The sequence below is a fragment of the Eublepharis macularius genome, chromosome 4 (assembly GCF_028583425.1).
Source record: "Eublepharis macularius isolate TG4126 chromosome 4, MPM_Emac_v1.0, whole genome shotgun sequence".
NCBI lineage: Eukaryota > Metazoa > Chordata > Lepidosauria > Squamata > Eublepharidae > Eublepharis > Eublepharis macularius.
The window spans coordinates 181,147,461-181,291,639 of NC_072793.1; the positions used below are offsets into that span (position 1 = coordinate 181,147,461).

General features: G+C 43.6%; 1 protein-coding gene and 4 pseudogenes across 1 annotated transcript; all 5 read right to left on the bottom strand.

Moving 5' to 3' along the window:
* Positions 1 to 1,270: 1,270 nt before the first annotated feature.
* Positions 1,271 to 35,248, bottom strand: LOC129327977 (zinc finger protein 420-like; annotated as a pseudogene).
* Positions 35,249 to 38,537: 3,289 nt separating this feature from the next.
* Positions 38,538 to 38,855, bottom strand: LOC129327272 (zinc finger protein 415-like). Its single transcript, XM_054975770.1, has one exon. It carries the CDS (start codon positions 38,853 to 38,855, stop codon positions 38,538 to 38,540), a length of 318 nt encoding a protein of 105 aa, XP_054831745.1.
* A 1,303-nt stretch (positions 38,856 to 40,158) lies between these two features.
* Positions 40,159 to 62,984, bottom strand: LOC129327241 (zinc finger protein 420-like; annotated as a pseudogene).
* An 8,854-nt stretch (positions 62,985 to 71,838) lies between these two features.
* On the bottom strand, positions 71,839 to 103,733 carry LOC129327978 (zinc finger protein 665-like; annotated as a pseudogene).
* A 6,139-nt stretch (positions 103,734 to 109,872) lies between these two features.
* LOC129327979 (zinc finger protein 345-like) lies at positions 109,873 to 131,243 on the bottom strand (annotated as a pseudogene).
* Between the last annotated feature and the right edge of the window lie 12,936 nt (positions 131,244 to 144,179).

A 144,179-nucleotide genomic window follows, 5' to 3' on the forward strand; every position in this document is an offset into this window, starting at 1 on the left:
ACATACTATGGGGAGACTGAATTTTCCCCCCTTTCCCAAAATACAAGTAATTAGGATTGCTCTCTCTGAGTTTAACTTCTTTACAGGGTTATTGTGAGAGTAATTCTCATGTTACATACATGATGTTACACATTACTTGTAAGACTGCATGTGTTTGGACCCTCAGTTTCTTTTAGAGTGAACACACATTGGTTTTCTCACAAAAAGGTGTGTGTAGCAGGACTAGACATCTTTGGGGCTACATGGAGCAACAGTGAAGTGGGTAAGCTGGAGAGAGAATAATTTTCCATCTTTCGTAACCCCCCTCCAGAAATCACAGCAATCTGCTCACACAATTCAATCTCAGTCCTTTATTTGCATAACACCACACAAGGTTTACAAGAAGTGGTTAGCATCACTCTTCCTATAATGTAGCCTAAGAAACAATATTCTTAATAATGATAACTAGAGTATCTTATATATTCTGTAACTACATGGGTATTCTAGTGAACTGTGTATGAACTTTAATGTAGTTTGATAACAGGTTATATAATAACTCAGACGTTCCGTTTATCTTTTGAAAACTGATTGAAAGCAAAGGGTCAGTGGTAGATAAATGATCCTTTATTTGCTAGAACTGCCTAATCATAACCTGCTCACTTCACCTTTTATCAAATGCTAAAGATTCATGAAGCTTATCTTGCAACTGCAACTGCAACATAGCATCACTCTCAGCTTCATAAAATGTCACAAATGAAAAATGGAAGAATTAGCTAAATCCAAGACCAATCATATTTTTACATTGTCACATATGAAAGATGTTAGATATCTTATTAGATAGCACATTGTTCTCACTAGAAAATTTCAGGCTTCATAATTTTGGAAGAGGAATTATGAAGCATTAGTCAATCTCACCACCTTGGTGAATAGTCCATTAACATGAGGTGCCTTAAGGGAGGAGAGAGAAAAATATACATATTTTGCTCACCAGGGGTAGTATGTAAGTTTGTTTGATGTTAAGAGAAAGGATGGGAGAATAAGGCGGGAATTAGAAAGATAGATGATTCTTGTCAAGGAAAGCTACCATCAAATACTTCATTGAACAAAGAAGGCAAAATTAAATGATGGGATGGTTATTCCCCAGTGTGCTTATCGAGTTGTACAGTAAGGTTGCTACTATCACTGAAGCTCTTCCCACGTTCTAAGTATTTATATGGGTTCTTCCGTGTGAACCTTTTCATGCCTAGTTAGGTGGTTAGTCTGAGAGAAGTTCTTCCCACACTCCAAGCATTTATATGGCTACTACCGTGTGAATCCTGTGATGTTTAGCGCGGCTACTACTATAAGAGAAGCTCTTCCCACATACCAAGCGTTTATATGGCTTCTCCCCTGTGTGAATCCTGTTATGACCGGTGAGGTCACGACTATGTGAGAAGCTCTTTCCACATTCCAAGCATTTATATGGTTTCTCCCCTGTATGAACCTTATGATGGCTAGTTAGGGAACCTTTCTGTGAGAAGCTCTTCCCACACTCCAGGCATTTATATGGCTTCTCCCCTGTGTGAAGTTTTTCATGGCTAGTTAAGGAGCCTTTCTGAGAGAAGCTCTTTCCACACTCCAAGCATTTATATGGCTTCTCCTCCATGTGAACCTTTTGATGGACAGTTAGGGAGCCTTTCTGAGAGAAGCTCTTTCCACATTCCAAGCATTTATATGCCTTCTCCCCTGTGTGAATCCTGTTATGACCAGTGAGATCACGACTATGTGAGCACCTCTTTCCACATTCCAAGCATTTATATGGTTTCTCCCCTGTATGAACCTTATGATGGCTAGTTAGGGAACCTTTCTGAAAGAAGCTCTTTCCACACTCCAAGCACTTATATGGCTTCTCCCGTGTGAACCTTTTGATGGTTCATTAGAGTACCTTTCTCAGAGAAGCCCTTCCCACAATCCAAACATTTATATGGCTTCTCCCGTGTGATTCATTTGGTGTCTAGTTAGGCGGCTATTGAAAGTGAAGCTCTTCCCACACTCCAAGCATTTATATGGCTTCCCCCCACGTGAACCTTTTGATGGCTAGTCAGGTGGCAATTTTGGGAGAAGAGCTGCCCACACTCCAAACATTTATATGGCTTCTCCCCTCTGTGAACCTTCTGATGTCTAGTTAGGCTGCTATTCTTAGAGAAGCTCTTTCTACACTCCAAACATTTATATGGCTTCACCCCTGGGTGAACCTTTTGATGGCTAGTCAGGTGGGTATTCCTAGAGAAGCTCTGCCCACACTCCAAGCATTTATATGGGTTCTCCCCCGTGTGAACCTTTACATGTGTAGTTAGGTGGTAAGATTGAGAGAAGCTCTTCCCACATTCCAAACATTTATATGGCTTCTCGCCCATGTTCATCCTCTGATGTTTAGCCAACTTGCTATTCTGAAAAAAGGTCTTTCCACGCTCCAAGCGTTTATATCTTTTCCAGCATGTTGAAATGTTCTGACATATTTTAAGTCTGAGTTTGCATCTCAATGTTTTGGCTTTCCTGGGACCTTTATGACTTTTCTTTCTCTTCTGCATTTCATCATGGCCTGGGATCTCAGCTGTCTTCCTGCTCAAGCAATGGGCAAGCAATTTCTTCCTCTGCTTCTGTTTTGCTTCCCTTTTGCTTCTCTGCTGCTTCTTTGGTACCACTTGATCCCCTGGTTTTGCTTCTCCATCTAGATTTTCATTTTGTTCCACAACTGCCCTTCCTTGTTCCTTCTCACTTGCCATCTCCCTCACCTCTGCAACTGCAAAGGAGAGACAGAAATCAAATTTTTAAAAGCAGGACAAAAAAAAGGTAAAAATATCTGTTAGCAAGTAAAATGAGTATAGTACTTTTTACACTGAGATCCAGGAGCCTGAAATAATTACAGGCATATGTAATCACTAGCAACAAAGCCCGTTGTGGGGAAAAATACAATGGGCTCTAGAAATGGGAGGGTAGATAGGCAGGCATTCCTTCCTTCTCCATCACTGATCTTGGCCAGTGAAAGAGGGGGGTGGGCCTTCCCACCTGCTCTACACGTGACCTCGTTCAAGTGAAGGGTTTTTTTCCCTATCTGCTCTATGTCTGATACAGGCCAGGAAAAAGGGGGCGGGCATTGCCACCTGCTCAGCTTCTGATCCCATCTGGGTGAAGTGGAAACAGATATTGCTTCCCACACACCTGATCTCAGCCACATGAGATGGTGGTGGGCTTTGCTACTTGCTCCAAGCCTGATATAGGCCGGGTAAAGGGGGGTGAGCATTGCCACCTGGTCCACTCCTGATTGCAGGTGGGTGAAGGGGAAATAGGCATTGTCTCCTGCTCCATGCCTTATTACAGATGAGTGAAGGGGGTGGGTTTGGCCACCGGCTCAGTGCCTTATTTTGGTAGGTTGAAGGGAGTGAGCATTGCCACCTGCTCTGCTCCTTCTCCCGGCTGGGTGAAGAGAAGAAGGACATTACCTCCTGGTCTGCACCTGACCCCAGCCAGGTGAAGGTGCGGGGAGGGCATTACCCCCTGCTCCACTCCTGATCCCAATAACCAAAGAACCTTGTGAAGACTAACTAGAACCAAGAGTTAACACAATAATATACTACAATTAAACAGTAATAGTAAAGTGCAATTTATAAGAATATTCACTATGTAATTCACTGTATTAATAAGCATGCACGAAAGGAGACCCTGGCAACATAAAACCGTTACAATTCATTGACATGGACTGTGAAAACTCATATAAAGTGCTAAGTGCTTAAGCCTATGACCATACAATTCAAAAATCATTGATAGCTGGTACAACATGTACAACAAACATACACTGAAAGTGCTAGGTGCTTAAGCAAGAAAACTGTTCATATCATCATGGAGCATGTAGATGCTCCATGAGCATGTAAGAGCATGTAAGCATGTACACAAGAGCATGTAAGTCCATGAGTAATCTGTGGGCGGGTCTACACGGTATAGCAGCGAGGAGGAGGGGTCCAATCAACAAAGCCATCTGACGGATGGACCCGTTCCTATGCAAGAAGCTGTTTCGATTCTTTCTCAAAGATGGCAAAAGCAGGTACTGACGCTGGTCCTATTCAAAGTCTGCATTGATAACAAAAATATTCTGTCGACTTGTATATTACAAACAGTCAATATTATGTTACAATAACTGCTCCTGATCCCAGCTGGCGGAAGTGGGGGTGGGCATTGCCATCCGGTCCACTCCTAATACCAGCTGGCTTAAGGCAGCGGTGTGCATGGCCGTCTCCACAGTGACTTATTCTGATAGATTGAAGGAGGTGGGCATTGCCACCTGCTCCGCGCCTTATCCTCGCTGGGAGAAGGAAAGAAGGGAATTGCCTCCTTCTCTGCGCCTGATCCCAGCCAGGTGAAAGCATGGGGTGGGCACTGCCAGCTGCTCCACTCCTGATCCCAATGCTAACACAACTGGGGCACCCAGGATACAAAATAAATTTGCTGATAAATTTTCCACCTGTAGGACACCTAATGTGGTGTATATTATCCAATGTGGATGCCCTTTAGTGTGCATAGGCAGCACCACAAGACCTTTGAAAATCAGAGTGCAGGAACACATTTCGCGCATCAGATATGCAGTAACAGAGGCACCATTTGTAGCCCATTTTTTGGAACATCAGCATGGGGCTAGAGATATCAAAGTATCTGTCCTGTACTCTTTGGAATCGAAACCCCAACAGGGTTGTTCACGTAAATTATTACAGTTGGAAACAGAATGTATTTATGAATTTAACTGCCTGCTCCCCTATGGGTTGAATCATGAAATGGAATTTTCTTGTTTTTTGTAAAATCAATTTGTATTCTGTAAATAACTTGCTCCTTTTAAGTACCTTTTTGTCATTTGTATATGGTCCGTATATATTATTTCCTGATAAGATGGTGTACTTAAATATTGGATAACTTACAAATGACAGACTTTGTAATTAGATTGTAGCTGCATTCACTATGATTTATTTGTGGCTACTGTCCCTATAATTGGCTGGATACACAAGAGTTCACTGTCCCTTTAATTGGCTGGTTATATAAGAGTTTAGTGTTTGGTGAGTCACACGGCATTGCTCCGTCTGAGCTTACCAACTGGGTGTTATGATTAAGGCTTGTGAGAGACCAGTGAGTAAATGGATAGGACACGGTGTTGTTACATTCATATTAATAATTTCCGACCATTACATATTTGTATTGTATCTTTATTATAGTTTGTTCAATCATGCCTGTGAAGAAGTTTGTTGTGTGAAACAGGAATTGAAAATCAGCTGGCGTAAGACCCGTAGGCTGTTGTTAAAGATTGATTACAGCTCCTTTTCCATCTGCAGAATGGTCTGCTCTTTGAAAAGGACATATGGAAAACAATAAGTGTTTCTCTCACCAGTTGGAGTGTTTATAATTTGAATGATTTGTTCTTGTCCATTGACTGAATTGACTGAATATGTATTGTGGTTTATGACCTTGTAGATTTTGTATGATTCACATGTTGCACTTTGCACTTTAAAATTTCTAAAAGCCTGAAATATACATAAAAATTTATATAAGTATTTTTAGATAATTATACTGCCTCCTTGTGGTAGTTGGTGTTTTTGCCACTCCTGATCCCAACTGGGTGATGGCCGGGGTGGGCACTGCCACCCGATCTGCTCCTGATTCCAGAAAGGTGAAGGGGGCAGGCACTACCATCTGCTCTGCTCCTGATCCAATCTGGGTGAAGGGGGGGCAGGCATTTTCATTTGCTCCACCCCTAATACCACCTGGGTTATGGTCAGGGAGGGAATTGCCACCTGCTCCACTGCTAATACGAGCTGAGTTCAGGTGGGTGCGGGCATTTCCACGTCCTGCACTCCTATCCCAGCTGGGTTAAAGTGGGGGTGGGCATCTCCATCTTCTCGTGATCCCAGCTGGATGAAGGGGAGGCAGGCATTGCCACTTGCTCTGCTCCTTATACCAGCTGGGTTAAGGTGGAGTTGGGAATTGCCACCTGCTTCACTCTGAATACCAGCTGGGTGGGAGCATTGTCACCTGCTCTGCGCCAGATCTCAGCTGGATGAAGGGGAGTGGGTGTTGCCACCTGCTCTTCTCCTAATACCAACTGGGTTATGGCAGGGGGTGTGAATTGCCACTTGCTCTGCTCCTTATACCAGCTGGGTTAAGGTGGAGTTGGGAATTGCCACCTGCTTTGCTTTGAATACCAGCTGGGTGAAGGGGGGCATTGTCACCTGCTCTGCGCCAGATCTCAGCTGGATGAAGGGGAGTGGGTGTTGCCACCTGCTCTTCTCCTAATACCAACTGGGTTATGGCAGGGGGTGTGAATTGCCACCATCTCCACTTCTAATATCAGCTGGGTTAAGGTGGGGGTGGGCATTGCCACCTGCTCCACTCCTAATACTAGCAAGGTTAACGCGGGGGGTGGCCATTGCTGGTGGGGTGGGCATTGTCAACTGCTCCACTCCTGATCCCAGCTGGCTGAAGGGGCAGTGTGCATTGCCACCTGCTCTGCTCCTAAAACCCTAACTGGAAGAAGCAAAAATCAGCGAGAGTGCCAAAATCATTAAACAGATTATTAAACAGCATGGGCACTTAGTTGCCCATTTACCATGTTGTCACAACCTACCCAGGGTAGGTTATAGACACATGTATAGCCTTCGTGATAAACTGGTACATTCAGACATGCAGCCACAGAACCAGGAGAGAGAACTCCCCAGAAGTCATCACAACTGTGGCTACTGCAGTGTGTACAGGTTGGCAATCACAGGTAACACAGTGATACTTAAGCAATCCAATGAACATCTTCAGTTGAAGATGTTTTCCACCTGCAGCACTCCAGGCATGGTATGTCTTATAGAATGCCCATGTGGTAAAATATACATTGGCAGTACCACCCGTGCAGTGAGGATTAGGACACAGGAACATCAATCCAAAATTAGACAGAGGGTAGAGGAAGCTCCCCTCACTTCCCATTTTGTTCGTAAGAACCATACAGAAAGAGATCTAAGATACACAGTAATAGAGGTGGTTAGGGACAAAGACAGCAGAATACAACATCATCATCTTTGGAGACGGGAAGCCTGGTGGATTTACAAGTTACAATTGTTAGCACTGGAGGGACTTGATCAGGATTGGGATTTATCATGTTTTTTGGAGGAATAGGTTAGGACAGGAATGTACTTCGTTTATTGTTTCAACAGGACAATAGAATGTTTAATGAATTCTTCTCCGTGATCAGTTAGAAGTTCTCAGAATGTGATGTCCATATTCATTGGTATAAGCCACTGTATTTATTTGTACTTAGTAGACAACAATTTGAGTGCGTAAGTAATATGTAATTGAATGTGGAATAGTTGTAACCTTTGGCACCGCGTTGTGATTTAAAGTGACAGCGGGATGATTAGCATAGTTGCAGTGGAAACTATTTGGATAGTGAGCTGCAAAGAATACCACACGGTGGGATGTCACTTTAAAAAACAAAGGACAGCGGGACGAGTAGTGCCTTTAAATTGATCTTTGAACGCTGTCTCTTGACTCCACCTGCCTGCGATTGAGGCGCCCGATATTTGATGGGAGAAACTGGTAGAAAAGAGACCTACAAGATTTGTAAGAATGTCAAAAATAATTTAAAATTGTAAGTAACACATGTTCTATGGAGATGGAAATGAGAGTACATTGGGGAAACGCAGCACTATAGATGTTTATGTATTGTTTCAGCCTTTGCTCCTGAGGAAGCTCTCTCATGCGAAACAAACCCGAGCTAGCCGTTTGTTGAGCAGGAATTGTTGGCAAGAGCCCCACACAGAGCCACTGGAATACTGGCATTTGGATTTGGGCTTTGCTTTTGGATCAAAACTCCAAGAAGGACATAAACACCTGGCTGAACGCCGTGCCTTCTCCAGACTATTTTGCATTGGAGCTTTCGATTGTGAAATTTGGAATGGATCCAAATGTTTAAAGTTATTCAACAGGTAAGTATGAGAAAAGTCAATAAATATCTCAGTAATAAATGTTCTTCTCTTTTCAGATGAAGTGTTGATGGTGGGTTGCAGCTGTATAGATCCACGATGCCCGATGTGCAGTGCCGGCTTAGTACCGCAGTTTCGTATTCATAACCTCCTCAGGGGCAAAGTATATCCACTCCAACAATAATCATTCAGTACGTCTGTGCTCAAGTCCATCCAAATAGTCAAAGTCAGTACAATCACAATGAATCTCAAATGCCGTTCTCACCTGTTGAATATCTTATTGTAACTGAGTGTTGCATTGTTGGGCATTGTGGACTCATACAGCTGCAACTCACCGTCAACACTTTATCTCTAAAGAAGAATACTAATTACTGTCTTTATTGATGTTATTTATTGACTTTAAAGATAACGACCTATTGAATATCTTCCTTTATTGGTTGTTGTATTGTTCCCCATGTGGACACTTCTAGGTGCACGGAATTATTTGTTGGTGCATGACATTTTGAGGATGATACATTTGATTCCTTGATTGGTATTGGAGAGTTTTTTACTCTATTATATTGTTGTGATAACTTTTAGTGATTGAGCCTTATTTCCTACTTGTGTGTTATTCACTTGTTCTACTTTTCATTCCAAATTCCAGCTGTGTTAAGGCAAGGGGTAGTTATTGCCACCTACTCCGGTCCTAATACCTGATGGGTGAAGGGGGTGCGGGCATTGCCACTTGCTCTCCTCCTGATACTGGCAGGTTGAAGGGGGACAGGCATTGCAGCCTACTCGGTGCCTGATTCTGGCAGGGTGAAAATGGGATGGGCATTGCTGCCTGCTCAGTGACTTATTCCCACAGATTGCCACCTCCCCCGCTCCTTATCCTGGCTGGGTGAAGGGAAGAAGGGCACTGCCTCATGCTCTAACCTGATCCCAGCCAAATACAGGCAAGGAGTGGGCATTGCCACGTGCTCCACTCCTGATCCCAACTGGGTGATGGTAGGAGTGAGCATTGCCACCTACTATTCTTGATCTCACCTGGATGAAGGAGGGGTGGGCATTGCCACCTGCTCCGTTCCTAATACCAACTGCATTATGGCGGGGGAGGGCATTGCCACCTGCTCCACTCCTAATACCAGCTGGGTTAGGTAGGGGTGGGAATTGCCGGGGGTGGGCATTGCCACCTGTTCTGCTTCTAATGTGAGCAGGATGAGGTGGGGGTGGGCGTTGCCACCTGCTCTGTTATTGATCCCAGCTGGCTGAAGAGAGGTGGGCATTGCCATCTGCCCCACTCCTAATACCAGTTGGGTAAGGGGGGGCAGGCATTACCACTTCTGATCCCAGCTGGCTGAAGGGGCAGTGGGCATTGCCACCTACCCCACTCCTAATACCAGGTGGGTTAAGGCAGGGGTGGGCATTGCCACCTACTCTGCTCCTAATATTAGCTAGATTAAGGCAGGGGATAGGAATTGCTGGTGGTGGGCATTGCCACCTCCGTTTCTAATACCAGCTGAGTAAGGCAGGGGCACAGGCATTGCCTCCTGCTCTGCTCCTGATCCCAGATGGTTGAAGGGGGAGAACATTGCCACCTACCCCGCTCCTAATACCAGCTGGGTAAGGTGGGGGCGGGCATTGCCCCCCTGCTCCTGATCCCACCTGGCTGAAGGGGGGGGGTAGGCATTGCCACCTGCTCTTCTCCTAATACCAGCTGGGTTAAGGCTATAGGTAGACATTTCCACCTGCTCCTAATACCAGCTGGGTGAAGATGGGGGGCAGGCATTGTCATCTGTTCCACTCCTGATCCCAGATGGCTAAAGGGGGGCAGGTATTGCTACCTGCCCTGCTCCTAATACCAGCTGGGTTAAGGCATTAGATGGGCATTTCCACCTCCTCCGCTACTAGTATCAGCTGGATTAAGGCAGAGGTGGACATTACCACCTGCTATGCTCCTAATATTAGCTGGGTTAAGATGGGCATGGGCATTGCCACCTGTTCCGCTGCTAATACCAGCTGGGTGAAAGCGGGCAGCTGGCATTGCCACCTGTTCCCATCCTGATCCTTGCCTGGTCTTACTGTCATGGCACATTTTCTGGAGGGACATGGTGCCTCGCCTGGGCTTTCCTCCACAGCAGTGCACCAGGGTATAAAGTGAGTTGTCTGAAATACGCTTACTCAGTTATATAGTAGGACTAGCAACAAAGCTGGTTGTGGGAAAAAATACAATGGGCTGCTTGTCTGATCCTCCACCTGCTTTGCCTGATCCTCCAGGGTGGGGGGACATGGCATTGCTACCTGCTCCACTCCTGATCCAGGGTGGGTGAAGGGACAGGCACTGCCGACTGCTCTGCACCTGAACATTATCAACAAAACAATTACCCGTGTAACAACAATGTCTCCCTCTTTGTTTTGTTTTATTCTGTGCAATTATATGATTTAATAAAGAACGACACCAATGTTAACAGTCATGGAAAAATTATTTTTGCAGGCGTCATGTATATTCAATCAGTATATAAAGTGTCTTGCTAACCATCTTGCTCGGGGAGGGGGGGGAATACTCTAGAGAAAGCTAAGAAAGTTGCAGCTGCCCGCCCCCAAAGATCATTGAGAGCAGGCTTGCGACTGGAGAAACGATTTGCAAACGCAGGCTTTCTCTGACTTTTAAGGCAGCGATCCTAACAGTTCTAACAGAGAGGGGAGGACTTCACCGACATGTCAGCTTTCTCTAGAGCATTCCCCACCCCCCAGCAAGACGATTTGCAAAAGCTGCTGTCGTAGGCTTTCTCCGTCTCTTCAGGCAGCCGTGCTAACAGAGAGGGGAAGGAACAGAAGGAAAAGGGGTGTGGGAGAGGGACTTCAGTACCCAGAAAGACTTGCGAAAATGATCAAGTGCCCTTCGCATGAAAGATGTCACTTGTAGCGAGGCTCTCAGTGCAGGGGGGCGGGGTTCTGCCTGCAGAGGGCCTGAGCCAGGGGCCTTCCCCAGCCCTTCAAACAAAGACCCTCCTCTCTAAACTCCTTTCAAATTGGCATGAGTTGAACCAGTGTCTTTCAACAAACAAATCAGGAGCTCTGCCACAGAACAAGGGCCCCTCCTCAGCAAGACCGGTTCCTCTCTCCTCCCATCAGCTTCAATCACACAAGGAGAGGACTCCTGCAGAGCCAATCCATGTCAAAATACAAAGACCAGAGAAGGAAATACAAGCTACAGGGATTTGCTTTCATGAACCTAATTTGATATCGTCCATCTCTCCTGGTCAGAGCCCTCTTCATCAACAGATTTCTCTGCAACATGAACGTATTGAATGTTTTCTTTTTCACGGACTGTAATATCCCCAGGGGTGGGAGTTCCAATCTTTCCTCTGTAGCCAATGAACGTTGAGTCCTGAAATCAAAGAGAGCCAAAGGAGGATGCAGCTCCCTCCCCTCTTTTCCCTTCTGTAGCTGGGATAAAAGGGAAAGGCTCCTTACCCAGAGACACCACGGTCTCATAGTTTTCCTGCATCACTTCCCAGTAGAGTTTTCTTTGGTCTCCAGGAGAGCCCATTCCTCCTCCAAGAAGAACACGGCCACCTCCTCAAAGGACATCTGGGAGCTCTGAAAGAGGAAAATGTTGCCCACTTGATCATCGATTCCCATTCTTGAGCATTCAAGAAAGAAAGCTGAATCTCACCAGCCAGCCCTTTGATTAAATGAATACCAGACATCAAACAGATGGCAAGAAAAATGGCATTATCCTGTTCTTCAGCCTCTGAGATGTAAGATACTGAAAGTCTCCAAGAAATACAACCACAGACTATTGCACAGAACTGGACTTCTGTTGATTAAATCCAATTAAATATTTAATAAACTGAACTGATTGTGCAACTATCTACTGAACTTTCTTGCACATTTTGCCCCAGAAATACATGGAAAATCTATTTGCACAGACTGTTTCTACTTGATGTATTTCTGTTTGTAGGGGTTGACTATGTTACTTAAAAGCTTGCATCCAGTTCTGTAAACATAAACTGGCCTAACTAAGGTCATCATGTCTTTTCTTTAATTCCCACCCACTCAACAAACCCATGGCCTCCTGACCCCAGGCCGTGATCTTTGGGACTCGGCAGGTGAGAGATCCAGGGCACCGACAGCTATGCACAAACCTGTTGCAGAAATCTGAGACCTTTTGTGCATTATGGAATATTTGACAACTGAGAGCAAAACCACAAGTGACAAAAGGCACAGACTGGACACTTGTCAGCTTCCCTCAAGTTTTGATGGGAAATGTAGGCATCCTGGTCTTGCAGCTTGGCTCTCCGACTGCTGTCCAATGGACTTTTCAACTGTCACTTGTCCAACATTCCGCCAAGCTGCCTACATATGAATTCCAATTCAGCAGCTTCCTGTTGGATTTTGTTTTTGAAAGGTTTCTGTTGAACCACAGCGACCTTTACGTCTTTGGTGGAATGTCCTGGTAGATTGAAGTGTTCTCCCACTGGTTTCTGGACGTTTCCATTTCTAATGTCAGATTTGTGTCCATTTATTCTTTTGCGTAGAGGTTGGCTGGTTTGTCCAATGTACAGAGCAGAAGGACGTTGTTGGCACATGAGGGCATATATCAGATTGGAGGATGAGCAGCTGTAAGAGCCAGAGACAGTGTAGTTGATGCCATTGGGTCCTGTAATTGTATTCCCTGGGTAGATATAGGGGCAGAGCTGGCATCTGGGTCTGTTGCAGGGCCTGGTACCTGTGCTGGTGACTCTGCTGGCCGATTCATGATTGTAAGTGAGAAGTCGTTTAAGATTGGGGGGCTGTCTGTAAGCAAGGAAAGGTCTTCCACCCAGGGCTTCTGAGAGAGAGCTATCATTTTCCAGGATGGGTTGTAGCTCACTGATGATACATTGGATGGGTTTGAGCTGGGAACTATAGGTGACATCCAGTGGGGTTCTGTTGTTAGTTGACTTTAGGTTTGTCCTGGAGTAGGCTGTTTCTGGGTACTAGTCTGGCCCTGTTGATTTGTTTCGTGGGTACTGTAGTCCCAAAAATGCTTGTTGTCAGTCTCTTAAGTGGGAGTCCCTAGAGCTGTCTTCTCTGCAGGTATTTCTGTGGGGCACCCCAGGAAGCTGTCTGCTAGTAGGACATTCCATGGAGGGAAGCCTTTTTGAACCACAAGAAGAGTTAAAAGAGCTGAACTGGAGCAAGGGAGTGGGATTTGTCCTGTGCTCTTCCTGTAGAGGACACATGCAGCCCCTCCATTGGTCAGGCAGATATTCTTGGATTGAGGGGGACAGGATGAGAGCCTTCTATATATTCAAGAAGTAAAAATAAATTATTCATTTACTTTGAACTCAAGGTGGATGACACCAATTAAAGACAATGCAGTCATTCAATCCAGAATTCAATAAAAAGGGATAGCAAATGTCAGAGTCTTGTGCTAAACTGTTTTTTCCCATCCTCGATGCATCACAATATTCAATCTTCTCTTCCATGTCTGAGTACAGTTGTTCTCTCTCTGTGTCTCTTGCATGTTCAGTTGCTGACTCCCACACATTATCTCCTGAACAAAAGAGTAACCTGGCATGAACATGGGAGGCTTGTGTAGAGGGATAGATATACTGTAACAAACACTCAGGGCCAAGCTACACATGACGAATGACACTTGAACGGCAAGTGTATTTCTCCCTGTTCACTTGCCCTCCACTCAATCCACTTGCCGATCAAGTGTCATTCGTCATGTGTAGCTTGGCCCTCAGTACGTCGTTCTCAACAAGACACCTGTGTACAGCCAGATGCTTTTACTTGCCTCTGTGTAACCTATGGACATATATATGCTGAAACTATGATTTCTCATTAAAGAACCTTTGACTCAAGAGAGCTTGGATTTCTTGCTGCAAGGGGTGAGAGTCAACTTCAACGTATCCTGTTTCCATAGTCTGACACACACACACACTCAAACCAGAGCCTAAATTTCAGGAATGAACTAGACTAAAGGAGGCAAGAATTCCAAAGGTTGGTATCGGGACACATTTTCCAAGTTCTGTGATGGGATTCTGGTCCTCAGACATGATAGACGGTGTAGACTGAGCCCCAAGTTGTCAAATTAAATGCAGAAGAAAACTCCAGTGGGATAGTAATTGGCACAGAGACCCTTCTTGGCCTGAACTGGGAGTCAGAGGAGCTCTCCCATAATTTAGCCACAGGTCTCAAAGTTAGTCCTCAGTCCACTAATTGGTTGATTCTTTGCTCTTCCCAGGTGAGAGCTGGAGGCTAGAATTGTGGTGCTGCTAAAGGCAGTGTGGATTTTCTGCTTGATGGTTTGGACCCACAACATTCCCCTTGGACATAACTGGAAAGTGACAGAATTTGAACACCTTTTAAACCATATGCATTTATTGCAAAAGGGCCTAATATCTAAACTATACAATTTACTCCTAAATACATATAAATAGAAAATACAGAAGTACCAACAAGACTGGCAACGGGACTGTAAATCAGAAATTACAACAAGCCAATGGGAAAAAATCTGGTCCTCAAATATATTCAACACTAGTACCATCACAACCAAAATCCAATCATACAAAATACTCCACAGATGCTATATAACACCTAAGAAGCTTTCATTAATATCGCCCCCAAACGCACCACTTTGTTGGAAAGGCTGTGGTTCTATTGGTTCATTCACACACTGTTGGTGGGAATGCCCTCAACTAAAACATTTCTGGACAGAAATCCTAAAACAAATAAAAGTGATCACAGGCTATACAATTCCATTCGACCCTAAATTGATTTTTTTAGATCAATGGGATCCCGTTATGGTTCCCACTATTAGAAAAGACTTAATTCGAAGTTTATTGTCAGCAGCTAAATCATTAACAGCTTCCAATTGGAAATCCCCCAAAATCCTCACAATTGAAAATTGGACGCTGAAAGTATGGGGTCACTATATTCAAGAGAAAATCTATGACGGCTTGTATCAATCACAACACTACCCAAAAGTAATTGTTTTCTTCTCCAAATGGTTCCCATTTTTTGAATATTTAACGTGCAATGATATTCATCCTCCCAGGCACCTTTCCTTTGTATCTTTAAACTAAAAGAATCTGTTGCACTGTAATCACTAATGTTTTATCTGCTGTTAGATATTATCATCACGTTACACTATCTCTTATCCTGTAGACTATACTAATGTTAATGTAAGCTGATTCACAATATTGTATTTTATAGCAGCCTTGTATTTGTAATGTTACGTTGTAAAATAAAATTTAAAAAAATGGAAAAAACAAACAAATCCTGACAATTCCGGTTGTAAATTTGTCACGCCGCTCTCTTGGCCAAGATAGGAGAGCAATTCAGCAGGCAATTAGCCTTAACTACACAGTTATTTCTAGTGGTTTCTTACTATTAAATAGACCATACATTTTTGTTGCCAATACCACTTTTTTGGAAATTCCTGTTACTTTTGTGTATGACACACAAACTTTGTTTCCTCATGATGTTTTTTATAACATTCCAGCTATGCAATCAGCTGTTAAGACTAGCTACAATTTTTTCAACTCCTCTGCCACTGAGTTCTTTCTCAGTCTTGTCAGATGTGCCTGTCTCTTCACCTTTGTGCATTTTGGTCACCTTTATGCGGTGAGCCTTGATCCAGTTCATTCCTACCCAAGCTATGTTCATTGGGAACATTGCTCAGTACCCTTTCCTGAAGATTCTGTTTCTAGGCAACAGAGTTTTCCCATCTGGTCCTTCAGAATCCTCAAGTATCCCGGGCCATGTAATTTTTCCACTATTAAACCAAAGAATCTTTGGATTTTTGAGGGCACATCTCTCTATAATCCTCAGTGGTGGAATCCAGCTTTTTCAAAAGGGGATGCAGGTTTTCAGGCATAGAGCAATTCCAATCTCTGCTCCATGGGGTGGAATGGGAACTGGAAATAAAATATGGAAAGTTGGAAACAAGGATTCCATGCAGTTAGCATGTTGGTATCCTGAAATACTTTTATTTTTGAATGAAACTATATGGGAAGTTACATGTTTTGGTTCAAATTATGAAGAATTTGGTGAACTGTGGAAATCTTTACATGCAAATACAATGCAGGTTAATGAAACTTTGGAAAAGGAACTCTTAGCTAATGGTACTTTAAGACCTCGATATAAGACAGGTGAAAGAATTCAATGGGATACTCAGAGAAATCTGTGTAATAAAAGGTTTTTTTGGTTCATCTACTGGACCACTTAAATTGTATACCAAGTATACTGCTAAGAAAAGTGTTATATATTCTCTGGGAAAACATTGTATCAATTGGTTAAGAAATGGTTATTCATTTAAGCAAGCACAGGATCATTTAAATAAATGGATTCCTCGAAGGCTTTCACGGCCGGAGAACGATAGTTGTTGTGGGTTTTCCAGGCTGTATTGCCGTGGTCTTGGCACTGTAGTTCCTGACGTTTCGCCAGCAGCTGTGGCTGGCATCTTCAGAGGTGTAGCACCAAAAGATAGAGATCTCTCAGTGTCACATTCTTTCACCTGTCTTATATCGAGATCTCTCTGTGACACTGAGAGATCTCTATCTTTTGGTACTACACCTCTGAAGGTGCCAGCCACAGCTGCTGGCGAAACGTCAGGAACTACAATGCCAAGACCACGGTAATAGAGCCCGGAAAACCCACAACTACCAAATGGATGCCTGTCAATAATTGGTATGAAACTTATAATGCCAATGTTACAGACCTTTTGAATTTGTTCCCTGTCAAAAAGGTCAGAAAAACTAGGCAAGCAAATGCTTTCATGGAAAATTTTACATGGTCTGAAGTTTTATGGTTCTTACTAGGGGTAAATACTGGTTTTGAATTTATTCAGCGTAATTTTCAGGTCACAAAGGAAGCTTTTTATCAGCTCAGAGATCAGCTAATAGCTGCTTTGCAAATAATCACAAATGATGTCTGAGATTCAGACTGAATTCTTTGCACATGAAGTGATCCAATCTGTGCAAAGAGAAACTGACATCTTATTGGGTGGTAAACCTGTACGGGAACATATTAATTGGAATGAGATTTTTAAGTTATTGAACTTAACCCAATTGCAAAGGATTGCTTTAAAGCAGAATACTCAAGTGAATATTATAGCTGTTTATGATCTAAATGGCAAAAAGACTAATTATTTTCCTTGGATCTTTCCAAGAAATAAATGGATTGTTAAGACTCTTTACAAAGTTCCAATTTATGGGAAGATGTATACATCTTGTCAAGAGATCTTTAATTGGGGACATTTTCAAACCCATGATAATGAAACCCCACATCTCTCTCTAGATATGAAATACACACACCTGTGCATGAATGAAGCTTATCAGTTTGAACTTATTCAAGTTGCAAAATGCACTCAGCATCCAATTGTTTTTTGTGAGGAAGTCTATCACTCTCCTTATTCTAACCTTGTAAATTTTACTGACTTTGGTGTCAAAGCAGTTAAGGTTTCCAACAAAGTTACTAATTTGTTACGTTTACCTAATGGATCTTATGCTTTGTTATCCACTGATAGTTTTTGTTCAATGCCAAAAGGCAGAATTTTAATTTTAACTACACCTGTAAAGGCAATATGTCATGATCTTGTCTTTTATCCTCCTCTTTCTCAGCAAACAACCAATGTGAGTTATGCATTTCTGCACTCATTAAAATTGAAATATCCACTTTTAGGTGCGAACATTTCTGTCTTGAAAGATATAAAGGTGATTTTGTTATAGCCTTTAGAAAGCTTTGACTCTGCAGCTCATCGGCTTTCACGGTTCCTGTCTACAGCAGTGACTACTGAATTTAACCTGTTGAACTCTATATTCCAATACAGTAATTTTTCTGCTTTTGGAACAGTTTTGGGCAACTTTCTCTCTCTTCCAGCACATTTAGCCTCACGGGTCCTGAATTTGGGGACTGGAATTTTTGCCTTTTTTACTGGAACTCTGCGTTATTTTTGGCCGTTTCTCCTTCTGGCTGCTGTGTTATTTTGATTTGCATCTGTAGATGTCCTCCCTGATGCTACGTGAAAGATGGAGTCTTTCCAGATACAGAGCTAATCTTGCTCGTCTCTTGGGATGTGACAACCTTACAAAACTTCATCCATTCGGTCGTTTTTTCTTTCTACAAGACCATGGAAGTTATACCTGTCTATAAATGCTTTTCCTGCAGTGAGAGAATTTTTCTCAGAGATGTCTCTTTATCCGGAGATGCCATTGGATCCCAGATGTGGTCTGCCTGTGTATCGTTAATCAGGGCTCACCTCGATGTCTGCTGTTCGCTTTGTTTCCTGCCTTGGTTGGAAAGCATCACCTTCGAGGAGCCTCTGTGTTTGCAGCCTGGGCAGCCTCTCCTGGAGGCGCTACTTGCTCCGAGTCCTCGTGCAGAGCCTCAAGCAGATGTCAGAGAAGCTGTGATCCAGCCTCGTGTCATCCCAGAGCCGACTGGCCAAAGTGGAATGGAACCTCGAGGGAACCCACACCCTGTCTGATTTAGGACATCTCTGCCAAGCAGCAGCATGCAGTTTTGTTTTTTTTACTATGGCCTCACAGCAGTAGATGAACCTTCGCTCACAGTGAAAGAAGATTTTTCCAGTAATCATGCTTTGCAATTTTGTAGCCCAATAAACTTTTATATAGCTTACAAATGTATATTCATACATTATGCTAAGCATTTATATTTTTGTACCACTTTTATAATTACTGAAATAGTTAAGTTTCTCGATCAAGAGAGGGTGTTGCACCAACATAGATAAAAGCACATGACAATAATCAATACTGAGCAATACTAGGCCAAGCACTTGTATTCTCTAGATGAACTTTTAAACTTTGCATGAACAATCTATGTGTTAGGTAATTCTAACAGGTGTGCTTTAATCTTTTGACAGTTGATTAAAATAGTGGACTCTATCGAGATTAAAGTTCCTCTATCGGAGATTCAACCAATGGTGATCTCTCAACTTAACTTTTTCTGACACTTCTCAGAGATTTATAGTTTTGTTTTGTAAGTCTGAGTATAATGTAATTTTTTTACTAATTGGAAGGTTATACAATAGAAACTATGAATATTCAGTGAAGCATCAGACTAATTATCATTTCTTTGTGCTATCATGTGAATAGACCTTAAATATTTACATATGACGATGTATAAAATTGCAAACTCAGATAGAATGGCAGAGCTCTGATGGAAGAAATCTCTTGAGAGAATTTAGGTGAGAACTTATTTTACCTATGCATTTCATAGAAATTTTATGTTAAACTTGGAATTTAAGAAATGTTAGCAAACTTATTTCTTATTGCCTTTCTGTGTTCTGTTTTTATAGGACTTGTATTAATAACCATTTATATTTTAATTACTTGCTTCATTAAAAATCTAGGGTGTATTTTCAATACAGTGAAATAAACTCGAGACAGGTGTCTGTGTGTTTGATAAAGAGTTGCAAAGCAATACTGAACCCTATATAAATAAATGTACTGATAAACAGGTGGTTCAAAGAACTTATCTGTTTGACAGGTCTGAGAACTAATTGCTGAAAGCTTTCCAAGAGAAAAGATACATCTTTCTTTTGGCTAGTAGAAACTTAGTTTCAGACATGGGCAAAAGCTCGTTACAGGTTAGTGAGGACACCACTAAGCAAGAAGCTCCTCACAAACTATGAAGCAGGATAGATCTGACATAACTGCCCTGTTACGGCGGGAGGCTTTCTGGATACAGTTTCTGCAAACTGTTAAGCCCTCCGGTCTAAATAATGAGCTAGTTTTTAAAAATAATGAGCTGGTTTCAAGTTGTTTTGTGTAAGTATGGATTGCCTTGCACAAAGATCCCTTTAATACGAATACTAATTGGTTAATTAGCAAGACGTCTTAATCTGAGTTCTCTTTGAGTGGGTGCGGACATGAGAATTCACTGCCGCCAATTTCAAGGTCTCAGAAGTGTATGTTTACAAACTGAAGAGGTTGCTTGCATATATTCTAGAGGTTAGTACTATAAGAAAGCAAACGGATATTTAGCTTATAGAAACCTTGTTTGGGTTTCCTTTAAATGTATGTTTTTGTTCTAGAAATGCACGTGAAGGAATAATGGCATACATGCAACAGATGTTGGGAATAGGTTGCACTAGATTTCAGGTCAGTGCACATGTGTGCATGTTGTTAAATTTTATTCTATTTGAAGTTTTCTATGAGATAGTTGTTATTAGAGAGAGATTTTTAATTTTAGAATTAACGTCATCTTCAAGAATCACGCCCCTGAGGAAGCAAGGGCACGAAATCTGCGGTAATTAGCCAGCCCCGGATCGGGTGTGATTTGATTATTCCTGTTGAACTATCGAAGAATCTACCTGTGGAACATCCACCTTGCATGGTTTCATTTCTGAGACAACCTGGACCTTTAAGAATCTACTCATGTAAATTTATTTACTCGACACTCAGAATATATAAGAAAACACAAGCATATTGTACTTTGTTGTACATATATGGTTTGCAGATAGGACCTGCCTGTGGTAATTGTGTTATGCATGATTTATTGTAACCTTTATAAGCTTTGGAGCGTAATGCCATTGTAAATACGTGATATAGAGTTTATAGAACAACCATTAATTTTTGTTCCTCCCGTGTATTTCTCATTTCCTCTCACACTCCATGCATTTATATGGTTTTCTCCCCTCTGTGAACCTTTTGAAGGCTAGTTAGATGGCTATTCATAGAGAAGCGCTTCCCACACTCCAAACATTTATATGGCATCTCCCCTGTGTGAATCATGTGACGGTTGGTGAGGACAATAGTATGCAAGAAGCTCCTCCCACACTCCAAGCATTTATATGGTTTCTCCCCTGTGTGAACCTTTTGATGGGTAGTTAGGTTGCTATTCGTAGAGAAGCTCTTTCCACACTCCAAACATTTATATGGCTTCTCCCCTGTGTGAACCTTTTGATGGCTAGTTAGGGTGCTATTAAGGGAGAAGCTCTTCCCACACTCCAAACATTTATATGGCTTCTCCCCTGTGTGAACCTTTTGATGTCTAGTTAGGCGGCTATTGAAAGAGAAGCTCTTTCCACACTCCAAACATTTATATGGCTTCTCTCCTGTGTGAACCTTTTGATGTCTAGTTAGGAGGCTATTGAAAGAGAAGTTCTTCCCACACTCCAAACATTTATATGGCTTCTCCCCTGTGTGAACCTTTTGATGTCCAGTTAGGCGGCTATTGAAAGAGAAGCTCTTTCCACACTCCAAACATTTATATGGCTTCTCCCCTGTGTGAACCTTTTGATGTCTAGTTAGGCAGCTATTGAAAGAGAAGCTCTTCCCACACTCCAAGCATTTATATGATTTCTCCCCTGTGTGAACCTTTTGATGTCTAGTTAGGTAGCTATTCATAGAGAAACTCTTTCCACATTCCAAACATTTATATGGCTTCTCCCCTGTGTGAACCTGTTGATGTCTAGTTAGGTTGCTATTCATAGAGAAACTCTTTCCACACTCCAAACATTTATATGGCTTCTCCCCTGTGTGAACCTTTTCATGGTTAGTTAGGGTGCTATTATAAGAGAAACCCTTTCCACACTCCAAACATTTATATGGCTTCTCCCCTGTGTGAACCTTTTGATGGCTAGTTAGGGTGCTATTATAAGAGAAGCTCTTTCCACACTCCAAACATTTATATGGTTTCTCCTCTTTGTGAAACTTTAGATGGTTAGTTAGGTTGCTATTCATAGAGAAACTCTTTCCACACTCCAAACATTTATATGGCTTCTCCCCTGTGTGAACCTTTTGATGGCAAGTTAGGGAGCTATTAAGGGAGAAGCTCTTCCCACACTCCAAACATTTATATGGCTTCTCCCCTGTGTGAACCTTTTGATGTCTAGTTAGGCGGCTAGGCAAAGAGAAGCTCTTTCCACACTCCAAACATTTATATGGCTTCTCCCGTGTGAACCTTTTGATGTCTAGTTAGGCAGCTATTGAAAGAGAAGCTCTTCCCACACTCCAAACATTTATATGGCTTCTCCCCTGTGTGAATCTTTTGATGGCTAGTTAGGTGGTCATTCTGAGAGAACCTCTTCCCACAGTCCAAACATTTATATGGCTTCTCCCCTGTGTGAACCTTTTGGTGTCTAATTAGGAGGCTATTGAAAGAAAAGCTCTTCCCACACTCCAAACATCTGTATTGCTTCTCCCCTGTGGGCATCCTCTGATTTTTAGTCCGCTTGCTATTTTGAAAAAAGGTCTTTCCATTTTCTGAGCTTTTATATGTTTTCCAGCATGTTGAAATGTTCTGACATATTTCAAGTCTGAGCTTGTGTCTCAATATTTTGGCTTTCCAGAGACCTTTATGACTTTTCTTTCTCTTCTGCATTTCATCATGGCCTGGGACCTCAGGTATCTTCCTGCTCTGATGGGCAGCCAATTTCTTCCTCTGCTTTTGCCTGCTTCTCTGCTGCATCTTTTGTACCACATGACCCCTCAGTTTTGCGTCTCCTTCCAGATCTTCATTTCGTTCCACAACTGCCCTTCCTCGTTCCTTCTCACTTGCCATCTTCCTCACATCTGCAGCTGGAAAAAAGAGACAGAAATCAAATAAGAAAATGGAGGAAATAAAAAAGGTGAAAATACCTACTAGCAAGAAAAATGAGTATAGTACTTTTAACACTGAGAGCCGGGGGGCCTGAAATAATGACAGGAATATGTAATCTGTAGCAACAAAGGCTGTTTTGGGAAAAAATACGATGGGCTCTCAAAAGGGGAGGCCGGACAGGCCTTTCTCCTCCATCACTAATCCCAGCTGGATGGAAGTGGGAGGGGCAGGCACGGCCACTTCCTCTGTTCCTGATCCCAGCTGAGTGAAGGGCGGGCTGGCATTGCCACCTGCTTCACACCTTATCCTGGCAATGTGTGGGGAGCTGACATTGCCACCTGCTCCACTCCTGATTACGACTGGGTGACTGGGGGGGGGGGAATTACCTCCTGCTCCACACCTGATCATTAACAAACACCAGGTGCTACTCCTGAAGCTACAGGAAAACTACACTACAACTATTTTCCAGAGTACTCAATCACAGATATGATAACGTCCCAATAATTTATATATAAAGTGCTGAAGTGCTCAATTTCAACAATATCTACAATAAAGATAAGATAATATACCTAACAATGAATATCAGAAACTTACAATATCCAACTTGTGGGCAAGATACTAATACAATTATTATCACTGTCACTTCAGAGACAAAAAAATTTCAATAATTCAAAGGGGACATTCATTATTCAAACCAATTTCTACAATGTATAAATACAAACCACTACAATATAAAGGTAATAATTCAATACATAAATAATTCATTCATCTAAAGTGCACAATGAAATGCAAGGAATTTACATTTACTTACATCAAGGAATGGTAAAGTCCAACATTCATTAATTCATGCTGATTAGCTGTCTGTAACATGTGAGGCTACACAACTCCCCAGAGGACATTTCCCCTGTGACAGTTGCAATACCTGTACTTTCACTAGAAAAGTCTCAGAGATCATCAATCAATAGACCTTTATATTCAACCTCATTTTCTACTTGCAAAACGTTGCATGTTATACATGTAGTCCAATGCAGTTGCCCTTTAATATATGTAGTCAGTACAACGCATCCATTGAGAATTAAAGATGACCCCCAACGCTCCTGGGATCATTACAACTAGCATGTCAAGTAAAAAACCACACCCAAGTTGTCCGGCTAGTAGAGCAACAACAAGCCACGGGAACCCGGCGAACCCCGCCAGCTTCGAGAGGGGGACGGGGTGCTTCTGTGGCAAGAGGGGCCAGAGAGATGCGTTGGAGACAGGGTCTGTGTCTCCAATGTGGCGATAGTGGGAAGGTGAAAATAAAAATACTCATTCAAGACTTCTGTTGCCTGCTTGCTGAAATTACGTCACTTACGCCTTGCGTCAAGAAACCGTGAGCGCAGGATCATCACAGCCTTGCACGTGCTCTGTTTCAGCGGCATTTTGTTGGTGCTGAATTTCCCATGAATTATATTCACCATGTGCTCAATTTCTTTGGGTGAAATTGGCCTTGTTCATATTTGCAGGCCTGTTCATATTTCTCTAGCGCAGAGTGGTGTATCTGTCGGATCTGTGACAGCTTGGCCCTGTAGTCAGTGTTCAAGGCTATTGTCATTTGGACAGCCACCTGATGTTGCTGCTATGGCTGCTGGTCCTCCTCTTCCCCGCTTCTCTGGCCCAGAAACAACCTCAGCCAGCAACATGTAATCTAGTCTGGGGGCTGCCTTGACCTGGGGGCCCCTCCCTTCAACCTGCCAGAATCAGGACCAGCGCAGGTGGCAATGCCTGAATCTCCTTCACCCAGATGGGATCAGGTGAAGGTGTGGAGCAGGTGGGGTGGTGAGCAGGTAGCAAAGCCCGCCCACCCCTCACATGAATGAGTTCAGGCATGGCGCAGATGGCAATGCCCATCCCCCTCCTTCAATGGCTGGGATCAGAGATGGAAGAAGAGGGAACGGCCAGCCCGCCCGCCCTCCCCTTTCTGGAATCCGTTGTATTTTTTCTCACAATGGGCTTTTTTGCTAGTATATATGAATAAAATACTTTGTCCTTGTACGGTCAGCATATCTCCTCAGAAAATAAAGCTAGGCGGCCTCATAACTGAGTACTATCTTTGGGATAACTGCAGAACTTTCACTACAAAACACAAAAGGAATTGCAACATCCCGGCCTACCCAATCCCCCCAAACCTCCACCCCCTTGCTTTTGGCTTCAGATGCAATGGTCATCCAGGGAAGGTGGAGCTCATCCAAAAATAAAGAGAGGGGCCTCAAAATTGGCCTCTTGCTTCAGGATGAAAATGTGAGTTAGTAGTAAGGTTTAATGGTATATGGCCAAAGGCCGTCACAATACAGAGTTAAGAACAGTAAAAATTTAAATTTATCATACAAGCATAAAATACAGTTTTTAAAATAACAAAAATAAAATACAATTAAAATGGAACCTTAATAAATACCAGATAGTTATGAAAAAAAAAGAAAGTTTTCCGAGAAAACAATCTTGGCCCTAATCTTTTTTGCAGCTAAAGCAAACAGGAATACTCTCCTAGTGACAAATGAATCAGTATCAGATTACAAGAAAACTAATTTGTCAGTATCAGAAGTTACGCCGCACTAACAAATTAGCAAGAAATTTAGCTCCAGCCTCAGCATACATAGGACAAAATAAGGTGTAATGTAGAAGATCTTCAGGAACTGAGACACTGCATATACAGAGACGAAGAGCCACTGGGGTTCGAAGGTATCTTCCTGTAAGTAAAGCTGTCGGCATTGTTTGAAAGCGCAGGGAGGTAAATGATTTTCTGAGATTTTGGGATGTGATATTCACTAAATAAGGAGATCTAACATGATCTCTTTTGATCAGTTTAAACCAGGGGGAGGATCTGGATTGAGAAACTGGAAAACTGTCCAAAAGAGCATCACATCTGTAGACCCAATTTTGTAAGCTGGAGCCATTATTTAAAATCCCCAATAAATCATCTGGGATGGAATAATGAACAAGAATGTTATTGTAGCAGGCTGCCCAGCGTGAGTCACTGTGTGTCATCAGCTGAAAGCATTGCTTGCTCGTAATAACTTCATTGCCCTTGCTCCAGAATTTAAGTATGGCCAAATGAACCCGAGCTCTAACTGAAGGCAAACCAAGTTCTGCCCTCATTAGGGCTGCAGGGGTCCCCCTGGGTAGGGCAAGCAATCCTCTGATGAAAAGATTTTGAATGGATTCCAGACGGGTTATAATATGTTCTTTCTAACCCAACCTCTATACCGTAAAGAAGGTGGGGGATTGCCTTACATAAATACAGTTTTATTGAAGGGTCTACAAGAGATCCAACCTTGGTATAGTAGAATCTCAGAATTGCCCCTATTATTTTTAAAGTGGAGGATTTAACAATATCCAGATGTGTATTCCAACTTAGGGTCTTGCTAAAAGTCACTCCCAAATACTTATAGGAGCTGCACTGTTCAATGGGAATTCCATGAATACTCCAGATAGTCCTTCTGGGCTGCCTTATTTATTTGGATTTGTAAAATCTCATTAATTGCTTCAATTATATCTCCCCAGTATTGCTTAGCTACCTCACAAGTCCACCACATATGATACAGTGATCCTTCATGCTTTTTCAAAAAGAGTCCAGTAGCACCTTTAAGACTAACCAATTTTATTTTAGCATAAGCTTTCGAGAATCAAGTTCTCTTCTTCAGATGCCTGATACAGAGACTGGTCAAACACAGAAGAGCAGAGGGAAGAGGCAATTAGGGGGGGAGGGGGAGGGAGCAATCAAAACATTCCTTTGCTAGTATATGTAAACATCTCCTTTTGGTGTGTGTATCAGTTGGCTTCAAAGGAGTTTGCCCTGTTAGTTTATAGAAGCCAAACAGCTAGACCATCCAATTCCAATGCAGTATGGGCCTTCGATAACCACAGCTCTCCCTGCCAGATGCATCTGACAAAGAGATCTGTGGTTCCCGAAAGCCCACGCCAGGTACCACTGAGCTCCCCCAGACCCCACCTCTGTAAAGGAAATCTGTTACCTGTGGTAATGTGATAACCATTCATAGTCCCTATTCAGTCCCAGCTTGACAGAGTCAAATTTGCATATGAATTCCAGTTCAGCAGCCTCCCGTTGGATTTTGTTTTTGAAAGGTTTCTGTTGAACTACAGCGACCTTTAAGTCTTTGATGGAATGTCCTGGTAGGTTGAAGTGTTCTCCCACTGGTTTCTGGACGTTTCCATTTCTAATGTCAGTTTTGTGTCCATTTATTCTTTTGCGTAGAGGTTGGCTGGTTTGTCCAATGTACAGAGCAGAAGGACATTGTTGGCACATGAGGGCATATATCAGATTGGAGGATGAGCAGCTGTAAGAGCCAGAGACAGTGTAGTTGATGCCATTGGGTCCTGTAATTGTATTCCCTGGGTAGATATAGGGGCAGAGCTGGCATCTGGGTCTGTTGCAGGGCCTGGTACCTGTGCTGGTGACTCTGCTGGCTGATTCATGGTTGTGAGTGAGAAGTCGTTTAAGGTTGGGGGGCTGTCTGTAGGCAAGGAAAGGTCTTCCACCCAGGGCTTCTGAGAGAGAGGTATAATTTTCCAGGATGGGTTGTAGCTCACTGATGATACGTTGGATGGGTTTGAGCTGGGAGCTATAGGTGACAACCAGTGGTGTTCTGTTGTTAGTTCCTTTAGGTTTGTCCTGGAGTAGGCTGTTTCTGGGTACTAGTCTGGCCCTGTTGATTTGTTTCTTCACTTCCCTCTGCTCTTCTGTGTTTGACCAGTCTCTGTATCAGGCATCTGAAGAAGAGAACTTGATTCTCGAAAGCTTATGCTAAAATAAAATTGGTTAGTCTTAAAGGTGCTACTGGACTCTTTTTGATTTTGCTACCACAGACTAACACGGCTAACTTCTCTGCATCTATGTTCATGCTTTTTACATTTCCAGCATTTGTCTGACTTGGTATTTCCTAATGCAATTTTCTTTGGTGTTAAATACCATCTATAAATCATTTTATATACATTCTCTTTAATATTCGTACAAGTTGAAATCTTCAGTGTATTTTTCCACAAGTGCTCCCACGCCTCCATTGTTATTTCTTTATGAAAATTTATTGCCCACTTCACCATCTGGACTTTTACTATTTCATCCTCCGTATGCCATTTTAGAAGTACTTTATAAATCTTTGAAATTTCTTTCTTGCCTTCTTGTAATATCACTTCTTCTAATTCTGAATTTTCCATTCTTATTCCTCCTTTTAAACAGTCCGAGTTGTAAAGATCTCTGATCTGCCTGTATTGAAACCATCAATAACAAGGAGACAGCTCTTCTTCTGTTTTTATTCTTAATATTTAATGTTGTATTTGTGTTATCTCCTTCTAAGTTAGACGTTGCTGTTCATTGTCGACAGTTCTCGGATCTATTACTTCATACGGAACCACCCATGAAGGAATTCCATCTTCCATGTAAATCTTATATTTCTTCCAGATTGTGAAGAGGCTTCTTCGGATGTAATGATGCAAAAACATAGAGTCCACTTTTACTTTATCATACCACAAATATGCATGCCATCCAAATATTTTTTGTGTCCCTCCAAAGCCAGCAATTTACGTTTTTTTAACGTTATCCAATCTTTTAACCATGCCAGACATATTGCTTCATAGTATAGTCTTATATTGGGCAGTTGCAAACCACCTCTTTCCTTCGCATCCTGTAATATTTTCATTTTCACACATGGTTTCTTGCCTGCCCACACAAAGTCTGAAATTTTCCTTTACCATTTATCAAATTGTTTAGAGTCTCGAATAATTGGAATTGTTTGCAACAAGAACATCACATGCAGTAAGATATTCATCTTTACTGCTGCTATTCTTCCCAACCATGATAAATTCAGTTTATTCCATTTTATCAAATCTCTCTCTATTTGTATCAACAATTTCTCATAGTTGTTTTTAAATAAATCTATATTTTTCGCAGTCAGTTCAATGCCAAGATATTTTACTTTGTTAGTTACCTCACAGTCCGTTATCTCCATTAGTTCTTGCTGCTTCTGCTTAGTCATATTCTTACATAATATCTTCGACTTCTTTTTGTTCACATAAAATCCAGCCAAGTCTCCAAACTCCTTTATTTTCTCTATTACCTTTGGCATGTTCTCAATTGGATCATCTACTATTAACATTATGTCATCCGCAAATGCTCTGACCTTGTAGGAAAATTCCTTTATTTTTATGCCTCGGATTGTGTCGTCCTCTTGTATTTGAATCATCAATATTTCCAAAATCAAAATGAACAACAATGGAGACAGAGGGCAGCCCTGTCTTGTGCCTTTACTTATTTTCAATTTTTTGGTCAAATCATCATTCACTACAATCGCTGCACTTTGGTCTTTATAAATTTCTTTAACCGCTTGTATGAACTTTTCTCCCATTTGCAGCTTTTCCATAGTGGCAAACATAAAGTCCCAGTTCAGGTTGTCAAATACTTTTTCCGCGTCCACAAAAAAGAAACTGGTGCAGTGACATTTTTAGTCCAGTTTGGGTAAGGAGAAACAGCAAGCGTTTATCTATATTTGTGCTAGCTAGCTTCTTCCAGAGATGGTTTCTATCTATAGAATCGAATGCAGCAGCAAGATCAACAAATGCTACAAAAAGGGCTTTAGTGGGGCCATTTATGCCTGATAAGGCTAACTGATATTTTGACAGTGCTCAACTGTACTTTGGCCCTTTCTGAAGCCAACCTGATTGGGGTGGATTACATGATTAGAAATTTCCCAGTTCTCCAATTTATACAGAAGATATTTACTATAAAGTTTTGCTGTAATATTCAACAAGCTTATGGGACGGTAGTTTTTTGGATCTGCTTCACCGTCTTTCTTATGAATAGGAGCTACAATACTCAGTTTCCATCATGATGGGAAAATGCCAGTTTCATTAACCTGCATAAAGACTCTGGCAAGTATTGGCGACCACCAGTCAGGGAAGGACTTTAGTAGTTCCGGAGGAATAAAATCCTCTCCTGGAGCTTTTCCTGAGGCTAGAGAGGTGATAAGATCTTTAATCTCAGGTTCAGAAACTGGGAGCCAATTAGGAGATACAGAGAATTCGGAGTGGGAAATCTGCCTTTGTAAGCCATCGATCAAGGATGGGGATTAAGGTGCTCCAAAAATGTTGCTGAAATGTGTATGTCACTCTTTCCCTGAGATTTGAGCTTCAAGCTGAAAAGGAGGCTTGCCAAGCCCAAAGGAAACAAGTTCCCAAAAACATGACTCTCTTTTCTCTGCGACTGCCAGACCTAATTCATGCCATAGATGTTTGGCATGATCATGGCATGAGACGCGAGGTCTTCCTTATAAGTTTCAGTTTGGGCCTGGTTTGGTTGCTGCCTCTCTGACTGCCATGCTTCAGAGTCAGCTACAAAGACACTTTTTGTCTGAGGCGGACAAAAGAGAGTCTCCTTCTCCTCAGTTGATTCAAACAGCTCTGTGAGGGGTGAAAAGCGATTTGGGGTTTCAATACTATATTGCAAGTTTTGTTCACCATGTTTTCTCTTTCTCTTTAAGACACAGAAATCTTCTAGTCTGGTCTGTTTACACTGGCAAAAAGCCAGGTTCGTCAAGGTCTCTTGGGCATTTGCCAGGAGCCATTAGTTAACTTTCAAGTTTCAAGACTTACGGTTTTTTCAAGATTTATGGTTATCTAAATAACTGACTGCAGAGAGACCTTCAGATTTAGCAGCCTCACACCAGCTCAAATATATATAGAAAAAGGAAGATAAGAAGGAAAGCAGCTCCGTCGGCTGGCAAAATGTGAGTTGTTGTGCTCCAAATGAAGGTAATTGGGCCACCACGGTCCAGGTACTTTCTAGAACCTCACCCCACCCCCAATTTGCAATGGAAGCTACAGTTGACTACGGCAAGCATAACCCATCAATAAATAAAGGTAAGGGTCTCAAAACTGAACCCCCTTTTGGCAGCCCAGAGAAGAAAAATGGAATAATATCCCCTACTTTGCTGAACAAAGAAGGTTTAAGAATGTCCCTGAGCTAACGGAGATGGTGAGGTTCAGTGATTAGAGGATCTGTTCAGGATCTAGGAGGTCCACAAACGATTCCCCATTTGCCACTAAAAGTGAGTGGTTGACCTTGGGTCAGGCATGCATATTCAGCCAAACCTACCTCACAGGGTTGTTGTGAGGATAAAATAGTGGAAAGGACAAGCTAAGCCATTTGGGGTCCTTGTTGGGAAGAAGGTGTGCTCTAACACTGGCTATAAATCTTTAATTTTGCCTACAATTGGACAGGAAAAGATGATCACTGAGGTTTTTGCTTCATCCAGTATTCCTAGAACTCTTTTGTCAGGAGGCAGAGCTAGGGCTCCACTTTGAAGGATTCCTGCAGATTTGGGGGAGGAGCCTAGAGAGGGTGGAGTATCCTACTATATAATTGAGTAAGCATGTTTCAGACAACTCACTTTATACCCTCGTGCACCACCAGAGGGCACTGTTGCGGAGGGAAGCCCAGGCAAGGCACTATGTCCCTCCAGAAAATGTGCTGTGGCAGGAAGGCCAGGCCAGGATCAGGAGGGGAAAAGGTGGCAATACCAGCCCTCTGCTTTTACCCAGATGGTATTAGTAGTGGAACAGGTGGTAATACCCCTGCCTTAACCCAACTGGTATTCAGGGTGGAGTAGGTGGCAATGCCCATCCAATGCCTTAACCCAGCTGGTATTAGGAGCGGCGCAGGTGGTAATGCCCACCCCCTGTCTTCCTCCAGCTGGTATTGGGAGCAGTGAATCAAAAAAACCCACAACAGTAAGGACAAGCAACTTAACATAAAGTCTACAAAGTACAGCACACACGGTTTAAGTTACTAACCACTTTTATGAACAATATTAATCACAAAGGCCACTAGCCTGTTCCTTTTCAGAACAAAATGAACACAAGGGCCCCTCCTTAGGAAGACCAGTTCCTTTCTCCTCCCACCAGCTTCAATCACACAAGGAGAGGACTCCTGCAGAGCCAATCCATGTCAAAATACAAAGACCAGAGAAGGAAACATGAGCTGCAGGGATTTGCTAGCATGAAGCTAATCCAATATCTTCCATCTCTCCTGATCAGAGCCCTCCTCATCAACCGATTTCTCTGCAGCCTGAATTTATTGTACGCTTTCTTTTTCAGGGACTGTAATATCCCCAGGGCTGGGAGTTCCAATCTTTCCTCTGCGGACAATGAAAGTTGAGTCCTGAAATCAAAGAGGACCAAAAGAAGATGCCTCTCCCCCCTTCTATTCTGCAGTTAGGATAAAAGGGAAAGGCTCCTTACCCAGAGACACCACGATCTCATAGTTTTCCTGCATCACTTCCCAGTAGAGTTTTCTTTGGTCCGGATCCAGGAGAGCCCATTCCTCCTCCGTGAAGAACATGGCTACCTCCTCAAAGGATACTGGGAAGCTCTGAAAGAGGAAAATGTTGCCCACTTGATCATCGATTCCCATTCCTGAGCACTCAAGAAAGAAAGCAGAATCCCACCAGCCAGCCCTTTGATCAAATCAATACCAAACATCAAACAAATGGCAAGAAAAATGACATTTTCTTGTACTTCAGTCTCTGACATGTATAAGATACTGAAAGTCTCCAAGAAATACAAACTCAAATAGTTGCATAGAACTGGGCTTTAAGGGAAAGTTCACTATATTGCAGAAAAATTACTAAATTGCGGTGGGAGGTATTCCAATCTATAACAAGAAAGTGAAGACTAGGCAAGTTAAAATTGACCACCAACTTCAGGATCCCTGTGGGAGCTGCACTACCAAAATCAAAGGGAATAGGATCATCCTGACCCAGATTCTCTCCAAAATGTCCCTCTGCTCTTTTGCAGTGGGAGGGAGGGTTTACTTCCTAAAGGCCAAGAAGGTGGAGGTGGGACAGGCAGGGAGGGTGGAAAACAAACCTTTGGACCACTTGCCACTTCAGAGGTCTTGTGGACAATGAAGCCCATTGGAATCACACTCCAGAGGAAGGCATGGAATGTGCTGAAAATTCTTACTGTCAAATCTGACCAAACACCTCTTTTGGTTTAGCTTGTGCACCCTGCAGGGCAAGGGAGCCCCTTAAAATTTGCAGGGAGAATAGGAAAGGGCCCCCTTTGGACCAGTCCTTAACAACAGTTAAGGACAAAATCCACCCAGGTTGCAAGCATGGCACACACCCAAGCATGGAAAAACACTCCCCCTCCTCACACAGATGCCACCTGGGCAGTTTCCTCCTTAACATGTCAATTCTATTAAAAGTTTAGAATTGCAGAGAGCCATTAAAAACAAAAGAAGAATCGCAAAATCAAGATATTAATTTGGACTGGTGGTCAAGAATACAGATTGAATCTAGATATAATAAAGATAAAAAAAATGGGGGGTTTCTCTTTAGAACAAAGAGAATTCAAAAATGGTTATGTGATTCAGAGGAAAAGTTGATCAAGAAAATGTATATCTTCTACAAAATATCTTACAGACAACAATTCCTTTGAAACCAGATTTTTTTCTATTAAACTGTATGTCAGACATAAAGAAAAAGCAAGAACACTTGGTAATCCATATAGTAACAGTGGCTAGAATCTTATTAGCAAACTATTGGAAACAACAAAGAATCCCCCAGCAAGAATTAATGACAAAGGTAATGGAGATGGAGGAAATGGATAAATTAACATTGTTAAAGAAAGGGCAAACGGAAGAAGACTTCTCTGTATCATAGGATCCCTTCTACAAATGGATGACATAACGATAATCGGTAAACATAAATATGATACTAAGATTAACTGTATAATGACATAGTAGAACTCACAATTAAAGATGTAACAAGATGGAATATAAGCGATAAAGGAATAGATAATAGCTATCGACAAGTAAAATGATGTGCTGTATGTTTGTATGTATATGTGTATGTTTTGTATGTTTGTATGTATATGTTTTGTATGTTTGTATGTACATGTGTTGAAAAACAAAAAAATATTATAATTAAAAAAAAGAAAAAAAGAAAATGTATATCTTCCTAATGCAAATGAAAAAAAATGAAGGGTGGAGAAATGTAAAACATTATGGGTACGGAACTTGGGTAATAATATTGACTCAGCTCAATGGAATGAGATATGGAAAGTAAATATTAAAATAACAGGCAGCGCAATCCTAACTGGGGTGGGGAAAGTGAATAGGAACCAAACTAAGGCTTGCGATGGCGCATCTGGTCCTTACGTCCGCGTAAGTGGCCCTCCGCCAGTGCTGGGATGTGGCGCTGCCCCACCGGCAGGCCGGCACCGGCGCAAGCAACAGGCGGCCAGGCGGAGGCAGAGGAGTGGCGTAGAGCCCCGCAACGGCGTGGGGGGGTGGGGAGGAGGGCGGGGCCAGAGTTAGTCTGCTCCCTAAGCCCCTCCAGAAGCGAGAACGCCCACAGCGGCGCTAAAGAGCTACGCCACGGAAGAAGAATGCGTAGCCCATAGGAGCCCATGGAATGGTGAAAAACCGGCCCCCTCTCTGAGTGCCCAGCCCCGCCCCTGTGGCCTGAAGGAGCATAGGATGAGAACTATCTTGGGGACCAATCAGTGTGTGTGCCCGGTTTGGACAAACCCCCCTCCCTGCACCCAATCATCCGCGACCGCGCCCTACAAAATATCCGGGCAGCCCCGCCCAAACCGGAGAGAGCATTCACAGTGGCAGGCACAGAATGCACTTGGGGGACTTTGTGAAAAAGTGGGGGAGCTTCCTGTCAAAGGGAAGAAGTGCAAATGTCTGGCTAACTCCCCTTTTACCCTGGCAGGAAGAACAACTCAACATGTAACTGGATTCATGCAAACTAGTTGCCTCTAACTAAGCACAAACCAATTAACCCTTCCGTGGCAGAAGGGAATGACACTTGGCGAATTAACTGCAGCCACTCCTGTTTCCTTGTAGGTATCCTGACTCTGGAGTTTGTCATGATACTAAAGTAATCAAACAGATGAGGCAGCTAGCAGTGACTGATCTGTGTCATCAGTAGTAACAGAGTGATGACAGGTAGCTATCATGTGACACCAGCCAGGTGATGTACTTCTCTGTAAATGTCAAGGACACCTGGGCTGGCACAGTGAGTCAGCACGGTGTGGGGATAGGCTACTGAGTAATATATAGGGATGCAGAGTCTTGTACTGCACAGAGCTCCAGCTCTGCGGGTTGCTGGCGAAGCACTTTGTCAGTCAACGTAATATCTCTGTAATGTATCCACCTGTAAATAATATAATACACCATTTGTACTGAAGCTTGGTGTGTCGTGTCTTCTCTTGAACCCTGCCACTGATGCCTGTGTAGCATAAGCCACCGCAACAGAGTTCCTGCCTGGTAATGAGTGACGGAGCGCTGACAGGTAAGGCGGAGGTGGGGGGACAGGGAGGCCCATTCTGCAGATTAGTACTAACTGCCCCTTCACCTGAACCGACCTGCTCACTTGCCGCATTGGGTGAGGCCCAGCAGAGGTGGGAGGCAATCGTGGCCGCCCCTGCCCACCCCAGAGGCAGTTGCCCCGAAAACTACTTGTGACCAGGTCTCTGTAACAACCAGCTCATTCCCTCCCTTAAAGGTAAAGGCTTCCCAAGGCCAAGTGCATCCTTGCCAGACTGTCGTGCATCAGCTGGTCGCTGCTGCCCTCGACTATGCGCACCCACTCAGATGGCGGAGTGTGGGGCTTGCCTCGCCAGTGGAATGAGGCAAAGACCACATGTGTCCTTTTCTCCCGCAGGCACGACCAGGGCATGGCTGCTCTCCTGTGCCCCGCCCTCCTCAAACATCCGCGACGGGTGGTTGACTGCAGCCCAGAAAGCATTTTCGCGCCACAGCCTCCATCTCAGCCCCGCCCGTTGGAGTGGGAAAGAGGGCCGTGTGGAATGTTCTGGCTCCCTTGCTAGCCTAAAAACAAGTCCGCTTTTTCCAGTGCAATAAAACGAGTTGAAAAACAACTACCTCCTGTGTCTGCATGCCTGACTTTGTCCCGAGCCCCTCCCCCAGCACCCCCTATCACATATTTCCACCTGCACATCACTACAAATGTATCTGACAGACCTCGTCCTGCCTCCCTGCCGCCTCCCTCCCCTCACTGTAACGTCAGGCAGAGGGTTGGGGCCGGGCATGTCTGCGGGGAGGGGTGAGCTACCGAGGGCATTCAATCCCTGGTAGGGCGAGCAGCTGGCATCTGATACGCCAGGGAGAGGATTGCTGGGGGGTGCTGCCAGGGGGCGGGAAATGGCAGGGGGAACGGTCTGCTCACTCCAACCCTAGCCCCATCAGCGAAGAAACTAGGGTGGCAGCAGGTGGATGCCATATCCCGGGCAGGAGGTCCCGTGTGCCCAGGGAGGGTCGCTCCCATTGCAGCCATGGCTGCAACAACACAGTCTCATGAGCGGCCGCCTCCAAGAGTGGGTCCGACCACTCGGGTGCCTGCAGCAGCCCCATTGGTCATTCCGACACCCTCCGCCCCACCTTGCATCCAATCCTGCGAGGCAGTTGCCAGGCTTCCGCGCCAACACGGTGTGGATGTTGGGAGGGGCGGGGTGTGTCCGGGGCTGTGAGTGGCTTCACCCTGGCCCAGCACCGTCTCCTGCTTTCAGCATCTGGGGCCGCTTGCGTTGCCCTGCCAAGGCATGGGAGCCACTCCTAGGCCACCGGCCCCACCAATCCTGCAGGGGAGGCTGCAGGCCCCACCCACAGGGGCAGCGGAGGAGCACGCCAACCGTGCAAAGTGGTCAAAACGCGGGAGCCCGGGGGGCCCCAGCTGGCAGCCACTGTGCGCCCCCCTGCCTGCGCCATGCAGGCTGGGCGGCCAACCAAGACCCCGAGAGGGCTCCCCCCACTAGCAAGTTGCGCAAACACCCCAGATCAGGGCAGCATGCCAGGCGGGGCAGGTGCGGTAGGGCGGTTTGGAAGACATGCCAGAGCGGCCCCTGGCCAGTCCTTGTGCATCCTTCACATCTCCCCCTCTCGGAAGGGATGTGCTGCTAGCCTGCTGGGGCAGGGTGTTTGGTTGGAGAGGCAGGGCTGCGGCCCGGGCTGTTATACAGCTGCTGGAGGCAATGGGCCAGGGTCCTGGGGGGGACAGGACGAGGTCAGTGAAGCGGAGCTTGGCCGCGTGACCTAGTCGCCGTGGCCAGGGCTGGCTGGGTGAGAGTGGCAGCTGCTTCTGACCACGCACTCGAACAGGCGCCAGATGCAGGGGGCAAGCGGGGGGGGGCTGGCGAAGCAGCGCCCAGGCCATCGACAGGCCCCTGGCTGCCTGTCCTTCTGAATGGGCTCTCCCCGGCCATCCCTCCCCATGGCCCCTCGACGCCCTACCCCTCCTACATGCCTCCCCTTCCTCACATCTGCGGGGGGGACCTGTGGCCTTTGCCTTGGGATGGGGGCGAGGGTGGGACCGCTGTGTCTGCCTGTTGGTGGCAGCCTCAGGCCAACCCTCCCCTTCGGCACCACTTGGTGGCTGTTTCCTGCTGCTGGGACCGCCTGCTGCCCTGGATTCCTCATGGCAGGGCGCCTACCTGTCCCATGCCAACATCTCTGGACGTGGCCACCACGGGCTTGATGCTGAATTGGGCAAACGAGAGGAGAGGCTCCTCAGACCATGCCCACCCCTCTCCTTCCCAACTGCGAGCCCTGCCCAACACACGAGCCGAGGCGGTCTGCCGGCATGGGAGCGGTTTGCCTGTTGCTCTAGGGCCTGGCTGGGATCTCATGCCTGCCCATTGGCTGTGCCTTTCCTGGCCCCTCCCTCTGTCGCTTGTCAGGAACAGCACCCTTTGGTTGCGCCTGGCGGCGGCCACACATCATACCCACCCACAAGACTTTCTGGTTCTCCCAATTTGCATCTCTGCACTGCTGCCGCTGCCACCGCACTTTGCTGGCATAGGATCCAGCATGGCGCCGCTCCACCTGTGCAGCTACGCCGGCTTTGGGACTGGCCATAGGACTGCGCAGTTAGTCTCCTATGTTCAAAGAGAACTTCTATAAAATGTTTCATAGGTGGTATCTAACACCAGATAAACTTGCTAAAATGTTTAAAAATATGTCAAATAAGTGGTGGAAATGTAAAAAATCTATTGGGATGTTCTTTCATATATGGTGGTCCTGTAATGATTGTACACAAACTAATACAAACTATCAAAATCAAAATGAGTCCAGTAGCACCTTTAAGACTAACCAGTTTTATTGTAGCATAAGCTTTCGAGAATCAAGTTCTCTTTGTCAGATGCCTGATCCGAACAGTTCGGATCAGGCATCTGACGAAGAGAACTTGATTCTCGAAAGCTTATGCTACAATAAAATTGGTTAGTCTTAAAGGTGCTACTGGACTCTTTTTGATTTTGCTACTACAGACCAACACGGCTAACTCCTCTGGATCTAATACAAACTATTTTGCAGATACCAATTCCCCTTGAACCAGAAACTTTTTTATTAAACTGTATGCCAGATATGAGCAAAGAGCAAAAACATTTGATCATTCATGTAGTAATGGGGGCTAGAATTTTACTAGCGTCTTACTGGAAACAACAAAGAATTCCACAGCATGAACAGCTAATAGAGAAAGTAACGGAAACTGCGGAAATGGACAAATTATGTGTTACGTGCTACCTATTAATCCTCTGGGAGTATGGGGAGTTCTAAATACCATTCAATGTCTGTTATTTGAGAGTTCAGTGTGTTATCTACACTTTGAAGTTAAACACTTTCATTTTTATAGCAAGTGTCCTTGGGGCCAGCTGCATCTAGCCTGAATTGTATCTTCTCTTGGAAAGGGAATGATTTCATACTCAAACTGTTATTTTAGTCTAAACTATGATACTTTTGTTTCTGACCTTCGTGCTAGAATTCTAATGGGTCTCTAACCTGAAGGTGGGACATTGTGCTATCTCTACCCACCCTTTCCCTTAACATGTCACTTCTGCCAATACCATTGTCTGAGCACCTTGAACCTGATGGATGTCCAATAGAAGTTACTTCAACCAAATCACGTCTGTGTTTCCTGTGGAGCTCTTCCAACACTCCAAGCATTTATATGGCTACTCCACCATGTGAAGCATTTGATGGCTAGTTACAGAGCAATTCATAGAGATCTTTCCATACTCCAAAGATTTATATGGCTTCTCCCCTGTGTGAACCTTTTGATGGCTAGTTAAGTGGATATTGAAAGAGAAGCTCTTTCCACACTCGAAGCATTTATATGGCTTCTCGCCTGTATGAAGCCTTTGGTGTCTGGTTTGGGTATCTTTATAAGAGCAGCTCTTCCCACACTCCAAACATTTATATAGCTTCTCCCTGGTGTGAACCTTCTGATGTCTAGTTAGATTGGATTGTTGAGAAAAGCTCTTTCCACACATTCATATGGCTTCTACCCTGTGTGAATCCTGCAATGTTTAGTGAAGTCACCATTATGCGTGAAGTTCTTTCCACCTGGCAAGGACTAACAGTCACGACTGAAAAATTGAACCATTAGCTAAATCCAAGACAAATCATATTTTTATATTGTCACATATGAAAGATCTTAAGTTTCTTATTAGATAGCACAAGTCATTATTCCTACTAGAAAATTTCAGCCCTCATAATTTTGGAACAGGAAGTATGAAGCACATGACAATAATCAATATTGAGCAATACTAGGCCAAGCACTTGTATTCTAGATGAATTTTCAGATTTTGCATGAACCGTCTGTTGAGTTCTGTTCTATTTGTTAGGTAATTCTAACAGGTGTGCTTTAATCTTTTGACAGTTAATTAAAATAGTGGACTCTATCAAGATTAATGTTCCTCTATCAGAGATTCAACCAACGGTGATCCCTCAACTTAACTTTTTCTGACACTTCTCAGAGAATTATAGTTTTGTAAGTCTGAGTATAACATAATTTTTTACTAATTGGAAGATTATACAATAGAAACTATGAATATTCAGTGAAACATCAGACCAATTATCGTTTGTGCTATCATGTGAATAGACTTTAAATATTTGCATATGATGATGTATAAAATTGCAAACTCAGAATGGCAGAGCTCTGATGGAAGAAATCTCTTGAGAGAATTTAGGTGAGAACTTATTTTACCTATGCATTTCATTGGAACTTTATGTTAAACTTGGAATTTATTAAGCAATATAAGCAAACTTATTTCTTATTTCCTTTCTGTGTTCTGTTTTTATAGAATTTATATTAATAACCATTTATATTTTGATTACTTGTTTCATTGAAGAAGTAGGGTGTATTTTCAATAATGTGAAATAAACTCTAGACAGGTTTATGTGTTTGATAAAGAGTTGCAAAGTAATATTGAACCCTATATAAATAAATGTACTGATAAACAGGTGGTTGAAAGAACGTATTTGTTTGACAGGTCTGAGAACTAATTGCTGAAAGCTTTCCAAGAGAAAAGATACAACTTTCTTTTGGCTAGTAAAAGCTTAATTTCAGACATGGCAAAAGCTCATTACAGGTTAGTGAGGACACTACTATGTGAGAAGCTCCTCTCACACTCCAAACATTTATATGGTTTCTCCCGTGTGAATCTTTAGATGGCTAGTTAGGTGGTGATTCTGAGAGAAGCTCTTCCCACAGTCCAAACATTTATATGGCTTCTCCTCTATGTGAAAGTTTTGATGTCTAATTAGTCAACTATCCATAGAGAAATTCTTTCCACAATCCAAGCATTTATATGGCTTCTCCAGTGTGAACCTTTTGATGTCTAGTTTGATGTTTAGTTAGGCAGCTATTGAAAGAGAAGCTCTTCCCACATTCCAAGCATTTATAAGGTTTCTCCCCTGTGTGAACCTTTTGATGGCTAGTTAGGTGGCTATTCAAAGAGAAGCTTTCCACACTCCAAGCATTTATATGGCTTCTCCCCCTTGTGAATGTTTTGATGGCTAGTTAGGGTACCTTTTTGAGAGAAGCTCTTCCCACACTCCAGACATTTATATGGCTTCTCCCCTGTGTGAACCTTTTGATGTCTAGTTAGGCAGCTACTGAAAGAGAAGTTCTTTCCACACTCCAAGCATTTATATGGTTTCTCCCCTGTGTGAACCTTTTCATGTCTAGTTAGGTAGTAAGATTGAGAGAAGCTCTTCCCACACTCCAAACATTCATACGGTTTCTCCCCTGTATGAATTCTGTGATGGATAATGAGGACACTACTTTCTGAGAAGCTCCTCCCACACTCCAAGCATTTATATGGTTTCTCCCTTGTGAACCTTTTGATGTCTAGTGAGGATGCCACCATCTGAGAAACTCTTTCCACAGAACAAACATTTATATGGCTTCTCTCCTGTGTGAACCTTTTGATGTCTTGTTAGGCGGCTATTGAAAGAGAAGCTCTTCCCACACTCCATGCATTTATATGGTTTCTCCCCTTTGTGAAACTTTTGATGGCTAGTCAGGTTACCTTTTTGAGAGAAGCTCTTCCCACACTCCAAACATTTATATGGCTTCTCCCCCTTGTGAATGTTTTGATGGGTAGTTAGGGTACCTTTTTGAGAGAAGCTCTTCCCACACTCCAGACATTTATATGGCTTCTCCCCTGTATGAACCTTTTGATGTCTAGTTAGGCAGCTACTGAAAGAGAAGTTCTTCCCACACTCCAAGCATTTATATGGTTTCTCCCCTGTGTGAACCTTTTCATGTGTAGTTAGATAGTAAGATTGAGAGAAGCTCTTCCTACACTCCAAACATTCATACGGTTTCTCCCCTGTATGAATTCTGTGATGGATAATGAGGACACTACTTTCTGAGAAGCTCCTCCCACACTCCAAGCATTTATATGGTTTCTCTCCTGTGTGAACCTTTTGATGTCTAGTGAGGATGCCACCATCTGAGAAACTCTTTCCACAGTACAAACATTTATATGGCTTCTCTCCTGTGTGAACCTTTTGATGTCTAGTTAGGTGGCTATTGACAGAGAAGCTCTTCCCACACTCCATGCATTTATATGGTTTCTCCCCTTTGTGAAACTTTTGATGGCTAGTCAGGTTACCTTTTTGAGAGAAGCTCTTCCCACACTCCAAACATTTATATGGCTTCTCCCCCTTGTGAATGTTTTGATGGGTAGTTAGGGTACCTTTTTGAGAGAAGCTCTTCCCACACTCCAGACATTTATATGGCTTTTCCCCTGTGTGAACCTTTTGATGTCTAGTTAGGCAGCTACTGAAAGAGAAGTTCTTCCCACACTCCAAGCATTTATATGGTTTCTCCCCTGAGTGAACCTTTTCATGTGTAGTTAGGTAGTAAGATAGAGAGAAGCTCTTCCCACACTCCAAACATTCATACGGTTTCTCCCCTGTATGAATTCTGTGATGGATAATGAGGACACTACTTTCTGAGAAGCTCCTCCCACACTCCAAGCATTTATATGGTTTCTCTCCTGTGTGAACCTTTTGATGTCTAGTGAGGATGCCACCATCTGAGAAACTCTTTCCACAGTACAAACATTTATATGGCTTCTCTCCTGTGTGAACCTTTTGATGTCTAGTTAGGTGGCTATTGAAAGAGAAGCTCTTCCCACACTCCATGCATTTATATGGTTTCTCCCCTTTGTGAAACTTTTGATGGCTAGTCAGGTTACCTTTTTGAGAGAAGCTCTTCCCACACTCCAAACATTTATATGGCTTCTCTGCCGTGTGAATCTTTTGATGGGTAGTTAGGCGGTCATTCTGAGAGAACCTCTTCCCACAGTCCAAACATTTATATGGCTTCTCCCCCGTGTGAACCTTTTGATGTCTAGTTAGGCGGCTATTGAAAGAGAAGCTCTTCCCACACTCCATGCATTTATATGGCTTCTCCCCTTTGTGAAACTTTTGATGGCTAGTCAGGTTACCTTTTTGAGAGAAGCTCTTCCCACACTCCAGACATTTATATGGCTTCTCCCCTTTGTGAAGCTTTTGATGTCTAGTTAGGCAGCTATTGGAAGAGAAGCTCTTCCCACACTCCAAACATTTATATGGCTTCTCCCCTGTGTGAAGCCTTTGGTGTATAATTAGGAGGCTATTGAAAGAAAAGCTCTTCCCACACTCCAAACATCTGTATTGCTTCGCCCCTGTGGCCATCCTCTGATTTTTAGTCCGCTTGCTATTTTGAAAAAAGGTCTTTCCATTTTCTGAGCTTTTATATGTTTTCCAGCATGTTGAAATGTTCTGACATACTTCAAGTCTGAGCTTGTGTCTCAATATTTTGGCTTTCCAGGGACCTTTATGACTTTTCTTTCTCTTCTGCATTTCATCACGGCCTGGGACCTCAGGTATCTCCCTGCTCTGATGGGCAGCCAATTTCTTCCTCTGCTTTTGCCTGCTTCTCTGTTGCATCTTTCGTACCACATGACCCCCCAGTTTTGCTTCTCCTTCCAGATCTTCATTTCGTTCCACAACTGCCCTTCCTCGTTCCTTCTCACTTGCCATCTTCCTCCCATCTGCAGTTGGAAAAAAGAGACAGAAATCAAATAAGAAAATGGAGGAAATAAAAAAAGGTGAAAATATCTACTAGCAAGTAAAATGAGTATAGTACTTTTAACACTGAGAGCCGGGGGGCCTGAAATAATGAAAGGAATATGTAATCTGTAGCAAGAAAGCCTGTTTTGGGAAAAAATACAATGGGTTCTCAAAAGGGGAGGCCAGACAGGCCTTTCTCCTCCATCACTGATCCCAGCTGGATGAAAGTGGGAGGGGCAGGCATGGCCATTCCTCTGTTCCTGATCCCAGCTGAGTGAAGGGTGGGCTGGCATTGCCACCTGCTTCACACCTTATCCTGGCAATGTGTGGGGAGCTGACATTGCCACCTGCTCCACTCCTGATTACGACCAGGTGATGGGAGGGAGGGTGGAATTACCTCCTGCTCCACACCTGATCATTAACAAACACCAGGGGCTACTCCAGAAACTACAGGAAAACCACAATACCACTCTTTTCCAGAATACTCAAAGATATGATAATGTCATAATAATTTATATATAAAAGTGCTGAAGAGCTCAATTTCAACAATATCTACAATAAAGATGAGATAATATACCTAACAATGAATATCAGAAACTTACAATATCCAACTGGTGGGAAAGATACTAATACAATTATTATCACTGTCAAATCAGAGACAAAAAAAAATCAGTAATTCAAAGGCCACATTCAGTATTCAAACCAATTTCCACAATGTATAAATACAAACCACTACAATATAAAGGTAATAATTCAATACAAAACTAATTCATTCATCTAAAGTGTACAATGAAATGCAAGGAAGTGACATTTACATTTACATCAAGGAATGGTAAAGTCCCACATTCATTAATTCATGCTGATTAGCTGCCTGTAATGTGTGAGGCTACACAACTCCCCAGAGGACATTTCCCCTGTGACAGTTGCAGTACCTGTCCTCTCACTATAAAAGTCTCAGAGATCATCCATCAACAGACCTTTATATTCAACCTCATTTTCTACATGCAAAACGTCGCATGTTATATATATAATCCAGTACAATTGCCCTTTATTATATGTGGTCAGTACAACACATCCATTGAAAGTGCGTAGTCAGTAGTCAGTTTTACTTTGGTAGTGCGTAGTCAGTAGTCAGTTTTACTTTGGTAGTGCGTAGTCAGTAGTCAGTTTTACTTTGGTAGTGCGTAGTCAGTAGTCAGTTTTACTTTCAACAAAAAGGAGTATTCACGGGGTGTGCCACAGCCCCCAGTGTGGCTAACCTTTACCGGGCTAGCCTGGAAGCTTCCTTTATATCTAATAGACTCACCAATCCATTTTTTGAACAGATTGTTTATTACTGTAGGTAGATTGATGATTGCTTTCTAGTAGAATCGGGTGTAGATAATTTTGATGAGATAAGAACGTGGTTTAACACAGTTGATGAAAACATCCACTTCACACGGACAGCCAGTCTGAATAATGTACACTTTCTTGATCTTACAGTTTACAGATCTCCCAGGAACACTTTAGAAGTCAGACCATATAATTAAAGTGAACTTTTAAACTGCAACAGATGGATTATATTGAGGAAAAGATCCGGCAAGAATTAGATCAGAAAAAGGACTAAGTTAAACGAAGTTATCGAAGAAAATAGACAATTGTTTACCATACCTGTGGTTATAAAGTGATAGCAGGCTGTGAGAAAATTTCTATCATCGCGAGAGCTGCAGTGGAGAGTCGGCAAACAGGAAGTGCGTAATAGTGATAGAGCAGTTCGAGAGAGATAGTCCTTATTGGAGGACAGGAAGAAGGGAACCGCCATTTTTGAAAAGGGAAGGGCATTGACTTCAACAGTAGCGGAAGTAGGACATTTTGGATTACAAAAAGACCATAGAAAAACCATAGAGAAAAGACGCCCGACATTTTGGACTTTGCAAACGTCTCCTGCTTATTTTAAAAACCGGGACATTTAAATTACTTTAAAGGGACATTAATCTAGACGCCACGGAGTTAAGGAAACGTGCAGACTCGTGGGAGCGAGGTAAATCAAGCCCCACGATGTCGAAGAAAGAGTGGCAAACAGCTATTGAGAACTTGGATAAAAAATTTTTGGAAATGTTAAAGGAACTGAAAGAAACAAAACAGGAGTTGGTGAGAGAAGTCAAAGATGTTAAAGAGACAGTAAAAAACGAACTGGCGGAGGTGAAGAAGGGAATGGAAACAATACAAACCGACCTACAGGCAGCGCAGCAGAAAGTTAATGTTGTGGAGAAAGCGATGGAGAATCTTACTGAGACGCAACGAACGGACATGAGAGTGATGAGGGGAAGAATGGCAGTTGCGGAGAGTAAATATATGGAGAAACAGCTGAGGTTTCGAGGTTTGCCGGAAGTAGAGGCAAAGACAGCACAAGAACAGGTGACTGAAGTGTTAGCTGAATACCTGGGAAAGGAGGAGGAGGAAGTTGTGGCTATCCTAGACGTGGTGTACCGAATAAATTCCAGATTTGCGACCCAGAGGAAATTACCAAGGGATGTGATTGTGCAATTTACGACAAGGAATATAAGAGAAACAATAGTGAGTAAACAGTTCCAAGATCCATTGGTAGTCGATGGCAAGACAATTATCATCATGAAGGAGTTACCCAGATCGGTGTTGCTTGATCGGAAAAAATATAAAGTGCTCGTCCAGAATTTGAAGGACATGAAAATAAGATACAGATGGGAATTACCGGAAGGGATATCTTTTGAATTTGGAGGAATGAAAAAGCGCATTAGATCTGAATTTGAGATGGAAAAGTTTATGAGGGACAATGAAAAGGACTTACCAACAACAAGGTTATGAATATGGAGTGTAAAGTTTTATCTTGGAATGTAAACGGACTTAATTCACCCAAAAAGAGAAAAAGTACTTTCCACTGGCTACTAAAACAAAAATGTGATATTGTATGTTTGCAAGAGACCCATATCAGAAATCAGGATGTTAAATATCTTAAAGTGAGTAAGTTGGGCACGGATTTTGTAGCGGCCTCAAAAAAGAAAAAAAAGGGAGTGGTATTATATATAAAAGAGGAGCTACAGCCGAAATTAATGATTAGAGATGTGGAAGCCAGATTTATAGCAGTGGAATGTACATGGAATTTTAAAAAAGTGTTGGTAATTGGAATCTATGCACCAAATGGTGCTAAAGAGAGCTTCTTTGAGGATTTAAGGAAGTAATTAGATGAACTTTCATATGATCAGATAATCCTTGCAGGAGACTTCAATGGAATTACAAATTTGGAACAGGACAAAAAATCAGTAACTGCACAAAAGAAAAAAGGACTTTTACCAAAGACGTTTTTTGCATTAGTGCAACAGGAAACTTTGGAAGATGTGTGGAGAACGTGGAATTCTACAAGCAGACAGTACACATTTTTCTCTGCAAGACACTCTACTCTATCACGTATTGATATGATCTGGGCCTCAAAGGACTTAGTGCTTTGGACTAAGGACGTTGAAATAATGCCTATGGTGGCCTCAGATCATAATCCAATTATGTGGAAGTTTGGGAAAAGAACCAAGAGGAAAGGATGGAGAATAAATGAGGACTTGTTACAGGAGGGAGAAAATATGGAGATGTTGAGAAGGGAAACTAAGTTCTTCATACAACACAACATGAACCGAGAAGTACCAACCAACAAGGTTTGGGACGCATACAAAGCAGTAATTAGAGGCATACTAATGGACTTAAATGGAAGAGATCAAAAAAAAGAGAAGAGAAGAGACAGGAGATTATGGAGAAAATAAAAGCCAAAGAAATACAATTAAAGAAAAGACCAGGGAAAAAGAAAATTTATCAGGATATTAAAATACTTCAAGAGCAGTTGACGGCAATGAATAATAGAGAATTGGAATGGAACTTGAAAAGAATGAATCAAAAGTCGTTTGAAGGTGCAAACAAACCTGGGAAATATTTGGCATGGCAATTGAAGAAGAGAAAAGAAAAAAAGATAATAAATAAAATATGTGAGGACAATAAAGTGTATCGGGAACAGACTGCTATTAGTAGAGCCTTTTACAAATTTTATGCCAAACTGTACGGGAAAAAAGAAGTGAACAAAGACTCAATAGCGAAATACTTGGGAAAAGTAAAACTCCCAGTAATTTCGGAAGATTGGAGAGCTAAATTAAATTGTGAAATAACAGAGGAAGAGATAAGGAAAGCAATACAGTCAACAAATTTGGGGAAAGCGCCAGGGCCTGATGGACTTACAGCCAAATTTTATAAGGTAATGGCCAGTGAGCTGGTGCCACTTTTAAAAGAGGTGATCAATGGTGTTTTGAGAGATCAAAGAATTCCAGATACCTGGAGTGAAGCTAATATATCATTGATCCCCAAAGAGGGACAGGATTTGACGAACGTTAAAAACTATAGACCTATTTCCTTACTTAACAATGACTACAAGATCTTCGCGAAGATCTTGGCAGAGAGACTAAAGGGATGGTTAGCCGAGGTTATCGGGGAAGAACAAGCAGGCTTTTTACCAAACAGACAGATCAGAGATAACTTAAGGACAGTGATAAATGCTATTGAATACTACGATAGGCGTTGTGATAAGGAGGTTGGTTTCTTCTTTGTAGACGTGGAAAAAGCATTTGACAATTTGAACTGGGACTTTATGTTTGCCACTATGGAACAGCTACAAATGGGAGAAAGATTCATAAGAGCAGTTAAATAAATTTATAGAGACCAAAGTGCAGCAATTGTGGTGAATGATGAGGCGACTAAGAAACTGACTATAGGTAAAGGCACAAGACAAGGTTGCCCGTTGTCTCCGCTGTTGTTTATTTTGGTATTGGAAATTTTGATGATACAGATTCGAGAAGATAATGCAAGCCGCGGAATAAAGATAAAGGATGTATTGTCGAAGGCTTTCACGGCCGGAGAACGATGGTTGTTGTGGGTTTTCCGGGCTGTATTGCCGTGGTCTTGGCATTGTAGTTCCTGACGTTTCGCCAGCAGCTGTGGCTGGCATCTTCAGAGTTGTAGCACCAAAAGACAGAGATCTCTCAGTGTCACAGTGTGGAAAAGATGTGGGTCATTTGTATCTACTCAGGAGGGGTGGGGTTGAGCTGAGTCATCCTGTAAGAGTTTCCCAGGGTGTGGGATGCTAATGGCGGGAGGCTTCACTGTATCCTGAGGAGGTTCTTTTGCATATGGATTGGTACTTGATGTGCTAATCTACGATCAGCAAAAGACAGTAGAGACCCCCTAACCTCTGCAGGAGTATACCGTATACCCTGCAGCTGTGGACAAGTTTACATCGGGACCACAAAGCGTAGCATCCAGACAAGAATAAAAGAACATGAAAGACACTGCAGACTTGGACAACCTGAAAAATCAGCAGTGGCTGAACATAGCCTAACTCAAACAGGGCACAGTATCTTATTCCAGGACACCAAAATACTGGACAACACTTCCAACTACTTTGTCAGACTGCACAGGGAAGCCATTGAAATTCACAAGCATAAGCAAAACTTCAACAGGAAAGAAGAAACCTTAAGAATGAACCGAGCATGGTTGCCAGTTCTGAAAAACACCAGGCTAACAAAACATTCTATCCCTGACAATAGCCCTGCAGAGAAGATTAGCACATCAAGTACCAATCCATATGCAAAAGAACCTCCTCAGGATACAGTGAAGCCTCCCGCCATTAGCATCCCACACCCTGGGAAACTCTTACAGGATGACTCAGCTCAACCCCACCCCTCCTGAGTAGATACAAATGACCCACATCTTTTCCACACTGTGACACTGAGAGATCTCTGTCTTTTGGTGCTACACCTCTGAAGATGCCAGCCACAGCTGCTGGCGAAACGTCAGGAACTACAATGCCAAGACCACGGCAATACAGCCCGGAAAACCCACAACAACCAAAGATAAAGGACTTTTCCTATAAGGTCAGAGCATTTGCAGATGACATAATGTTAATTGTGGAAGATCCAATCGAAAATATGCCTACGGTAATGGATAAAATTAAAGAGTTTGGAGAGTTGGCGGGTTTTTATGTAAATAAAAAAAAATCAAAGATATTATGTAAAAATATGACTAAACAAAAACAACAGTTATTAATGGAAATAACTGATTGTGAAGTAACAAGTAAGGTAAAATATTTGGGAATTGAACTGACTGCAAAAAATATAGATCTATTCAAGAACAATTATGAGAAACTATGGACTCAAATAGAGCAGGATTTGATTAAGTGGAATAGATTGAATTTGTGATGGCTGGGAAGAATTGCAGCAGTTAAGATGAATGTTTTGCCAAGAGTGATGTTTTTGTTACAGACAATACCAATTATCCGGGACTCTAAACAATTTGAAAAATGGCAGAGGAAAATATCGGACTTTGTGTGGGCAGGCAGGAAGCCTAGGGTGAAAATGAAAGTGTTGCAGGATTCAAAAGAAAGGGGTGGAATGCAACTGCCCAACCTGAGACTTTATTATGATGCAATCTGTCTGGTATGGTTGAAAGAATGGATAACGCTGAAAAATCGCAAATTACTGGCCTTAGAGGGATATAAAAAACTGTTCGGTTGGCATGGATATTTATGGTATGACAAAGTGAAAGCAGACTCTATGTTTTTGCACCATTATATTCGGAGAAGCCTCTTCACAGTTTGGAAGAAACATAAAGATTACCTACAGGGAGGAACTCCCTCCTGGGTGGTTCCATATGAAGCAATTGATCCAAGAACGGTTGATAATGAACAACAGTGTTTAACGTATAAGGAGATAACTCAAATAGAATTTTCTAAAATAAGAATAAGGACACAACAAGAGTTGTCCCCAAACTACAATTGGTTTCAATACAGACAGATTAGAGATCTTTATTATTCGGACTGTGCGAAGGGAGGAATAAGAATGGAGAATTCAGAATTAGAGAAAGTAATTTTACAAGAAGATAAAAAGGAAATCTCAAAGGTTTATAAAGTACTGTTAAAATGGTATACTGAAGATGAGGTAGTTAAAGTGCAAATGGTGAAGTGGGCTATAAACCTTAACAAAGAAATAACAATGGAGGCATGGGAATACTTGTGGAAAAATACCTTGAAGATTACGACATGTACTAATATTAAAGAGAATGTCTATAAAATGATCTACCGTTGGTATCTGACACCGAAGAAAATTGCGCTAGGGAACCTGAATATGTCTAATAAATGCTGGAAGTGTAGAAAGCATGAGGGATCTTTGTATCATATGTGGTGGACGTGTGAGGTAGCTAGGCAGTACTGGGGGGAAATAACAAAAGTAATGAGTGAGATTTTACAATTTCAAGTTAATAAGAACCCAGAACTCCTGCTACTGAACTTGGGAATGGAGGATATCCCAGCACAATATAGGACATTGTTATTTTATATGACAGCAGCAGCTAGACTTTTGTATGCGCAGAAGTGGAAAGTACAAGAAGTGCCAACTATCGAGGACTGGACATACAAATTGCTGTACATGGCGGAGATGGATAAAATGACAAGAAAACTGAGAGACCTTGACCCACGGCAGTTTAACAAGGACTGGGAGAAGCTGAAACAATATCTGGTGAAAAAATGGGAGGTGGGAGGAGAACTGTGGCAGTTTGAGAATTACTGAAATATAATATAAGAAGAGGGAAGTGACTATACCGGGGTGGAGAGTTAACAGAATAATTCTAAGCAAATATCATATTTAATTATTATATAGAGTATTAGTAGTGCTATTACTATAAGAATTATAAGGATAGAAATTACATTAAATATTTTCTCTGAATGCAAATAATAATTGTACAAGGGAGTATGAATATAGACTAGCATACGGAATGTGGATTTAATAGACTGACTTATGTTAAATGGATATATATTGACTATTTTTGGTAGATAGCTTTACAATGGTGAAATAAGATAATTAAGATAGATAGGATATGTAAAAGGAAGTAAAGAGCAACATATAGAATATAAGTCAAATTGATTGATTTATCATGAATGTATGCAATGTTTATAGAAGTATTAGAAGATATGTACAACGAGGGGCAAATTGTTTGTCCCGTACTGAAGAGACTAGAAAGAATAAGATAGAGCATAGATTATTAAAATGAATATTATTAGTATCATTGAAGAAGATAGGTTAAGAGAGTATTATTCATTTGTAAGGGAAGGAATTAGAAATAGCACAATTATGATAGATAAGCTTAGAAGAATTTGAAAGTATATTTTAACAAATGTATCAAAGTTGATATGAGTAAAGGGAAAATAGAATGAGGGGTTGGAAAACTGTTGGAAGTCAATAAAAAGGGGGGGGGGAAAGGGAGGGGGTTAGAATTGGAAAATTTTAGGGAATGTGATTGTAAATGATATAGAATGTTTCTAATCCAATAAAAAATTTTTACAAAAAAAAAAAAAAAGAAGGAAGACCATATAAGAAACCCACAGACCGGAATTCTTATTTAGAATTCGGCTCATATCATCCTTATCACTTAAAAACTAACATACCCTTTGGACAATTAATCTGCCCCTGCAGATTCCAACTTCAGGAAGGAATCCAGAAATATGTTACAGTCATTCTTTAATAGGGGTTAACCCAAAAAGACTCTATTTGCCGCCTATGAGCGTGCACAATTAGCATCACGTCAGGAGTTACTTATACTTAAACATAAGCCCAATGAGGATCGTATTAGATGGGCGGTGGATTTCAAACCAAAGGCACAACAGTTTAAAAACATTGTCCATAAATATTGGTCTTTATTACATGGTATTGAGGGCTGTGAATCACACTAAAAATTTGAAGGATCTAGTTATCCAGTCTGACTTTAAATCATCTACAGCTGATGGTAATCATCCTACTGGCCACTTTAGGTGTGGTCACTGTAATCTTTGCTCTCTTGCTATCACAGGAGACCAAGTCCAGATTCCTACTCATGACAAAACAATTAGACTTAAAACCTTTACTACCAGCCAAACTGCAGGTGTTGTCTATTTAATATTATGTAAATGCAATATGGTGTATGTAGGAAGCACGGTCAGACATTTAAAAACCCGGTTATTGGAAAACATGTCCAGAATCAGACTTAGAGTTATGGATGCACCCATGGTGGAACATTTTGTGCACAATAACCACAGACATGATGATTTTAAATTTACTGTTTTGTTCTCTGATCCAAGGATCCCTAAGAGTGATCTTCAGAAAGTATTACTTAGAAAGGAGGCACAATGGATATTTACCTTAAAGAGCCTTAGACCTAGGAGCTTGAAGAGTGACTTTGATCTCTCCTGTTTTTTGTAAGTTGTATTTCGTTGGCATTCCTACAAAACAGTAAGTTTTGTCAGGATATCTTCCCTGTTATTATTCATTGATATATAATTGCCCCGGTGGCTTTGTATGGTGCTACTATGCCATATGATACTTGCTGAGACTCAGCTTTGACTATTTGACTTCTTGTGCACTCTGAAAGAATTTACTCTTGATTGGTGGTAAGTCTTTCACATTTTGTTTTTTATTTGTATCATTCTATGGTTGATTATATGTACATTTTTTTATGTTACACTTTTTTATGTTGCTAATGGTAGAATTTCACCCCTGATGACGTGAACATCATGAACTGAATGGTGAATTTCGCCCCTGATGACGTGAACATCACGAAACAGCAGAGTTCAGCCGGCCCTGACTGTCGGGCGCAGCAGGCAGCTATTCAGCAGCCCTTGGTTCCCTTTTCTACCTGGAAGAAAGCAAGTTTACTTGAAAGAAGGAATATTTACTTTGTTGGACTTACCTTTTTAGACCCATTTTCTTCCTTGGACTTCCTTAACCATTGTATTCACCTTGATTCTTTGTACACTGGTCAATTAACTGTTTTATGTATTCACTGTTGTGATTGTTATTTCTTTGTACACTTGAGAGTGTTGGGACTCCAATAGAGCATATTTGATACTTTGTAACTGATTTATTGATTCTACCTACTTATGTGCTTGCACCTTTCTTGTTTATTGTTCAGTAGTAGGTTCCTCTCTTTTGCCTAGCTTTATTATATGTGGTCAGTACAACGCATCCATTGAAAGTGCGTATCCAGGAACACTTATCACGTATAAGACGCAGGATAGCAGAAGCTCCTATAGGAGAACATTTTGTTCAACATCATGATGTACAGAAGGATTTTAAGAATTCCATTCTACAGGTGCCTGACACAACACAATATGTAAATATTCAGCAAAAACGGTTACAGCGGGAATCTAAGTGGAGCCAGTTTGGTGTAGTGGTTAATGGTGCAATCCTAAGCAGTTACACCAGTCTAAGCCCATTGATTTCAATTGGCTTAGACTGGTGTAACTCTTCATAGGATTGCTCTGTAAGAGCACGGGACTCTAACCTGGAGAGCCGGGTTTGATTCCCCACTCCTCCACGAAGCCAGCTGGGTGACCTTGGGCGAGTCACAGTTCTCTGGAGCTCTCTCAGCCCCACCCACCTCACAGGGTGATTGTTGTGAGGTGATAATAACACTTTGTAAACTGCTTTGAGTGGACATTAAGTTGTCCTGAAGAGCGGTATATAAATCGAATGTTGTTGTTGTTGTTGTTATTATTATTATTATTTTCTGGTTAAATAATGTTTTAGATCTGAGTTGTTATTTGTAAAGAAGGAGTTTAGTTGATAGATAATGTGTTACTATTCCTTCAGAAGAGTGCTGATTTAAATACCAGTTAGTAGAGGGGCCTCCCGCAGCAGCAGACTGTCCAAGGAATGCCAACATGGTGGTGTGTTTTTGACTGAAGCAGCTGCAGTAAGTGAGTGGGGATTTATTTGGTAAGAATTTTCTATAGATGGATATATGAATGGTTTGTACATTATGTTTATGCTGTAAAACAGATTAAAGAAATACCTGTGAAGAAGGGATTATACCAAGCGGGATTGGATGACAACATGCCAACAAAATCCGTAGGCGTGGCACTGGGAAGCTTCACGTCTCCACAAACATCAACAGGCAGCTAACAGGCATGAAATAATGAATGTTGGACTTGACCATTCCTTGATGTAAACTGTCCAGGGTCAGCAGCCCAGCCCCCGGACAGTTGCTGACAGGCAGCGGCGGAGGGCCGCCGGGAGACAGCAGGTCAACCGCTCTGAGTGGCAAACAGAGCCAGAACCTGCCTACTCCAGGGGGAAGGGGAGAAAGGCCAAAGCCTCAGAGGGCTGGAGGGGGCAGGGAGAGGCCAGCTAGTCCCACCTTCCAGGGGGAAGAGAGGAGGCTAAGCAGGCTAGAGGAAAAGGACCAAGGCAGAGGGAACAGGGACCCAGCAGCAGCCCAAACAGAACCCTTACCAGCCAAGGAGGAGAAGCAGCCACTACAGCCCAGAGCCACACCCCAGCGAGAAGACAGTAGCCTGGTTCAGGAGTTGCTAGGAGCCAAGGCCCCCCAGGTGGAGCTGCCACAGGCATTCTGGGGGAGGAGATGGGTAGCCCCGCCCAGCAGCAATGAGCAGGCAGCCCAGAAGCTGGCCAGGGCAATTCCTCGTGAGCAAGGCCAAAGAAGCCCAGCAGCACAGCAGCCGGCTGGGGCAGTTCCTCATGAGCAGAAAAGCAGGTATTCCCTGCTCCTCTGTCACTGATCCTGGCCGGTGAAGGAGGGGGTGTGCATTGCCACCTGTTCTATGCGTGATCTCAGCCACGTGAAGAGGGGTGGGCTTTGCTACTTGCTCCAAGCCGGATACAGGCCAGGTAAAGGGTGGTGGGCATTGCCACCTGCTCCGCTCTTGATCGCAGGCGAGTGAAGAGGAAACGGGCATTACCTCCTGCTCCATGCCCAATTACAGAGATTTGCAGGGGGGTGGGTATGGCCGCCTGCTCAGTGCCTTATTCCAGTAGGTTGAAGGGAGTGAGCATTGCCACCTGATCCGCTCTGTATCTCGGTTAGGAGTGGGCATGGCCATCTGTCTGCACCTGATTCCAGCCAGGTGAAAGTGTGGGGTGGGCACTGCCATCTGCTCTGCTCTTGATGCCGTCTGGGTGAAGAGGGCAGGCATTTCCACTTGCTCCACTCCTAATACCAGCTGCGTTATGGCAGGGGGTGGGCATTGCCACCTGCTCTACTGCTAATACCAGCTGAGTTCAGGTGGGAGATGGGTATTGCCACCTGCTCTGCTCTGAATACCAGCTGGGTTGTAGTGGGGATGGGCATTGCCATCTTCTCTCCTGATCCCAGCTGGGTGAAAGGGAGGCGGGCATTGCCATTTGTTCTTCTCCTTATACCAGCTGGGTTATCTCAGGGGTAGGCATTGCCACCTGCTACACTCCTAATATCAGCTGGGTTAAGGTGGAGTGAGCATTGCCACCTGCTCCACTCTGAATGCCAACTCAACAGGACAGACGCCCACGTAATACAATTAACAACTGATAATTAGAGGCACCACTTGAGGCATCACTAACTCAATGCTTTCTGGATAACCATACTAGTGAGAGGCAGTTCAGGCTTACTCATTAATTGGTTTGACAATGCCTCCTAAGAAGGGTAGTGGCCCGTCCAAGGGTAAACAGCAGGTTAAACGGCCTGCTCCAAGGAGGCCCCCACTGGCGCTATCATCCTCGGATGATGATGACAGCGGTCCCACCAGAAGGGAGCTTCTTGAGCGGATCACAGCTTTAGAGAGGGAAAGGGGGGCCGCTCTTGTGACGGCACCGGTGTGGCCACGAAGGGTGTCAAAGAAGGTGCCTAGAGCTGTATTTTATGATGACTTTCAGCCTTGCATTTCTGCCCTCGAGGGTTCATCTTGGGACGTGACTGGTGCTGGTGTCAGAGGTGAGGAACCTTTGACCTCATTGGCTGAGGGTGAGCCTGAGGGAACGGTGGATAGTGGTCAGGTGGCTATAGCAGTGGAGCCACCTTTTAATGATGCCTCCACAGGCGGGCAATTGGCCATGGGGCTTTTGGGGTCCCCAGGAAGCCTCTGGTATTGCTGCTCAGCCGCCTGTCTATCCTTCTCCAATTCAGGGCTGGCCATCATTTCCATTTCCCTCTATGAGCTGGCCTTCCATCCGCCATTCACGTTTTCAGTCATTGCAGTTCTTAAACCAGATAGATCAAGGGATTTCAATAACGAGCTGTTGAGAAGAGAAGCTTATTGGGCGTCTGAATTAGATTGTACAGGTCCACAGGGTTTGAATACAAACACTGAGTATTCCTGTTACTTGTGAACTTTAATTATAAAGGGATATGAATTCCCTTTGATGATTTACATGTAATTGTGATTTGTGAAAAGTGATTTGGATCACTGTAGCTTTAAGGATGTACATGAAAGATCGTTATACCCACTTAAAAGGGTTCAGTGTGAAAGTAGACATCACCAGCCTGAGACCAAGCATTACTTGCGGTTGTGAATTTACATGCTGGGACACAATGAGTAGAGGAAGCAGTCATACTTTACATTAAAGGTTAAAAACTGTGGCAGAGTCCTTACATACCTATCCTGTGCCTTCACTTGGCTGGAATCAGGCATACAGCAGGAGGCAATGCCCTTCTTCCCTTCACCCAGCCGGGATAAGGCATGGAACAGGCAGCAATGTCCACCCCACCTTCACCCTGCTGGATTCAGGCACTAAGCAGGCAGTAATGCTTGCCCCTCCCTTCAACCTGCCAGAATCAGGAGCAGCGCAGGTGGCAATGCCTGAATCTCCTTCACCCAGATGGGATCAGGTGAAGGTGCGGAGCAGGTGGGGTGGTGAGCAGGTAGCAAAGCCCACCCACCCCTCACATGGACGAGTTCAGGCACGGAGCAGATGGCAATGCCCATCCCCCTCCTTCAATGGCTGGGATCAGAGATGGAAGAAGAGGGAACGGCCCGCCCGCCCGCCCTCCTCTTTCTGGAATCCGTTGTATTTTTTCTCACAATGGGCTTTTTTGCTCGTATATATGAATAAAATACTTTGTCCTTGTACAGTCAGCATATCTCCTCAGAAAATAAAGCTAGGTGGCCTCAAAATTGAGTACTATCTTTGGGAAAACTGCACAACTTTCACTACAAAACACAAAAGAAATTGCAACATCCTGGGCCACACAATCCCCCCAAACCTCCACCCCCTTGCTTCTGGCACCAGATTATAAAGCGAGTTGTCTGAAATATGCTTATTCATATATATAGTAGGATATTGTAGTGGTTTGAATTTATACATTGTGGAAATTGGTTTGAATGATTGAAATTTTTTTTGTCTTTGAACTGGCAGTGATAATAATTGTCATATTAGCATCTTTCCCACCAGTTGGATATTGTTGAAACTGAGCACTTCCACACCTCATCATGGCTGGGAGAAGGGGGCACGGGCATTGCCACCTGCTCCACTCCTGATACTGGCCAGGTGAAGCAGGGGTGAGCATTGCTACCTGTTCCTCTCCTGATCTCAGCTGGTTGAAGAAGGCATGGGTATTGCCAGTTAAACAAAGGATTCCCAACTTCTTCCCTGGGTAATCATTTAACAATGTAAATTTCCGACAGGATTCCGGATAATGTCCTGTTTCGCAGTCCTTCCTCTTTATCACAGGAATTTTGTTTATTTCTGCAGAGAAGGTGGCAATGTGGAGCACATGGTGATGCAGAGCAGGTGGCAATGCCCGCCCCTACATTCACCCAGCTGGTATCAGGAGCAGAGCAGGTGACAAGGCCCACCCACCCTACAACCAGCTAGGATCAACAGTAGAGCAGGTGGCAATACCAGCCTCCTGCCTTCACCCAGGCAGGATCAGGCACAGAGCAGGAGGCAATGACCTCTCCCCCCTTCACCCAGCTGGGATCAGGTATGGAGGTCTCCATGCCCACCCTCCTTCACCCAGCTGGGATCAGGCTCAAAGCAGGCAGAAATGCTCGACCAATTCACCAGGCCAATATCAGGCACAGAGCAGGAGGCAATGCCCACTCCCCTCACCTGGCCAGGATCAGGATTGGAGCAGGCAGCAATGCCCATCCCCCTTTTACGTGGTTGGGATCCAGCACGGAGCAGGTGGCAATGCCTACCCCCTGCCTCCAGCTGCCTGGGATCAGGTGTGGAGCAGGTGGCCATACCCACCTACCCTTTTCCCAGCTGTGAACAGGTACGGATCAGGTGGCAATTCCCACCCTCTTCACACAGTTGGGATCAGCTGCGGAACAGGAGAAAATGCTCGCTGCCACATCACTCAGCTGGGGTCAAGAGCGGAGTAGGTGGCAATGCTCACCCCCTTCACCCAGCCAGGATCAGGAGAGGAGGGGGCAAGACTCACCCTCTTCACCCGTCTGAGATCAGGAGTGGAACATGAATCAATTCTTGCCCCCGCCTTCATCCCGATGGGATCAGGTATAGAGCAGGAGGCAATGCCTGCCACGGTTCAATTTGCTGGGGGGGGGGGGGCTCAGACATGTAGACTGAGGGTGTGTGTCAGATCTAAGAGTACTATACTATATAACTGTGTAAGTGTATTCAAGATGAGTCACTTCCTACACTGGTGCACCACCAGAGAGCGCTGCCGCGGAGCGAAGCCCAGACAAGGCACCAGGTCCCTCCAGCAAACATGTCATGGCAGGAAGCCCAGGCCGAGAGCAAGATGGGAACAGGTGGCAATGCCTGCCCTCCCGCTGTCACCCAGATGGTACTAGGAGTGGAGGTGGCAGCAATGACAACCCCCAACTGGTATAAGGAGCAGAGGAGGTGGCAATGCCCACTCCCCACCTTAACACAGCGGGTATTAGGAACAGAGCAGGTGGCAATGCATGTCCCACTCTGGCCAGCTGGGATCAGGACCCTAGCAGGTGACATTGCTCATCGCCCGCATTCACCCAGCTGGTATTAGGAGCGGAGCAGGTGGCAATGCCCACTCCCTGTGTTAACCTAGCTGATATTGGGAAATATAAATACAATATTTATAATCAAACACACTCACACATTCAGTAAGCAATACAGAAATACTCCCGATACTTTCTCTCTTGTATTGTGTGGTATATTAGAAATGTCACTGCAGATCAAGACTGCACGTACACAATGCTCTTCATCATCATCATCATCATCATCATCATCATCATCATCATCATCATCATCATCATCATCATCATCATCACCACAACAACAACATTCAATTCATATCTTGCCCTTCAAGATGACTTAACACCCACTGAGCGGTTTACAAAGCTTGTTATTATTATCACCCCCAGAACAAATTATTCTGTGAAGTGGGTGGGGCTGAGAGACATCCTAGAAGCTGTGACTGGCCCAAGGTCACCCATCTGGCTTCAAGTGGAGCCATGGGGAATCCAACCCGGTTCTCCAGATGTTGCCAAGTAGGCCCCCTCCCCTGCTTTAAGGCCTGCCATGGACTGTGTTTGAATTTCCTGTGTTGCTGTTTCACTGTTACACCAAAGACTGTCTTGCACGTGTGCATCCAAATACACGTGTCAGTTTCCTGCCTGCATGTCAGTTACCTTGCTGCTACAATAGACTGTGCTAGTTTCCTGCCTCCATGTTTGGGTAACTGCACAGAAGGACTCTCTTTCTGGGCAGCCCTGCCTGGACCCTTGCCTGTGCCTCCCAGTGTGTGTGTTTGGACCTGCTACTCGTGTGCCCTGTGTCTGCCTTGCCATCTGCCACGGACCGTACCTGTTCCCTGCTCTGGACTGTGTTTCTACATGCTGTTCCCCCTGCCTCCATGGGAGCCTGCCTCCTCCGGGCCCCAGCCACTGCTAGCAGCCAGGCACCAGCCGGGGAAACCTTCAGCGAGCCTGGCCAGGCACCCCCTGGCTAGTTCCCGCTTGGAGCTTCCCGCGGGCCGGTTGCCGAGCTTGCCCTCGCCACCGGGAAGCCTGCTACCCAGCCCCAGCCATGCCCAGCCGGGGTCCATGTTCTCAGGCAGCCAGAAGATCCAGGGAAGAAGCCTGCTTTGAGAAGCCATTTCGGGGAAGCGAGCACACCACGTCCGCAGCAAGAGAAACCTTGCCCTGTTCTGCATATCTTAGGAGCCGCCCTGGAAGGAACTGAGTGCCGACCAGCCCAAGCACTTAAGAGAATGCCTCTCAAAGAAACCTCCGCATTCCAGAAGCTGATGACATCAGGACAAGCCCTGTCCGCTGGAACATCCTTTCAGCACACTTGGAACTCCCCCTCCCTCCTTTGTCCCCCTTCCTGAGGTGTCATTATAACTTGATTAGATTCCCAAAGTGGCCCATCTAACCTATTCAATAAACTATTAAAGCTTTTGTTGTAATCTGTGAGAACCACCAAGTACAGCACCGGCCCCAGGGTACATCCTAGGGTATTTAAGCTGGTCTCTCAGACCACATGGTGCTCGTGCCATTCCCATCCTGTCCCGGTGCACGTGCCATCCTATCCAGACCCCCTTGCTGTCTCTCTGTGGCTCCACTGCAGGCATTGGACCACCTCGCTGTTTTGTCTCTGCTTCGCTTCAGGAACGTGAGTATTCCCCACCATCGTTGGGATCCTGCTAATGCGAAAGTCTCTGCATTTCTTACTCTGTATTCCTAGTTCTTGTATGCTCTTGTGTGTATGTGCAAGTTCAGGCTTACGCCACACCATTTAGTCAATACACGTGTTTGTATCTACCTTGTAGTCTGCTCTCTTTATTACGTGTGTCTGGGATCGGGACCTCCGTAAACTCAGGTTATGATCCGCGCTAATTTTAAAGTTACAGACTGCTAAAGCTAATTTCCCCATTTAAATAGAGCAGTTCTGGTAACACAGATTAGAGTCCTGCACTCTTAACTGCTATACCAAACTGGCTCCTTTGGTGTTATGTTCTGAGGTTTCCAATGTATTTGGGTGTGTTTCATCAATCTGCAGTTGAAAGACTATGAATATGGGGCTGGCCCAAGGTTGGCTTGGCACCCCCTGCTCTCAGCTGGACAAGGAACAGGACAAATATTACAAGGGGAAGCAGTTCTGACTCAAAAATCCCCGTTCATCACTTGGAACCTGGAAGCAGCGTCTCTTGTCTGGCATCCCATTTCCTTGCTCCTCAACTCACAGATTCCACTCCAACCAAGGGCAGGGGGGGGGGGTTCTGCCTGCAGAGGGCCTGAGCCAGGGACCTACCCCAGCCCGGAAGCCAAAGGCCCTTTTCTCTAAACCCCTTTCCAATTGGCACGAGTCGAACCAGTGACTTTCAACAAGCAAAGCAGGAGCTCTGCCGTGGAACAGGGGCCCCTCCTTAGGAAGACCAGTTCCGGCCTCCTCCCATCAGCTTCAATAACACAAGGAGAGGACTCCTGCAGAGCCAATCCATGTCAAAATACAAAGACCAGAGAAGGAAATATGGACTGCAGGGATTTGCTGTCATGAACCTAATTCGATATCGTCCATCTCTCCTGATCAGAGCTCTCTTCATCAACAGATTTCAGATGAATGTATCGAATATTTTCTTCCCCAGGGTGGGAGTGCCAACCTTTCCTCTGTGGCCAATGAACGATGAGTCTTGAAATCAAAGAGGACCAAAAGAAGATGCCTCTCCCCCCTTCTATTCTGCAGTTAGGATAAAAGGGAAAGGCTCCTTACCCAGAGACACCACGGTATCATAGTTTTCCTGCATCACTTCCCAGTAGAGTTTTCTTTGGCCTGGATCCAGGAGAGCCCATTCCTCCTCCGTGAAGAACATGGCCACCTCCTCAAAGGGTACTGGGAAGCTCTGAAAGAGGCAAATGTTGCACACTTGATCATTGACTCCCATTCCTGAGCGTTCAAGAAAGAAAGCGGAATCCAACCAGCCAGCCACTTGATCAAATCAATACCAAACATCAAACAAATGGCATTTTCCTGTACTTCAGTCTCTGACATGTATAAGATACTGAAAGTCTCCAAGAAATACAAACTCAAATTGTTGCCCAGAACTGGGCTTCTGTTGGTTGAGTCTGAGTAGCTATCTACTGCACTATAGCACATTGTGCCCCAGAAATACATGGAAACTGTATTTGCACAGAATGTTTCTGCTTTAAATATTTCTGTCTGTAGAGGTTTTCTATGTTGCCCTAAAGCTTGCATCCTGCTCTTTAAACATGAACTAGCCTACATAAGGTCATCATGTCTTTCATTCAATGCCACCCTTAATCCCATGGCCTATTGACCCCAGATTTGTTGGGACTTGCCAGGTGAGAGATCCAGGGCACCGAACCCCATGCGCAAGCCTGCTGCCTTGGTGGGCTTTCCAGATATTTGTACATTATGGAATGGCTGCTGGTTGTACAGAGCCTCGAACAAATAAGCTACTGCATCATCTGGACAGATGTTGGCTCTCAAACAAAAGAAAGGGTTAAGGGAAAGATCACTATATTGCAGGAAAATTACTAAATTGTGGAAAAAAACAGGAAAATAAAGACCAGGCAAGTTAAAACTGACCACCAAGTCCAGGATCCCAGTGGGGGCTGCACTGCCAGAATCAAAGGGAAGGGGGTCGTCCTGGCCCAGCTTCTCTCGAGAACGCCCCTCTGCTCTTTTGCAGAGGAAGGGAGGCTGCTGAAAATTCTGACCACAATATAGGGCCATGCTACACCTTTTGGGGGTTTAGCTTGTGCGCCACGCCACGCAGGGCCAGGGAGCCCCTTATAATTTTTTCAAGCGAAGGGAGCCAAGGGGGCTGTGGGGACAGACAAGGAGCCCCCTTGGATCACACCAGGGGCCCCTGCAGAGGTTAAGAATAGGATCCCCACGGGCTGGCGGCAGGGAACGCACCCAAGGGTGAAAAAACGCACCCCTTCCTCTCGCAGATGTCTCCCAGGCCTTTGACTCTGGAGCGTGTTTGCTTTCCAAAGCAATTCCCTCCTCGCTTCCCCGGCCTCGAGGGTGCCTCATTTACTGACCTCCATCACCCCCGCCCCCCGCTTCCCTCTGAGGAAAAGAGATTTGGAAGAAAGACTTGCACAGTCAAGGATCCTCGCCGGCCCAGCCCCTCTTCCTCCTCCATCCCGTTCACACGTGCTTTCTCTCTCCTCGGCCCCAGATCCGCGCATGCCGCCCTGAGCTCACCTCCTCTGCAGACACGCAGAAGCCGAAGTCTCCCTCCTCCCGGGGAGGCCGAGAGAGAAGCCCGCCGTCCTCGACCTCCATTCCCGCCAAAGCGCCTCCTCTGCCCTCTTCGATGCCTGGGAAAGGCGGGCGGCCTCTTTGTGCGCGCAGGGCCTTCTGGGCGTTGTGGTTTCTGCGCACTCAGAGCCATGAGGAAGCCCAAGGGGGTGGGAAGGGCAGGTTTCCCGGCTCTGCTGCCTCGCTGGGTCGAGAAGCCTCCTAGGGCAGCCCGCTGCAGGACAGACCAGCCGAGGAGAGACGGCAGGCGGCAGGGAATGCGGGTTTTCGGCCCGAGTCTTCAGAGTTTGTCCTTCCCTGGGCTGCCCCACTGGGAACTACACTTCCCAGGTACCCCTGTGGCCCGATTCAAAGGGGCTGAGAGGGCGGCAGAGCTCAGCCAGCGGGGACTTCTCCGCCTTTGGCTGCAGGAGGGAGGGGCTGGCCTTTGCCTTGCTCAGGGTCTCCTGGGCCCCGCTCAGGACTGGGCTTGGAAACTGATCTGAACGTCTCTCTGTAAACTGGCCTTAAATAGTCTTTGAAACGCCAATGTCGCCTTGCTGATTTGAATGCATTGCGTGTTATTTGAATTAAACTAGTTTATTCATTTTAATTTTATCCTGTTAGATCCCCTGAGAAAACATACTGTGAAATAGTAAAATCAAAAAGAGTTCAGTAGCAGTAGTAGTAGTAGAAATAGTAGACGATTAAAGCACACTTGCTCCTTTTTCTTCTTATTAGTCTGACGTGCAAGGTCGCCTGAGCACTGCAGAACTTGCTGTGAAGAATTTTTCAGCGGTTCGACCCTGTTACTTGCTATTTTTGGTAGGACCAAGGGGGAAGGACACTCAGCTGATCAGTCTAGATTTTCTCAAGACAGCCCAGAAAAAAAATTGGCCTTAGAGAGCCCCCAGCAAAGAAAGTCACTCCACCTGCCTTCCGAAGCCTTCCAATTACAAACAATGCAGTCGTTCAATCCACAATTCAATAAAAAGGGATGAAAATGTCAGAGTCTTGTGCTAAACTGTTTTTTCTCATCCTCGATGCATCACAATATTGAATCTTCTCTTCCATGTCTGAGTACAGTTGTTCTCTCTTTGAGTCACTTCCATGTCCAGTTGCTGACTCCCACACATTATCTCCTGAAAGAAAGGGGAACCTGGCATGAACGTGGGGGGCTTGTGTAGAGGGATAGATATACCGTAACAAGCACTCAGTACGTCACTCTCAACAAGAGACCTGTGTACAGCCAGATGCTTTTACTTGCCTCTGTTTCACCTATGGACATATATAACAACGTAACAACATTCTGAGATCTGAGAGATCTCTGTCTTTTGGTGCTACACCTCTGAAGATGCCAGCCACAGCTGCTGGCGAAACATCAGGAACTACAATGCCAAGACCACGGCAATACAACCCGGAAAACCCACAACAACCATCGTTCTCCGGCCGTGAAAGCCTTCGACAATACAACGTGACAACATTCGATTTATATACCGCCCTTCAGGACAACTTAATGCCCACTCAGAGCAGTTTACAAAGTGTTATTATTATCCCCACAACAAAACACCCTGTGAGGTGGGTGGGGCTGAGAGAGCTCCAGAGAACTGTGACTCACCCAAGGTCACCCAGCTGGCTTCAAGTGAAGGAGTGGGAACTATGATGGAACTATGATTTCGCCTTTGACTCAAGAGAGCTTGGATTTCTTGCTGCAAGGAGTGGGAGTCAACTTCAACGTATCCTGTTTTCATAGTCTGACACACACACACACTCAAACCAGAGCCTAAATTTCGGGAATGATCTAGACTAACGAAGGCAAGAATTCCAAAGGTTGGTATCGGGACACATTTTCCAAGTTCTGTGACGGGATTCTGGTCCTCAAACATGATAGACGGTGTAGACTGAGCCCCAAGTTGTCAAATTAAATGCAGAAGAAAACTCCAGTGGGATAGTAATTGGCGCAGAGACCCTTCTTGGCCTGAACTGGGAGTCAGAGGAGCTCTCCCATAATTTAGCCACAGGTCTCAAAGTTAGTCCTCAGTCCACTAATTGGTTGATTCTTTGTTCTTCCCAGGTGAGAGCTGGAGGCTAGAATTGTGGTGCTGCTAAAGGCAGTGTGGATTTTCGGCTAGATGGGTTGGACCCACAACATTCTCCTTGGACATAACTGGAAAGTGGGTTTAAAATTTTCCTCCTCCTCCTCTTTCCCTTCTTCCAGAACAATAAAAAAGCAGGAGTCCCACAAAGTCTTTAGGTCCAGCACTTTTTTTTGAGGAATTAAAGATAGGAAGAAAACAGGAATGGAAGGAAAATAAGGGGCCGAGTTACAACTCACTTTATACCCTGGTGCACCACCAGAGGGTGCTGCTGCAGAAGGAAGGCCAGGTGAGGCACCATGTCCCTCGAGAAAACGTGCCATGGCAAGAAGGCCAGGCCGGTATTGGGAGGGGAACAGGTGGCAATACAGTCCCCCCACTTTCACCCAGCTGGTAGGAGTGGAACAGGTGCTAATACTCACCCCCACCTTAAACCAGCTGATATTACAAGTGGAGCAGGTGGCAATGCTCACCCCGCCTTAATCCAGCTGGTATTAGGAGTGGAGCAGGTGGCAATGCCCGTCCAATGTCTTAACCCGGCTGGTATTAGGAGTGGGGCAGTTGGCAATGTCCATCCCCTACCTTAACCCAGCTAATGTTAGAAGAAAAAGCAGGTGGCAATGCCCACCCCCGCCTTAAGCCAGCTGGTATTAGGAGCAGAGTAGGTGGAAATGCTCACCCCTGGCAATTCCCATACCCCACATTAACCTAGCTAATATTAGGAGCAGAGTAGTGGCAATGCCCACTCCTGCGTTAACCCAGCTGTTACTATTAGAAGAGCAGATGGTAATGGCTACACCCACCTTAACCCAGCTGGTATGAGGAGCGGAGGAAAAAACAGATGGCCACTCCCCTCCAATTGCAGGTACAACAACGGACCAAGTCCACGGGAAGCAAACTACAATACTCAGCAATAAATTTACAATTTTTTAAAAATTTATAAAGGTATATTCAAAGTGCAAGTGCTATAAATAGTGAAAATACATACATATTGTAAATTCATACCCATACGTTCATTCCATAATCATCACAGATTTACAAGGGAAAATACCTCCATAAACATTGAACAATAGGGCTATAACTCCATAGGTATTTTCAGGAATTTTTATATGAGGTCTTGTGCAAAACCAAACAGTCCTGAGTCCTTCCAGAAGCGACACCGTTGGAAATGAAAGACAAAATTCCAAACCACGCCCAATCTGGGGCCAGCTTCACGCTGCAGATTTCGTGACACCTTCGTCAGAAGCGTGCAGTTCACTAAATTACAAAGTTCAAAACTGCTTTCATAGGAGCGGAGCAGGTGGCAATACCTACCCACCACCTTAACTCCCCTTGTATTAGGAGCAGAGCAGATGTCAATGGCCACCTCCTCCTCAGCCAGCTGGGATCAGGAATGGGGAAATGCCTGCCCCCCACCTTATCCAACTGGAATTAGAAGCAGAGCAGGTGGCAATGCCCACCCTGGCAATTTCCACACACCCCACCTTAATTCAGTTGATATTATGAGAGGACCAGGTGGGAATGCTCACGCCCTGCCTTAAGTCAGCTGGAGCAGGTAGCAATGCCCACTCCCACTTCTGCCAGCTGACATCAGGAGTGCAGCAGGTGGCAATGCCTGCCCCTCTGCCATAACCCAGTTGGAATTATGAATAGAACAAGTAGCTGGAATCAGGCGCAGACCAGGAGGTAATGCCCTTCTTCCCTTCACCCCAGCTGGAATAAGGAGCAGAGCAGGTGGCAATACTCACTCCCTTCAACATACCGAAATAAGGCACTGAGCAGGCAGCCATACCCACCCCCTTCACCCATCTGTAATCAGGAGTGGAGCAGGTGGTTATGCCACCGCTCTTTACCTGGCCTGTATCAGGTGTGGAGCAGGTCGTAATGCCTGCCCCCCTTTACCTAACCTGTATCAGACATGGAGCAAGTAGCAAAGCCCACCCCCTTCATGTGGCTGAGATCAGGTGTGGAGCAGGTGCCCACTCCCCCTCTTTCACCGGCCATGATCAGTGATGGAAGAGGAGGGAATGCCTTCCTATCCGCTCTCCCTTTTCTATAGCCCATTCTATTTCCCCCCCACAACGGGCTCTGTTTCTAGTATTACAATATTTATTGAGTGGCAATTGTTAACACAATAGAAATAAGAGAAATACTTCTGCAATAATTGTTTTAAAGTCTTTATTTCGTTAGGTGGTCACAAGTGCTTGGGTTTTAGATTACAACAAACTAAGGGGATTGTTTATGGCACAGGTCTGTAAAACTACACATATTCTTGGGAGACTGAACTTTCTCCCCTTTCCCAAAATATAACTAATTGGGATTGCTCTCTCTCAGTTTCACTTCTTTACAGGGTTGTTGTGAGAGTAATTCTCATGTTACATACATGAAGTTACACATTACTTGAAAGACTGTATGTGTTCGGACCCTCAGTTTCTTTTAAAGTTAACACAAGTGGGTTTTCTCACGAAGAGGCTTATGCGTGTGTGGCAGGTCTAGTTTTCTTCTGGACCACATGGAGCAACAGTGATCTGGGTAGGCTGGGGAGAGAACAATTTTCCATCTTTCGTACCCCGCCTCCAGAAATCACACCAATCTGCTCACACAATTCAACATGAGTCGTTAATTTGCATAACACTACACAAGGTTTACAAGAAGTGGTTAGCATCGTTCTTCCTGTAAAGTAGCCTAAGAAACAATATTCTTAATAATGATAATTAGAGTATCTTATATTCTATAACTATATGGTTATTCTAGTGAACTGTGTACGAACTTTAATGTAATTTGATAACAGGTTAGATAACAATTCAGTTGTTCCGTTTATCTTTTGACAACTGATTGAAAGCAAAGGACAGTGGTAGATAAATGATCCTTTATTTGCTAGAACTCGCTAATCATAACCTGCTCACTTAACCTTTTCTCAAATTCTAAAGACTGATGAAGCTTATCTTGTAACTGCAACATCACATCACTCTCGGCTTCGTAGAATGTCACATGATTGAAAAACTGAAGAATCAGCTAAATCCAAGACCAATCATATTTTTACAGTCACATATGAAAGATCTTAGATTTCTTATTAGCAGAGCTCATTTTGAGGGGAAACGCGCTGGAACACAGTTCAGGCAGTTCCCCCGAGAGGTCACATTACGTGGCCCCACCTATCTGACTCTCGGCCATTTTGGGCCTGTTTCAGCCTGGATTGGGGCCAAAATGGCCTGGATCGGGCCTCTGATGGGTGGTAGATCACTTTCCCACTCAGCAGCCACACTTGCTGAACTACAAGTAGAGAAGTGTCTCAAATTTATTGTGCAGCCCCTAGATATACTCAGGGCTTGTCCTGAGTATAGGGACGTTGTTTTCTAGTCCCGCTGGGTGGTGGGATTCATATTTTAGGTAGGTATTGAAAGGGAACTGATCATAATACCTACCTAAAATATGAATCCCACCACCCAGCGAGACTAAAAAACAACGTCTCTTTTGGACAGTTCCTGCGCATCAAACACAACTCGTCATACCAGCAGAATTATTTAAGGTAAACTGGCTGAGCAGTTTAAAGCAAGGAGATATCCGCCTAGCATTATAGAGCAAGCACGTGCCAGGGCTGCTGGAGCGGATAGAGACTTGTTATTGCGGGGTTCACGTAAAGACCGCAATAACAAATGATTTCTTTTATGTTGCCAGCTCTTTTATGTTGCCAGCACGACACGACCCGTTAAAATCAGAATCCAGGAGCACCTGTCGAAAATCAGGAAAGGGGTCATGGAGGTACCTTTAGTGACACATTGGCAGTCTAAAAAACATTCAGTTGAGGATGTCCGTTATTCAGTTCTGGATATGATTGGTAGCCAGAGAAGTAGATCAATGCAGAGAGTGCTGTTACAGCGGGAACTTAAGTGGATCTTCAATCTTAAAACGGTCTCTCCGGAGGGTCTCAATAATGAATTGGATATCTCCTGTTTTTTATAAAAGTTGGTCAGGTCCCCTTTAAAACAAGCTGGATCATGTGGTTGGGCATTCTATTTAACATTGGGGGAGTGGTCTGCTGGGACCAACCGGCAACTTGTGATTGAGAAAACGGTGTGGAATGCTTAGAAAACGGTTTGAATATGCTGTTCTGTCAGTAATGACTGTCATTAATGTAAGATGGTAAGGGTAGGGGAGGAATGTTGTGCTTCTACTGACAATGTGATGTCTTTACATTTAGTGATTTCCTTTGCTCCTGAAGAAGCATGTTGAAATTGCATTACGTGCGAAACAGAGATGGCTGTGAGGTCCATAGGGCGATTGAGTCTGACAAGGTCAAGAGGAGTTTTCCTGGACTGCTATATTTCTTATATAGCACTACTCGCACTTTACAGGCGGTTTTGTCCTTGCTACCGACGAAGGAAGTGGGGTTGTGTTCCCTACACCATCAGCAGACTTTGCACAGCATTTTTGCACTTTGCCATTTGGATGTTTACCTTTAACCAGTTGAAATATGAAAACCATTTATGCATGAATGAATTTGTAAATCTGTGAAGAATTGTATAACTGCTTATATAAGAATTATGTACTGATATAGACTTACTTTTGTTTATTGACTGAATTTTGTGATATTTGATTCTTGTTTGAATCCCTATTGTTAGCTTTGCTTTTAGCTAGCAGTTTACTATGCGAAAGGGGGGGACCTTTAACATATCTTTAACTGAACAGATTTTTCCCAAATGAAGAGAGAGCAAGGATACGACACAGGCCTGGACATGAATTTCAGTAAGTTTTATTTAAATCATTTTTGCATAGGTTACATAGACTTTGAGAATCATGGTACAGCATGGTCTTAGCAATACAATAGCTTAATTAGCAATGCAATAACCTAGTACAGCAAAGCATAAGAATAAAGCATAATGAACCATCTTACCAATCCTGGAGATGTCCCAGAGGTTCCCGTTGATGGAAAGAATGGGAGAGCGCTTTGCCAATCTGAAAGGGAAAAGAGAGAAATAGCAAGGAGATATTCCTTACTTTCTCTCCTCCTAGCTTCTTAGACTCCATGGTTTTTACTGCTCATTTTTATATGATTTCGGCCTACATCATCCCATTCAAACTCACCAATGAGATTCCTCAGTCATTCCTGGCACTGGAAATCACCTAAAAATTGTAGCATTTGCAGAATTCGCACTGAGATTGTGACATCTATAAAATGGTCAGGTCATTCTGATCACTCAATATTTGCTATCATTACTCATATGAATATAACATGCATCAACAGAAATCCCCTAGATTTTAGCTTATTGCCACGTATCCATCCAAAGGTTCATTTAGACTCCATTTTGTTTGGTTCAGTATCCTGAGTTCCTTGTGATTAAAGCCTGTGTGGTTGATATATGTATAGTAATTGCTGAGTTATTTCATGTAGAGCTATAATGAGATTGATTGAGCTGTGAATATATAGATATATGCATGCATGTATATGTGTTTCCTGCAAAACAATCATGAGGTTAGTGTCAGCGTGATGTTATAGTCAAGGCAGTGTTCCATAGAGCCAAACTACAAGTGACGCCTGACACAGGTTGGACACTAGTCGGCTTCCCTCAAGTTTTGATGGGAAATGTAGGCGCCCTGGTTTTACAGCTTGGCTCTCCATTACAGCTGCAAGACCAGGATGCCTACATTTCCCATCAAAACTTGAGGGAAGCCGACTAGTGTCCAACCTGTGTCAGGCGTCACTTGTAGTTTGGCTCTAAGTGAGTTGGACTAGCATTTCTGAATGTACTGGACTGGCTTCTGCAGATGGACAGTCAGAGTTCTCCCTTAAAACCAAAAGAGGGTCTTAAAAGGATCTTTCTTGCTGCGGATTTTACTGGTTTTCCTCTCTTTAATTGTGTTCTCATAACTGCTAATGTGTGCACAGTGTTCTCCTTCTCCAGACATAAGAGTAGATGTGAAAGTTACTGTGTTTTAACGTCTTGAATCTTAAGAGTCAGAAAAAGGAAAAAAGATGGTCCTTTTTGAAATCTGTCAGCCCCCCCCCCTTCTCCTTCCAGGTTTTATGACATTTCTGGCTGAATCTGGCCCTCTTCCCGTTTATTGATTTTGCCTTAGTCCACATAAGCTAATGCAAACATTGCAAAAGCAAACATCTCTTGTTCTTCCCTGTTCAGAGAACATGTCATTTGGAATGTTTCCAGTGACAGACAGCTTTGTGCCTGAAAAATAATATTCTGGTGCCTTCCATACTCAAAATGGAGTCCAGGATTAGAGAAATAGGCTGGCTTCACTATACAGGAATACAACACTATACAGAGGGCGCTGGTTAGTTCATGTGGTGATATACCTCCTGCAATTTGACCTCTTAGTTTGTTGATGTCAAGGGGCATGACATATGCTAATGAGTTATGCTAATGAGTTCTTCCAGCTCTTTTTCTACAAAACGACCCCTGCTTATTAGATAGCACAAGTCATTATTCTCACTAGAAAATTTCAGCCCTCATAATTTTGGAAGAGGGAGTAAGGACCATTGATCAAGCTCACCTCTTTGGTGAATAATCCATTAGCACGAGGCACCTTAAGAGAGAGAAAAATATGCATTTTTGCTCACTAGGAGTTATATATAGGTTTGTTTGATGTTAACAGAAAGGATGGAGGGAAGATGGAAAATAAGGAGGGAATTAGATAGATGATGCTTGTCAAGGGTAGCTACATTTAAACACTTCATGGAACAAAGAAGGCAAAATTAAATGATGGGATGGTTGTTCCCCAGTGTGCTTATTGAGTTGTACAGTAAGGTTGCTGTTATCACTGAAGCTCTTCCCATGTTCTAAGTATTTTTATGGGTTCTGCCCTGTGTGAACCTTCATCTGTCTAGTTAGGTAGCCATTCTGAGAGAAGCTCTTCCCACACTCCAAGCATTTATATGGCTTCTCCCGTGAGAATCCTGTAATGGTTAGTGAGGTCGCCACTGTATGAGAATCTCTTTCCACACTCCAAGCATTTATATGGCTTCTCTCCTGTGTGAAGCTTTTGATGACTGGTTACGGTACCATTATCAAAGAAACACTTCCCAGACTTCCGGTTTGGGATCCATGGAGGTCTGAAGCAGCTCCATTTGCGGAGCTGACCGGACTGCCGTTTTAAGCGGCCGGCGGGGTGAAAATAGCCCGCGGCCGACTGCTCTCAGGCGGAGAGCAGGCAAAGAACGCTCGAGACCCTAGGGTGAGTTAGATCTCGGACGAGGGGGGGCTCTACACAACGGGTCCCCTCCCGATCCTTGAGGTCCCACCCTGCGACGGGTCGGCTACAATCTCTGCGGCAGTTCTGGGGCCAATTCGGCTGGCATAAGACCTACATACCCAAGCTTCGATTGGGGGAAGAAGTGGAGAGGAGAAGTTAAAATCGAAACAGCGATTACAACCCGAGAAAAGTGAAGAAGGTAAAGATCACTATCTTCTGATACGGGACAGATTGATAAAAGCAGAGAGGAAAAAAAGTAGATTTTTAAACTGCAACAGACTAATGAAAAGGAGGGGAAGATTCGGCAAGAGTTGTATTTGAAAAGAGACTAAGTTTAAAGAAGTTATTAAAGAAATCGGACTATTGTTTTGAATACTTGCGGTTATGGAGCTGTGAGAAAAAGACACCATCGCGAGATCTGCTGTGGGAAGTTGGGAGACAGGAAGTGCGTAACAACAATAGAGTGGCTGGAGAGAAGCGGCCCTTGCTGGAGGGCAGGAAGAAGGGAATCGCCATCTTTGAAAGGGGAAGGGTCGCGGCTTCAGCGGAAAAGGAAGTAGGCCATCTTGGATTACAAAATCATAGAGAGACCATAGAGAAAAGACGCCCGACATTTTGGACTCTTTAAAAACTAATTTATGCAAGAAGACCGGGACATTTGAAATAAAAAAGGTATTAAATTTAACGCCACGGAGTTAAGGAAGAGAGCGGACTCGTGGGAGCGAGCTAAAGCAAGCCCCACGATGTTGAAAAAAGAGTGGCAATCGGCAATAGAAAACCTGGACAAAAAACTTTTAGAGGTGATTAAAGAATTCAAAGATATGAAATTGGAGCTGATTAAAGAGGTTAAACAGACAGTAAAATCGGAGCTGTCAGAAGTAAAATCGGAGCTGTCAGAAGTGAAGAAAGGTATGGAAACAATACAAAATGAATTACAAGGAACGCAGCAGAGAGTTAAAACAGTAGAAGGAGCGATGGAGAATTTAGCAGACACGCAACAAACAGAGATGAGACTGATGAGGGGAAGAATGGCGGTTGCGGAAAGTAGACACATGGAGAAGCAGCTGAGATTTCGCGGTCTGCCGGAGATGGAAGGAAAGACAGCGCAAGAACAGATGACGGAGGTGTTAGCTGAATACCTGGGGAAGGAGGAGGAGGAAGTTGTGGCTATCCTTGATGTGGCATATCGCGTAAACTCGAGAATTGCAACCCAGAGGAAAGTACCAAGAGATGTGATTGTGCAATTTACAACACGAAACATGAAAGAGAAGATTGTGACTAAACAGTTTCAAGACCCATTGGAGATCGATGGCAAGACAATTATCATAATGAAGGAATTACCCAGATCAGTGTTACTAGATCGGAAAAAATATAAAGCGCTAATCCAGATGTTGAAGGACATGAAAATCAGGTACAGATGGGAGCTTCCAGAAGGTTTGTCCTTTGAATTTGGAGGTGCCAAAAAGCGCATTAGATCTGAGCGGGAGATGGAGCGATTTATAAGGGACAATGAAAAAGACTTACCAACAAGACTATGAGTATGGAGTGTAAAGTTATATCTTGGAATGTAAATGGACTAAATTCACCGAACAAGAGAAAAAATATCTTCCACTGGCTATTAAAACAAAAATGTGATATTGTTTGTTTGCAAGAGACCCATATTCGAAAGCAGGATGTAAAATATTTAAAATTGGGAAAATTGGGCAAGGAATTTGTAGCGGCCTCAAGTAAGAAAAAAAGAAGAGTGGTGGTGTATATAAAAGAGGAGCTACAGCCAAAATTTGTAATGAAAGATGTGGAAGCCAGATTTATAGCAGTGGAATGTACTTGGAACTTAAAGAGAGTGTTGGTAGTCGGAGTTTATGCACCCAACGGTGCAAAAGAAAGCTTCTTTGAGGATTTGAGGAAGCAATTAGACGATCTTTCATATGACCAGATAATTCTTGCTGGAGACTTCAATGGAGTGACGGACTTGGAATTAGATAAAAAGACAATAACGGCACAAAAGAAAAGAGGATTATTACCAAAGCTCTTTTTTGAGTTGACTCAACAGGAGACTCTTGAAGATGTATGGAGAAGAGAACATCCCAAAACCAGACAGTTTACTTTTTATTCTGCAAGGCACTCTACATTATCAAGAATTGATATGATCTGGGCCTCAAAAGACTTAGCGTTATGGACTAAGGAGGTAGAAATAATGCCGATGGTAAGCTCAGATCACAACCCAATTATGTGGAAATTAGGGAAAAGGAGAAAAAGGAAAGCATGGAGAATAAATGAGGACTTGCTACAGGAAGGAGAGAATATGGAGATACTGAGAAGAGAGACAAAGTTCTTCATACAATACAACGTGAATAAAGAAGTACCAACTGGTAAAGTTTGGGATGCTTATAAGGCGGTTATAAGGGGCATACTAATGGACTTAAATGGTAGAGCAAGAAAGAAGAAAGAGGAGAAAAGACAAGAGATTGAGGAGAAAATAAAAGCCAAAGAAACACAGTTAAAAAAGAGACCAGGGAAAAAGAAATTATATCAGGAAATTAAAATACTTCAAGAACAGCTAACAGCAATGAGTAACAAAGAATTGGAGTGGAACCTTAAAAGACTGAACCAGAAAGCGTTTAAAGGTGCAAATAAACCTGGGAAGTACCTGGCATGGCAATTGAAGAAGAGAAGGGAAAAGAAAATAATAAATAAAATTTGTGAAGACAACAAAACGTATTTGGAACAGATCACCATCAGTAGAGCCTTTTTTAAATTTTACGCTAAGCTGTACAATAAGAAAGAAGTAAATAAAGAATCAATAGCGTTATATTTGGAGAAAACGAAACTTCCAGAAATCTCGGAAGTTTGGAGAAATAAATTGAACAGTGATGTAACGGACGAGGAAATAAGTAAAGCAATACAATCTGCAAATTTAGGAAAGGCGCCAGGGCCAGATGGACTTACGGCTAAATTTTATAAGACAATGGCCAACGAACTGGCACCATTCCTAAAAGAGGTGATCAATGGAGTTCTAAGGGATCAAAGGATTCCAGATACCTGGAGTGAAGCGAACATATCATTGATCCCAAAAGAGGGCCAAGACTTGACTAATGTGAAAAATTACAGACCTATATCGTTACTTAACAATGACTATAAAATTTTTGCGAAGATATTGGCGGAGAGACTGAAGGGGTGGCTCTCGGAAGTTATAGAGGAGGAACAAGCAGGCTTTTTGCCAGACAGACAAATAAGAGACAATCTAAGGACAGTGATTAATGCTATTGAATATTATGACAAGCGTTGTGACAAAGAGGTTGGTTTCTTCTTTGTTGACGCTGAAAAGGCGTTTGACAATTTAAACTGGGACTTTATGTTTGCCACTATGGAAAAGCTACAATTGGGAGAAAGATTCATCAGAGCAATTAAGGAAATTTACAGAGACCAGACTGCAGCAATTGTGGTGAACGATGAAGCGACCAAGAAATTGACTATAAGTAAAGGAACAAGACAAGGTTGCCCGTTGTCTCCACTGTTGTTCATTTTAGTATTGGAGATCCTGATGATACAAATACGACAAGACGAAGAAATTCGAGGAATAAAAATAAAGGACTATTCATACAAGGTCAGAGCATTTGCGGATGATATAATGTTAATTGTAGAAGACCCATTGGAGAACATGCCAAAAGTGATAGATAAGATTAAGGAGTTCGGAGACCTGGCAGGTTTTTATATTAATAAAAAGAAGTCAAAGATATTATGCAAAAATATGACTAAGCAGAAACAACAATTGTTAACGGAAATAACGGACTGTGAAGTAACAAGTAAGGTGAAATATTTGGGAATTGAACTGACTGCAAAGAATATAGACTTATTTAAAAACAATTATGAAAAACTATGGATTCAGATAGAGAGAGACTTGATTAAATGGAATAGGTTGAATCTGTCATGGTTGGGTAGGATTGCAGCAGTTAAGATGAATGTGTTACCAAGAGTAATGTTTTTGCTACAGACAATACCAATCATCAGAGACTCTAAACAATTCGAAAAATGGCAGAGGAAGATATCAGATTTTGTATGGGCAGGCAAGAAGCCTCGAGTGAAAATGAAAGTTCTACAAGACGCAAAAGAAAGAGGCGGAATGCAACTGCCCAATCTGAGACTTTACCATGATGCAATCTGCCTAGTGTGGCTGAAAGAGTGGATGACGTTAAAGAACAAGAAATTACTAGCCCTAGAGGGATACAAAAAAATATTTGGATGGCACGCATACCTATGGCATGATAAAGTAAAGGTGAACTCGATGTTCCTGCATCATTATATACGGAGAAGTTTATATACAATCTGGAAGAAGTACAGAACTTATCTACAAGAAGGAACCCCTTTGTGGGTAGTTCCATATGAGGTGATAGATCCGAGAGCTGTTGATAATGAGCAACAATGTTTAACTTACAAAGAAATTACTAGAACTGAAGCATCTAAACTCAGAATAAAGACGCAGGAGGAACTATCACCTTATTAAGACTGGTTCCAGTACAGACAGATTAGAGATTTATACAACTCGGACTCTGTAAAGGGAGGTATACGAATAGAGAATTCGGAACTAGAGCAGACCCTTCTTAAAGAGGACAAGAAAAGAATATCTAAGGTATACCAAGTACTGTTGAAATGGTATACTGAGGATGAGATAGTTAAAACACAAATGGTGAAATGGGCTATAAATTTTAATAAAGAAATAACAATGGAGGCATGGGAATACTTGTGGAAGACTACAATGAAGACAACGACATGTACGAGCATTAAAGAGAACATTTACAAAATGATTTATCGTTGGTACATGACACCAAAGAAGATTGCGCTAGGGAATTTGAACACTTCTAATAAATGCTGGAAATGCAGGAAGCATGAGGGCTCCCTCTATCATATGTGGTGGTCGTGTGAGGTAGCTAGGCAGTACTGGGGGGAAATAATAAAAGAAATGAGTGAAATTTTGCAATTTCAAGTAAATAAGAACCCAGAACTCCTGCTACTAAACTTGGGAATGGAGGGAATTCCAGCTCATCATAGGACGTTGATATTTTACATGACGGCAGCAGCCAGACTTTTGTATGCGCAAAAATGGAAAGTACAAGAAGTGCCAACTATTGAAGATTGGATACACAAATTGCTGTACATGGCAGAAATGGACAAGATGACAAGAAAACTGAGAAATCTGGACTCAGGGCAGTTTAACACAGACTGGGAGAAGCTGAAACAATATTTGGAGAAGAAATGGGAGGTGGGAGGAGAACTGTGGCAGTTTAAGAACTATTGAAGTATAATAAAATGTAGAGGGGGGTGACTTTACCGGGGGGGGGGGGGAGAAGAGATAAACGTGAATCTCTAAGCAGTTAGGTTAATAGATTGATATATATAGATTAACAAATAGAATATCGATAGAAAATAACTAACCATAAGGGTTAACTATAAGGACTGATTAACTAATAATATTTTCTTTCTGGTAAGATTTGTATAATGTACCAAATTGAATATGTTTATCTGAAGATATATATGAGTTAAGTTGATTGATTATATAATGACAGTAATATAGATCTACTATTGAAGGGGAATAGAAATACTAATGTAATTAAATATAACTAAAACAGAAAGAAGAAGATAGAATGAGTAACACATAGAGTATAAGTCAAACTGTTTGATTTATATGAATGTATGATTTATGATCTATAGAAATATTTGAAATTTGAACTATGAAAAATGGGATAAATTGTTTGTCCAATATGGAAATAAGGACTCATAGTTAGGGTACAGAGTTTTAAAAATAGTTAAAGAAGTATTGCTTAGAATAGAGGGAGAATATACATTTGTTAGATAGAGGAATTTAAAAGGAGTAAGGGAAAAGGGACAAAGGGTTGGAAAACTGTTGGAAGTCAACAAAAAGGGGGGGAAAGGGAGAGGGTTAGAAATTGGAAAATGGGAGAATTGATTGTAATGTGAAAATAATTGATCCTAACCCAATAAAAATTTTTCAAAAAAAAAAAAAAGAAACGCTTCCCACATTCTAAGCATTTATATGGCTTCTCCCGTGTGAACCCTTTGATGACTCGTTAGGTTACGTTTCTCAAAGTAGCCCTTCCCACACTCCAAGCATTTATATAGCTTCTCCCCTCTGTAAACCTTTTGATGTCTAATAATTCTCATGTTACATACATGATGTTTCATATTACTTGTAAAACTGCATGTGTTCTGGCCCTCAGTTTCTTTTAAAGTGAACACACATGGGTTTTCTCACAAAGCGGTGTATGCGTGTGTAGCAGGGCTATGCCTCTTCTGGGCTACATAGAGCAACGAGCTGGGTAGGTGCTATGTTTGACTGTACCCATTCATCCATGCCGATATTTCTTTTGTCAAGTATATGCTTAATTGGTTGGTATGACTTCATTTGTACATGTTTAAGTGCCTAGTATATATGTCTTCTCTCTTTGCAGTGTGATAGCACAAATATGCACAATGTTCTCACACAAAAAGAACAACAATGAATTGTTTGGGAATTGGGAGGAGGAAGAAAAGTCAGGTAGAAAAGGGATGTGTTTTTCTCATGTTGCCATTCTTGTCAAATTTCTACTAGAACTACTTAGTAACTCACCTTACTCCTAAGTAGACCTTTAGCTCTGAATATGGAGAGAACTGATTTCTGAATAAAAGTCATTTAACCAAGGACCTGTGCCTTGCTACAACGAACCAGGGATTTGTCTGCTGTATTCTGTCATCCAGAGCCTGACAGAAATCACACCAATCTGCTCACACAATTCAACATCGGTCCTTTATTTGCATAACACCCAGGGCTCATTTGGAGCCAGAATGCACAGGAACGGTGTTCCGGAACCTCTAAAAAGAGGTCACGTGGGTTTTGGCCCCACCCACGTGATTCCCTTTCCTGGGAGTGAATGCCGAGTGCTGCTGGGCTGCAAAGGTGCTTGCATTCATTCTGCTCTGCTCTCTTACGTTCATTTCTGACTGGGCAGGGGTGGGGTGGGGTGGAGAGAGAAAAAGCGTGAATTCTGAGTGGTGCTGAACTCCAAAGGAAGGCAAGGTGCTTGCATTCATTCTGCTCTGCTCCTTTAGTTTCATTTGTGACTGGGGCGGGGAGAGAAAATGAGTGAGCGACTGCAAGCCAAGTGGTGCTGAGCTCCAAACTAACGCGAGCTGGTTGGAATTCATGCTGCTTTATTTTCATTTGTGACTTGAGAGAGTGAGTGAGTGGCTGCAAGCAGGGCTGGCTCTCCAGAGGAAGGTAGGCTGCTTTGAGTTAATTTTCCTTTAAAGAAATACCTGGAGACTTCTGCTGAAAGGGGCCTGAGGGGTGGATGTTGCCTTCTGACACACTTCTGGTGATGTCAGGGGGTGTGGCATATGCTAATGAGTTATGCTAATGAGTTCCTGCAGTTCTTTTTCTAGGAAATGACCCCTGATAACACCACACAAGGTTTACAAAAAGAGGTTAGCATCATTCTTCCTGTAATGTCGCCTAAGAAACAATATTCTTAATAATGGTTGTTGTGGGTTTTCTGGGCTGTATTGCCGTGGTCTTGGCATTGTAGTTCCTGATGTTTTGCCAGCAGCTGTGGCTGGCATCTTGAGAGGTGTAGCACCAAAAGATAGAGATCTCTCAGTGTCACAGTGTGGAAAAGATGTGGCAGGTTATTTATATCTACTCAGGAGGGGTGGGGTTGAGCTGAGTCATCCTGTAAGAGTTTCCCAGGGTGTGGAATGCTAATGGCGGGAGGCTTCACTGTATCCTGAGGAGGTTCTTTTGCATATGGATTGGTGCTTGATGTGCTAATCTTCTCTGCAGGGCTATTGTCAGGTGTAGAGTGTTTTGTTAGCCTGGTGTTTTTCAGAGCTGGAAACCATGCTCTGTTCATTCTTAAGGTTTCCTCTTTCCTGTTGAAGTTTTGCTTATGCTTGTGAATTTCAATGGCTTCCCTGTGCAGTCTGACAAAGTAGTTGGAAGTGTCCTGGAATAAGATACTGTGCCCTGTTTGAGTTAGGCTATGTTCAGCCACTGCTGATATTTCCGGTTGTCCAAGTCTGAAGTGTCTTTCATGTTATTTTATTCTTGTCTGGATGCTACGCTTTGTGGTCCCGATGTAAACTTGTCCACAGCTGCAGGGTATACGGTATACTCCTGCAGAGGTGAGGGGGTCTCTACTGTCTTTTGCTGATCGTAGCATCTGTTGTATTTTTCGGGTGGGTCTGAATACTGCTTGGAGGTTATGCTTTTTCATAAGCTTTCCCATCTGATCAGTAATTCCTTTGATATATGGCAAAAACACTTTTCCTGTAGGAGACTGTTTTTCCTTGGTTGTTGGATTCATCCTGGGTTTGATTGCTCTTCGGATTTCATTTCTGGAGTAGCCATTTGCCTGAAGTGCGTGGTTTAGATGATTAATTTCCTCATTGAGAAAGTATCTTATTCCAGGACACCAAAATACTGGACAACACTTCCAACTACTTTGGGAGTATGGGGAGTTCTAAATACCATTCAATGTCTGTTATTTGAGAGTTCAGTGTATTATCTACACTTTGAAGTTAAACACTTTCACTTTTATAGAAAGTGTCCTTGGGGCCAGCTGCATCTAGCCTGAATTGTATCTTCTCTTGGAAAGGGAATGATTTCATACTCAAACTGTTATTTTAGTCTAAACTATGATACTTTTGTTTCTGACCTTCATGCTAGAATTCTAACGGGTCTCTAACCTGAAGGTGGGACATTGTGCTATCTCTACCCACCCTTTCCCTTAACATGTCACTTCTGCCAATACCATTGTCTGAGCACCTTGAACCTGATGGATGTTCAATAAAAGTTACTTCAACCAAATCACCTGTGTGTTTCCTGTAGAGCTCTTCCAGCACTCCAAGCATTTATATGGCTTCTCCGCCATGTGAAGCATTTGATGGCTAGTTACAAAGCAATTCATAGAGAAGATCTTTCCATACTCCAAGGATTTATATGGCTTCTCCCGTGTGAATCCTGTGATGTTTAGTGAGGCCACCACTATAAGAGCTCTTCCCACACTCCAAGCATTTATATGGCTTCTTGCCCGTGTGAAGCCTTTGGTGTCTAGTTTGGGTATCTTTATAAGAGAAGCTCTTCCCACACTCCAAACATTTATATAGCTTCTCCCTGGTGTGAACCTTCTGATGTCTAGTTAGATTCAATTGTTGAGAAAAGCTCTTCCCACACATTTATATGGCTTCTCCCCTGTGTGAATCCTGCAACGTTTAGTGAGGTCACCATTATGCATGGAGCTCTTTCCACCTGGCAAGGACTGATAGTCATGACTGAAAAATTACTTTTATATGACGGCAGCGGCTAGACTTTTGTATGCGCAAAAATGGAAAGTACAAGAAGTGCCAACCATTGAAGACTGGATTTACAAATTGCTGTATATGACTGAAATGGACAAGATGACAAGAAAATTGAGAAATCTGGACTCAGGGCAGTTTAACACAGACTGGGAGAAGCTGAAACAATATTTGGAGAAGAAATGGGAGGTGGGAGGAAAACTGTGGCAGTTTGAGAACTACTGAAGTATAATAAAGTGTAGAGGAGGGTGACTTTACTGGGGGGGAGAAGAGATAAAAGTGAATTTATAAGCAGTTAGACTAATAGATGGATATATATATAGATATATGAAGGCTAATAAATAGAACATTGATAGAAAATAACTAACCATAAGGATTAAATATAAGGATTGAGTAACCAATAATATTTTCTTTCTTTGGTAAGATCTGTATAATGCACCAAACTGAATGTCTGAAGATAAAGATGAGTCAAATTGATTGACTATATGATGAGAGTTATATTGAATTATTATAAGAAGACAGAATGAGTAATATATGGAGCATAAGTTAAATTGTTTGACTTGAATGTATGATTTACATGGTTTATGATTTATAGAAATATTTGAATTATAGAAATTGGGATAAATTGTTTATCCAAGATGGAAATAAGGACTTACAGTTTGGGTATAGAATATTAAAAATAGTTAAGGATGTACTGCTTAGAATAAAGGAGAATATATATTTGTTTTAGATAGAGGAATCTAATAGAAGTAAGGGAAAAGGGACAAAGGGTTGGAAAGCTGTTGGAAGTCAACAAAAAGGGGGGGAAAGGGAGGGGGTTAGAAATGGAAAATTGGGGAAAATTGAATGTAATGTAAAAATAATGGATTCTAACCCAATAAAAATTTTTTCAAAAAAAAAAAAAATGACTGAAAAATTGAACCATTAGCTAAATCCAAGACCAATCATATTTTTATATTGTCTTCTTATTAGATAGCACAAGTCATTATTCCCACTAGAAAATTTCAGCCCTCATAATTTTGGAACAGGAGGTATGAAGCACATGACAATAATCAATATTGAGCAATACTAGGCCAAGCACTTGTATTCTAGATGAATTTTCAGACTTTGCATGAACCGTCTGTTGAGTTCTTTTCTATTTGTTAGGTAATTCTAACAGGTGTGCTTTAATTTTTTGACAGTTAATTAAAATAGTGGACTCTATCAAGATTAATGTTCCTCTCTCAGAGATTCAACCAATGGTGATCTCTCAACTTAACTTTTTCTGACACTTCTCAGAGATTTACAGTTTTGTTTTGTAAGTCTGAGTATAACATAATTGTTTACTAATTGGAAGGTTATACAACAGAAACTATGAATATTCAGTGAAACATCAGACCAATTATCGTTTGTTCTATCATGTGAATAGACTTTAAATATTTGCATATGATGATGTATAAAATTGTAAAGTCAGATAGAATGGCAGAGCTCTGATGGAAAAAATCTCTTGAGAGAATTTAGGTGAGAATTTATTTTACCTACGCATTTCATAGGAACTTTGTTAAACTTGGAACTTATTAAGCAATGTTAGAAAACTTATTTCTTATTGCCTTTCTGTGTTCTGTTTTTATAGGATTTATATTAATAACCATTTATATTTTGATTACTTACTTCATTGAAAAACTAGGATGTATTTTCAATAATGTGAAATAAACTTGAGACAGGTGTCTGTGTGTTTGATAAAGAGTTGCAAAGCAATATTGAACCCTATATAAATAAATGTACTGATGAACAGGTGGTTCAAAGAACTTATCTGGTTGACAGGTCTGAGAACTAATTGCTGAAAGCTTTCCAAGAGAAAAGATACATCTCTCTTTTGGCTAATAGAAGCTTAATTTCAGACATGGCAAAAGCTCGTTACAGGTTAATGAGGACACTACTATGTGAGAAGCTCCTCTCACACTACAAACATTTATATGGTTTCTCCTGTGTGAATCTTTTGATGGCTAGTTAGGTGGTGATTCTGAGAGAAGCTCTTCTCACAGTCCAAACATTTATATGGCTTCTCCCGTGTGCAGCTTTTGATGTCTAGTTTGATGTTTAGTTAGGTGGCTATTGAAAGAGAAGCTCTTCCCACACTCCAAACTTTTATATGGTTTCTCCCGTGTGACCCTTTTGATGTTTAGTTAGGTTGCTATTCATAGAGAAACTCTTTCCACACTCCAAGCATTTATATGGCTTCTCCTGTGTGTGAATCCTGTGATGGTTAGTGAGGACACTACTACGCGAGAAGCTCTTCCCACACTCCAAGCATTTATATGGTTTCTCCCCTGTGTGAACCATTTCATGTCTAGTTAGGTGGCTATTGAAAGAGAAGCTCTTTCCACACTCCAAGCATTTATATGGCTTCTCCCCCTTGTGAACATATTGATGGCTAGTTAGGATACCTTTCTGAGAGAAGCTCTTCCCACACTCCAGACATTTATATGGCTTCTCCCGTGTGAAGCTTTTGATGTCTAGTTAGGGCGCTATTGAAAGAGAAGCTCTTTCCACACTCCAAGCATTTATATGGCTTCTCCCCATTGTGAACATGTTGATGGCTAGTTAGGGTATCTTTCCGAGAGAAGCTCTTCCCACACTCCAGACATTTATATGGCTTCTCCCCCCTGTGAATCTTTTGATGGATAGTTAGGGTACCTTTTCGAGAGAAGCTCTTCCCACACTCCAGACATTTATATGGCTTCTCCCCTGTGTGAACCTTTTGATGTTTAGTTAGGTTGCTATTCATAGAGAAACTCTTTCCACACTCCAAACATTTATATGGTTTCTCCCCTGTGTGAACCTTTTCATGTCTAGTTAGGTAGTAAGATTGAGAGTAGCTCTTCCCACACTCCAAGCATTTATATGGTTTCTCCCCTGTGTGAACCTTTTCATGTTTAGTTAGGTAATAAGATTGAGAGAATCTCTTCCCACACTCCAAACATTTATATGGCTTCTCCCCTGTGTGAACCTTTTGATGGCTAGTTAGGAGGCTATTGAAAGAGAAGCTCTTTCCACACTCCAAGCATTTATAGGGCTTCTCCCCCCTGTGAATCTTTTGATGGATAGTTAGGGTACCTGTTTGAAAGAAGCTCTTCCCACACTCCAGACATTTATATGGCTTCTCCCCTGTGTGAACCTTTTGATGGCTAGTTAGGTGGCTATTGAAAGAGAAGCTCTTTCCACACTCCAAGCATTTATATGGCTTCTCCCCTGTGTGAACCTTTTGATGGCTAGTTAGGGTACCTTTTTGCGAGAAGCTCTTTCCACACTCCAAGCATTTATATGGCTTCTCCCCCCTGTGAATCTTTTGATGACTAGTTAGAGTACCTTTTTGAGAGAAGCTCTTCCCACAGTCCAAGCATTTATATGGCTTCTCTCCCCTGTGAATCTGTTGATGGCTAGTTAGGGTAGCTTTCTGATGTCTAGTTAGGAGGCTATTGAAAGAAAAGCTCTTCCCACACTCCGAACATCTGTATTGCTTCTCCCCTGTGGGCATCCTCTGATTTTTAGTCCGCTTGCTATTTTGAAAAAAGGTCTTTCCATTTTCTGAGCTTTTATATGTTTTCCAGCATGTTGAAATGTTCTGACACATTTCAAGTCTGAGTTTGTGTGTCAATGTTTTGGCTTTCTGGGGACCTTTATGACTTTTCTTTCTCTTCTGCATTTCATCATGGCCTGGGACCTCAGGTATCGTCCTGCTCTGATGGGCAGCCAATTTCTTCCTTTGCTTTTGCCTGCTCCTCTGCTGCATCTTTCGTACCACATGACCCCCCAGTTTTGCTTCTCCCTCCAGATCTTCATTTTGTTCCACAACTGCCCTTCCTCGTTCCTTCTCACTTGCCATCTTCCTCACATCTGCAGCTGGAAAAAAGAGACAGAAATCAAATAAGAAAATGGAGGAAATAAAAAAGGTGACAACACCTACTAGAAAGTAAAATGAGTATAGTACTTTTAACAGTGAGAGCCGGGGGGCCTGAAATAATGAAAGGAATATGTAATCTGTAGCAACAAAGCCTGTTGTGGGAAAAAATACAATTGGCTCTCAAAAGGGGAGGCTGGGCAGACCTTTCTCCGCCATCACTGATCCCGGCTGGATGGAGGCCACGGCCACTTCCTCTGTGCCTGATCCCGGCTTAGTGAGGGCGGGCTGGTATTGCCACCTGCTCCACTCCTGATTACAACCGGGTGATGGGAAGGAGGGTGGAATTACCTCCTGCTCCACACCTGATCATTAACAAACACCAGGGGCTTCTCCAGAAACTACAGGAAAACCACAATACAACTCTTTTCCAGAATACTCAATCAAAGATATGATAATGTTATAATAATTTATATATAAAAGTGCTGAAGAGCTCAATTTCAACAATATCTGCAATAAAGTTGAGATAATATACCTAACAATGAATATCAGAAACTTACAATATCCAACTGGTGGGAAAGATACTAATACAATTATTATCACTGTCAAATCAGAGACAAAAAAAATTAGTAATTCAAAGGCCACATTCAGTAATCAAACCAATTTCCCCAATGTATAAATACAAACCACTACAATATCAAGGGAATGATTCTATACAAAAATAATTCATTCATCTAAAGTACACAATGAAATGCAAGGAATTTACATTTACATCAAGGAATGGTAAAGTCCCATATTCATTAATTCATGCTGATTAGCTGCCTGTAACGTGTGAGGCTACACAACTCCCCAGAGGACATTTCCCCTGTGACAGTTGCAGTACCTGTCCTCTCACTATAAAAGTCTCAGAGATCATCAATCAACAGACCTTTATATTCAGCCTCATTTTCTACATGCAAAATGTCGCATGTTATATATATAGTCCATACAGTTGCCCTTTATTATATGTGGTCAGTACAACGCATCCATTGAAAGTCCGTAGTCAGTAGTTAAGTTTCACTTTGGTAGTGCGTAGTGCGTAGTCAGTTTTACTTTCAACAAAAAGGAGTAGCCATGGGGTGTGCCACAGCCCCCAGTGTGGCTAACCTTTACATGGCTAGCCTGGAAGCTTCCTTTATATCGAATAGACTCACGAATCCATTTTTTGAACAGATTGTCTATTACTGTAGGTACATTGATGATTGCTTTCTGGTAGAGTCGGGTGTAGATAATTTTGATGAGACAGGAACGTGGCTTAACACAGTTGATGAAAACATCCACTTCACATGGACAGCCAGTCTGGATAATGTACAGTTTCTTGATCTTACAGTTAACAGATCTCCCAGGAACACTTTAGAAGTCAGACCATATAAGAAACCCACAGACTGGAATTCTTATTTAGAATTCAGCTCATATCATCCTTATCACTTAAAAACTAACATACCCTTTGGACAATTAATCTACTCCTGCAGATTCCCACTTCAGGAAGGAATCCAGAAATATGTTACAGTCATTCTTTAATAGGGGTTAACCAAAAAAGACTATTTGCCGCCTATGAGCGTGCACAATTAGCATCACGTCAGGAGTTACTTATACTTAAACATAAGCCCAATGAGGATCGTATTAGATGGGCAGTGGATTTCACACCAAAGGCACAACAGTTAAAAAACATTGTCCATAAATATTGGTCTTTATTACATGATACTGAGGGCTGTGAATCGCCCCCTCAATAGGGTTTAGAAGCACTAAAAATTTGAAGGATATAGTTATCCACTCTGACTTTAAATCATCTACAGCTGATGGTAATTATCCTACTGGCCACTTTAGGTGTGGTCATTGTAATCTTTGCTCTCTTGCTATCACAGGAGACCAAGTCCAGATTCCTACTCATGACAAAACAATTAGACTTAAAACCTTTACCACCTGCCAAACTGCAGGTGTTGTCTATTTAATATTATGTAAGTGCAATATGGTATATGTAGGAAGCACGGTCAGACATTGAAAAACCTGGTTATTGGAACACATGTCCAGAATCAGACTTAGAGTTATGGATGCACCTATGGTGGAACATTTTGTGCACAATAACCACAGACATGATTTTAAATTTACTGTTTTGTTCTCTGATCCAAGGATCCCTAAGTGTGATCTTTTTTTAAAAAAATAATTATTTATTAATAATAATAACAACAAAACAACATAGTTGTACAATAATGATGTAATGATACACAACTATTCCATTCACAAAGAACAAGGATCTTCAACGTTTCATGTTATTCACAATAACGAATGATAAACCCAGTTTAACATCATTTGAATAATTAACATCCTCATTAGGTTATTTAGATTCCACAATATATATCCATAAGATACTAAACAAGGTGTTGAACCTGAGAGTAAGATAAGAGTAAGCTAGTGCTGACCTCACTAAATCAATTGTCAAAGATAGATTGATATAAGCGGTTAGGTGCCTGCAATTCATGTTCTGCTATATACTCATAGAACAGCATCCACTTCTCATAAAAGCCTGAACGGCTGTTAAGGTTCTTCATGTTATGCAGAATGCAAGTAATTTTTTCTATGATAATGAAATCCCAGACTTTTAGCAACCATTGTTTTGTGGAAGGTTGGCGCTGCTTATTCCAGTTTAGTGTAATTGGATGGTCTGGCTGTTTTGCTGCTACAAACTAACACGACAAACTCCTTTGAAGCCTCACACAAGCCAACTGATCCACACACCAAAAGGAGATGTTTACATTTACTAGCAAAGGAATGTTTTGGTTGCACCCTCCCTCTCCCCCCCTAATTGCATCTCCTCTCTCCTCCCCACTCCTCTTCTATATTTGACCAGTTTCTGTACCATGCATCTGACAAAGAGAACTTGATTCTTGAAAGCTTATGCTACAATAAAATTGGTTAGTCTTAAAGGTGCTACTGGACTCTTCTTCTTTTTTCTTCTCTTTCAGGTGGAATAACAAATTGAAGCTCCTGAGGGGCTCCCCTGAGTTGCCCTCCTCCCACGAGTATCAGGAGAGAGAGGCAGAAAAGTTCAAGGTTAATTGTTCCAAAAAATGCTTTAGTATAAAGTTGCTTTCTCTTTTCTTCTCTTTCAGGTGGGTTGCGAAGAATAAGGGAAGCTCCCAAAAGGCTCCAAAAACTTGCCCTACAAGCGGCCAGCAACAAATAATCTGCTTGTTTCATACAATATTCATTTCTTCAGGGGCCCGAAAGTCCTCCACCGGAGCAATGAACTTGCACATAGTCAAAAACATATCTCTCGTGCATGAATTCAGCGCACTCATTCCATTTGTCTAAAGGAAGCCTACACAAAGACAAACTGTGTCGTCCCTGTATTAAAAGGGCCTGGATATATTTTGAGCATGTACTTTCCAGGATTTGTACTTCTGCTTTCAGCTCCACAGTGATGAGAATCACCAGGCCCCCACTAGCCCGGCCTTTGGAATGAACTTTAGTAGCTGGGACTGGAAAGGTTCTGTAACCCTGAATAGAGGGAGAGGTGGAATCTTCCACCCATGTTTCCTGTAAACAAAGAATGTCAAAATCGCATTAAAAAGTTAAAAATTCAGGGTGATAAAGTTTGTTTCCCCACCCTCCCACATTCCAAGATAAGACATTTAATTGTCAATCATCCTTGGCAATTTGCTCGAGATCCCTATTTAAATCTTGGAAGAGACGGCCATTTTTAAAAGCTAGTGGAGGACTTGTCCTGCTGTATCAACTCACAAGTGCCAGGATCAGTTGGTTTATATGTCTCTGGACTGGAAGAAATGAGATCCATGGGAGATTCCACGGCATTATTCCAACAAGGGGTTGTTGTCTCATGAGTCTGACTGAGGGTTGCTATCTCCAAGTTCTTGGATACCTGTAGTTTTTGTTTAACATATTCCAGCCTTTCCATGATAGCTTCCTGTTCCACTGTTGGCAGACTCCCAAAGGAGTGCAAGAGTTCAGCTTCTACAGGGTTTTCTAGATAATTATGCATTGGGTTAGTAGGATTTTGTTCTGCATTGGCCCTTTCAGAGTCCGAGTGTTGAGGATCTGACCCCAGAATTTCCACAGGTTCCTTCCAGCTTATCAAGTCCGCATTCAAGGAAACAGATATTCTGATCCTCACAATTGTCACTGTTGACATTTTAACACAAGTCCTCTTAGGGTATAGATTCCATATTATAGTGTTCTTAAATACCTGTGGAGCAATGAGGGGACCTTAGACAAAGAAAATGATAGTAAAATTCTCTTTGCCTGGTTCTGATGGTTGAGAGGCTCTACTGCAATAAGATCAATTACAGAAGGGTTGATCTTCAGTAATTCACTGAGTCTGAAATTTATTCTCCCAGTTGGGGAGTGATCCCCTGTAGCTACAAATTGTCATACAGAACTTATATGGTTGAAGGATCGGGTGCCATGGGTTCTCACAGTTCCCCTGGTTTCCAGGAGCCTCCATGATATTTCCTGTGAGAATAGGTTTGCCCAGTCCTCTGTAGATTGTAAGAATTTTGTGTAGTAGTTGTTGATCTTGCAGAAAATTGATGATGCTTATTAGCTGTGGGGGGCAATCCTACAACTGCTGCTGTAAGCAGTATAAATTGGATTATAATTCCTTCAATATTTTTAAAAATACAATCAACCGTTCTTGCAATTAGATCAAGTTGGTTGTAGTTCAAAGATGCTAGATTTCCCTTATCAGTTTCAGTTTGGGCCTGGTTTGGCTGCTGCCTCTCTGACTGCCATGCTCCAAAGTCAGCTACAAAGACACTTTTTGTCTGAGGCGGCAAGAGAGTCTCCTTCTCCTCAGTTGATTCAAACAGCTCCGTGAGGGGTGAAAAGCGATTTGGGAGTTCAATACTATATTGCAAGTTTTGTTCACCATGTTTTCTCTTTCTCTTTAAGACATAGAAATCTTCTAGACTGGTCTGTTTACACTGGCAAAAAGCCAGGTTCGTCCAGGTCTCTTGGGCGTTTGCCAGTAGCCGTTAGTTAACTTTCAGGTTTCAAGACTTATATTTATGGTTATCTAAATAACTGACTGCAGAGAGACCTTCAGATTTATCAGCCTCACACCAGCTCAAATATATATAGAAAAAGGAAGATAAAAAGGAAAGATAAATAAACTTCATGGAGAGCTCAAGGCAAGCAGCTGCCTCCGTCCGCTGGTGAAATGTGAGTTGCTGTGCTCCAAATGAAGGTAATTGGGCCACCATGGTCCAGGTAATTTCTAGAACCTCGCCCCACCCCCAATTTGCAATGGAAGATACAGTTGACTACGGCAGGCATAACCCATCATAAATAAAGGTAAGGGTCTCAAAAATCTACCCTCCCTTTGGCAGCCCAGAGACGGAAAATGGAATAATATCCCCTCCTTTACTAAACAAAGAAGGTTTAAGAATGTCCCTGAGCTAACGGAGACGGAGAGCTTCAGTGATTAGAGGATCTGTCCAGGATCTAGGAGGTCCACGAACGATCCCCCATTTGCCACTAAAAGTGGATGGTTGACCTTGGGTCAGGCATGCATATTCAGCCAAACCTACCTCACAGGGTTGTCGTGAGGATAAAATAGTGGAAAGGACAATCTAAGCCATTTGGGGTCCTTGTAAGGAAGAAGTGTGCTATAACGCTGGCTATAAATCTTTAATTTTGCCTACAATTGGCCAGGACAAGATTATCACTGAGGTTTTTGCTTCATCCAGTATTCCTAGAACTCTTTTGTCAGGAGGCAGAGCTAGGGCTCCACTTCGAAGGATTCCTGCAGATTTGGGGGAGGAGCCTAGAGAGGGTGGAGTATCCTACTATATAATTGAGTAAGCGTGTTTCAGACAACTCACTTTACACCCTCGTGCACCACCAGAGGGCACTGCTGTGGAGGGAAGCCCAGGCAAGGCTTAATATTCCAAACTCCCCCCAGTATAACTCTCCATCCATCATACTCACTCATAACATTTATCTTCAAGCACCCCACCATGTTGGTTAGCTCAGAACGGTCTGACGCCGTGAGCGGTCCTCCCTTCCCTTTCACTTTTAAGCTTACTCATTTAAAGGGACAGGCACACAAAACCATTTCACAGAAAGTGGAATATTAAATAATTAGACATGTCATTTCACAGATTAATATGCCTATGAAGAAGTGAGTGGACGAAATGGGGTGGAGATTCTATGCTGGCAAAACCCGTAGGCGTGGTTTGACGTGGCTTGTCTTACTACATAGTTACACGTTTATTTCTGTAGGCGTATGCTACGAAGACTGCCATTCATAATACAATTGATAAAGTGTTGTTGAATGCTTGCGTGCATTCCAGAGTCTGTAGGATTTTGATATTACACTCTGGCACGTTTATTTAAATTTGAACATAAACGCAGATTTCTGCAAGCATATGCTACGGAGACTGATGCCTACAATTCTCTTGATATATCACTGAATGCCTGCGTGCATTCAGGAGAGTATATTAAACTATCTTTGTACTTTTCCACCAGCTGGATATGTAAACAATTGTACTGACTGATGTTATTGACTGTTAGCACTGAAGCACTTTTGCACTTTATATGAATTATTAAAAGCTTGATATTTTGGTTATATATTGTTTACTCTGGATAGCTGGTTTGTATGTGACCAATTGTATCTCCGGAGCAGCTCCTGTTGTTTGTAGAATCAGGAGCAGAGCAAGTGGCAATACCCGCATCCCCTTCACTCATCTGGTATTAGGAGCGGAGTACGTAGCAATGCCCACCCCTCACCTTAACACAGCTGGCAGTAGTAGCGCAGCAGGTGGCAATGCCCACACCCCACCATAACCCAGTTGGTATTAGTAGCAGAGCAACTGGAAATGCCCACCCCTGTCACCCAGATGGGATCAGGAGCAGAGCACACGGTGATACTCGCCCCCGATACCTTGCTGGGATCACCTTGCTGGAAACTGTATCGCTAGTTCATCCAATACAGAGGCTAATGGTGGTATGAAATTGACATGGCTAATAATTTTTTTTTTTTTTTGAAAAATTTTTATTGGGTTAGAATCCATTATTTCCACATTTACATTCAATTTTCCCCAATTTTTTCATCTCTAACCCCCTCCCTTTCCCCCCCCCTTTTTGTTGACTTCCAACAGCTTTCCAACCCTTTGTCCCCTTTCCCTTACTTTTATTAGCTTCCTCTATCTAAAACAAATATATATTCTCCATTATTCTAAGCAGTACATCCTTAACTATTTTTAACATTATATGCCCAAACTGTAAGCCTTTGTTTCTATCTTAGATAAACAATTTATCCCAATTTTTCAATTTCAGGTATTTCTATATATCATAAACCATATAGATCATACATTCGTTTATATCAAACAATTTGACTTATTCTCTATATATATTACTCATTCTATCTTTTTATAATAGTTCTATATATCTCTCCTCACGTAGTCAATCAATTTGACCCATCTATATCTTCAGACATTCAGTTTGGTACAAAACTTGTCAGAAAAAAAAGAAAATATTGTTAGTTAATCGCTCCTTATATTTAGTCCTTATAATTAATTATTTTCTCTATGTTCTGTTTGTTAACCTATATATATCTATATATATGTCAATCTATTAATCTGACTGCTTATTAATTCACATTTATCTCTTCTCCCCCCGGTAAAGTCTCCCCCCTCTACTTCAATACTTCAGTAGTTCTCAAACTGCCACAGTTTTCCTCCCACCTCCCATTTCTTCTCCAGGTATTGTTTCAGCTTCTCCCAGTCTGTGTTGAACTGCCCTGAGTCCAGATCTCTCAATTTTCTTGTCATCTTGTCCATTTCAGCCATATACAGCAATTTGTAAGTCCAATCTTCAATAGTTGGCACTTCTTGTACTTTCCATTTTTGCGCATACAAAAGTCTAGCTGCTGCTGTCATATAAAATATCAACGTCCTGTGTTGGGCTGGAATTCCCTCCATTCCCAAGTTCAGTAGCAGGAGTTCTGGGTTCTTATTAATTTGAAATTGTAAAATTTCACTCATTTCTCTTATTATTTCCCCCCAGTACTGCCTGGCTACCTCACACGACCACCACATATGATAGAGGGAGCCCTCATGCTTCTTACATTTCCAGCATTTATTAGAAGTATTCAAATTCCCTAGCGCAATCTTCTTTGGTGTCATGTACCAACGATAGATCATTTTATGAATGTTCTCTTTGATATTAATACATGTCGTTGTCTTCATTGTAGTTTTCCACAAGTATTCCCATGCCTCCATTGTTATTTCTTTATTAAAGTTTATAGCCCATTTCACCATTTGTGTTTTAACTATCTCATCCTCGGTATACCACTTCAACAGTACTTGGTATACCTTGGATATTCTTTTCTTATCTTCTTTAAGAAGGGTCTGCTCTAGTTCCGAATTCTCTATTCGTATACCTCCCTTTACAGAGTCCGAATTATATAAGTCTCTGATCTGTCTATACTGGAACCAATCGTAGTTAGGTGATAGTTCCTCTTGTGTCTTTATTCTAAGTTTGGATGCTTCAGTTTTAGTTATTTCTTTATACGTTAAACATTGTTGTTCATTATCAACAGCTCTCGGGTCTATCACCTCATATGGAACCACCCACAAAGGGGTTCCTTCTTGTAGATAAATTCTGTACTTCTTCCAGATTATGTATAGACTTCTCCGAACAAAGTGATGCAGGAACATCGAGTTGACCTTTACTTTGTCATGCCATAAATATGCGTGCCATCCAAATATTTTTTTATATCCCTCTAGGGCTAATAGTTTCTTGTTCTTTAATGTCATCCATTCTTTCAACCAAACTAGGCAGATTGCATCATGATAAAGTCTCAGATTGGGCAGTTGCATTCCGCCTCTTTCCTTTGCATCTTGTAAAACTTTCACTTTCACTCGAGGCTTCTTGCCTGCCCAAACAAAATCTGATATTTTCCTCTGCCATTTTTCAAATTGTTTGGAGTCTCTGATGATTGGTATTGTCTGTAGCAAAAACATTACTCTTGGTAACACATTCATCTTAACTGCTGCAATCCTACCCAACCATGACAAATTCAATCTATTCCATTTAATCAAGTCTCTCTCTATCTGAGTCCATAGTTTTTCATAATTGTTTTTGAATAGATCTATGTTCTTTGCAGTTAATTCGACTCCCAAATATTTCACTTTACTTGTTACTTCACAATCCGTTGTTTCCATTAACAATTGTTGTTTCTGCTTAGTCATATTTTTGCATAATATCTTTGACTTCTTTTTGTTAATGAAGAAACCTGCCAAGTCTCCAAACTCCTTGATCTTATCTATCACTCTTGGCATGTTCTCCAATGGGTCCTCTACAATTAACATTATGTCATCCGCAAATGCTCTGACCTTGTATGAATAGTCCTTTATTTTTATTCCACGAATTTCATCATCTTGACGTATTTGTATCATCAGAATCTCCAATACTAAAATGAACAACAATGGAGATAACGGGCAACCTTGTCTTGTTCCTTTACTTATCGTCAATTTCTTGGTCAATTCATCATTCACCACAATTGCTGCAGTCTGGTCTCTATAAATTTCCTTAATTGCTCTGATGAATCTTTCTCCCAATTGTAGCTTTTCCATAGTGGCAAACATAAAGTCCCAGTTTAAATTGTCAAACGCTTTTTCAGCGTCAACAAAGAAGAAACCAACCTCTTTGTCACAACGCTTGTCATAATATTCAATAGCATTGATCACTGTCCTTAAGTTGTCTCTTATTTGTCTGTCTGGCAAAAAGCCTGCTTGTTCCTCCTCTATGACTTCCGAGAGCCACCCCTTCAATCTCTCCGCCAATATCTTCGCAAAAATTTTGTAGTCATTGTTGAGTAGCGATATACGTCTATAATTTTTCACATTAGTCAGGTCTTGGCCCTCTTTTGGGATCAATGATATATTCGCTTCACTCCAAGTTTCTGGAATCCTTTGATCCCTTAAAACCCCATTCATCACCTCTTTTAGGAATGGTGCCAGTTCATTAGCCATTGTCTTATAGAATTTAGCCGTAAGCCCATCTGGCCCTGGCGCCTTTCCTAGATTTGCAGATTGTATTGCCTTACTTATTTCCTCGTCAGTTACTTCACTATTCAACTTATTTCTCCAAGCTTCCGAGATTTCTGGAAGTTTGGTTTTCTCCAAATATGACGCTATTGATTCTTTGTTTACTTCTTTTTTATTATACAGCTTAGCGTAAAATTTATAAAAGGCTCTACTAATGGTAGCCTGCTCCAAATACGTTTTGTTATCTTCGCAAATTTTATTTATTATCTTCTTTTCCCTTTTCTTCTTCAATTGCCATGCCAGGTACTTCCCAGGTTTATTAGCACCCTCAAACGCTTTTTGATTCAGTCTTTTGAGATTCCACTCCAATTCTTTATTGCTCATTGCTGTTAGCTGTTCTTGAAGTATTTTAATTTCCTGGTATACCTTCTTTTTCCCTGGTCTCTTTTTTAGCTGTGTTTCTTTGGCTTTTATTTTCTCCTCAATCTCTTGTCTTTTCTCCTCTTTCTTCTTTCTTGCTCTACCATTTAAGTCCATTAGTATGCCCCTTACAACCGCCTTGTAAGCATCCCAAACTTTATTGGTTGGTACTTCTTTATTCACGTTGTATTGTATAAAAAACTTTGTCTCTCTTCTCAGTATTTCCATATTCTCTCTTTCCTGTAACAAGTCCTCATTTATTCTCCATGCTTTCCTTTTTCTCTTTTTTCCAAATTTCCACATAATTGGGTTGTGATCTGAGCCTACCATAGGCATTATTTCTACCTCCTTAGTCCATAATGCTAAGTCTTTTGAGGCCCAGATCATATCAATTCTTGATAATGTAGAATGCCTTGCAGAATAAAAAGTAAACTGTCTGCTTTTAGGATATTCTCTCCTCCATACATCTTCAAGAGTCTCTTGTTGAATCAACTCAAAAAAAAGCTTTGGTAATAGTCCTCTTTTCTTTTGTGCCGTTGTAGTCTTTTTGTCTAGTTCCAAGTCTGTCACTCCATTGAAGTCTCCAGCAAGAATTATCTGGTCGTATGCAAGATCGTCTAAATGCTTCCTTAAATCCTCAAAGAAGCTTTCTTTTGCACCGTTAGGTGCATAAAGTCCGACTACCAACACTCTCTTTAAATTCCAAATACATTCCACTGCTACAAATCTAGCTTCCACATCTCTCATAACAAATTTTGGCTGTAGCTCCTCTTTTATGTACAACACCACTCCTCTTTTTTTCTTGTTGGAGGCCGCTACATATTCTTTGCCCAATTTTCCAGATTTTAAATATTTTACATCCTGCTTTCTGATATGGGTCTCTTGCAAACAAACAATGTCACATTTTTGTTTTAGTAGCCAGTGAAAAGTATTTTTCCTCTTATTCGGTGAGTTTAGTCCATTTACATTCCAAGATAATACTTTACACTCCATACTCATGATCTTGTTGGTAAGTCTTTTTCATTGTCCTTAATAAATCGCTCCATCTCTCGCTCAGATCTGATGCGTTTTTTGGCCCCTCCAAACTCAAAGGACACTCCTTCCGGTAACTCCCATCTGTACCTGATTTTCATGTCCTTCAAAATCTGAATTAGCACTTTATATTTTTTCCGGTCCAGTAACACTGATCTGGGCAGTTCCTTCATTATAATAATCGTCTTGCCATCAATCTCCAATGGATCTTGAAACTGTTTTGTCACAATCCTCTCTTTCATATTTCGTGTTGTAAACTGCACAATCACATCTCTTGGTAGTTTCCTCTGGGTTGCTATTCTCGAATTCACACGGTATGCCACATCTAGGATAGCCACAACTTCCTCCTCCTCCTTCCCCAGGTACTCAGCCAACACCTCAGTCATCTGTTCTTGCGCTGACTTTCCTTCCACTTCTGGCAAGCCACGAAAACGTAGCTGCTTCTCCATATGTTTAGTTTCTGCAACTGACATTCTCCCCTTCACCAATCTCATCTCTGTTTGTTGCGTGTCTGCTAAATTCTCCATCGCGTCTTCTACTGTTTTAACTCTCTGCTGCGTTCCTTGTAATTCACTTCGTATTGTTTCCATACCTTTTTTCACTTCTGACAGCTCCGATTTTACTGTCTGTGTAACCTCTTTAACCTCTTTTATCAGCTCCAATTTCGTGTCCTTAAGTTCTTTAATCATATCTAAAAGTTTTTTGTCCAGGTTTTTATCCAGGTTTTCTATTGCCGATTGCCACTCTTTTTTTGACATCGTGGGGCTTGCTTTAGCTCGCTCCCACGAATCCGCTCTCTTCCTTAACTCCGTGGCGTAAAATTTAACGTTTTTCTATTTTAAATGTCCCGGTCTTCTTATAGAAATTAAGTTTTAAAGAGTCCAAAATGTCGGGCGTCTTTTCTCTATGGTTTCTCTATGATTTTGTAATCCAAGATGGCCTACTTCCTCTTCCGCTGAAGCCGCGACCCTTCCCCTTTCAAAAATGGCGATTCCCTACTTCCTGCCCTCCAGCAAGGGCCGCTTCTCTCCAGCCACTCTATTGTTATTACGCACTTCCTGTCTCCCGTCTTCCCACAGCAGATCTCGCGATGGTGTCTTTTTCTCACAGCTCCAAAGCCACAGGTATTCAAAACAATAGTCCCATTTCTTTAATAACTTCTTTAAACTTAGTCTCTTTTTAAATTCGATTCCTGCCGAGTCTTCCCCTCCTTTTCACTAGTCTGTTGCAGTTTAAAAATCTACTTTTTTTCCTCTGTTTTTATCAATCTGTCCCGTCTCAGAAGATAATGATCTTTACCTTCTCTTCACTTTTCTCGGGTTGTAATCGCTGTTTCGATTTTAAGTTCTCCTCTCAGCTTCTTCCCCCAATCGATGCTTGGGTATGTAGGTCTTATGCCAGCCGAATTGGCCCCAAAACTGCCGCAGAGATTATAGCCGACCCGTCGCAAGGTGGGACCTCAAGGATCGGGGGGAGACTCGCTGTGTAGAGCCCCCCCTCGTCCGAGATCTAGCTCACCCTAGGGTCTTGAGCGTTCTTTGCCTGCTCCCCGCCTGAGAGCAGTCGGCCGCGGGCTATTTTCACCCCGCCGGCCGGTTAAAACGGCAGTCCGGTCAGCTCCGCAAGTGGAGCTGCGTTAGACCTCCATGGATCCCAAACAGGAAGTCCGACATGGCTAATAATTTGATTACATTGTAGATGACATTGCCTGAGGAGAAGCTATTAATGCAAAACGGGATGGACTTTTGACCTGCTGACGAAACCTATAGGCATGGCTTTCTGGACTGAACTACAGTCCTGTATCTGCTGAACCGCTGCAGGCTTCTACACTTCTCTGAATTCCTTCCTAGCATTTGGACCCAACTGGTATTAGAAGCCATTTTTGGAATATTGTGTGGAACTTTAAATGTTTGACTGTATACTTTCTATGTATGTTATTTGTGACCCCATCATTGGGCATTGCAGAAATTTGTATCTGTATACATACTCAAATTTGCTTACATTGATATTTGTTTATTTTGTTAATTTTGGTTGATTGTATGCTTCGGGGGGGGGGGATTCTGCCTTCTGTTACTTAGTGTGTGCCCTGAAGTAGCTCTTTTTTGGGGGATCAGGAGTGGAGCAGGTGGCAATGCCCACCCCATGTTTTCACCTAGCTAGGATCAGGCACAGAGCAGGAGGCAATACCCTTCTTCCCTTCCCAGTTAGGATAGGGAGTGGGGCAGGTGGTAATGCCCACCCCCTCCAATCTACTGGAATAAGTCACTGAGCAGGTGGTCATGCCCACTGCCGCCTTAAGCCATCTGGTTTTAGGAGTGGAGCAGGTGACAATGCTCACCCCTCGCCTTAGCACAGCTGGTATTAGGAGTCGAGCAGATGACAATGCCCATTCCCACTTCCTCCAGCTGCGATCAGAAGCAGAGCAGGTGGCAATGCCTGCCCCACTGCTATAACCCAGTTGGGGTTATGAGTGGAGCAGGTGGCAATGCCTGCCCTTCACTTTCACCTGGCTGGCACCTGGTACAGACCAGGAGGTAATGCCCTTCTTCCCTTCACCCAGCCAAGATAAGGAGTGGAACAGGTGGCAATACTCATTCCCTTCAACCTACCGGAATAAGGAACTGAGCAGGCGGCCATACCCACCCCCCTTCCCCCATCTGCAATCAGACGTGGAGCAGAAGGCAATGCCTGTTTCCCTTTCACCCATCTGCGCTCAGGGGCAGAGCAGGTGGCCATGCCCACCCCCCTTTACCCAGTACGTATCAGGCATGGAGCAGGTAGCAAAGCTCACCACTCCTTCACATGGCCGAGATCAGGCATGGTGCAGGAAGCAATGCCCATTTCCCCTTCACCCAGCTCGAATCTGGAGTGGAGCAGGTGGCCATGCCCACCCCCCTTTACCCAGCCTGTATCAGGCATGGAGCAGGTAGGAAAGCCTAACCCCCTTCACATGGCCGAGATCAGACGTGGAGCAGATGGCAATGCCCACTCCCTCCTTCACCAGCCAAGATCAATGACAGAGAAGGAGGGAATGCCTGCCTATCCGCCCTCCCCTTTCTAGAGCCCTTTGTATTTTTTCCCCACAACTGGCTTTTTTGCTAGTAATGCTATAACAATCCTTCCTCTAAAGCAGCCATTTTCTCCAGCGGAAGTAGTCTGTTTACTATGGAGGTAGCTGCTAGTGCAGGGAAATCCCCAGCTCCCACCTGGAGGATAGTAAGGAAATAGAGAGTATCACGGTAATGTACAGAGAAAAATAAGCAAACAAGCCGTGAACTCTAACTAATAAACGCTTCCGTTATAATTCAATCACATTTATAGCAACATTATAATCAACTTAAAACAAGAGAAACAATATGTATACAGGGTGGATGATTACAAATACAAAAGGCAGGGCATCATATAAATATATAATTCAACAAGAATTCTTATACAATATTAAAGTGCTCGTGCCTGAAGTTGACCAGAGGTCTATACAGTAACCACCAAAGTCCCAGTAGGGTTATAGTGTGACCATGCAAGAAGGTCTTCAATACAATTCGTTTGGGGAAACGGTGTATATGGTCTCATACAAAGAAACAATGAGAGGCGGCAAAGACGAAATGATACACAACTGCAACGGGAAGCCAGCAATCTGCCTGTTTATATGATGACCTGCCTTTTGTATTTGTAATCATCCACCTTGTATACATATTGTTCCATGATGGCTTCCTGCCATCACGTGCCCTCCAGGGGGACGGGACGGCTTTCCTGGGCACTGCGCCACCATGGCGACACCTGGAGGCTGAATTGGCCACAACGCAATTTTTTTCCTGGCGATCCTCTGCAGGCACACCAGGATAAAAGGTGCATTATCGTGAATGTGGCTTGCCTTTTATGTAGAAAGATGTGCACAAATTACAGGTTAAAAACAAGTTAAAAACATAAGGCTTGAAAGGCGGGCTGCATGAATATGTTAAAAATTGCTAAAATGTTCTCCAAACACAGATGATGATACAGTTCAATGGCCAACACAAAAACAGACCAGACGTTTTTTGGTCCTAAGGCCTTCCTCAGTGGTCAATTATACAATATTTATAATAAAACACACCCACACATTCAGTAAGCAATACAGAAATATTCCCGATACTTTCTCTCTTGTATTGTGTGGTATATTATTCACACAATGCTCTTCATCATCATCATCTTCTTCTTCACAACAACAATCAATTTATATCTTGCCCTTCAGGATGACTTAACATCCTCTCAGAGCAGTTTACAAAGCTTGTTATTATTATCCCCACAAACAATCACCCTGTGAGGTGGGTGGGGCTGAGAGAGCTCCTAGAAGCTGTGACTGGCCCAAGGTCACCCAGCTGGCTTCAAGTGGAGGAGTGGGGAATCCAACCCAGTTCTCCAGATTAGAGTCCCACACTCTTAACCACTACACTAAACTGGCTTATTTGGCATTATCTTCTGAGGTTTCCAATGTATTGGGGTGTATTTCATCAATCTGCAGCTGAAATAATGTGAATATGGGGCTGGCCCAAGGTTGGCTTGGCACCCCCTGCTCTCAGCTGGACAAGGGACAGGAGAAATGTTACAAGGGGAAGCAGTTCTGACTCAAAAATCCCCGTTCATCACTTGGAACCTGGCAGCAGCATATGTTGCCCAGCACCCCATTTCCTTGCTCCTCAACTTTATGATGCAACAGAAGACTCACAGATTCCATTCGAACCGAGGGACGGGGGGTGCCTGCGGAGGGCCTGAGCCAGGGGCCTTTCCCAGCCCAACAGCCAAAGGCCCTTCTCTCTAAACCCCTTTCAAATTGGCATGAGTCGAACCAGTGACTTTCAACAAGCAAAGCGGGAGCTCTGCCGTGGAACAGGGGCCCCTCCTTAGGAAGGCCAGTTCCGTCCTCCTCCCATCAGCTTCAATCACACAAGGAGAGGACTCCCGCAGAGCCAATCCATGTCAAAATACAAAGACCAGAGAAGGAAATATGAGCTGCAAGGATTTGCTAGCATGAACCTAATCCAGTATTGTCCATATCTCCTGCTCAGAGCCCTCTTCATCAACCGATTTCTCTGCAGCCTGAATTTATTGTATGCTTTGTTTTCAGGGACTGTAATATCCCCAGGGCTGGGAGTTCCAATCTTTCCTCTGTGGTCAATGAAACTTGAGTCCTGAAATCAAAGAGGACCAAAAGAAGATGCCCCCCCTTCTATTCTGCAGTTAGGATAAAAGGGAAAGGCTCCTTACCCAGAGACACCAGGGTCTCGTAGTTTTCCTGCATCACTTCCCAGTAGAGTTTTCTTTGGCCTGGATCCAGGAGAGCCCATTCCTCCTCCGTGAAGAACATGGCCACCTCCTCAAAGGATACTGGGAAGCTCTGAAAGAGGCAAATGTTGCACACTTGATCATTGACTCCCATTCCTGAGCGTTCAAGAACGAAAGCGGAATCCAACCAGCCAGCCACTTGATCAAATCAATACCAAACATCAAACAAATGGCATTTTCCTGTACTTCAGTCTCTGACATGTATAAGACACTGAAAGTCTCCCAGAAATACAAACTCAAATTGTTGCCCAGAACTGGGCTTCTGTTGGTTGAGTCTGAGTAGCTATCTACTGCACTATAGCACATTGTGCCCCAGAAATACATGGAAACTGTATTTGCACAGAATGTTTCTGCTTTAAATATTTCTGTCTGTAGAGGTTTTCTATGTTGCCCTAAAGCTTGCATCCTGCTCTTTAAACATGAACTAGCCTACATAAGGTCATCATGTCTTTCATTCAATGCCACCCCCAATCCCATGGCCTATTGACCCCAGATTCGTTGGGACTTGCCAGGTGAGAGATCCAGGGCACCGAACCCCATGCGCAAGCCTGCTGCCTTGGTGGGCTTTCCAGATATTTGTACATTATGGAATGGCTGCTGGTTGTACACAGCCTCGAACAAATAAGCTACTGCATCATCTGGACAGATGTTGGCTCTCAAACAAAAGAAAGGGTTAAGGGAAAGATCACTATATTGCAGGAAAATTACTAAATTGTGGAAAAAAACAGGAAAATAAAGACCAGGCAAGTTAAAACTGACCACCAAGTCCAGGATCCCAGTGGGGGCTGCACTGCCAGAATCAAAGGGAAGGGGGTAGTCCTGCCCCAGGTTCTCTCGAGAACGCCCCTCTGCTCTTTTGCAGAGGAAGGGAGGCTGCTGAAAATTCTGACCACAATATAGGGCCATGCTACACCTTTTGGGGGTTTAGCTTGTGCGCCACGCCACGCAGGGCCAGGGAGCCCCTTATAATTTTTCAAGCGAAGGGAGCCAAGGGGGCTGTGGGGACAGACAAGCAGCCCCCTTGGATCAGACCAGGGGCCCCTGCAGAGGTTAAGAATAGGATCCCCACGGGCTGGCGGCAGGGAACGCAGCCAAGGGTGCAAAAACGCACCCCTTCCTCTCGCAGATGTCTCCCAGGCCTTTGACTCTGGAGCATGTTTGCTTTCCAAAGCAATTCCCTCCTCGAGGGTGCCTCATTTACTGACCTACATCACCCCCCTTCCCTCCTAGAAAAGACTTTTTAGGGGAGGGACACGCACAGCCATGGTATGCCCCCCCCCCCACCGCTACTCTTCCCCCTCCATCCCGTTCACACGTGCTTTCCTCCCCTCGCCCCGATCCGTGCATGCCGCCCTGAACTCACCTCCCCTGCAGACGTGCAGAAGCCGAAGTCTCCCTCCTCCCAGGGAGACCGAGAGAGAAGCGAGCCGCCCTGGACCTCCATTCCGCCCAAATCTCCTCTGCAGCCCCCCTCGAGGCCTGGGGAAAGCTGGCTGGCCTCTTTGTGCCCGCGGGGCCTTCTGGGCGTTGTAGTTTCTGCGCACTCAGAGCCTGAACGCCATGAGGAAGCCCAAGGGGGTGGGAAGGGCAGGTTTCCCGGCTCTGCTGCCTCGCTGGGTCGAGAAGCCTCCTAGGGCAGCCCTCTGCAGGACAGACCAGGCGAGGAGAGACGGCAGGCGGCGGGGAATGCGGGTTTTTCGGCCTTCAGAGTTTGTCGTTCCCTTGGCCGTCCCACTGGGAACTACTCTTGCTGATTTGAATGCATTGCGTGTTATTTGAATTAATCTAGTTTTTTCATTTTAATTTTATCCTGTTAGATCCCCTGAGAAAACATATTGTGAAACACTAGAAGATTAAAGAAGCAACACTTTAACGCCGCTTGCTTTTTCTTATTAGTCCGATGTGCCACGTCGCCTGAGCACTGCAGAATTTGCTGTGAAGAATTTTTCAGCGGTTCGACCCTGTTACTTGCTATTTTTGGTAGGACCAAGGGGGAAGGGTACTCAGCTGATCAGTCTAGATTTTCTCAAGACAGCCCAGGAAAAAAGGGCCTTAGAGAGCCCCCAGCAAGGAAAGTCACTCCACCTGCCTTCTCAAGCATAACTATTGTCGAAAATGATGGAGAAAAGATCCCTGCAGGCAGCTGCCCGCTCTTCTTCAGTCTTTGTATTTGGGCATGCAGTGCCTCTCTCACAGCGCTTCTATGACCAATAAAGATAGGAGGAGAAGAGAAGCAACATTGGGGATAAGAGAAGAGCCAAGGAGGGTCCCTTGCTCAGTGGCAGAGCTCCTGTCGAAAGTCTGTGGTTCAATCCAGGGTTTCCGACAGGAACGGCCTAGAAAAGGAGAAAGTATGGAAAATCAGAGGGAGGGAGGAGATGTGTAAGGGAGGTCGGGAAAACAGAGGAGAAAAGAATGTGACTGTATATTTGCTATACATAGACAGCTCCTTGCAGGTTTCAGACCAGGGCATGGGACAGAGACAGGACTAGTAGCATTACTGGATGATCTCTGTCTGGATATAGACAAAGGCCATGCCTCCTTATTGCTCCTCCTGGATCTATCTGCAGCCTTTGACACAGTAGACCATGCCATCCTGTTGAGGGGTTTAGAAACAGAAGTGGGCATCAAAGTATATGCTCTGGACTGGTTTAAATAGTTTCTCCTGGAACAAACTCAAAGAGTTGCCATTGGAGATCAGCTATCTCCAGAATGGGAACTATCTTGTGGGGTTCCACAGGGCACAATCCTATCTCCCATGTTATTCAACTTCTATGTAAAGCATTTAGAAGAACTCATTTGCAGCTATGGGGTTGGATGTCATCGATGTGCAGACGACACCCAACTCTATATTTCCCTATCCAGGTCTTCGCGGGATGCAATAGAAATCTTAGATCACTGCCTGACAGCCGTAGTGAAATGGCTAAAAGATAACAAATTGAAATTAAACCCAGACAAGGCCAAAGTGATGCTTGTTGGGAAGGCTGAGATCTTGAAAGACATTGTACTCCACACTTTCAATGGAGTTCATCTGACCCTCGTAGACTCAGTTAAGAGCCTAGGGGTTATACTGGATCTAGCTTTATTACCAGAAAAACAAGTTAAGGCAGCTTAAAAAATGCTTTCTACAATCTCACTCTAGCCTGGAAGATGGCTTCTTATCTTTACACAGCCGACCTGGCCACCTGGATCTTTATAATCATGGTAACATCAAGACTGGAACATTGTAATCCAAGGTGGGGTAGCTTCCAGTCGTGCCCCAAACTCTACTTGCCCTCTTTCCCCACACCTTTAGGCATCCTTGGAAGGAGCTGTGCCTTGTCTACACCCCTGCCCCATAACTTCAGATGAGGGAAGCTGCACCGTCAGGGGGCATGGGGCATGAGAGGGCAGGGGGAGGTAGTGGAAGACCCCTGCCCTGAGCCTGGCACATCCCTGACCCTGAAGGATTCTGAACGGAGACGTCAAAGGGGACTTTCCAGCAGATCTCCTGCAGGTGCCTCTGAGCCTGAGAAACAGGGGAGGGGGCATTCAGGTGCAGAGGGAGGGGCACTGAACTTCTATTGCCCTACGGAGGAGGCAAGGAACATAGAAGACCTACTGAAGACACAGCACAATACCTAGGACTCTGGGGGAGGCGCCTTATGCAGACCCATCTGGACTGGGGGGGGGATTCCTCCCCCTCCATGCATTTCCTGCTGCCCCATCACAGGCTGGCTTTTGTGGGGGCCTCCTTATTCCTCCTTCCTTATTTCTGAACCCTACCACTCCTCTTCTTGACATTTGGAAAGATATTCCCCCCAAATAAGCTTTCTAAAATGGATTGCGAGGACTCTGCCCAGCTATTGGACCTCGGTTGGTCCACGGTCCAAAACTGGGCTTCAGTGCTACCTGGGGAGAGATCATTAAGAAACAGGAGGGGGAGTTGCACCCCAAAAGAAGTTTGGAACCACTCAGAATCCTCCAACCTCCCCCCCCCCCGGGAAACCGAATTTGGCAGTTGTTATCACCAAAACCCAGCCTCAGACAGGAGGCCCTCATAGGTTCTCATCCTGGGCACATCCCCTTCATCTGGAGGCACAGAGATTTCTAAGTATCAATTTTTTGTACCCAGGTTTCAGAATAAGGAATTGTGTAGAGGAGTTGGGAACTGTGAACTGGGGATTAGAAAATAGTTTCAGTATCCTGCCGGCAACTTCCATACTCTGAAATGATAAAAAACGATTGGGGAAGGGGGCTGTGGATGATCAGGAAATCCACAGGGGTCTGGATCCAATGCCAAGTTCAGAAAGGGGCATCCGGGATGGGGGGGAATGTTGCATGCATTCTAAGCCAGCAGCTCTCAAGTTTTCCCCAGGAAGAGCGGGCTTCCAGGAATGCCCCAGAGCAGAGCAAAGAACCAATCCCCACCCCAGGACTGATGAATAAAGATTGAAGGGAATGAGTATTGCCACCTGCTCCGCTCCTTATCTCATCTGGGTGAAAAGAGGAAGGGTATTACCTCCTGGTCTGCACCTGATCCCAGCCAGGTGAAGGTGTGGAGTCGGCATTGCCTCCTGCTCCACTCCTAATCCCAGCTGGCAGAAGTGGGAGTGGGCATTGCCATCTGCTCTGCTCCTAATACCGGCTGTGTTAAGGCAGGCAGTGGGTATTGCCACCTGCTCCGCTACTAATACCAGCTGTGTTAAGGTGGGGGATGGACATTGCCACCTACTCCGCTCCTAATACCAGCTGTGTTAAGGCAGGGGGGTGAGCATTACTACCTGCTCCACTCCTAATACCATACGAAAAAATGAGAGGCAGCTCCACTGCACAAGCAGCAAATAACCAAGTAGACTACTATACGTGGAGGAAACAAAATAATACAATAGTATGAAAAATATAAACAATTGAATTTACTCAATGGAAGTTCTACTAGTCAAAGAATAAGTTGCAATAAGTCAAAAGAAGTCAAGAGCAAACAATGCAAACTCAAGCCGCTGCTATATATTGATGAAGAAAGTCCTTATGATGAGATGACGTGGTACATTGAAGTCCCTAAAAAACATCCACCAGGTAAGTCTTCAGGCAAGTACCAAACTGTCTATGCAAAACTGATAATGTAATGTAATGTCCACCCTTCCACCCGACAACCAGGGCCGGCAAACACTGCCTGTTGTTTCGTCCATAGACCTCCTCTGGGGCAGTTACAAGTCCACCAATATACACCGTATATTCTTTGCATTTACGCTAAATAGCCATAAGGAAAATAGTCACACCGTCAAAAGCGGCGGCCGAGAAGGTATTATTTTGTTTCCTACACATTTAGTAGTCTACTTTGTTATTTGCCACTCCTAATAGCAGCTGGCTTAAGGTGGTGGTGGGCATGACAACCTGGTCAGTGAGTTATTCCAGTAGATAGAAGGGGGTGGGCATTGCCATCTGCTCCACTCCTTATCCTGGCTGGGAAGGGAAGGGTATTGCCTCTTGCTCTGCAGCTGATCCTAACCAGGTGAAAACATGGGGTGGGCATTGCCACCTGCTCCACTCCTGATCCCAACTGGGTGATGGCCAGGGCGGGCACTGCCACCTGCTCTGCTCCTAGTCCCAGCAAGGTGTAGGGGGCGGGCATCACCATCTGCTCTGCCCCTGATCCCATCTGGCTGAAGGGGGCGGGCATTTCCACTTGCTCTGCTACTAATACCAACTGGGTTATGGTGGGGTGTGGGCATTGCCCCCTTTTCCACTACTACTACTCCACTACTTAATACTACTGTATTAAGGTGAGGGGTGGGCATTGCCACCTGCTCCGCTCCTAATACCCACTGCATTATGGCGGGGGGAGGGCATTGCCACCTGCTCCGCTCCTAATATGAAATGGGTGAAGGGGATGTAGGTATTGTCACTTGCTCTGCTCCTGATTGTGTCAGGTTGAAGGGGGACGGGCATTGCTGCCTGCTTGGCGCCTGATCCAAGATGGGTAAAGTGGGGTGGGCATTGCCTTCTGCTATTCCTGATCTCAGCTCGGTGAAGGGGTGGGTGGGCATTGCCACCTGCTCCACTCCTAATACCTGTTGCATTATGGCGGGGAAGGGCATTGCCTCCTGCTCCGCTCCTAATACCACGTCAAGAAATCTACTAAGAAAAACAATTACAAATTCAACAGTAGTTAACCATACACTGCAATTATAAACATTCATTAAAGAGTCACATTTGCAGGCAGGCCGCTCCCCAAAACTTTTCAATTTTTTCAGTCCAACAGGTGCAGTCCTCCAATACCACAATGCCACGGCCCTTATTAGCAGGCTTTATTACTATGTCAGGGTCTTGTTCCAGGGATTTTAAAATTAATCAATCCTTGTTTGACACATTACACCAGTGTCAGTGCCTATGCTGTTCTAACTTGTTAATTTCACCGATTATCAAATGCTCAAAGGTGTCAATTACCGGGTTCACAACAGGTGGCATGAAAGAAGAGCAATGTTTAAGTTTATAAACAGGTCTAGGTAAGTCCACTTTATCTGTAAAGAACCCCTTTAATTTGATAGCAAAAAAAGACTTGAAAATGTCCGTGTCCTCACATAACAAGAATACACTGCTATCAGAGAGGATCCCCCGCAAATACTATGTCTAGGAGAGGCAGAATAAACGGCAAGCTGGAGCAAAAAAGAAATTAATCAACAAAACCTATCAGAATTGAAATCTACTAAGATAAGCAATTACAAATTCAACAGTAGTTAACCTTACACTGCAATTATAAACATTCTTGAAAGATTCACATTTGCAGGCAGGCTGCTCCACAAAACTTTCTATCTTTTTCAGTCCAACAGGTGTAGTCCTCCACTGTGATGCAGGAGTGTGTAGAGGTAAGTAAATCAGTCAAAGCAATGGCACAAAATTATTATTCCTGCATTCCTTTTTTACAGGTATAGTGCCAACCTTTTCAGTCCAACAGGTGCAGTCCTCCACAGTGATGTAGGAATGTGTAGAGGTAAGTAGAACAGTCAAAGCCAAAAGTAAAGAGTTCCAAATGGCACGAAATTATTATTCCTGCATTCCTTTTTTACAGGTATAGTGCCAACCAAATAAGTATTCACGAAGCTCGTGCTCCCCCACCCAACAACCTGGGCTGGCTGTTGCCAGTTGTTTCGTGTGAAACACCTCTTCAGGGACGGCAAACAAAATCACCTGTGTTCATGTAGACACCTATAACAATATGAACTTCCACTAGTTATACAGCACAGTAACAAGGAACATTTCTTGCTACAAAGATACACTATTATAAGACTCACCGATGTAATACAATCAACAATGAAATAGAGCCAAAGACAGTTACAGTCAACATTCAGTCAAAAGTGGCAGCTAAGCACCGCCCCTCCCAGTCTTATAAAGTCCAGAGTCATACAAAGTCACTTAAATAGACAGCGCTGATATTGACCAGTTATACTTAAAGAAACTGCTTACAGTAAAACAACACAAAATGAAATGCGGTGCCCATATTCAGAGGAAACAAGACTGGTTTATTCATTATTCAAACCATGAGGTTTAAGTGAATGCAACCGGTGTATCCAGTAGCATTCCTTTTGTAGAAGAACTTTCTGTAATGACTTAGAAGGAATTGTGGACCCTGAACACAAGACCAAAACTTTAAAGTCATCTTCTTTATGCTGCACTTGTAAAAAGTGCTCTACTAGAGGAGCCTCCTTTATGCCATTCTTGATACGTGATGTATGTTCCAGTATAAGTGCTTTTAATGGTCTGATTGTACTGCGCACGTAAAAAAGACCACATGCACAAATAAAAAGGTATACTACTCCAGAAGTTTGGCAGGTCACCAAATCCCTCAGTCTAATAGTTATATCAGTCCCAGGGATAATGGCATTAGCTCCAGAAATTATCACGGAGCACACGTAGCAATGGGCGCATCTAAAGAGTCCAACCGGTAAACTAGTCCTACTCTCACGTGTATTCAAATCAGAGCGCACCAATATGTCCTTAAGGTTCCTGTACCCAATCATGGGGGAAATTTCACACACCCCTTAATCCCACTAATTATGAACCAATGATTACAGACTATATTTCCGCATTGCCACTTGCTCCACTCCTAATACCAGCTGGGTTAAGGTGGGGGTGAGCATTCCCATCTGGTCCTCTCCTAATATCAGCAGCAGCGCCCTCTGGTGGTGCACCAGGGTATAAAGTGAGTTGTCTGAAACATGCTTACTCAATTATATAGTAGGATAACTATATGGTTATTCTAGTGAACTGTGTATGAACTTCATATCTTGCAATGGCAACATAGCATTACTCTTGGCTTCATAAAATGTCACAATTGAAACATTGAGGAATTACATAAATCCACGATCAATCATATTTTTATATTGTCACATATGAAAGATCTTAGATTCCTTATTAGATAGCACAAGACATTATTCCCACTAGAAAAATTTAGCCATAATTTTGGAATCAATTTCACTACATTGGTGAATAATCTATTAACACCAGGAGCTTTAAGAGGAGACATGAAAAGTATGCCTTTTGCTCATTGGGGGTGTATATAAGTTTGTTTGATGTTAACAGAAAGGATGGAGGGGAGATGGAGAATAATGAGGACATTAGAAAGATATTAGGTAGCACAAGACATTATTCCCACTAGAAAATTTTAGCACTCCTAATTTTGGAAGAGGAAGTATGAACTACCTTGGTGAATAATCCATTAACATGAGGAGCTTTAAGAGGAGACAGAAAAATATGCATGTTTTTCTCACCAGGGGTATATATATGTTTGTTTGATGTTAACCGAAAGGATGGTGGGGAGATGGAGAATAATGAGGAAATTAGAAAGATAGATGATCCCTGTCAAAGAAAGTTACCATCAAACACTTCATGGAACAAAGAAGGCAAAATTAAATGATGGGATGGTTATTTGACAGTGTGCTTATCGAGTTGTACGGTAAGGTTGCTGCTGTCTTTGAAGCTCTTCCCATGTTCTAAGTATTTATATGAATTCTGCCCCGTGTGAATCTTTTGATGTTTAGTAAGGTGGCGATTCTGAGAGAAGCTCTTCTCACACTCTGAGCATTTATATGGCTTCTCACCTTTGTGAATCCTGTAATGTTTAGTGAGGTCACCGCTATAGGAGAAGCTCTTCTCTCACTCCAAGCATTTATATGGTTTCTCCCCGGTATGAACCTTATGATGGCTAGTTAGGGAAGCTTTCTGAGAGAAGCTCTTCCCACACTCCAAGCATTTATATGGCTTCTCCCCTGTATGAACCTTATGATGGCTAGTTAGGGAACCTTTCTCAGAGAAGCTCTTCCCACACTCCAAGCATTTATATGGCTTCTCCCCTGTGTGAACCTTTTCATGTCTAGTTAGGTGGCAAGATTGAGAGAAGCTCTTCCCACACTCCAAGCATTTATATGGTTTCTCCCTTGTGTGAACCTTTTGATGTCTAGTTAGGGTACCTTTCCGAGAGAAGCTCTTCCCACACTCCAAGCATTTATATGGCATCTCTCCTGTGTGAATCCTGTTATGATCAGTTAGGATATGACTACGTGAGAAGCTCTTCCCACACTCCATGCATTTATATGGCTTCTCTTCTATGTGAATTTTTTGATGGCTAGTTAGGGTACCTTTCTGAGAGAACCTCTTCCCACACTCCAAGCATTTATATGGCTTCTCCCCTGTGTGAATCCTATGATGGCTAGTTAGGGTACTTTTCCAAGAGAAGTTCTTCCCACACTCCAAGCATTTATATGGCTTCTCCCGTGTGTGGATCTGTTGATGGAGAGTTAGGGTACCTTTCCGAGAGAAGCTCTTCCCACATTCCAAGCATTTATATGGTTGCTCTCCTGTATGAATCCTGTTATGACCAGTGAGTTCATGACTATCTGAGAAGCTCTTCCCACACTCGAAGCATTTATATGGCTTCTCCCCTGTGTGAACCTTTCGATGGCTAGTCAATTGGCTATTATAACAGAAACTCTTCCCACACTCCAAGCACTTATATGGCTTCTCCCCTGTGTGAATGTTTTGATGGCTAGTTAGGACACCTTTCCGAGATAACCTCTTCCCACACTCCAAGCATTTATATGGCTTCTCCCCCATGTGAACCTTTACATGTGTAGTTAGGTGGTAAGATTGAGAGAAGCTCTTCCCACACTCCAAGCATTTATATGGCTTCTCCCCTGTGTGAACCCTTTGGTGTCTAGTTAGGAGGCTATTGAAAGAGAAGTTCTTCCCACACTCCAAACATTTATATGGCTTCTCACCCATGTTCATCCTCTGATGTTTAGCCAACTTGCTATTCTGAAAAAAGGTCTTTCCACATGCCGAGCGTTTATATCTTTTCCAGAATGTTGAAATGTTCTGACATATTTTAAGTCTGAGTTCACATCTCAATGTTTTCGCTTTCCTGCAACCCTTATGCCTTCTCTTTCTATTCTCCATTTTATCATGGCCTGGGACCTCAGGTTTCTTCCTGCTCTGCTGGGCAATCAATTTCTTCCTCTGCTTCTTTTTTGCTTCCCTTTTGCTTCTCTGCTGCGTCTTTGGTACCACTTGATCCCCCGGTTTTGCTTCTCCCTCCAGATCTTCATTTCGTTCCTCAAGTGCCCTTCCTTGTTCTTTCTCACTTGCCATCTCCCTCACATCTGCAACTGCAAGAGCGAGACAGAAATCAAATTTTAAAAAGGAGGAAATAAAAAAGGTAAAAATATCTATTAGCAAGGAAAATGAGTATCGTACTTTTTATACTGAGAACTGGGGGCCTGAAATAAGTACAGGAATATGTAATCACTAGCAACAAGGCCTGTTGTGGGGAAAAGTACAATGGGTTCTCGAAAGAGGAGGGCAGGCAGGCCCTACTCCTCTATCACTGATCTCAGCAGGACGGAGTCAGGGGGGGCCAGGCATGGCCAGCTCCTCTTTGCCTGATCCTGGCCAAGTGAACAGCAGGCCGGCATTTGCACCTGCTGCATGTCTGGCCCTCAACAAACAGAGTGGAAAACCACCTGGGTTCTAAGAAAATACATTTGTATTTATAGAGAGTTTTAACAAAAAGTTGTTTTCTTTATTTAAATCAATTTTATTGGATGAGATAACATACATTCCATACATTCCGTAATACAGAGTATAACTACATTTACCCCTTAATCTGGTACATATGCCCTCACCCCTTCTCCCTCCCTCCTTTTCCTTTTCTTATCATTATCACTATTCTATTGTTTCTATTTTTAAAAGTAAAGTTCATACTTATTCACTGTGCATGTTAATAGTTATCCAGAGACCACAGTTGTCCTTTCACATCCCACTTGTTTTCAAGATAGTCCTTAAATTTTCCCCCGTCATTCAAAAATTCACTTGGATTTTGTTCTTACAATTTTCTTGTCATTTTGTCCATCTCCGCCATGTACAACAGTTTCTGAATCCAATCCTCAACTTCTGGTATTTCTTCTTGCTTCCAATACTGTGCATATAATAATCTTGCTGCTACCGTCATATAATATAATAGTATTCTATCCTTGACACTAACTTTTTCCATATTTAAACCTAACAACAGCAGTTCCGGGCTCTTCAACAAATTACTTTTCACGCGACGTTTCCTTTGTTTTGCTTCCACGCTCTTCTCTGGCATTATTTACATTTGCTATTTTTTTCAGTGTTAAATACCACCTATACATCATCTTATATCCATTCTCTTTCAAATTAGTGCATGTAGAAATCTTCAATGTATTTTTCCATAAATATTCCCAAGCCTCCATTGTAATTTCTTTGTTAAAATTCACTGCCTGCTTTACCATTTGAACCATCTCATCTTCCGTGAACCATTTCAGTAAAAGCTTATACATCTTAGAAATCAATTTTATTCCCCCTCCAAATAGAAGCTCTTCTAATTCTGAATTTTTACTTCTAAAACCCACTTTTCTTTTGTCAGATTCAAATAAGTCTTTAATTTGCCGATATTGCAACCAACCATATTTAAATGGTAGCTCCTCATTGTCTTTTATTTTAAAAGTGTCTCTGTCCATCCGTAGTAGTTCTTTATAAGTTATCCAGTCTTCTCCCTTGTACTCCGCACTTGGATTTACAACTTCTGCTGGAACAATCCACAGAGGTCTTTTCTCCCCAATAAACTTCTTGTACTTTTGCCAAACCATAAAAACATTCCTTCTTACAAAATGATGATGAAACATACCATCTATTTTGTGTTTGTCATACCATAGATATGCATGCCAACCAAACAAATTATTATGACCCTCCACAGTTAACAATTTAAAATTAGAATGTCTTACCCAATCTCTCAACCATGTCAGACATATCGCCTCATGATACAATCTCAAATTTGGTAATTGTAGACCACCCCTCTCTATTGCATCACACGACACCTTCATCTTAACTCTTGGCTTTTTCCCTGCCCATACGAATTCTGATATTCTCCTTTGCCATTTTATAAAATGTTTCTTGTCTTTTACAATTGGGATCGTTTGTAACAAAAACATCACTCTGGGTAACACATTCATTTTAACAACTGAAATACGCCCCAACAGCGACAAATTCAATTTATTCCATTTCAACATATCTCTTTCCACCTGTGCCCACAGCTTTTCATAGTTATTTTTAAATAAATCTATATTTTAACTGTTAGCTCTATTCCCAGGTATTTTGTTTTTTGAACCACTTCACACTTTGTAACATTCATTAGCTCCCCTTGTTTCTTTTTTGTCGTATTTTTACAGAGCAATTTTGATTTTGATTTGTTAATAATAAACCCTGCCAGATCTCCAAATTCTTTAATTTTATCTAAAAGTAACGGTAATGTCTGGACTGGTTCTTCCACTATAAACATCACATCATCTACAAATGCTCTGAACCTGTACAAAAACCTTTAAGTCTTATACCTTTTATGCTGTCATCTTCTCTTATCTGCCTCAATAGTATTTCCAACACCATAACAAACAGCAAAGATGAAAGTGGACATCCTTGTCTTGTACCTTTTCTTACCTCGAATTTCTCAGTCAAATCGCTATTTATACATAATGATGCTGTTTGGTCTTTGTAAATAGCTTTCACAGCTTCTATAAATTATTGCCCCAGTTCCATCTTTTCCATTGTTAAAAACATAAAATCCCAATTCAAATTGTCAAAGGCCTTCTCCGCGTCTGCAAAGAAAAAACCTACCTTCTTATCAGGGTGTTTGTCATAATATTCAATAGCATCAATCATGACTCTCAAATTGTTCCACTTCATGGAACAAAGAAGGCAAAATTAAATGATGGGATGGTTATTTGACAGTGTGCTTATCGAGTTGTACGGTAAGGTTGCTGCTGTCTTTGAAGCTCTTTCCATGTTCTAAGTATTTATATGAATTCTGCCCCGTGTGAATCTTTTGATGTTTAGTAAGGTGGCGATTCTGAGAGAAGCTCTTCCCACACTCTGAGCATTTATATGGCTTCTCACCTTTGTGAATCCTGTAATGTTTAGTGAGGTCACCGCTATAGGAGAAGCTCTTCTCTCACTCCAAGCATTTATATGGTTTCTCCCCTGTATGAACCTTATGATGGCTAGTTAGGGAAGCTTTCTGAGAGAAGCTCTTCCCACACTCCAAGCATTTATATGGCTTCCCCCCTGTATGAACCTTATGATGGCTAGTTAGGGAACCTTTCTCAGAGAAGCTCTTCCCACACTCCAAGCATTTATATGGCTTCTCCCCTGTGTGAACCTTTTCATGTCTAGTTAGGTGGCAAGATTGAGAGAAGCTCTTCCCACACTCCAAGCATTTATATGGTTTCTCCCTTGTGTGAACCTTTTGATGTCTAGTTAGGGTACCTTTCCGAGAGAAGCTCTTCCCACACTCCAAGCATTTATATGGCATCTCTCCTGTGTGAATCCTGTTATGATCAGTTAGGATATGACTACGTGAGAAGCTCTTCCCACACTCTTTAGCTAATGAAAAAGCTCTTCCCACAAGTTTGCTTCTATCTCCTCTGGCTGCTTATTTAAAAATTCTGCCAATATTGCAATCATTTGTTCTTGCACTTCCTGCGTTGTACTCTCTGTCACTCCCATAAATCTTAACTGATTTTCTGTGATTTTACACTCCATTACTGCCACACGCTCTTGCAGTTTTTGATTTTCCTCTTTTAAACTAGTGGTCTTTAGCTCCACCTCCTGGACAGTTTGATTTGTTGACTGTAGCTTCTTCTTTATTTCATCTATGTTTCTGGACAGCTCTATCACCTCCACTTTTATTAGTTCCTTTATATTTTTGAGCAAACTTTCTTCTATTCTTTGCATAGATTGCCCCAATTCCTTATTGCCATCCAGCACTTTTTTTCCTAGCGCTTCTACGGCAGTCTATTCCTTATCCGCTTTCTTCGTCATACCTGGGCTAGCCTTTGCGCCACCCCAAGTATCACCTCTCTTTCTAAGCTCCATTTTTAATGTCCATTTTACTTTCTATTTTGAGCCAATCACATGTTAATTTCATTTATTTTATAGTCACATCAATTTTGACCTCACCAAAATGTCGGGTGCAGTTTCTCTATGGTAATTTCCTTCCTCCTCTCCCTTCTTGAAATGGCAGGCATTCACTTCCACTTGACCTCGCAGTTCTCCATCTCGTGATCTTTCCCCACTTTTTCTTCCGTGCTCTTCTGTGCTCTTCCCACTTCCTCCCCAAGTTGACTCCCCTCTAAGCAGAATTTCACTGTCCTCAGTGTCTTCTACAATCTCACGTGATTTGCTCTGTTTCCTCTTGCGCTCCCCTCCCCTTTTCTTGCTGCTGTTATCTCCACCAAAGCCACAGGTATGCGTAAACAATCTTAGTTTTTCTTCTTTTAACTCTTTAAAGTTCTGTCAAATTCCACAACTTTGCCTCAATTGCCTTCCTCCCCTTTTCCGCTACCAGCTTAGTCCATTAGTTCCACTTTTTTTTGCTCTCTTCTAGTTTTTAGTCTGAAAAACAAGATAGAAATCTTTACTTTCCTTTTTTGCATTGTTCCTTACATTCAAAGTTGATCAAATCCGATACTGAAGCTTGGTTTCTGAAGACCTTATGCCAAGTTCTGACTCAAAAGAGCTCTGCAGAGATTTTAGCTCGCCTGTCTCCGAGGGGACCTCAAGGCGCCGGAAGAAATCCTTTATTCAGAACCCCCCTCTGCTGAGATCACTCACTCTCGGGGTCTTGTAGCGTTCCGGCACCTCTCCTGCCTGGAGAGGGGTGGTAGCAGATGATCTGAGCACCTGGCCTGCCAGAAACAGTCGCTCTTGATTGCCCAGCTCCCTGGGCAATGTCAGGTCTCCATCAATCCAAACCGGAAGTCCCAGTTTTAACAAGAAATTAATCACAGAGCTATACCTGTGCAAATATTTTTACAATGTGCAAACAGTGCATTCATACATTCATCATATAATTATAATTTTTGTTTTCCCACAGTCCGATACCCGCAGGGGACTCCGTGCCCCGTTCCAATCTATTTATGAACAAGGCAAGTACTCCATGGGTAAATAAGATGTTATGAGTCAACTTGTAATCACTAACAGATTTTCTTTTTTCTTTTTTTGCAGGTGTCTTTCAAGATGTTGTTTGTGGGATCTAACCACAGACAGCCCTAACTGCAGCCGGCTAAGCGGCAGATTTCATCCTCACAACTTCCTCAGGGGCTGGAGGATCACCTGATTAGTTCAACCCATTCATGAAGACCCAAAGAGTGATGCAAAGGACACGCATACTCCTCTTTGTACTTTCTACTCCTAATACCAGCTGGGTTAAGGTGGGGGGTGGGTCTACTTGCTCGTCTCCTAATATCTGCTAGGTGAAGGCAGTGGGCTGGTATTGCCACCTGTTCCCATCCCGATCCCGGCCTGGCCTTTCTGCCACGGCATGTTTTCTGGAGAGACATCGTGCCTTGCCTGGGTTTCTCTTTGTGGCAGCGCCCTCTGGTGGTGCACCAGGGTATAAAGTGAGTTGTCTGAAACACGCTTACTCAATTATATAGTAGGATATTATGAAGCAGCTGGTCTAGTTTGGATTATAGACTGGATAAGAAACCCCAAAGATATATTAATACGACTAGAAGCAGCGGACTTGACAGATGGACTATACAACCTCCTTTGGGTGGCAAAAAGATCAAGAAAGAAACAAGAAAGTCATGTTATAAGAGACAGCCTCATTCAAATTTGGGATTCAGTTAGAAGAAGAATAAGCCCGCTGATATCACCACTATTGATGCCTTCTGTCATAAAAATCAGAAAAGAGATAATGATGTTAAAACATGCCAAGATATGATAAACCCTCAAGGAAAGATTAAAACATGGCAAGAAATTCAAGATAAAGGGGAAAAAATACAATGGCTGATATATTTTCAGGCAGTTTCCACAATACAAGAATCCCAGAAGGAACTCACAGGACAGTTAAGGAATCTTACCAACTTTGAGAAATTAATCATGCAGAAAAAAGAACACATTTTGGGTCTAATATATAAACTTTTACTCCAATATGATACTGAATCAGAACAAGTTAAAGTGTGTATGATAAAGTAGATGCAAAATTGTGGAGAAGAAATAACGTTTCAACAGTGGGAGAATCTTTGGACAAAGGGCATAACATTTTTGGCAAGTCAAACATTAAGAGAGAATTGGTACAAGATGTATTTGCAACTAGAAGGAAGGACGATGAATGCCCAACTAGGGAAAGCTGGAGAGAGAAGGTGGCAGAATATGCAGCGATGGCAAAATTAACAAGCTACTTAAACAGAAGACCAATGAGAGAATTTGAACAGAAATGAGGAAATTATTTTGCTCACAAAGGATAAAATGCATAAAATGTCTTAGTTTTAGAAAAAATAATAGAATGGTATACTGATATATTGTTATAGATTGGAAATAAAGTTAGGTTCTGATAAGATGAAACTGGTTAAGGATCAGTGATGAGGTAGAATGCGTGACATGGAAACTTTGGCAAAATAGTTAGGTTAAATAGAAACGATCCGTATAGAAACATTAGACCATACTAAGATATAGCAGTAAGAATGTATATGGAGACCGCTTGTTTTGACCTTTAGTTGATCTAAAATTGAATACTGTGTAGGAAAAGGATCATACTTCGTGTGAAAAGATACACAGGAGCGGAATAGGAGATGTAATATGGATGAACTCTGATTAAGGTAGTTTTGTATTTTATCATAACTCCTCTTGCAGTGCAAAATCTTAACGTTCCCTTGACCCTGTTATCTTCTCTTCTTTTTTTTTGTACCCCTCCTTGCTCAGAAAAAATATTTTTTTTAAAGGAATGTTTTATTAAAGTGAGTAATAAAGAGCAATTTCACAGAATACACATAGAAACGGCTACAAAACTGTGAATGAATGGGAAAGTACTTCCAGGGACGGCTAAATTTACCCATCTAGAAGGGGACATCTGTAGGAAAGAAGCAGAGAAAAGAACAAAAACGCAACCAACTAACTACGAGTCAATTACCAAAGACAATAAATGAAGCAAATAAATTAATAACTTTATACAAGTACTGTGAAGTAAATCTTAAACATTAAATGTAAACGCTCTTAACAGGAGCCCTGGTAGAAACCTACTTTCCCAAAGGGGAAAGGGCTCTCAAAGAGCAAAAGTGGACTGTGAATAGCCCAAGCACACCCGACCAACAAGTTCAGTTACAGTACAAGCAGTACATTCATGTTTTTTACATAGGTATGTGCAAAAGGCATAACCTCCAATTAGGACAATGCAGGAACATTCAAACCTAGAAATTAACAAAAGCAATCAAATTGTAACCGCAACGGGTTCGCTAGCAATAAATCATCCCGTATCGGATTCTCCTTCTTCCAAGCAGTTACAGCTGTAAAAAATCAAAGTTCATGTCATTACATAATTCAAATATTGCACATATTCCCAGTACATCTAAAGTGCCATACTTACAAAAATGAGAAGTAATTTTAACACGCAAAAATCAAGTCCATTCAAGCGGCTCGCTCCCAGGCGTAAGCACAGCCTCACCGAACATACTCTCTTAAATACCGTCAAAACCTTAAAGCGCCAGAACCTGCAGGTATCCTCAAAGGTAAGCTGTAAGATCACAATTTACATTCAGTCCCTTGGGTTCCACTGTACTAAGTCTGTGGATCCACCAAGCTTCCTTTCTACGAAGGTCCCTTTGTGCAAGAAGAGGGTCCTTAAATTGGCTGACATGAAGAACAGAGTAGGCAAAGTCCGTGTCCTTGTGTTTCTTTTCCTTAAAGTGGCATACCATCGGAGCATCTTCCACTTCACGACGAATCCTCGATCTGTGTTCTTGAATCCTGATCTTAATTTGTCTACTTGTACATCCTATATACAGCAGTATGATATGGCGAAGGCAAATCTCTCAATTGGTTGCTTGTTCTTGATTTTAAGCATTTCTTTCCTATCTTGTTGAAATGCCCGCCTCCTTCGAACTAGGGCTAATACAGTTGGCGTGCGACCTTTTAGAAAGCCAACGGATAGGAATGCATTTTTACATTTTCATTCATTCCATCCAGCTCATCTTAGACAAAACTTACCATTTAGCCAATTCCTCCGCTTACGTCAAAATTCCACTATGCCACAGGATTTTTGGACCAGTGGGGAGAGGCTGTCCGAACAATTTCTGGCAAAAGATTATCCACCATCGATTGTGGAGGAAGGCAGGAGGCGGGCATTTCAACAAGATAGGAAAGAAATACTTAAAATCAAGAACAAGCAACCAATTGAGAGATTTACCTTCGCCATGGATTATACTCCAATGAGTGGTAACATCAAACGAGTGATTCATAAGTATTGGCCCCTGGTTGAGGATCTCCCAGGGTGCCAAAGGAAGCCACTAGTTGCACTTAGAAGAACTAGGAGCCTTAGGGATCAGTTGATTCATACTGATATGGCTAGGGCTACACCATCTACAGGTTTACCAGTAGGACATTTCAAATGTGGGAGATGTAACACATGCGATTTTGTTATGTCGCCCCTCCAGTTTAGAGCTATGGGGCTATATTGGAAGGCATTTTCAACTTGTAATACAAAGAATGTGGTTTATATGATTGTATGTGTGTGCAAATTGCTGTATATAGGATGTACAAGTAGACAAATTAAGATCAGGATTCAAGAACACAGATCGAGGATTCGTCGTGAAGTGGAAGATGCTCCGATGGTATGCCACTTTAAGGAAAAGAAACACAAGGACACGGACTTTGCCTACTCTGTTCTTCATGTCAGCCAATTTAAGGACCCTCTTCTTGCACAAAGGGACCTTCGTAGAAAGGAAGCTTGGTGGATCCACAGACTTAGTACAGTGGAACCCAAGGGACTGAATGTAAATTGTGATCTTACAGCTTACCTTTGAGGATACCTGCAGGTTCTGGCGCTTTAAGGTTTTGACGGTATTTAAGAGAGTATGTTCGGTGAGGCTGTGCTTACGCCTGGGAGCGAGCCGCTTGAATGGACTTGATTTTTGCGTGTTAAAATTACTTCTCATTTTTGTAAGTATGGCACTTTAGATGTACTGGGAATATGTGCAATATTTGAATTATGTAATGACATGAACTTTGATTTTTTACAGCTGTAACTGCTTGGAAGAAGGAGAATCCGATACGGGATGATTTATTGCTAGCGAACCCGTTGCGGTTACAATTTGATTGCTTTTGTTAATTTCTAGGTTTGAATGTTCCTGCATTGTCCTAATTGGAGGTTATGCCTTTTGCACATACCTATGTAAAAAACATGAATGTACTGCTTGTACTGTAACTGAACTTGTTGGTCGGGTGTGCTTGGGCTATTCACAGTCCACTTTTGCTCTTTGAGAGCCCTTTCCCCTTTGGGAAAGTAGGTTTCTACCAGGGCTCCTGTTAAGAGCGTTTACATTTAATGTTTAAGATTTACTTCACAGTACTTGTATAAAGTTATTAATTTATTTGCTTCATTTATTGTCTTTGGTAATTGACTCGTAGTTAGTTGGTTGCGTTTTTGTTCTTTGCTCAGTTATACGCGACTCTCTCTTTTGGACCTTGGAAAGAAGCAGAGAGGCAACCTGAAGGTTGTGGCAAGGGCGGGGCCTCAGACACGTAGCCTGAGGGTGTGTGTCGGATCTAAGAGCACCAAACCCCTGGGCTGGAAAGCAGTCATTTTTATACAGTAAAACCCATCCTTTGGGCAGGAGGCGCCTTTTGAAGGAAGGAAGGCTGTCTCCAGAGGTGAGGCAATAAAACCAGAGAAGATTTGATCAGGTATATCTAAGAGGACCCAAAGGTCAATTGATCACCAGCGCTTGTGGGATAGGAAGAGCCCTCGCATTCCTGCGTGCCTACGATTAGGGAGGAGGTGAGGGAGAAGGTCAGATGGACTGAGATCAGAAACTCTGGAAAGATCTCTACTTCGATCTGAAAACCTACGCATCTCCAGGGGGTAGCGAGAATCACAGCTATAATAATAAAAACAACATTTGACTTCTAAACCACGCTTCAGGACAACTTAATACCCACTCAGAGTGGTTTACAAACTTTGTCATTTCTATACTCACAACAATCACCCTGTGAGGTGGGTGGGCCTGAAAAAGCTTGGAAGAGCCGGGACTGACCTATAGTCACCCAGCTGGCTTCAAGCGGTGGAGTGCAGAATCAAACCCGGTTCTCCAGATTAGAGTCCTGCAGCTCTTAACCACTACACCAAACTAGCTAGCCTTTCCCAAGGTCCCACAGTTCAGTACTTTTTCAGCTCCTGACCGGGAGTTGGCAACTGTATTCCTGACTTGCCAGGCAGTGTGTGTTTACAACAAAAGGGAACAGCGGCCAGAGTTGGCTACTAACAGGGGGAGGTGGCAGAGTCCTTTCTAGCTCTATTTTGGCCTTTCCACTGCTGGGCTGCTACATCATAACTCTGCCCGGGGTAGGTAAGTAGGGAAAGCTGACCACAGCTGGGCAGATACAGGAAGCTTAGCAGGTGGGTGAGAAGGCAAGAAGAAGGCAAGAAAAGTTGGAAATAAGGGGGTTGCCAGGAGGAGGGACAGAGGAAATACTGGTAAAGAAGGGGATATAGTGGAAAACAAGATATTCCCCCCCCCCTCCAAGAAATCATTGCAGGTTCCACCCTGTGCAAATGGACTCGGCCCTGGCTGCTGGGCCTGTTGTTCCAGAAAGGGTACGAAAGAGATGGAAGAAGGGAAAGCTGGAGACGAAGATGGGGACAAATAAAGGTAGGCTTTCTGATAGCGGGTAAGGAGGAAAGTAATCAGGAAAAGGAGGAAGGGTACGGAGGCTTTCAGGGAAGGGAAAGAGGAAGTAGGAGGCGAGAACAAAATGAGATGCCCACCCAATTCCTTGTAGTTGCCCATCTGTAGACAACTACGCTAGTCATCAAAATTGTAATGCTACAAAGAAGGAACCACCTTTGCTTGAAAAAAAGCTATGATCGGTAAAAAAAGAGTCTACAGGGAACTCAGGAAACTCTTTCCCACCCACCCAGAGAACAGTTGTTAAATCTTACTATATAATGGAGTAAGTGTATTCAAGACGACTCACTTCCTACCCTGGTGCAACACAAGAGGACCCTGCCATGGTGGGAAGGCCAGATTGGGATCAGGATGGGAGCTAGTGGCAATGTCAGCCCCTTGCCTTCACCCAGTTGGTAATAGGAGCGGAACAGGTGGCAATGCCCACCCTCTACCTTAACCCAGCTATTAGGAACAGAGCAGGTGGCAATGCCCGCCCCACTTCAGCCAGCTGGGATCAGGAGCAGAGCAGGTGACATTGCCCACCTCCTGCCTTAACCAAGATGGTATTAGGACCCACTCCCCTTCACCCAGCTGGGACAAGACTCAGAGTAGGAGGTAATGCCTGCCCCCATTTCACCCAGCCATAATCAGACACGCAGGAGGCAATGCCAGTTTCCCCTTCACTCGGCTGGGATCAGGAATGGAGCAGGAGGCAATGCCTGCCCCCATTTATCCTGGCTTGTATTAGGTGTGGAGCAGGTAGCAAAGCCCACCACCCCTTCATATGGCCGAGTTCAGGTATCGAGCAGGTGGCTATACCCATCCCCCTCCTTCACTGGCTGGGATCAGAGACAGAGGAGGGGGGAATGCCTGCCTGCCTGGCCACCCTCCCCTTTCTAGAGCTTGTTGCCCTTTCCCCCACAACGGGCTTTTTTGCTAGTCTATATGAATAAAAGGCTTCTACAGTCAGCATAACTTCTCAGAAAATAAGATGTCCTCAAAATTGGGTACTAGCTTTGGGATGATTGAAGATCAAACACAGGGCAAAACACAAAAGGAATCACAACATCCCGGAGCACCCAATCCCCCCAAACCTCCGCCCCCTTGGCTTTTTGCTTCAGATGCAATGGCCGTCCGGGGCAGGCAATGCTCACCCAAAAATAAAGAGAGGGGCCTCAAAATTGGCCTCTTGCCTCAGGATGGAGATGGGACTTGCTATGCTCCAAACGAAGGTAATTGGGCCACTGAGGTCCAGCTAATTTCCAGCACCTCCCCCAACCCTGAATTTGCAGCAGAAGCTACAGTTGACTATGGCAGGCATAACTCAATAAATAAAGGTAAGGGTCTCAAAATTGACACACACACGCCCACTGGCAGCCCAGAGAAAGAAAACCGAACACTATCCCCTCCTTTGGTAAACAAAGAAGGTTTAAGAATGTTCCTAAGCTAACATAGACAGTGAAGTTCAGTGGTTAGAGGACTTGTCCAGGATCTAGGCGGTCCACAAACGATTCTCCATTTGCCACTAAAAGTGGACGGTTGACCTTGGGTCAGGCATGCATATTCCGCCTAACCTACCTCACAGGGGTTATATAAATCTTTAGTTTTGCCTACAGTTTGCCAGGAAAAGATGATCTCTGAGGTTTTTGCTTCATCCAGTATTCCTGGAACTCTTTTATCAGGAGGCAGAGCTGGGGCTGCCAACTCCATTTCGGGAAATTCCTGGAGATTTGGGGGTGGAGCCTAGAGAGGGTGGGGCATAAGGCCGTAAGAGTCCTCCCTCTAAAGCAGCCATTTTCTCCAGGGGAAGTGGTCTGTTTACTATGGAGATAAATGCTAGTTTAGGGAAATCTCCAGCCCCCTCCTGGAGGATGGCAACCTTGGTCAGAACTGCTCACTCAGTATTCGAAATTAGGGGTGTGCAATTCGGTAATCTAATAAGGTTAAAGATACCGAATCAGGGCTGTTTCGGGTTTTTCCAGTATTACCGAAACGTTTCCTGAATACCGAAAAATTTCGGTAATACTTAAACAGAGATTGCCGAAACGATTCGGCCATTGTTTTCAATGAGAAAACCTTCTCCCGGCTTTCCGGGAGTCTGGGGGGGGGGGGCATTTTCTGTCCAAATCTCACCAAGCTTGATGGAGACCTTCTCCTAACTCTTCTCTAACTATCCCCCAAGTTTCAGAAAGATTAGACTTTGGGGGGGCCATGTTATGCCCCCCCAAACAAGGTGCCCCCATCCCCCTAAGTCTCCATGGTTCTCTATGGGGAAAACAAGTCATCTTTTTAGGTGGCTTTGTGTGGCATTTTGCAAGCAAAATGCACCCAATTTTCAGGGGACCTGCTCCGACCTGTCCTCCCACCCTCCACCAAGTTTCAGGCAGATTCCACTTTAGGGGGCCATTTTATGGCCTCCCGAAGAAGGTGCCCCTATCCACTTCCACTCCACTATTCCCTATGAGGGAAATAAGAGAGGCTTGTGTGGCTAGGGGTGGCATTTTGCATGCAGAATGCCCCCAAACTTCAGGGGCCCATCTCCCACCTGTCCTCCCTCCCTCCACCAAGGCTCAAGCAGATCCCACTTTGGGGGGCCATTTTATGGCCTCCCAAAGATGCTGCTCTTAGCCCCCCCTTTCTCCATTATTTTCTATGGGGGGAAAACAGAGGCTTGTCTGGCTAGGGGTGGCATTTTGCATGCAAAATGCCCCCAACCTTCAGGGGCCCATCCCCTACCTGTCCTCCCACCCTCCACCAAGACCCAAGCCGATCCCACTTTGGGGGGCCATTTTATGCCCCCCCAAGGTGGTTCTCCTGCCATACCACTTTGTCTTTCTACTGTGGGGAAGACTTCCACACTGCAGAAACACATGGGATTGGGGCTGCCAATGGCCACAGCCACAGTCCACCTGCACCCAAACTGCCAAATACCACACACACACACCCCAAAATCTAACCTCCCCTGTCCTCTTGTGGCTAGCCACTTTCTATTGATCCCTGTTATGGGAAAATCTCCCACAGCAGGAACCCACGGAATGTGGCATCTGTGGCCACAGGCACAGTCTCCCTTTTAAATTCACCCCCTACACAGCCCCACACTGACCCAAACACACACACCCCAACATTTCCACACCGGCCACTACCCTAGGAGCAGGCTGGCCAGCTGTCCCCCATTGTTCCCTGTGATGGGAACTTTTAAACTCTCTTTCCCAGGGCAATTATGCACAGCCCAGGGGTGCCACAATGGTGGGCACACAAAGGGGTGCCACAATGGTGAGTGCGAGCTTGTCTCTGTGAAAGAGCACCTGAACGACAGACACCCTCCCTCAAATTCCCCCACCACCTACAGAGATGGCTGGCCAGCCAGCCCCATTGTTCCCTATGATGGGAACCAACTGGACAACAAAGAATAAAACACGAACACAGAATAAAGTTTTTTAAAAAAATTATTTTCTCACTTTCAAAGTACAAGTAGGCAAAGCATTGTGACACTTTACACCAGCAGTCCCCCAAACAGAAAAATAACACAACTCACTTAACATCAGAGAATTACAAAAACACAATTCCTGTCAAAAACACCTTATTTCTTGAACAGCTTTAGGTTACACAGCAGGGGGGGCACACCAAAGGGCATGCCAGCATTCCACCTCACAAAAATAACACAACTCACTTAACATCAGAGAATCACAAAAACATAATTCCTGTCAAAAACACTTTATTTCTTTAATGGCTTTAGTTTACACAGTAGGAGGGCACACCAAAGGGCATGCCAGCAGTATCTTACACAAAAATAACACAACTCACTTCACATTAAAGAATCACCCCAAAAAATTGGTGTCAAAAGCATTTTATTTCTTTAACTGCTTTAGGTTACACAGTAGGAAGGCACAACAGGGCATAAAAGCAGTCTACTACACAAAAATAACACAACTCACTTCACATCAGAGAATCACTCAAACACAATTGCTGTCAAAAATGGTGAAGTGAGTTGTATTATTTTGTGTAGTAGACTGCTTCCATGCCCTGTTATGCCCTCCTACTGTGTAACCGAAAGCAGTTAAAGAAATAAAGTGTTTTTGAAAGCAATTGTGTTTTGGGGTGATTCTTTAATGTGAAGTGAGTTGTGTTATTTTTGTGTAGTAGACTGCTTTTATGCCCTGTTGTGCCTTCCTACTGTGTAACCTAAAGCAGTTAAAGAAATAAAATGCCCCTCTATAATAGTGGGAAAGAAGAATAAATGGGGAGGGGGTTCCTGGAGATGACCCGTGAGAAGGAAGCCCAGACACGGAGGCGCGAAAATAAGACGAAGGGGATTCAACCGCCCCTTCCCGGAGCTCTCAGAGCCAGTGCAGGGCAGCAATTAGAATGTCTAAGTATTACCTCAGAGACCTGCTTTGTATTCCCAGGACGCTTCCATGAATGCTCCCTTGGGTGACCTTGGACCAGTCTCTCTCTCTCTCAGCCCAACGTACCTCTCAGAGGAGACGTGAGGATAAAATGGAGAAGAGAACCACGTCAGCTGCTTTGGGTCCCCGGTGGGGAGGCACAGGGGGCAGAAGCGAAGTACATCCCGCATGGAAGGGACAGTTCCTCATCTTTGGCAAGCAGAACTCAAAAGAAAACACAGGAGCTCAGTGAGATATCTCCAGATGGGTAGCCATGTCAGTCTGGACCAGCATCATCATCACAACCTTCGATTTATATCCAGGATGACTTAACATCCCTTCAGAGGGGTTTACAAAGCTTGTTATTATTATCCCCACAAACAATCACCCTGTGAGGTGGGTGGGGCTGAGAGACCTCCTAGAAGCTGTGACTGGCCCAAGGTCACCCCGCTGGCTTCAAGTGGAGCCGTGGGGAATCCAACCCGGTTCTCCAGATTAGAGTCCCGCACTCTTAACCGCTACACCAAATGGGCTCCTTTGGTATTATGTTCTGAGGTTTCCAATGCATTTGGGTGTGTTTCATCAATCTCCAGTTGAAATACTGTGAATATGGGGCTGGCACAAGGTTGGCTTGGCACCCCCTGCTCTCAGCTGGACAAGGAACAGGAGAAATGTTACAAGGGGAAGCAGTTCTGACTCAAATGATGAATGTATCAAATGTGTTCTTCCCCAGGGTGCGAGTTTCAACCTTTCCTCTGTAGTCAATGAACATTGAGTCCTGAAATCAAAGAGGGGTAATGGAAGATGCAGCTCCCTCCCCTCCCTTCTATTCTGTAGTCAGGATAAAAGGGAGAGGCTCCTTACCCAGAGACACCAGGGTCTCGTAGTTTTCCTGCATCACGTCCCAGTAGAGTTTTCTTTGGTCCGGATCCAGGAGAGCCCATTCCTCCTCTGTGAAGAACACGGCTACTTCCTCAAAGGACATTTCAGAGCTCTGAAAGAGGAAAATGTTGCCCCCTTGATGATCGATTCCCATTCTTGAGCATTTAAGCAAGAAAGTAGAATCCCACCAGCCAGCCAGTTGATGGAATGAGTACCAAACATCAGACAGATGGCAATAAAAATGGAATTATCTCATTTTTCAGCCTCTGGTATGTATAGGATACTGAAACTCTCCAAGAAATACGAACTCTGAACGTTGCCCAGAACTGGGCTTCTGTTGGTTGAGTCTGTGTAGCTGTGTACTGCACACTGTGCCCCAGAAATACATGTAAACTGTATTTGCGTAGAATGTTTCTGCTTGAAATATATTTGCCTGTAGAGGTTTTCTATGTTACTCTAAAGCTTGATCCAGCTCTGTAAACATAAACTGGACTAATTAAGGCCCTTATGTCTTTCCTTCAATTCTCCCCCCTCCCCCAACAAACCCTGGACCTACTGACCTCAGGCCATGATCTTTGGCAGGTTTGAGATCCAGGGCACCGACTGCCATGCACAAACCTGCTGCACAAATCTAAGACCTTTCCCGATCTTTGTGCATTATGGAATGATTGCCAATTGAACAACAAGGAAGCCACTGCATCAACTGGCCAGATTTTGGCTCTCAAACGAAAGAAAAGATTTAAGGGAAAGATATTGCAGAAAAACTACTAAACTGGGAGAAGGGATATTCTAATCTATAACAAAAAAATGAAGACCAGGCAAGTTAAAATTGGCCACCAATTTCAGGATCCCTGCAGGAGCTGCACACCCAAAATCAAAGGGAAAGGGATCATCCTGGCCCAGGTTCTCCCCAAAACGTCCCTCTGCTATTTTGCAGTGGTCCCTAAAAGCCAGGAGGGCAGAGGCAGGGCAGGCAGGGAGGGTGGAAAATATCTCTTCCTTTCCAAAACAAACCTTCAGACCAGGTGCCAATTCAGAGGTCTTCTGGAGAGTAATGCTCACTGGTATCATATTCCATAGGAAGGCACAAAATGGACTGAGAATTCTCTACCCCCAAATCTGGCCAAATGCCTCTTTTGGTTTAGCTTGTGCACCGTGCAGGGTCAGAGAGCCCCTTAAAATTGTTCAAGTGCCGGGAACCGCAGGGACTGGGAGAACAGGCAAGGAACCCCCTTGGATCAGACCAGGGGCCCCTGCAGCGCTTAAGAATAGGATCCGCCCAGGCTGGCAGCCGGGAACACGGTGAAGAGTGCGAAAACACGCACCTTCCCCACGCAGATGCCACCCAGGCCGTTTTAATCCTAGCCAAAGGTTTAGAACTGCAGAGAGCCAAAGGTGGGCAGGCGCTCTGTCAAGGGGGCTCCTGCACTGCCGAGAGGGACAGCACCCCCTCCCCCTGCCGGTTGTTGGGCTCATGATCAGTTCCTTACATGGAAATCTATAACCCCTGGAGGAACGTAGTAAAAGGAATGAGAGGAGTGCCCGCTGGAAATAACGGGAGAGGCTTGAAGGCCATTGGAAATAATGGTGGGGGGGGGGGAGGAAATACTGAAGTACATTACAGTACAAAAACGTTGCAAAGAAAATGCGAAATGACTTTTCCACAAAGGTCTCTGGGTGCAGACAGACTATCCTGGGAATGGAATGACAGGCCCCTGAGCCTGTTCCTAGAGGTTCTCATCCCAGTCTGGGGTCTTTCATTCCAGCCCCAGAGTTTATTGCTAGGAACCATCTTCGCACCTTGCCATCTGCCATACCAGTCCCAGAGTGGTTCTGCTACTCCTAGGGGCAGTAATTCCAATCCCATAATAGTCTATCTGGACCCAAAGATCTTTATGGAGAATCCATTTTATTTTCAACATTTTTTATACTAAAATGTGTTGCAATAAAGCCTATGCAAAAAAAAATGGAAGACGCGGCTGCTCCCTTTATCTCCAACGGGCCTTCATACCTCTGCCATTATTTCCAGTGGGCAATCCTGTCATTCCTTATAGTACATCCCATACCTGGAATAGATGCAGAACTGTGATTCTCGAAAGTTTATGCAACAATAAAGTTGGTTAGTCTTAAAGGTGCTACTGGACTCTTTTTGATTTTGCATACCTGGAATGTTTCCTTTCCAAAGCCATTCCCCCCATTGGTTCACCGGCCTCGAGGTTGCCTCGTTTACTGACCTGCATCACCGTCCCCTCCCCCTTTTCTCTGAGGAAAAGTGATTTAGGAGAAAGACTTGTACAGTCAAGGATCCTCCCCCCCAGCCCCTCTTCCCCCTCCATCCCGTTCACACGTGTTTTCCCTCCCCTCGCCCCAGATCCCTGCATGCCGCCCTGAACTCACCTCCCCTGCAGACGTGCAGAAGCCGAAGTCTCCCTCCGCCCGGGGAGGCCGAGAGAGAAGCCAGCCGCCCTGGACCTCCATTCCGCCCAAATCTCATCTGCAGCCCCCCTCGAGGCCTGGGGAAAGCGGGCTGGCCTCTCTGTGCGCGCGGGGCCTTCTGGGCGTTGTAGTTCCTGCGCTCACAGAGCCCAAACGGTATAAAGCTGCCCAAGGGGGTGAGTAGAGGAGGTTTCCTGGTTCTTCTGCCTCGGTGGACGGGGAAGCCTCCTAGGATGGCCCGCTGCAGGACAGACCAGCCGGGAGAAACAGCAGGCGGTGGGGAAGGAGGACTTTCTGCCCGAGTCTGCAGGGTTTGTCCTTCCCGTGGCCCTCCCGCTGGAAACTACACTTCCCAGGCGCCCTCGCGGCCCCCCCCCCAAAAGGGGCTGAGAGGTGGGAGAGCTCAGCCAATGGGGACTCCGCCTTTCGCTGCAGGAGGGGGAGGCTGGCCTTTGCTTTGCGCTGGGTTTTCTCTGCTTTGCTCAGAATCGGGCTTTAAAAGTATTTTGAATGTCTGTAAACGGACCTCAAATAATTTTTGAAGCAGCACTGCCACCTTACTGATTTGAATGCATTGTGTGGTGTTTGTATTATTTTATTCATTTTGGTTTTATCCTATTAGATCCCCCGACGAGGCATGCTGTGAAACACGAGAAGATCAAATAAGCGACTCTCTAACGCCCCTTGCCCCTTTTTCTTTTTATTGGTCCAATGTGCCAGGTCGCCTGAGCGCTACGCAATTTGCTATAAGGGATTTTCCAGGGGTTTGACCCTCTTACTTTCCAATTTGGGTAGGACTGAACTGGAAGGGCACTCAGCTCCTGAGTCCAGGTGTTCTCAAGACATCCCAGGAAAAAAATGTCCTTAGAGAGCCCCCAGCAAGCAAATTCACGCCACCTCCCTTCTTAAGCATAACTATTGTCGAGAAATGATGGGGAAAAGATCCCTGCAGGCAGCTGCCCGCTCTTCTTCAGTCTTTCTACTTGGGCATGCAGCGCCTCTCCCGCAGTGATTCTATGACCAAAGTGGATGGGAGGAGAGGAGAAGCAACGCTGGGGATAAGAGAAGAGCCAAGGAGGGTCCCTTGCTCAGTGGCAGAGCTCCTGTTTTGCCTGTCGAAAGTCTGGGGTTCAATCCAGGGTATCTGAAAAGGGTTTCTGACTGGAACGGGCTGGAAAAGGGGAAAGTATGGAAAATCAAAGAGGGCAAGTAGATGGGTAAGGGAGGTCCGGAAAACAGAGATGGAGCAAGGGAGACAACAAGGGCTGGAGAGAGGAAGGAAACTCCCTTCGCCTGTCAGGACTCATGGACCTCTTTCTTGTACTCTTCTATTAAAAATTATTCTTGTTTGTACTTAATTCAGATTTCACAAGTCAAATACGTTATTACCAGTTTGGTGGAATGCAATATTAAGAACACTTTCCTGGGAGTTAACCCTCTTGAATAAAATGGCTTTAATTTTTAGATTATTGAGAAGAACTCTAAAACATGCTCCTGTTGAAAAATTAGCCTGTCCTATAGCACTGATGTAACATCAATAATTCGGTATTGTATTGTCGAAGGCTTTCACGGCCGGAGAACGATGGTTGTTGTGGGTTTTCCGGGCTTTATTGCCGTGGTCTTGGCATTGTAGTTCCTGACGTTTCGCCAGCAGCTGTGGCTGGCATCTTCAGAGGTGTAGCACCAAAAGACAGAGATCTCTCAGTGTCTACAATGCCAAGACCACGGCAATACAGCCCGGAAAACCCACAACAACAATTCGGTATTGTTTTATCACGATCAGCAAAACTGTAATGAGCTCTCTGCCCCTGTCTGAGCTAAGCTTACACTAGCGAAAAGAAAGACGTATCTTTCTCTTGGAAAGCTTTCAGCAATTAGTTTTCAGACCTGCCAAACAATTACATTCTTTGAACCACCTGTTTATCAGTACATTTATTTATATAGGGTTCAATATTGCTTTGCAGTTTCTTGTCAAGCACACAGGCACCTGTCTAGAGTTTATTTCACTTTATTGAAAATACACCCTAGTTTTTTAATGAAGCAAGTAGTTCAAATATAAATGGTTATGAATATAAATCCTATAAAACAGGATACAGAAAGGCAATAAGAAATAAGTTTGCTAACATTTCTTATTTAATTCTGAGTTTAACATGATGAAAGGCATAGGTAAAGATAAAATCTCACCTAAATTCTCTCCAGAGATTTCTTCCATCAGAGCTCTGATGTTCTATCTGAATTTGCATTTTTATAAGTTATCATATGCAAATATCTAAGATCCTTTTCACGTGATAGCACAAACAAATGATAATTGGTTTAATGCTTCATTGAATATTCATAATTTCTATTGTATAACCTTCCAATTAGTAAAAAAAATTGACATTATACTCAAACTTGTAAAACAAAACTATAAATCTCTGAGAAATGTCAGAAAGAGTTAAGAGATCACTATTTGTTGAATCTCTGATAGAGGAATATTAATCTAGGTAGAGTCCACTATTTTAATTAACTGTCAGAAGATTAAAGCACACCTGTTAGAATTACCTAACACTTAGAGAAGAAGAAGAAAAACAGACGGTTCATACAAAGTTTGGAAGTTCATCTAGAGTACAAGTACATGGCCTAGTATTGCTTAGTATTGATTATTGTCATGTGCTTTTATCTATACTGGTGCCACAAAACGAAGCAGCAAATCAGGGTAAAATATTGCTCACTAAAAAGGAAGTCACAGATTTAGAAGCTGTAGTTGTTAAAAAAAATGAACAACTACAGAAAAAGGTGCTTCTTTATAATCATGTGATCATTTTATAATTAGTACTGTTGAGGAAGGATAAAATGTGCTCTCAGAATAACATTCCCACATCTGTGGACAAGGTGCTAATGTTGCGTCCCAGGAGGGGGCAAAGACTGGTGCGGGGCGATCTTCCAATGTTTGTGGATTGAGTGCTAAGAAAGTCAGGAACAAGGTGAGTGTGCAAAAAAGCCCAGAGAGCCAGCCGACATAAGCCAAATGCTCCAGTGTGCTGCTCTTAGGCACACGTGTCCCTAGCTCTGTTCTAAAGATGGAGCTATGAAGCCTGTCATATAGCCTTTCAAAGGGCCTGCTCTTAGTGCAAAGATTCAGCTTTGTGTTTTATTAGCCCTTTTTATTAACCCTTTTCTGTCACTTCTTATAATGTTGCACTTCCAGCTACGAGGAGAGGCTGGCACCCTTGGAAGGAGCTGTGCCTTGTACACACACACACACCACACACACCGTCAGGGTGATACAATAGGGGGCAGGGGGAGGGAGTGGAAGACCCCTGCCCTGAGCCTGCCACATCCTTGACCCTGAAGGGTTTTGAACGGAGATGCCAAGCTGGAGGGGACGTTCCAGCGGATCTCCTGCAGGTGCCCCTGAGCCTGTGAAGCGGGGGAGGGGGCATCTGGGTACAGAGGGAGGGGCATTGAACTCCTGCCTCAGCTTCTATTGCCCTACGGAGGAGGCAGAGAATGTAGGAGACCTACTGAAGCCCCAGCACAGCATTTGGTATGGCAGGGAGATGCCCAAGGCTCTGGGGGAGGAGCCTTGTGGAGACCCATCCGGCCTGGGGGGGATTCCTCCCCCTCCATGCATTTCCTGCTGCCCCATCACAGGCTGGCTTTTGTGGGGGCCTCCTTATTCCTCCGTCCTTATTTCTGAACCCTACCACTCCTCTTCATGACATTTGGAAAGATATTCCCCCAAATAAGCTTTCTAAACCGGATCGCGAGGACTCTGCCCAGCTACTGGACCTCTGTTGGTCCACGGTCCAAAACTGGGCTTCAGTGCTACCTGGGGAGAGATCATTAAGAAACGGGGAGGGGGTGAGCTGCACCCCAAAAGAAGTTTGGGACCACTCAGAATCCTCCAAACCCCCCACCCCCCCAGTCCGGAAAAGGTGTTTTATATCTTCATTCCTCTTAGGGAAACCAAATTTGGCAGCTGTTAGCACCAAAACCCAGCCTCGGACAGGAGGCGCTCGTAGGTTCTCTTCCTGGGCACAGCCCCTGCATCTGGAGGCATAGAGACTTCTAAGTATCACCATTTTGTAGCTGGATTCCCGAATAAGGAATTGTGTAGAGGAGTTGGGAACTGTGAACTGGGGATCAGGAACTATCTTCAGCGTCCTGAAGACAACTTCCATACTCTGAACTTATAAAAATCGATTGGGGAAGGGGGCTTTGGATTATCTGGAAATCCTTAAGGGTCTGGATCCAATGCCAAGTTCAGAAAGGGGCAGCGTGGGGTGGGGGTGGGGGATGTTGCATGCATTCTAAGCCAGCAGCTCTCAAGTTTTCCCTAGGAAGAGCGGGCTTCCAGGAATGCTCCAGAGCAGAGAAAAGAACCAATCCCCCACCCCAGGAAGAAGGCGTTTGGGTAAAGAGTGCCTGCCATTTGTTTGTGCAATGAGCTGCTTGCAAATTCTGCCTTGCTCACTCCCCAGCCCCTTCTGTGGAGCAGCAGCAAAACAAAACGGGTCCAGTGCAGCCTCTAAAGACTAACAGGCATTCCAGCTCCACCTTTCTGGATGCTGAGCTCTCTTCTTCAGATGTTCCCAGCGTGGGAAAGATCTCGCACACCTCCTGCACCTGAGGACCAGATTTCTTTTGACCTGCAAACATTATCTGCCAGAGCAAATGATCAGTCGCTGCTGGACTCCAGTCGTATTTGACTCTCCTGCCCATTTGGTGAGGGGGAGATTAGCCCCTATAGGCACTCATTGGAGCAGCCCCCCAAAGGCAGGGGAGAAGAAGGACTCAGAGCCAAGCTACAAGTGACGCCTTACACAGGTTGGACACTTGTCAGCTTACCTCAAGTTTTGATGGGAAATGTAGGTGTCCTGGTTTTACAGCTTGGCTCTCCATTACAGCTGCAAGACCAGGATGCCTACATTTCCCATCAAAACTTGAGGGAAGCTGACAAGTGTCCAACCTGTGTCAGGCATCACTTGTAGCTTCGTTCTGAGAAGGGCGGTCATGTATGACTATACCCATTCATCCATGCCAATGTTATTTTTGGTGCTTATGGTCTAATGCCAGTTAGTGTTAACATGCTCCTGATGTACCTCTCTGTGTTGTAACTGATCTGATTATAACTGCTAGGTAAACCTCTGGTTGCTTCCATAGACTGTGTGTGTCACTTTTGTTTTCTCCCTCTCCAGCCTAGCCGTGCAGCTGGCACAGCTGTGGACAATCTTCCCTGTTGATATTCTTTGCAATGGCCTTGAAGTGTTACAGTTCTCTATATCTTGTCTGACTAATGTATAAACTCCAGAAAAGTTTCCCAGACTGCTTCTGAACTCGTGGTTTAGGAGGCAGGAGAATGTTTGAGTATGTAGCACTGTACCTGCTGTGAACTTCACTCCTTTCAAAGAACCTTTGTACTGTTCTGATGCATTTTTGCTTCTCAGTAAACCTATGGGCCTGTGTATTAGGGACAGGTCTAATTTCTGAATAAAAGTCATTTAATCAAGAACCTGTGTCTTGCTGCAATGAACCAGAGATCTGCCTGCCATATCCTGTCATCCATAGCCTGACAAGGGCCCCCAAAGCAGCCCCTGTCAAAGCACTCTCTTGGGCTCTGGTGAAAAGAATGAGTGAATGCAGAGCACAAGGGTGGCAGCAAAGGGCTGGACAATGGGAGCGAAGCGCCAAGCCCCACTTTGAGCAGCAACAACCCCATATCCCACATCAGCCACGGGGTTAAATCAGCCTCGGTCGCCTTTGGAAAGGGGACAATGAATGCCATTCCTGACCCAGAAGGGGAGGGGAGCTGCGGTGCTTAAGGCCCAAGAATGATTGCAACGAAAAGGCACCTGATTTTGTCCACCACAAAGCCTTCCTGCATGCTGAGAAGATCGTCAGACTTGGCCAAAGAGTCATGAAGGAGGCCTGGGTGGGACCGTAAACTCCTGACCCCTGGACCCAGGCCCTTTTCCTCTGGCCCAGTCTTGCTTCCCTCCACGGTCTTCCAATTGCCCTCCCTCGCTCTCCTTCCCACTTTTATTCTGCAGACTGAGGCCATTGACTGACTGGCCTTCTTGCCTTGTCCAGATGGCTTTGGGTGCAGCCTCCCTCAGGCAGAGGGCCCTGAGCTCAAGACTATCAGAGGGACTCCCTGAGATAGCACCCCCACCTTCGGGAGAGGATGGGTAAGGGAGCAAATGGGGGAAGAGGTCTGTGCTCTACAGAAGGGGACAGAGCAGGGCAGTTTTGCAGGCCACAATATAGGGGGGGGGGGGTGGCAGTGGGGGTTGCATGAATGGGACTCCTGCCTACTGACCCTTCTGGACTGAAAATGTGCCCTGTGTGGAAAAAAGAAAAGTCTTCTTGCTCTTTAGCAGTAGGAGCACAAGTAAGAGGGGGACTCTGGGCCGCTTTTCTGCAGATGGCCTGTGCACACTCAGTCCCAAAGAGGGGGTTACACAGAAGAGATAAAAGGTGTAACAAACTCATCCATTCCTCTGAAGGGGAATATTAACATAATGTCAGGGATTGTCCATTTGCTTTGACTCCTATTTTGCTTCTTTAATTCTGTAACACTAATAAAAACAACAAGAACAACAACAACACACACTCCTCTAAACTCTATACTTAGCCTGAATGATGTTTAACTAGAATAGGCTACAAGATTTGAGTTCAGTGGCACCTTAAATATTTTCAGGATATAAACCTTTGAAAGTTAAGCTCTCTTCTTCAGAGCTTTGACTCTCGAAATTTCCATTACCGCTTGGGTCAAGAGAGAGTCCCACATCCTTTGTCAACCCAAGAAATAAGAACTAAGCAAGCTTCTCCCTCCTGACCAGAGAATTTATATTCTCCCCTCCTTTGAGAGTCCATCCCCTTCTGCATGCTTGAAGAGGAAGAATATATTGTCTTGCCCAGGGATCCCCAATGTCTTTGAACCTGTGGGCAACTTTGGGATTCTGACACTGGGTGGTGGACGCAACCACAAAAAGCCAAGCGTGGGCAAGGGACACACACACACACACACAGAGGAAGTTCAAGTTCAGGAGACAATTGGAGTATATATTTTTTTAAAAAATGATAATAGGAAAGAGGAGTGAAGTAGTGAATCTAGCCATGCCGACATTCTAAAGACACTTGGTGGGTGCCAGGAATGATGTTGGCAGTGCCATGGCACTCACGGGCACCCTGTTGTAGACTCCTGATCTAGCTGTTTGGTTGTCAAAATCTATTTTCCTTTTCAGGTGTGACATTCTAGCAGAGGTGTGTGATGGTGGAACTTTTGTTCCAACTTTGGCCAGAGCCATTTGTATGACGAAGCTCCGGGATGCTCCGTGTTGGGGAGAGAGAAAAATTACTCCTTTCCTTTCATTTTCCTTTTGCCAGACTTTTACCAGCATTGAGGCCTCTGAAGTTGCAAATGTCTGTGCAACAGAAAGAGCTGGGGACAGGCATGTAAGCTCAGCAGATGAACTCACTTTAATTTCTTATTCTCTAGTCCTCCTGCCATAGATCTCTTTCCTGTTTCACATTTTGTGAAGTCGTATCTCTCCCTAGAGCTGTCTTCTCTGCAGGCATTTCTGTGGGGCACCCCAGGAAGCTGTCTGCTAGTAGGACATTCCATGGAGGGAAGTCTTGTTAATACACAAGAAGGGTTAGAAGAGCTGAACTGGAGCGAGGGTGTGGGATACGTCCTGCGCTCTCCCTGTAGAGGGCACATGCAGCCCCCCTATCAGTTGGGCAGATACTCCTGCATTGGGGGGGACAGGATGAGAGCCTTCTAATCTATATCCAAGAAGTAAAAACAAGTTATTTATTTCCTTTGAACTGAAGGGGGCTCACACCAATTACAAACAATGCAGTTGTCAATCCAGAATTCAGTAAAAAGAGAGAGCAGATTTCAGAGTCTTGTGCTAAACTGTTTTTCCCATCCTCGATGCATCTCAATATTCCATCTTCTCTTCCATGTCTGAGTACAGTTGTTCTGTGTCTCTTGCATGCTCAGTTGCTGGCTCCTACACATTATCTCCTGAAAGAAATAGCAACTGGCATGAACAACAAACACACACACTCACACGCAAACCAGAGCCTGAATTTAGGTAATGAACTAGAGAAGGCAAGAATTCAAAGGGTTGGTGTCGGGACAGAGTTTCCAAGTTCTGTGACGGGATTCTGGGCGGATTTTCTGCCAGATGTGTTGGACCTGCAACATTGCTTTCGGACATTACTGGAATTTGGGTTTAAAATCCCTGTCCTCCTCTCTCCCCTTTTCAAGAACAAGACAAAAGCAGGGGTCCCACAAAGTCTTTAGCTCCAGAACTTATTTTTTGAGGAAATAAAGACAGGAAGATACCAGGCTCTTCAGAATCCCTCATGACATTCCCGTGCTGGAAGTGGGAGAGAAGGTTAAATGTGTTCATGTGCACACTGTCTGGACTTGCTTTGGGTCATGTCTCTGAAGTATAGCACATGCTTTCGAACCGCAAGGTTCCTGGTTCACTCCCTGGCACCTCCAATTCCAAGGACCTCAGGGATAATAGGGCTGGGACACAACCTTGCCAGAGAGCCACTGTCTGGATGTAACTTGGCTTGATTTGGAAAAAATAGATTGGTGTAAGTAGAAGGAAGTTACCTATTTTTGTCATTTACAGGCACCATTTTAGCCTTCATAAGCCATCCAAGGAAGTCTGAGGTTTAACAAGATAGCAGAAATCCAGACCTTAGAAGGAACCACAAGCAACACAGGGGCAAACTACAGACCTAAGGAGCTGTCTTCCACTCCCTCCTCTTCTTCACACACAATAAGACGAACAGCTCTTCACCTTCCTCCATCCAGGATATGAGGTCAGGTTTGGCAATCAGAGGTCCTTAGTTCAGGAAAATAACCCCAAGTTGATTATTGTTCTCTGTGCACATAAATAGAGGCATTCTCTTTCTCAACTACTGGACTTCTATATAGTCAGTTTTTGCTCAATGTATTCCTGAACAGCAAGCACAAATACCAAACTGATTCACAACTGGCCATCTGGCAACCCTCATGTGAACACTTTGTGGGCTGAAGGAGAGAGATGCACCTTCAGCCAAGCTGCAGTTGAAATAATCTTTCTGCAGATTGCAGGGGAGGTCCTGTCAGTTTATGGCATGCAAGTTACTCTGATTTTTGTCTCCCAACCCTCGCAGCAAGAAATCCAAGGTCTCTTGAGTCAAAAGGTTATTTATTGGAAGATTCTGTTCAAAGTACAGGTGTCCATAATTAATCCAAAGGCATGAAAGCTTCTGGCTGACCATGAAGCTTTGTTGAGAATGACGTGTTGGATACAAACTACAATATATCAAATCCTCCTTCTATTCCCCCCCCCCGCATTGCCCGGCTACAGTAGATGCCCGGGAAGGCGAGGGATGCCCCTCCAAGGTCGATGTCTAGTCCTGGTAGATAAGGCCTTCCTGGGAACACAGCTGGCTCTCTGTGAACCTGTAGACAAACAGCACTGGGAAACTACAGAATGTGAAGGCATCAGAAAACAATATGGCTTTACTGTGGATAGCAGGCATGACAGGTCCTTTTATTCTTTGCTTGTGACAAGTTGCTGTGGGAATTGGATTTTTTTACATAGAACAACATGAAGGAATTGAATTGTTTCAAGAGTTGAAGATGGAAAGGAATTAGCCTGCAATGACTGAACTTTTTTCCCTTTCCCAAAATACAAGTGATTGGGATTGCTTTCTCTCATTTAACTTCTTTACAGGGTTGTTGCGAGAGTAACTCTCATGTTACATACATGACGTTACACATTACTTGAAAGACTGCATGAGTTCTGGGCCCTCAGTTTCTTTTAGAGTGAACATATGTTGGTTTTCTCACAAAATGGTGTGTGTAGCAGGACTAGGCATCTTCTGAGCCACATGGAGCAACAGTGAACTGGGGAGGCTGAGGAGAGAATACTTTTCCATCTTTCCTACCCGCCCCCCACAATCACATCAACCTCCTCACACAATTCAACATCAGTCCTTTATCTGCATAACACCACACAAAGTTTACAAGTGGTTAGCATTGCCATTCCTGTAATGTAGCCTAAGAAACATTCTCAATAATGATAACTAGAGTATCTTATATTCTATAACTATATGGTTATTCTAGTGAACCATGTATGAACTTTAATGTAGTTTGATAACAGGTTATCTAACAATTCAGTTGTTCCTTTTATCTTTTGATAATAGATTGAAAGCAATGGACAGTGGTAGATACATGATCCTTTATTTGCTAGAACTCGCTAATATAACCTGCTCACTTAATCTTTTCTCACATTCTAAAGATTGATGAATAGGGGTGTGCAATTCGGGTATATGATACCCGAAAAAACCCCAAAACAATCTGTTTCGGGTTGTTTTGGGTTTTCCCGAAACGTTTCAGAAAACCTGAAACGTTTCGGGTAATCCGAAACAGCGATTTCCGAAATGTTTCGGTATTTCAGCTTGTTTTAGTAATGCATTTCAATGGGAAAAGCCTCCCCCAGGCTTCCCGGAAGCCTGGGGGAGGCATTTTCCCACCAAATCAAGCCAAACTTGGTGGAGACCTTCCTCTAACTCCCCTCTAGCAACCCCCCAAGTTTCAGAAAGATTGGACTTTGGGGGGCCAAGTTAGGGCCCCCCAAAACAGGTCCCCCTATCCTCGCCTAAAAGGGAAAGGTTTTTGCTTGCTGATGATGATCGCTTACGTTGTGGATGCTGCTGCTGATCTCCATGTTTCCTATTGGGGGGAAAATGAAGAGGCAGGCTTGTCTTTCTAGGGGGGGCATTTTGCATGCAAAATGCCCCCAACCCTCAGGGGCCCTTCTCCTACCTTTCCTCCCACCCCCCACCAAAGTGCAGCCTGCTCCCACTTGGGGGGGCATTTCATGGCCTCCCAAAGTAGGTGCTCTCCCCCCCTTTCTGCACTATTTCCAGCTGGGAAATAACAGAGGCTTGTCTTGCTAGGGGTGGCATTTTGCATGCAAAATGCCCCCAACCCTCAGGGGCCCTTCTCCAACCTTTCCTCCCACTCCCCACCAAGGCTCAGCCCCAAGATTCAGCCTGCTCCCATTTGGGGGGGGGCATTTCATGGCCTCCCAAAGTAGGTGCTCTCAGCCCCCAAAGTCCACCCCCTACAGCCCCACACATACCCAATTCTCCCCCAGCTGCCACACACAGATCCAAATCCCCACAGTAGCTCCTCACAGGCTGAAATCCAGCCCCAGCAGCCCTACACAATCCCAGGAACAGGCTGGCCAGCCTTCTCCCTTTGTTTCCTATGCTGTGAACTATAACACTCTGTTTTCCAGAACAAATGTGCACAGCCCAGGGATGCCACAATGGTGGACACACTTCTGAGTGCCAGCTTGTCCCTGTGAAAGAGCACCTGAACCACAGACACCCTCCCTCAAATTCCCCCACCACCTAAAGAGATGGCTGGCCAGCCAAACCCATTGTTCTCTATGATGGGAATCAACTGGACAATAAAGAATAAAACACGAACAACACAAAGTATTTTAAAAAAAAATTCTCACTTTAAAAATACAACACATTACACCAGCAGTCCCCCACACAGAAAAATAACATGACTCACTTAAGATCAGAGAATCACAAAAACACAATTCCTGTCAAAAACACTTTATTTCTTCAACAGCTTTAGGTTACACAGCAGGGGGGGCACACCAAAGGGCATGGCAGCAGTATCTTACACAAAAATAACACAACTCACTTCACATTAAAGAATCACCCAAAAAAATTGCTGTCAAAAGCACTTTATTTCTTTAATGGCTTTAGTTTACACAGTAGGAAGGCACAACAGGGTGTAAAGCAGTCTACTACACAAAAATAACACAACTCACTTCACATCAGAGAATCAGTCAAACACAATTGCTGTCCAAAAAAGGTGAAGTGGGCTGTATTATTTTGTGTAGTACGCTGCTTTCATGCCCTTTTGTGCCCTCCAACTGTGTAACCTGAAACAGTTAAAGAAATAAAGTGTTTTTAAAAGCAATTGTGTTTTCGGGTGATTCTTTAATGTGAAGTGAGTTGTGTTATTTTTGTGTAAGATACTTCTGGCATACCCTTTGGTGTGCCCCCCTGCTGTGTAACCTAAAGCTGTTCAAGAAATAAAGTGTTTTTGACAGGAATTGTGTTTTTGTGATTCTCTGATGTTAAGTGAGTCGTGTTATTTTTCTGTGGGGGACTGCTGGTGTAATGTGTCATAATGCTTTGCCTACTTGTACTTTGAAAGTGAGAAAATAATTTTTTAAAAATTTTATTTGGTGTTGTTTGGGTTTTATTCTTTGATGTGCAGTTGGTTCCCATCATAGGAAACAGTATGGCAGGCTGGCCAGGCTTCTCTGTAGGTGGTGGCGGTATCAGGGGGTGGTTGTCTGTGTGCCAGGTCAGGTGCTCTTTCCCAGGGACAAGTTGGCACTCAGAAGTTTGCCTACCATCGTGGCACCGCACCCCTGGGCTGTGCGGAATTGCCCTGGGAAAGTAAGTTTAGAAGTTTCCAGTATAGGGAACAAAGGGGGAGGGCTGGCCTTTGCCAGCCTGTTCCTGGGGTTATGGGTGTGGGGTTGCTGGGGGTGGATTTGGGTCTGTGAGGGGCTAATGTGGGAAATCGGGATTTGAGTCTGTGTGTGGCTGCTGGGGGGGAATTGGGTTTGTGTGGGGCTGTGGGGGGTGGACTTTGCGGGCTAAGACCACCTACTTGGGGAGGCCATGAAATGCCCCCCCAAGTGGCAGCAGGCTGAGCCTTGGTGGGGAGTGGGTGGGAGAAGGGCCCCTGAGGGTTGGGGGGCATTTTGCATGCAAAATGCCACCCCTGGCAAGACAAGCCTCCCCCAGGTGGAATTGGTGGAGAAAAGAGCACCTACTTGGGGAGGCCATGAAATGCCCCCCCAAGTGGGAGCAGGCTGAACCTTGGTGGGGGGTGGAAGGAAAGGTGGGAGAAGGGCCCCTGAGGGTTGGGGGGGCATT

What these genes read in the sequence shown, in the direction of transcription:
- LOC129327272 (XM_054975770.1), bottom strand. Translation starts at nt 38,855, where the DNA reads ATGTGTGGAAAGAGCTTTTCTCAACAATCCAATCTAACTAGACATCAG.